Source organism: Harpia harpyja, chromosome 11, assembly GCF_026419915.1.
Source record: "Harpia harpyja isolate bHarHar1 chromosome 11, bHarHar1 primary haplotype, whole genome shotgun sequence".
Lineage (NCBI taxonomy): Eukaryota > Metazoa > Chordata > Aves > Accipitriformes > Accipitridae > Harpia > Harpia harpyja.
In genome coordinates, this window is record NC_068950.1 from 3,125,483 (window position 1) to 3,247,378 (window position 121,896).

A 121,896-nucleotide genomic window follows, 5' to 3' on the forward strand; every position below is an offset into this window, starting at 1 on the left:
CCTCCTCCTCCTCCTCGTCCCCTCGCTGCTGGTTGCCTCTGGCTGCGACGATGTCCCCTCTGTCCCTGTCCGTGCTGCGCTGCACCTGCCGAACCCTTCCTGGCCGCCGCAGATACATCACCGCTTGTCAGAGCTGTCGCTGCGAGGAACACGGTGGGGGGGAAATTAATTTCTCCTGACGATTCGAACCCAACTCGGAGCTCTCCTGTCTCATTTCTCCTGCAGTGACCACAGCTTAACCCTTGCCATGCCATCGTGCCCCCGGACTGGGACTAGCATCTCTTGTGACACCTGCAGTGCTGCACCCCAAAAGGCCCCTCGTGCCTATTGCTTGGGGACAGTGCTGGGCACTTTGCACGCATGGGAGGACCAGAAATGCCGCAGGAAGAAAGAAAAAGAGAGTGTGTGTGTGTGTGTGTGTGTATGCGTGCAAACGCAGTGAGAGGCAGTATGACTTCATGCTCAGAGCGCTGTCTTAGTGTGCAGTTTCTTCTGGTTTCCCACGTTGTAAAAAAGGATAATACTGTCATATCAAAGCACTTGGAGATCTGGGGATGAAAAGCAGCGTATAGGACCAAGACAGTCCTGATCAAAGCTCTTTTTTCTCCATCTGTGTTTGTTTCCCCATGGAAGATAATACTCTGCCTCTTTCTTGTAAATATTTTTTATAAGGTCTAAGTAACTCCCTGATAGATAAACAGTCATGCTTAGCTCTGAAGGATCTCTACTGGCTGCTCTAATTGTGTTTGCCAAGACCACGGCCTGCGTTTTGAAGTGGGCTGGGGAGCTGCATTCGAGTGTAGAAGAGGGACTGCGTCCGGCAGCTTCGGAGGGGAAGGGGCTGACCTGGAAATACTCTGACATCTCATTTTTTGGGCAGGATCATAGTCTTTTGAGATCAGTCCTTTCTGCACAGCCCTTGGAGCTGGGCACCTAAAGCCACCAGTTAGTCTTGAGGTGAGCTTTGCTGGTGCACAGGGGTTGTATTTGTGTTATTAAGGTGTATTGAAGCACTGTGGGGAAGGTGGGTCCTGTGGGAGACGGGAGCACGGCAGTCCCCCGTGCTCCAGCAGAGACTGGTCCTCTGAGCAGCAACAGGCTCCCACATCTCCAGGGTGTCTTTGCTGAGATGAAGTGGCCCAGAAGGCCAAGTCATTCTGGGGGCTTTGCTGGCCTAATGAGCGTGATTCAGCAGGCACAGGGAGGTCTGCAGAGCGTGAGGACTTTCCCTGTTGTAGGGGAAGGATGTGCACAGTTCTGGCACTGGGTCTCGCTGGGACTTACAGCATTTTGCTTTTGTGGCTGGCAGGTTTGTTTTGTTTTTTCTCTCCCCTGAGCTAGCCCTGTGAGCAGCAGCAACGATGCTGTTGCATGCAGACCTGGCTGTCTGGGTGAGCTTCTTCGGGGGCTCTCCTGTCTAACCAAGATTTGAGGTCAAGTGGCTGCTTTTCGAGCAGAGGCATCGGCAGCATCTCCCTTTCTGCCCCGACGCTGGCTTTCAAGTGCCTGATAGGGAACTACGATGGCTGCGGTCTCTCCCTCCCTATTAAATAGGGCTTAGCTGGTCAGCACGTTAGTGGGTGGGGAGGGGGAAATGAGTGTCAGAAACTCATGCTTTGAAGCTCCTGTCTTCATGCTCTGTTTCCTCAGAAAAAGAGGCTAATACTTGCCAGCAAAGCAACCTGAGTATGGAGGCATGGGCCACGCGAGCTTCCAGGGACAGCATTGCACGTTGGCATCTCCTTGCTCCCCAGCACCCACGGGGAAGGTCCCACAGTGGGGTCCTGGGCCAGGTCCAAGCAGGCAGCTGCCCGCATTGCACGAGCCACCGGCGCTGGTATCCCTGTCCCGGCGCTGGTGGGGTTGAGTTTGCCGAGGGCAGGGTGTTAGATAGGAGCAAGATAGAAATGTGGGGTGGCGAATTTGAATTTCATCTCTCCTCTCCCCTCCCCAGGGGAGGTGACAAATGAGCTAGTGGTTGTGCTAAAAGCTCTTCTTTCTTTCTTTAAAGAGGTTGCTGGGAGGAAATGAAGTGACCCACTGACCTTTGTTAATATGCAGCACAAACTAAGCCGGTGCTGCTGGAAGGAAAAGAGACCTCAGTGCAGACCTCTGCCTGCAAGGTGTTTGCTTCGATTGATACGTCTAATGGGAGTAATTCTCCCGCAGCAGCTACTGAAAATGAAGATGTTTAATCATCCGCTCGATCTGTGTGGAACTTTTTGCAGAGAATTTCTTTAAAATTGCCCTTCTCCTTTTCACATGCAGGTGAAAGCACAGAAGAGAAGCCCAAATGCTTTTTTGTCAAGTTTTTTCCAAGTTGTTACTTTCTAATGAATCTGAAATGAAGGCATGATCCCTCCCTCCTGGACTTTTTTTTAAATGCAGAGCAAACTTTTCCATCACTGGCTCCATGGGGGCTAAGAAAAAGTAACATATGGCAAAATACCTGAGTAGCTCTGACCCATCCCAGTGTCTGTAACTGTGCAGACACTTGTTTTTAGCAGCATTTCCCACAGGCTCCCTCTTTAAGCAGCGGGTACCAAGTTAGCCAACTGGTCTGTAGATAAAGCCCCCTCCTCCTATATCCCCTCTGATACCCAAAGTAGCTTAAGGGAGTTAGGTGTCCAGCACCCTCTGAAATGGGAGTTGCTGGGAGGAAAATCTTCAAAAGCATCTTAGCGGCTTAGGTTAAGTCCCTTTGACTCTCAATGGAACTTAAGCTCTTAAGAAATGTAGGTGCTTCTGAGCATTTTACCCTTTGTGCCTAGCACCCTTAGGTCCCTGGAGATCCCTCGCTCTCGGTACTGGCTGGAGGAGCCACAATGGGAAGCTGCTTCTTGGAAACGCTTCTCAGTTTTATTCTTTTTTATAATACTCTTCAAGATCCTGTGTTCAGTGCTTACAAGATGCATACATGTACATACTTAGAGCTAGAGATCAGGCAGTGCACAAGAATGAATGCCTTACAGCAGCTCTTTTACTGTAAGAATTAATCTTATTCCTGAAATGTGACCGTATCTAGCACAAATCTGACCCCATTGGGGGCCATGGCTTCACTTAATTGCATTCTTTAGCAAGGATTGAGGTCTATTAGGTGGTTTGCTTGTGCTGCAGGAGATGCTGTGCCAGAGAATTTAGTGAGGGTTTGCAGGTCCGTGGAGCAGTGCAGGAAAGCTGCCATTATGTTTACTTTTATGGTGCCAGGAGCTTGGCTGGGTGCTCAACAGACAAGCAGGAGGAGTGATGCAAACCTGCTTCAAAGAGCATAGACAAGGTAAGCTGTGCACGTGCAGAGAAGGGGAGAGGATGGGTGATGAAACCCTTGTGATTTGAGCATTCATCAAAGCAATTCCCACTTGAATTCAGCACCGCTGGGAGGGCAGGAGCGCCTTGTTGCATGGTAGCTGGGTTTACAAATGTTGCGTGTTCTGCATTGTATGCAGGAATCATGCAGTGGATAAGAGTCTGTTTCCAGTCTCCCTATTGCCAGGGTGCTATCAAGAAAGCAGAGCAAACTCCTGTCCCAGTCCCTCCTTGATATCCACAGGGGAACCAGGTGGGTGCACATCTTGCTGTCCTGAAAATCCCGTATCCAGGGGGAGACAGCCAGTGACGTACCTGCTCTGAAGGATGAGTTGCTGGATTGAAGTTGACATGTCCTAATATCTCTGCCAGCACTTTCTGTCTCCGTCAAGGGCTCGGGAAGCACATTAGCACTGGAGCGGAAGTGTCACCCTCTGGCATCTCCTTCTCTAATCTTGGAGCTGTTGCTATATCCCCTTTACCAGATCTTCTCTATCGGAGCCCATTATATGGCATGGAAAGCTACGCTAGGTGTGGGACAAGACCTTCTCTATCAGAGCCCATTATGTGGCATGGAAAGCCGTGCTAGATGTGGGAGAATGGAGCTCTTCGGAGGAGGTGGAACATTTCCCTGACATGCCTGCATTCAGCTCCATCATCGGGGAGCCTCTTGACTGCTCTGAGCTGTGGAAGGTCACTGGTGCCACATCTGGAGAGCAGACAAGGCTCAAGGAGATGTTTGGTGGCATTTACTGGGACTGCAGTGGGGGGATATTGCTCTGATGAAGAAAAACAAGAGTTTCTAAAATGCTGGCTGAGCTAGCCCTGGCGGGTTTTTTTTAATATAGAGAACTAAAATGGTTGGGAGGATGCTTGCTCTCTCCGACTCCTGCCCTCTCCCCCTCCAGCCTCACTGGTGGGAGCTAGGAGCTGCATGACTGAAGCAGGGAGAAGGGAGAGCCAGCGAACAGCAACTCGGTTCCATTTGTTGTGCTGGCATTGATACCACATCCCCAGTTTAATTAACAGTTACTATCGCAGCTATTCATAATGTTCCCGGTCTCTGCTCGCCTCTGAAAACAACAAAAGAAACCCCAATGCGTTGTTCTGCACCCTGGAACCCTGTGAACCCCGCGTTAAGTCTGGCTGGAGCCTCTGTGTGTTTCTCTAAGTGTGTCTAGAACAAACATTTGAAGAGATTCCCAGTGGTATAATCCAGATTTTTTCTCTTTTTTTGAGAGAGGATCGGTATTTATGCTTGGTTTTCACAAGCCAGCACTGAAGTGCCATGGATCTAGACTAGCACAGAGCACACAGCAGAGGCTTTGTAATCCTCAAAGTGCAAGTCCAAAGCTTCTCTCTGAAAAGTTGCTCTTTAGGACTGAGTACATATGGGGACTTCTTGTTTATCCTGGCTTTTCTTTTAATTGTACAGTTCAGCCTTGGAGAGTTAATGGGACAGAAAAAGATTAAAATGCCCCTTCACACTGCCTGTCCTGATGGTCTCATACCCTGATGTGTATCAGAAAGCTTAAGCAACCTCACTATCCCCTTAGTCCTTTTAAAGCCTTTGATCACTGTACAGTATCTCCTACCTGGCTTTTCTCCAAAAGGTGATAAACCCGGGTTTTGATTTTTAATTGGGGTAACTGATAGCGGGAAGGAATCTGTACAGATCTGAGAGCATCCTTCACACAACTCTGGCCCATTATTCTGGTGCTCAGACTCTGTCTGATGGAGGAACCTCTTAGCTGCTGACCTTACGAGGAGGTTGTGGCTGCAGTTTTCACTCTATTTTCAGCCCTTCTGGGGCAAAGCTCGCCTCTGTCACTGAAGGAAGTGTTTACCAGTGTTGACACACAGGACTGGGGTAGTTGCTAAGAATACAGCTCCCTTAATGCCATTCCAGCTTTGCAAAAAGGGATCAGGATAAAGCTGTAAGCAGGCAGCTCCGTTGGGAGCCAGGAGTTGTCTCCATGGAAATGTGCCGGCAGGGCAAGGGCAGCAGACTGGTGCTGAGCTTGCTCTCCCCTGTTGCAGCCATGCTAACATGCTGGTGCTGTCCTGCAGCCACATTCTGCCACATCCAGGGCAGAAGCGGTCAAGAGAAAATCTCTCCTGCATCCTTTGGAGGTTGTGTTTGCTTGCCGTGCCTTTTGGTCTGTCAGGATCGACTGTGGTACCCCCTGCTCCAGGTTTTGTCTCTTCAGTTTTGTGTTAGCTCAGTAACGCGGTTCCTCTGTGTGTTGCAGGTGGGGAAACTGAGGCACCGAGCAGGGTAGGGACTCTCAGATGTGCAGAATAGCTGCTGTAATCCCAGCCATGGTGAGAAGCCTGGGAGACTCACCAGTGTGCATTTGCCTTGCAAGAGGGGCTCTGGGACACCTATGCTGATTCCAGCGCTGAGGTTCAGGCTTGCTGTGTTGGGTGAGTTCGGCACAGCAGAGAGCCTGCCTGGGCAGGAAAGAAATCCCTCCCTCAATTGCATGGATCCTCAGCAAACTAAAGGAGACACAGAGGAGACATCTCCTGCTTCATCTTCCCTCGTGGGGGATTTTTTTCTTCCTTCCCAGGTTTTTCATGTGTGAGGTTTCATTTTTTCTTCGCCTGTCCTGCGCTTTTGTGGAAAAATCGCCCTTTAAGAGGGTCCCTGGGCCCTGTCGGGTCAGATCCCTTCACACCTCATTGCTCGTGTGCTGCTCGGCCAGTGCTGCCTTTCTCCAGTGTTGAGGAGGGAGAGAAGCCGACGGGTGTTGAACTTTAAACATGGGCTCTCTGCAGTTGGTGCCTCCCGATTGCGCTTCTCTTTCTTGCGCCGTTCCCTCCCTTTGTGTGAGCGCGTGCACGAAAATTCACCATTACCTGCCGAGGCTGGAGCAGGCTGGCCTCGTGCCCCCACCAGTCTGCTTGGCGATGGAGCTGGCCCAGTCCTTTGTGGCATCAAGGCGAAGGGCTGCCTGGCCTCCCCGCAGGGACCGTGCGCAGTAATTGCTTTCTTGGGACTCCGCTGCCTCTCCGGGCTCTGTTCGGCTGCCCCTTCCCTCTGCAATGCTGGCTGCCCTCCTTCCTCTCTCTAAGTGCTCTCTCCTTCACCTTTGTGCATCCACAGGTGCTGACAACGCTGGGGAGACGCTGTGAGTCCTGCTGACCCGGAGCCTTCCTGGCTGGGGCTGAAGGCCATTGCAGAGGATGAGGATCCTTCCCAGCCCTGGGATGTCTTCGCTGGTCTCCCTCGTGAACCTCCTCTCTGTGCTGCTGATAGGCTGCGTAGCTGAAAGTAAGTGACTCTGCTGTTCGCCTGCTCCTTTTTTCCACCCGTGCTTCACCTCCCCTGGAGAAGGCCAGCAGGAGCAGGCTTCAGTGCTTAGAGCCAGCAAAGTATCCCCCTCTCCTTTTTAGCATTAAAGAAGTGCTCAGTACCTTATCATGTATCTTAATCTTCCAACATCTTTAGTGTTCCACCAGTGCCTTCCTGTTGTTCCCAGTCCCACCTTAGAGGGACATAGGGCAGGTAGGTCCTCGCAGCCTGCTTTGAATCTCAGGTTGCCCCTAAGATTGCCACAGAGCTGGAGAGAAGGGGAGGGAACTGCCTGACAGCTCTTGCCGGAGCCTTCCTCCCCCTTCTCCCGGCCCCATCTCCACCCAGTTCGCCCATATTGTCCTCTCCTGCTCTTGCCTTTCAGGCATCTGTCAGACACTAGTGACCGTTGTCATGTTACTTGCCGGGGCTGGATTCAAAACAGCATCCGAAGAAAGAGTATTATGTTTCTCCTTCCCCTGAGTGAACCAGTTCCAGTTTAACACAGTTTTTATCTTTGCTGTCTTTCAATTCCTGCTCTAAAAAATGAAAAGAGGAAGGAAAAATAAAAAGTGAAAATCTTCAGCGACTTGAATGTAATGTTCCTTCGACATGAAGGCTGATCACTTCAGATCAGTGGGGAATAGAGTCTTCCAAGCTTGTTGAATTATGACTTTTTTTTTTTTCCTCCCCAGCAAAGCTGCTTGAAGCTGGTGAGAGGGCTGCTCTGGTCAGCGTAGCCCTTGACAGCTTTTAACGTAATCACTTCGTTATCAGGGTTTATTAAGATGATGTGGTCACAGGGGATTGAATGGATCCTCGACCTTTTGTTGCTGGGAGATTTTTTTTGAACAGTGCTTTCTCTCTTCTCTGCAGTAGGCAAGTGGGGATGTATTTGCCCTTGCCTCGCTCCTGCGTTTTGTTCAGTTCATATTTAGCCCCTCTTTGCAGGGAGAAACGTTCATGTGCAGAAAGGTAATGTTTCCTTTTGTTCTTTTTCATTTAATAAGCCCGGGAAGTGAGCTGGGCTCCAGGAGGTTCACTACAGGGCCACTTTTTTGGTGTGTAGCTGTGGGTCAGTCTGTGCCTCAGACAGTGCCACTAGTGTTTGTAAAGACATACCCCAAACTTCAGTTTGAGCTGCCTGTCTTGAGTAGCAGGAACAGTGAGGTGTTTGGCAGCAAGGAACCTGGCACGAGCCTTTTGCCCAAGTATTTATCCAGGGTCCCACTTGAAAGTTGCAGCCAATGCTCTTGCAGGTTCTTTATGAGCACCCAGGGTGGATGGTTAAAGCTAGCTGCTGTGTTCCACCTGGGCTCAGGGTGGCCTTGTTGGCTTGTGAAAGTGGGCACTGGTGGTAGGTAGGCTGCTACCTGCATTGGCTCCTGCGAAAGCAGGAGACTGCAAGCAGAAATCTCCATTCCTGGCTCCTTGTGCAGTAGAGTCAGGAGGGGAGGGTATGTTTACAGTGGAAAATCCAGTGTCAGGGCTCCATGGTCCCATTCTTGCCACTGGTTTGCTGTAACACTCCTGGCCAAACCACTTTGTCCTCTTGTTTTCAAAGCCAGCAGTCCAGCTTTGCAGGTGCAGATGGAGAGTTCACGTGTGTGCAAGTGCTCCTCTGTATAAGTAGAGCCCTGATTCATCTACTGTGATGTCTGAGTGCCTGTGAAAACTGGGGTCCTTTTTTCTTTTAAGTGTACACCAAGCCCTGTGTGCTCACTGCTGGGAGTGGGCACTCTGCAGAATCAAGGCTTCTCAAAATCATGGCTGTGTGACTTCGGTTTTTCTGTGGTTTTGGTTTTCCTGGGAAGGAACGAGCATCTTGTCTGTCCCTGTCTTCTGTGGGGCAAGATTTGCTCAGAGATTCCAGCCGAGCTGGGAGATCCCCCATGTGTCTGACTGCTACGAAGCACTTCTGGTGGAAATGTGCCCTCGGGAAGGGCTGATGCTGATGAGACACAGAAGGCACCAGTTGTGTGGCCCAAGCCCTGCTGAAATCTGTCACTGCTCAGCAGACACCTTGCTCCTAGCAGCCAAGTTTCTCTCTCCTGTAGTTCTGCAGTGTCCTTGGATCCTGAACTGTGAGGTTTTGTGCTTTTTTCCCTCTTGCTGCTCAGAGATGCACATACGGGAACTTAGCAGGTTGCGGGACTCGGTGTCCGAGGCGGGGCTGCTCTTACCTGCTTGATGTGCAGATGAAGTTGGGCCAGGCGTTGTCTCTTCTCCTAACCTGTAGAGCATGCTGGCATCTCCCCGACCTGTCTGCCCTTGGGGACGCTCCCCGTTATATGCCAGTTGTTTGAATTGCTCTGCGGCTGTTCCTGTCTGCCTGGTGATGATGAGTCGATAGCTCCTGCTTTTGGAGGGGCTGCTGAATTCTGCCTGGAGAGGCCTGGCCTGTGCCAGGCCAGTCAGTAGCATCCCAGCTGGTCTGCAGTGCTCCCCGCCGAGGCATGCAAACAGCAAACAGCTTTGTCTGTCACAACTGCAGAGACTGTGTGAGGAGCTGTCACTCTGTTCTGACAATGTCCTCTCCCATCAGATGGCCCTGGGCTCTGTCACACTGCCTCTCGCGTAATCCCTTGGCCGGCTTCCATTTGGCTGGCGCTTGCCACGACGCTGACCCGATTTCCTGCCCTAATTCACCAGAGGGGCTGCCAAGGCCTCGCAGCCCCCAGGGCGAGCGGTGCCGGGGTGGTGGGAAGCCCACGTCGCAGGTAGGAAACCCCTGGGACGACGACGACGGCTCTTGGAGGCACCACCTTCCCAGCGTCGCGGGGGAATGGCTCCCCTTGCAGCAAAGCGTGGGGCTGAAAGCTTGAACTTGCCTCCTCTTCCAGTGCAGCGCTGGAGGAGCTGCGGCCTCTGCAATCAAAGGACCATTAAAATACTTCCCTTGTTTCCTAGGCTAATTGATCTTAGTCAGTGATTTAAATCTTTCTATGGCAGGAACGTTCTATTTAAAGGAAACTGCTATTTAAATTAAAAAACCAAAGCACCACACTGCTTTCTGCCTGCTGTTCTTCCTTGTGAAGCTGAAGAGGATAATAATTGAAAGGTATAAAGCAGACCTGTTTCTTCTCTTTTTCTTTGGTTGCATATGGACACTTTCTTTGTTTCTTCTGTATGGTCAAGGGCAGCCATAGAACTGGCAATTGCTAACTCTATGATTATTTTCAATAGTGTCTCATTAAATGGAACGTATTAACCATTTTGGTAAGGATATAGCTGGTTGTAGGAGTCACATTAATCGGCATTACTGCAGTGAGTTAGGGGAGGCCTTCCCCAAGGGCTGCGCCCTGATGGGCGGCACAGCCGAAGAGGCAGGTCTCGTGCCCCTTAGAGCTGATAGAAAACCAGACAGCGCAGACAGATGAGGGCTGGATATGGGTCCGGGCAGGGGAATAGTTTCCCAAATTGCTGACGTACCTGGGCACAGAACCAAGCCTTGCTGTTTCCCGGTCATGCACCCAGCCCGAGTCATAAAACCTCTGCAGCGAGCACCTTAAAACATCTCATTTTGTGCATACGCAAGATCAGTCTCGTCTCGCTGGCAGTAGCCGGACAGGGTGTTTTCCTGCTCGCGCTGTGCAGAGTGCAGCTTCATTTGACTGGGGCTTAGTGGTCAGGTACTCCTGCCCTCCTGTGCTACCCGAAGGAACAATGTGCCCACTTTTAAGTGCTCCTCAGTTGCAGATAAAAAGCCATTTACTGTATAGAAATGTGGTAATTTTTATAACTGAAATCAGCATGCTTACTGTTTTCAAGTGGATTTTTCCCATTGATTAAACCTTTGCGTTTTACAATAGTGCTTTGCTAATTGGTACTTTGCATACACAGAAGGCTGGTGTGTGGCGCTCTCCGCCCCAGCAAAGATTTAATAGCAGATGCAATAGCAAACATTACTTATTACTTAGGTTTCCTTCCTTCTATAAATCACGTTATAGAATGCTTACTAGCACACTCTGAAGTATTACCATAAATAATTAAATCTAAATTGCAATTGACAAAATAAAAGAATAAGGCCCCTTTTATGATGCATTACCCTGGCTTTCTTCCCTTTTAATTGCCCTTGCTCCATCGTTAATTTGCAGAACACAGTAATTCATGCCGGGTGCATGCGTGCGGGGGGTTCTCACACTCCGTGAGCTGCGGTGCATCCGTGGAGGCTGGCAGCAGATGGCAGCAAGAGTTGCACCAGGCATGCAGGGCTTGTGGAGAGGATGGGAGATGTGGGTTGGGAGAGGAGCTCGTGTAGGTCCACGTTCAGGCTGACAAAGCGGCCCTGCGTTTCGGGAGCTAGCGCAATGAAAAAAGGTGTGTGGAATTTGTTCGCTCCATGCTGCGAGATGTAGGAGCTGGTGGCTGGCTGCCCAGCTTGTCTCGCCGAGATCCAGATCCAGCGACTTACAGGTGTATCTGACTCCTCTTCCTCTGAATGGTCCCTCCTGTGCTGTTATCCACGGAGGATTAGCCTCTGCAGCAGAGCTTACAGCTTTTAGCTCTGGAGGTCCTAGCTTTGATCTGTTGTTGGCCAAGACAGCAGTTGTCAGATAAGATGGTAGTAAAAATCAAGGAAGCTCCATCTTAGGACTTGATAGACATGTTAAGACGACATCAGTGGGAAGTGAATCTTTCTCCACTGTGGGAGAAAGCTGCTCCATTTATAAGTGTTTGAGACTTACTTGTGACAGTGCAACAGCGCTGTCCCGAGAGAAGGTAGATGTTGAAATGTGGTGAGGCTGAATTCCCCCACAAGCAATTCAGGTACATGACAGTGTACCTGCTGGGGGCTGAGGAGCTGGGGGGATGCTGGAGAAAGGCTTTTTCCCCTTGGTGGGTGTGGGCTGGAGGGGTAGCAGATGTTAAAGGTGGGGACATAGAGGAGGTTGGTTGGTCGGTTGGTGGGTGGTGGAGTTTCTACTTGGTGTTGCACATTGTTCCTTCAGTGAGTAGAGTCTAACTGTGCAAGAGGAGGCAGCATCTGAATTGCATCCTCCCAGAAGGCAGAGATCCCTGCTTCCCTCCCCCAGATCCACTTTCTGCTTGTGTTGCCCATGCACCAGTTGCCTTTGTGGGCAAGGAGACACCTTGCTGTCCTTGTTTCTGAATTGCCCTTTCCTTTACTGCCTTCTCCATCTGCCAGCTGTGATCCAGCCTGTGGTTGCTGAGGGTTCTGGACTAGTTGTTGTCTCACTCAAGGACACCAAATTAAGCTTCCGTGTCACCTTGTTTAAGTGCCTGATTAAATTAAACCTTGCCTGCCTGGATCGAGTGATGTATCTCTGTTGTTTTTTTCTTTCTCTCTCTCTTTTTTTTTTTTAAGATAACTCAGCTTGTAAAGTTTTTGTCTTCTGTAGGACTGGAGAGGAGATAAATCATCTTTTGAAAGGGCTTCCTTGGGGGCAGGGTGGGCTGTCACCTCCCAGGTCTCAGCTGTGCCCCACACTGTGAATGCTTATTAGATTAATCTCTGCTGAGGAGCACCTGGGGACAGCAGCAGCCATGGGTGTTTGGGACCCAGTCATGGGTGTCTCCTGGTAAAGGATCTTTCCCAGCCAGAGGTTCTTGCTGCTCAGCTTCATTAGATGGCTAAGTTAGGGGAAAAGAGCATCTGTTTGTTGTGTAAACAAGCGACTTGTGTGAAAATGTCATCTACACAGTATTTGTGATAGACAAAATGCATGTCCTCACCATACCTGGATGCCAAAACTAGGGCTTTTACATTGTCAGACTTTACCAGAATGCCAGTACTTACTTCTTTGTGACTTTCTCCTTCGGCTGTCCTTTTCATCCAGACAGTTCTTGCACATGCTGCCAGGAAGGACAGGATAGGATCTTCCTGATATCTCACCAAGACCCTGGTGAGATAGCTTTTCATCAGCTTTTCATCTGTCTGGCAAGGTCTGTGTGGTTGTGTCTTTTCAAGACCAACTAGATAGGAATCTCCTGGGTCACTGAAGGGAATCTGTGAGGGTATTCCCACCCGTTTTGTGGCCTGGCAAGCCCAATATTATTCTTAGAAGGCAAGCAGAGTAGTTTTCAAGGACGCCTGACCAGAGGAATGTCGTTCTTCAGTGTGCGTGGGATGGAATCTGGGCTTGAATTGGCCTGTGAGACACAATCTCTGAAGGAACAGTTTTATTTACTCTGTGCCACTCTTCCCCTCCAGTCAAGGATGTTCTCTTGCAACATAATTGGTCCCAGTTCCCACCTTAGAAAGCTGTGATGTTCCCTGCACTGCAGCTGCCTTTAATTTTTTGGGATTGTTAAAGTTCATGAAAACAGTCACGTTTTATGCCATCTGCTGCATGTGGTGGAGTTAACCATCGTATGGGCTGTGGGCCGGGTACTGAAACAGGAGTCAGGAGCATCCTCGCTGTGTGACTGCACCTTCTCAACCCTCCTTCCCTCCTTTTGCTTGTCTAGATTTGCTTTTTTGAGCAAGGACTTCTCTTGCCATGTTGTTGTCCGGTGTAATTAGTCTCAGTCTTGGTTTGGGGTTCTCGTACGGCAAACACTAAACAGTCATGTTAGGGTTTGGCAGAGGAGCTGACTGTTCCGTCCAAGGGCACAGCAGATAACAGCATGACTATGGAAGAGATCACAGCTAACCTAGACCTGAAGATTGCCAGGAGAGAGCATTATAAATGTATTTTGGATGTCTACTGCTAAGACTTTGAAAGGGGATATTGCAATGAATGATTTAAACAGTTGACATGAAGGAATATGGATTGACCTGTTTTCACAGTATCGTTGCGTAGACTTAGCATGCCCCATCTTGCTTGTTGCAGACATGAAACACTGCTGTTTCATATGAGCTTGGTTAAAACCAATGCCGCTAGTTTCATCTGTAATGCGCAGAATCATTTCTGTTTCCTTTTGAGGCCAAGAGGAAAAACAAAGCTTTAAAAAAGAAAAAAAAAAATAGAAGGAGCTGCAACTGGTTTAGCATTCTACAAAGTTTCTCTGAGTCCTCCAAACCTCTAATTGACTCAGGAGCATAAAATTGAGAAGGGGAGAGAGCGTGCAGAGTGGCGCGAGCGATTTGAATAATTTATTGTCCTTTGAAGTTGCAAGAGAAATTTCAGCTGCCTTGGGGAGTAATTTCTCCCCATTCTGAAAGGGTTTCTCCTTATTTTAAACTCATTCAGAAGATGATAGTTTTGCATTTTCTGCATAATTAATGAGCATAACTCCCCCCCACTCTCACACAACCTCTGAAGAGTGGTGGGGTGATGAAACTTGGTGGTTTTTTTAATTAATAAAGTCAAATTAATCTGGCTATGTCCTCTTCCTCCCTCACCTCCGTTAGAATTCGTGGATTTATTCATAAATTAGTCTGAGCTTGCTGTTAAGAGTGCCAACACTTACAAATCTTTAGCCTGGACTTTGATTTGTTTGAATGAATTTCTGAAAAGATGATGTAGGTTTTTTTCAGTTCAGCTATTAGAGATCACCTTGAGACTGGCTCTCATGTGATCACCCAGTGAGCCAGGAAGATCCTTCAGCTCTCATTTTTCTATGACTGTCTGCATGGGTAGGATCTGTTTGGCTTTGAGGGCTTTCTATGTGTAGGGTTTTTTTTTTTTCTTTATGAATGCTATGATACTCTCCTTTCCTTATAACATCTGCTAATTGTGGTTAATTCCAGTAGCTGCCACTTGAGGGACTGCCTTCACCTGAAAGGGGAAGGCATCTTCTGCCCTGGTGCCTGGAGGGGCTGCATTACAGCCTTCTGATAAGAAGCTATCCCTTGCATCCCTTGGCAGGAGTCAAACACGAAGAGAAACCTGTCCTACTAAAAAAAAGCTCACCTTCCTTAATTACTGTCTTTGATAGAAGAATTTAAGGGGTCCTTGCTGCTGCTTTTCCATGTTTCCATTTCTCTCTCGCCCATGTGTTGCACCGTTTTTCTGCCTCACTGAATTTCTAGTTACCCCAAAGCTGAATTTGTTAGGTTCCCACTGCTGTCAGTTCTCAGCACAGTTGTTGGATTCTCCCTTTTTTTCTTCTTTTGTGTTGATGTGCCCACTGCAGATCTGAATGATGAGTATTGTGGTTCAGAGACAGAAATTGTAATGACTTGTGTGGTAGGAGTCGAAGTTCATGATTGTTAAAGGTTACATTCATGCATTAGTCGTGGCTTTATTAGGTTTTGGTTTCTTGTTTTCAAAATCTCCCATCCTGATCTCCCTTGACAACCCAGTCCCAATACTGTTAAGCACTACAAGCTCACAGTATATTGTTAAGACTCAGGGTAAGACGTTTCAAGCTTTTACAGCCAGAATCTCCTTTTGTTCCATGGAAAATGTGGGCTGAAGTCTCTACCAGAGGTCAGATAGGAATGATGTTACAAGCTTTTGAAAATACCCCAAATTCTGTGTGCTAGGAATTCTACCTTACCCTTTTCCTGTAGACCAGGAGACTTCCTTTCTTGCCTGAAGGAAAGAAATAGACAACAGCTAGTAAGTGGAAGTAATAGAGCTTTTATTTACAGGAGTAAAAGAGCAGAGTTTTATCAGACAATATTTTATTTATCTGGTGTGCCTTTCATCCCCAAATGATCCCTACATGCATGTATTAGCTAACAAATCTTGATTGGGATCATTCATCTACTGTAGTGCTGCAGCCCCTTCTGAGCTGGCAGTGCAAGGCAGGGGACCTAGCTATGCGTTTATATTTTGCAAAAGTCTTTGTCATATCACTAAACCAAGGATCAGAACTGATCTCCCTGATCACATCCTTGGGGCCTCTAGCACTGTGCTTTCTCTGAAAGGCCATGAGATGCAGAAGCTTGTAGCAGTTTGTTTTCCCCATTGCTGCTGACTCTACTGTCACTTTTCAGTGGCTCAGGACCTCTGCTGGGCGATATTAAGATGTCATGGCCCCCTGGGAGTTAGGATCCTTGCTCATTAAGCTTTTTCTTCTTTCAGGCTTGTCCCATAGGAGTGGTTTTTCATATTCTGGTATCCCCCACAGACTCTGATTCTTTAGTGACTCAAACAGAGCAGCGGAAGTTGAGTAAAGAGCCAAGTCCTTTCTAGCTGTGTCTTTTCTAGGTAGGGGGTGAATCGAGCTTCTCCAGGATGCCAATATCAATGACATGGCTGGAGCAGAAGCTGTCCTAGCAACATGGCTAGGGAAGGGAGAGCTCCCTGCCTTAAGCCTCTGATTGCAAACAATCTGGGATTGCTGTCATGACATTGATGGACAAGGGGCCCTCATTAAGTTGCCAGGATAGCTCCTTGGGTCTCTTGCTCTCGCTCTGCTCTGGGTTATTATGCCGTGTTACAGGACTCGTGGACAAATATGGAATGAGATGTTGTTACAGTTGATTGAAAGCACTTGTGTACCCCCGGGGTCCTGGCCTGCCACGTTGCTGAGGCTGCATGTGCTCCGGTGCTTGCTGGCCCTTCAGTGACCGATCCCAGGGCTGCCATCTTACAAGACAGCGTTGTTTGTCTGCTTCAGCTCTTGCTGGTCATAAGGAGGAACTTCCTTTCTGGCAGTGTGTTGTAGTGCCAAAAGGTGAATGAGAATCCTGGCCAGAGGTCCATCTGCATTACCACCTCTTGTTCCTTTGCCCCTCAGTTTGATTAGTACCAGGGCGGGAGGGTGGAAGCACCCTGTGCTGGGTGCAGGCAGTAAGCGGAGAGAGAAGCGGTTGGTATACCTGAAGCGCTCTCCATCTGAATTGGTTAGAGAGGGAGATCGGGAAACTGAAGCACGGGGGGAGGATATTTGTGCAGTGAGGCCACAGAATGCATTGAAAAGCAAACTCAGTCTTGTATCTTCTAGATCACGTTCCCTCATGCGCATACTCCATATGCTGCTAAGTGCTGCCTCTTTTCCATCCTTTCTTGCGTTATGTACAGAGTCCCGTTCTGATGCTGGGCACCAGCTGCCTGACATGTTTGCTGTCCTTTACTGCCAAATACAGATCTCTTCACCCCCAGTGTTAATCCTCTATTTCTCATTCATAAAACTGAAGCCCACATGGTGCTCCAGGCTTCCACCATGCCACAGCTCTCACAGGATGGGTAGTCTCTAGTGTGTGCAGGCTGCGTGGTATGAGGTATCAGATACCAGTTTTCCAGTGGGAGGGAGGGAGGGAAGAAGGTCCAGAATACCATCCTACTCCCTGTAGAACAGGGACAGCTCTCTGTCCTGTCCTGTAGAGCAGTTTGTATCCTATATCACTACAATGTGCCCTATACACTTGCATAAGTCACAGTTAGAAGAATGTTTTCCTTGGCTGTATTAGGGTGCCAGTCACTGGGGCTGGGACTGATCTGTGGCAGTGACAAATATCCTTTGTGCTATGGAGAGAGGTGGCTCCTTTCCATACATACAGATGTACGATGGTAGCCTGGAGAAGTCTTACCGAAACTGGATGACTTCATACTAGCTGCTGTTCCCATGTGATAAGGCACCGTCCCATCCCTGAAAACTAGCAGTTTAAATAGACCAGAAGGAAGGATTATGTTTCCCCTCCAGCAGGCAGGATAATGTGGTTTTTCTCACCTTGGGTGTCAGAACTAGGAATAGATCTTTGGTAGCCTCAGTCTCATCCTGCCTCCACTGCTGCAAGCTCGTACCTCCTCTTCCAAAGGGTCTGTATCTGAGTGCATTGCAAATAGGAGCCTGAAGGCTGTATGGATGTGCCAGATCCCCTAAATTACAAGCCTCATGGCAAGAACAGCTTGGCATGGTGCTAGCTATGAAGGGTCTGCTGCCTCATCCTGGCTGAAGGGAAAGGTGGGAGCTGGCAGCACAGGCAGGCGTTCAGAAAGGAGCGGGTATTGGGGTGGTTGGACAGCCAGTGTAGTAAAGGTGTACAAAATGAGTTCTTGATCCTTCTCAGCCATTTTCTGCTTATGTTGAATCCTGTGCTGGGTCTTGTCCTTCACTGCTGTCCTTCCTTCTCTGGAGCCTTGCAAGAAAGGAGAGGGGGTAATCTTTCAAGTGATATTCCCCAGTGTCCAACAGAGGAAAAGCCTGCGTGCACCTGTGTATAGCCCAGCTTTTCTGAGTCAGGTAAGGGCTTTGGTGGATCAGCAGCAGGGGAGTAGCAAGGTGGAAGTATTTCACTTCTAAGAAAACATCCTCGGATCTTTTTTTACCCTCCTTTCCCCAACCTTGCCAGTCCCATCTCCCTGAAGGGAGCCAAGAGCTGCTGACAGTAAGAGGAAGTCTCTGTCTGAAGCCTATAATTATCCTGTCTGCCTTCCCAGAAAAGGCCAGTTGGGGAGCGAGCGTGCTTCTGTTTCATGGACCAGCCCTGCGTTCTACTGCCTCCCCAATTACTGCTTAATGGACTTTTTATGATGATAAGACGACTGGGTTGGGGAGAAGTTATTGACGGGGAAATGGAATATAATTCACTCCCTGTTTGTTTGTTCTGTCAGAAAACCCTCATTTTAATTTTATTTGTAAGGCACTGAGAAACAGCCCTCGGGGAAAAAAAGTGCAAAATCTGTCAGTAAACCCCTGGATTTCAAGGGGACCAGAGTCTCTGCAGGACCTCTCCAAGGGGTGTTTTCAATCTTGTTGAGTGTCTCCACAGAGACCCTCCCCACAGCCTACATCAGTCCTGCTCCCAGTTTGCAGCTCTCACTCCTCTCATGAAGAAGAATGTAAATTATGGAGCCATCTTTCTTGCCTCTACCCCTCTTGCAAGCTCCCCCGCTCCCTAATGCTGCTGCTTTGAAATACGTACCCATTCCAAACATCACATTCTTGCTCCCCACTCTCCATCTGTCTCAAATTTGGCTGCTCTCTCCTGTTTTCATCTGCTCCGTGGTTTGTCTCCTCTATCTAATCTTCACTTCCTTGCTCTGGCTCTGAACACCTCCCTCCTCTCCATCTTGCTCCAGTTCTCTTGCATTTTCCGTGTTCATCTCTCCTTATCGCCCCTGATTTTCCTATCCTTTCTACCCTCTGCTCCCCTCTTTAGCTACCCCGTTTGTTGGTGTGACAAAGCTGTTCCTTTGCTCCTCTGGCCGCCCCTCCCAGGCTGTCCCCAGCTGCTCAGCACTCCCATCCTGATCCCTCAAATGCAGGACATGCATCTGCTGCATGCAAGCAGACCGCAGCAGCATGCATGTGTAAAACACATTTCCTAAATAAACCAGCAAACAAACACTCGGTGCATGGCTGGACCCAGATCTCACGTTCCTGGAGAGGTTTTTAGGAGGGGACATGAAAGCGCTACTGCTCAGGGCTGTAGCTGGGGGAGTACCTTGTGCTCCTTTCCAATTGTGAGCCTGTCAGCAGTTGTGGAAAATGGAGATGGGGTTTCACTAGATCAGCAGAAAGTTTCAGCCCAAAAACCAAAGGGAAAGGGGAGGAGGGAGGAAGAGGAGAAGAGGGGGGTTTAACCCTTTGCATGCCAGTGAGAACACCGTTGGATTCCTTCCTGGTTGCTCTCAAAGTTAGCAAGGGGTGAGAAATAAGGAAGAGAGATGTCCCTGTTCAAGCTAACATGACCTGGTTGTTGGGAGATTGCAAAGCTTTTGTCTGGCTTTTGTTTTTTATCTTCTTCTCGCACCAAGAAGTACATGTGGAAGAAGGTCTCTGAGTTCTGTCTCTAGTGATTTTTTCCGGTGGTCATTTTCCTTTGTATTACAGTATTTAGAGGCTGTAGCTGTGTGCAATACCACCTAGGGTGTTGAGTGCTGAACAGATCTGTTTGGAGACCATCCTTTGCTCCAAATTACTTGTAGTGTCTAGACCAAGACAGGCAGGCAGGCAGGTGTGAGAAATGAGGATTGTCACCTCTGCGCTACATGTGGCAGACTGAGGTACGGGAAAGGGTGAGTGCCCAAGGTCAGCCGAATTTGCATCAGAGCCAGAGATCTGAATCCCGATTATGGGAATCATCTGGAGCCTGGAAGAGCAGATTGGGGTGTGCTAACGCTAACAACAAAATAACATTGACCATGAATGGCTTAATGGTCTCATTACCTTTGTTCTTGAAAGGTAGAGGGGTATATATATATGCATAAAAAAGGGTGAATTTTGATCTGTTCAGTATTTTTTGAGGTAGGATAAAGGTTGTCATTGGCTAACATGCCCTGAATCTCTCTTGTAGCGTGGGCACGCTCTCACGGTGGGCAGCTCCGCAGGGAAATGTGTGGCTCAGCACCACAGGGCGGTTTGTTGAAGGTCGACCGGGAATGGTGGGCAAAAGGATGGCTGCTGTAAGCGTTTAGGAAGGCTATGATAAGCCAGCCAAATGGCAATAAAATGGTCTGCCTGCTGTGCTCTTCCTTTTCCTTTAGTTTCTGTGGTGGGTCTCAGGTACAGCAGTGAGCCCTCTCCATTTCCCAGGCTGGGGATAATGAGTGTTTATTCACCAGCGAGGGAGGAGAAGGAGGAGCTGAAAGCCAGCGCTTCGTGTGTCGGCTCCGTGGGTCGGTGGGACCAATGCGTGGGCCTCCACCGGAGCGCTGACAGCGGGGACCAGGGCCACCAAAAATGGCAGCAAAACCTTTTAAGATACGCGTTTTGTCACTGGCTTTCTTTTGTCTCCACGGATTGCTGCCACTGTGGGCGAGGGGCCCTTTCAGCCGCGCTCACGCTGCTCTCTGTGCTGGGGCCAGATGAAAGAACAAGTGGTTTGTCTTTATTTGTGGTCCATCGTCAAGGTGCTTTCCTGGGGGTGGCGGGAGGGGGCTGCGGAAGGGAGGGATGTTAAGCACGGAGGTGAATTTTGCCGTCTAAAACCAGCACCAGGTCCCTGCTGTGGGGCTGGAGATGAGGGGAGAGAGCTGGGGGAGACGTGGAGACGACTCTCTGCAACCCCCTCAGGGAGAGCCTGCGGGGCAGATGGACAGCTTACACACACATTGCCCATTCCCTCCCAAAGTAAGGGGAAATAATACAGTAATGCAGTCAGGGACCATCCTCTGGCCTTTTCCTTGGTGCCTGGGGGGTGAGACAGGCCTGTTACTATGGCGGTGGTGCCTCCAGGCCTCCCCCGTGGGGAGCGGGTGGAAGGGGACATGGTGGACATGTTGTCTCTCACCCCGTGGGAGCAGCTTTCTGCCTCAGACCTGCCCTACAGCTGGTGGGCTGTAGCTCAGGAGAGAGGAGCAATTTAGCTCACAGTTGGGTCTCCCGGCCATTTTGGCAGCAAAGTGCGTGGGGTCTTCTCTTCCCCCGTGGCGGAGAGGCGGAGGGCAGTGTGCCGCCAGCTGGTCCCGTGCCTATCGGGACTGAGGGTTTTTCCTCAAGAGCTTCACGGTGTAGGGCAGGTTCTGGCCATATGCGTGCGCTCGTGCAGCCCAGGCTGGAGGGGCAACGGGCTGTCTTCAGTCTGCTCCTGTTGGCCAACCCCACGTTTCCCAAATTGTCCTGTATTCCCGAGCCAGCACCAAGCCGTTTTGGCTGAGGGTAGCTGGGAGGATGTCAGGGTACTGGTCTGGCAGGCTGGCACAAAACATTTTGAGAATCCGTTTTGTCTCAGAAAGGCCCAGGGAAGTCAGTATTTCCCCACTGGGAGCTGCCTCTCTCCTTCTCCCGGTTCGGGCTAACTCTGGTTGGCCTGCCCTGAAACTACCCAGAGAGCTGGGAAATGGGCTGGCAGCTGCCATACTGGTTTACACAGCCCTCTGCACCGCCACGGCTTCATTCGACTGCCTTAGCTGAGCCGGTGCGAGTTTTCCCCTCAGCTTTTCAGGCTGCCTCTCCCATTTTGTGGCTGGAGCATACTGGGGTAGTGTGGAGAAAGCTGCTCCTACCCTGCGGTGTGGTCTGCGAGGCTAAATGCATCCCCGACCTCCTTGTCCCTCCATAAACCCACCTGCAGTGCTGGCAGGAGGGGCAGCCAGCTCAGTCTGGAGACGAGGCAAGGGAGAAGGATCTGTTGTGCAAGTTCATAACTGTGCTTTTTTTTTTCTCTCCCCGCCCTGCGCTCTGCTCCCCTCCAGCTGTCAGCTCAGATATGTTAAGCCCATTTGTGCTCCTGCCTCTCTCCCACCCCTCAAACCACCTCTGGGTTCTCCATCCCTTTCTCTGTCTTTGGCTTTTGATGTTTCAGACAGGCATATGGTGGCCAGCCTGTCTCCCTCGCTTCTCGTCCATCACCCACTATTCACCATGGCAGCAGTTCCTGAGGGACATTTGGGTTTAAAGGGTGAGATGTCCCTTCCTTTTCCCCACTCCTACATCTTTCAAGCTTCCTTGTTGTAAAGCTTCTCAGGCTGTTTTGTCATCTGTGTATCATTAGCAGGGAGACATTGGGGTTTTTTTTTTACATGACTGCATTTGAAGAACTGTTTCTGCTTTGGCGTCATGTGAAAGAAGGAAAGAAGGAGAGGTGAGGCAGCAGCATTTTCCTCTTCTATGAGGAAAGCTGCCTTGGTGTGCAGCCCTTGTACGTGGGTTGATGTCGTACCGTGCTCCTCTAGTGCGTGTGCCTCGGGGATGAGTAGGAGACCCCACCCTTATCACCTCGCTGCTTCTTCTCAAAGTCTGCGTTAGAATTCACAAAATCCTAGCAGCAAATGTGCGTCATGTCCCTTCTGAACAGATGCCGGCACCGCCTATGTTTCTCTAGGCCTGCGCTTTGGAAAGTGAAGCCAACTGGAGGTTGTCTGCATAGGGGTGACCGGGAGGCTGAGCGCATGGTCCCATCAGCTGCCCTCGACAGCAATCGGGGACGCAGGGCAGGAGCAGAGCTATCTGGAAGGGGTGGCAGAGGTTAGGTCGGAGGGCATGCTATGTGCGTGCTGATCGTCTTTGCGGATGCAATTACAGAGCACGGGATGGATGGTGAATATGTGTCTCTTCCTTGCAGTCTGTGGCAACTATCCAGCGTGTCACTTGCCCTGGCTGTTGCTTTTGGGAAGTGCGTAGGTGGTGGGCAGGAGTGAAGCGTTCAGTTTGACTTGATGGCTTTCCATTAAGCTGTAGAGAAGAATCACAGGTACACAGCAGCCATCCGGTCTTTTCAACCTTCTCTCCAGAGCGCCAGACTCCGCAGGAAGCCTCTCGTAGTAGGAAAATTCTTTTAAGCTCCAGGTTTTTTCATTCCAGTTTTGATACTGCAAAAAAACAGGTTCTGCTATTTTGCAAGCAGAGAAAGGGGAAAAAGAAAAATCTCTTGTGACCACTGGACCTAGGTGGAAGTCAAACTGTCTTTCCAAGACTGACTTGTTCTCAGCTCTCCGTGAGGGAAGATTGGTGAAGTGATATAAAATCTCCTGGACTGCAAGTATGTCATCTGGAAAATGCCTGTCTCTGTTTTTTATTTATTTATTTAAAACTGAGGTCCTGCAGTCTTGGCAAATGAGGGGAAACACATAAGCCCCTCTGAGTGGGCTGATAGTGTTTCACTTTCACATGGCACCTTGTTCCTGCTTTTGGAGGCTTTCAAAGCGATTTGCAGAGCTGAAGACTGAATTCTAACTGCATGTTTCGCTGCAAGCTAGACCTGGCACGGCAGAGCTGTGGCAGTCCTACGCAGCACGTAGGAATTTGTTTCAGCTTTGTGTCATCACCACCTTGCCTGCGATAGCGCTGGCTTTCTCTTTCCCAGAGGGGAGAGGGTTGTTCTGCGATTGGCGTGGGCTGAAGTGACAAGTGCTGCAGTGACTAGGGGTGCATAGGTGGAGAGCACAATGGGTGATGTGGCAGGGGGGGAAGAATCAAAGTCTGGAGCTCAGAGGCCTGGGCAATTTTTAAATCAACAATTTAGCTTTGATTTTCACCGATTTTCCAAGTGAGTAGCAAAATCTAATAGATTGTTTGATAGGGATTTTAGTTTGGTTTCTTTTCTTTTGTCTCTCGCTGTCTACGAGTGAGTTTATCGTAGGCAGTTAAGCATTGCAGTGAGCTCAGGAAAGCAGTGTTCACAAAGCAACTCAGCTTCCCTATTACCACACACTACCACACACTGAGTCAACAGAGGTCCCCAAAAAGGGATGCTGAGCAATCGCTCCAAGTTCACTGTTTTTTGGATTACCGTCCCTTTCTTCAGGACAGAAATAGAACCTTATTTTTCTCCTCATCTGTGCTCTCACTGTACTGCTTGCGCCCATTTAAATGTATATGTGACATTAAGGATTATTAGGGGCTTTTATTTTAGGAAATGAACTTGCATCAATACGGTGTTCTTAAAAGCCCTGGATGGTTTTGGCTGTACCTTCTGAATTGACTTCTGCAAACTCTTCAGATATTGAACTGAGGAGAAGAGAGGAAGGAAGTCAGGTTGCGGGCAGAGTGAGCATGTATATTTTAGCCTGAAGCAAGGGTTTGGTTTTGCCTTTCTCAGATGGAAGACAGATTCCCCAGTGCCAGTACCTCCAGCGGCACTTGCTTGATAACCTTTAGCTGTAACATTGCAAAGACGACTCTGACCTCTAAATATAGATTTGGATATTTATAAATCCGATGCTTTGTACACACAGCATTCGGTGGGACGTAAACAGCTCCAGCAAATTGTATTTACCTCCAGCATGGAAACAAATGCTTGATTGCATCACATGAGCTTGCTGAGTGGCTTTTATTTATATACTGCTGGCCACACTAGGCAGGGAAGGGGAGAATGCTTCCTTTTGTCTTTCGACCCCTAAAAGACCCTGGAGACTTCTCTCTAGCTACCATTTGCCCTCTTCTTAAGCTCTTTGGTAGGCTGTTTACATCTTATTTTATAGACTCTGAGTATGTACATATAAATATACACATTTCAGAGTCATGTGGTCTGCTTTTCTCAAGAATAACAGACGGGAACTTTATGATCTGAGTGATTTTATTTGAACACAGCTGTGGCCTTGTGATTTAAATATTTCAATAAATTTTAAACTAACTAGATGAGAGGAAACTGTGCAGGGAAAACAGGTTACAGCACGAAGGAGGATTCCCTGAGGGTAGAGGCAATATGGGCTTTGTACGAACACTCCTGGCCTCGTCTTCCTCTCATGAGAAGGCCCTTGACACCTTCTTTGGTCAGAAAGCCCATCCCAGCATCCTCTCCCCTCCTTGCAGAGGTGCTCTTGAAGGCAGTCAGACGTGGATGGAAATCAGTGACAGGGGTGAGGGAGAGGTGCTGCGACCTCAAGTGTTGTTCCTTCAGGTCCAGTCTGGCTAAAATGCAGCCCCAGGCTCTGAGTGTGTTTGTTCAGGCATCACTGCACCTTTGAGCATCTGGTTATGAGAGGAGTTTGAGGAGCTTTTGGCTTCTTCCTTCAGCAGTGTGAATTCCTTGGTTTTCTCAGATGTCTCATGATGAGAAGGGGGAGAAGAGGAGAAGGGGGAGCTGCAGGAGCAGACTGCAGACTTGGCTGGCCGTGTTCTTGGTCTTGACAACTGGGTTGTTTTGAAATGATCACAACTTTAGTTTGTTGGGCTGTATCCTATCAACTTGCCTGTTCTAAAGGATGGCGTGCCTGGTGCTGTGTAGATGTACCAGTGAGGGCCAGAGGAAAGATTTGCAGATGAAAACAGAGGTACTACAAGCCAAGGAGGTTTCACATCCTAAAGCCGCTGGCATCAGCCTGTTTCACACCATCATCCTCAAGATCTCTTGCGTGCCAAGTTCCTGCTCCTTTTGTTTCAGGTCTCCCACCTTTTACCCCTGCCTTGGGTATGTTCCTATAAATCTCCCCCATTCCTTGGTGGTCATCTGCTAGGATCTGGGGAGTGCAGTTCAGGGTTTCTAGATGTTGTTTTCAGCTCTACCAGCTTTTGGTAATTAGATGGGCTTTGCAAGGGCAATTTTCCCTGGGCAAAACAGTTTAAAAGTCCTCTTTTCAGAAGTAAAAGAGGCCTTGCAACATCATCGCATTGAAATCTCTTTGTAGGATCAGGCTCTTAATCATTTTGTGCTGTAGCTTCTCCATATGTAAAATGAAGGTAAAGACTGTTTGTTCCTAAGAGGCCAAGAGGTTTAATTTCATCTGGGATCATTAGAGAATAGCAGTGATAATGCTACTATTAATTACAAACAGTGTTTGTTAGAGTTTGTCTTTCCTTGTGCCAATGATGATATTTCTTTTTTTCTTAAAGGTCCCCCTGTGTTCATTAAAAAACCTGTGGACCAAATTGGTGTGTCGGGAGGGGTGGCCTCCTTCGTATGCCAAGCGACTGGAGACCCAAAGCCACGGGTCACCTGGAACAAGAAAGGGAAGAAAGTGAACTCTCAGAGGTTTGAGGTAAGAGATGTCCTTGAAATGTGTGTCTGTGTATGTATAAAGAGAGAGAGACTGACACAAAGCAGCTAGTGCTCTTCTTTGGCCATTCTTAGACCCAATAATAAAGGGAGGTTTGGAAGGGCAGGAGTTTTAACAGCAGAAGGAGTGAAATGCAAGCTCTTGGCCATGTCAACAGCTGGGTTTGTTCCAAAGCAAGAGAGAACTTGGCTCACTTAGGTTATTGGAGTTGTTTCTTTTGTTCTGTTGGTTTTTTCCCCCCTCCTGGGATATAATATAAAGCTGCCTTCTTCCTTCCCTAAGAAACCCCAACTAAGCTGGTACTTCTTCAGCTCTGTAAATGCACCTTTCATACCCATCCATGGCTCATTATTTTAACCCTGAGACAGCCTGGAGTAAACGTTACAGTTGCTGGCAACCAGACCCAAGCAATTGGCATTGTTTAGATAGAAATGAGAGTGGAGGAACAAGGACTAGGAGGTCATCCTGTGGAATTTGCTGTGGGACTCAGCCCTGCCAGGCAGCTGCGTGCTGAGAGGAGCTTTGTGGCGTCAGCTGCCCATGCAGATGGAGGAACAAGGCAGGGGTTCATTTTTATTTTGTTTTCACTTGGTCTATTTCCTCCTCCTTCATCACAGTTGTACTCTGAACACCCACCCCACACACACCGTCACCATGGCTCATTCTTTCAGAGCGTTTGAGGTGTACATAGCCGTTTTGGTGGGTCAGTGGTCAGAGACGGGGTTTGGCATGCAACAGTTCTGTCACCTTGAGGTCAGTGGAGACACAAGTTGACCATGTCGGTTATGTGTAGGGGATTGTAGGGCAGCTGCTGAAGTGTGTTTGTGAGCGTGCGTGCTTGTATACATGCTGGTGCCTCCTTTAGAAGCAGGAATGAACCTTCTGCTTGCAACCCAAGGCGGCTTACTATGTGTGTGTCTCTCTTTTCCTTTATCCCCCAGACAATTGAATTTGATGAAAGTGCAGGCGCTGTTTTGAGGATCCAGCCCCTCCGGACTCCCCGGGATGAGAACATTTACGAGTGTGTTGCTCAAAACCCTCATGGGGAGGTCACCGTCCATGCCAAGCTCACTGTCCTCCGAGGTAAAGAGCATGCCAGTGTCACAGGGGAGAAGGGACCCTTCAGCTTCTCCCTTCCTTCAGATGAGTGGGAAGGCTGTTAAAAAATGCATGGCCAAGGCACAAAGTCCTCCTTTTTTTTGGTTTGTTCTGACCTGTCAGATCTGTTTGCTGTTACTACCCCAGAGAGTCATAAAATTGTGATGTAAGAAGAAACAAGGCTAAAACTGGACCACTTTAGGAAGTTTGATGGAATGATGTGCTGAGGTTCCTTCCAACCTGAATTATCCTATGACTCTATGATCTTCCCTCCCCTCCAATAAAAATTCCTTCCCCAGGTTTATGAGCAGCACCAGAAACTCATCATTCTCCTCAGAAATGTGGCACCATTCATCCAGACACCCAAGAAAACCTTCTTCATTGAGGAATCACTTAAGGGGCTGAGGTTAAGATGATTATGCATCTGCATTGGCTTTCACACAGTTGGCAGCAGTGCCAGTCTCTTACCTTGTGCAAGATACCTATTTTGCCCTTCTGGGCATCTTCCCTCTTTCCAGAGGTCCTTTGCTCCATGCACTCTCCCAGAAAACAGTTCCCCTCTCCATTTTGTTCTGGTTCTTTTTTTCACTTGTCCCTCCTGTAGAGGATGTTTACATGGATGACTCCTTCATGTCATCTGTTTGAAATATGCTCGGTAAACTTGGTGTGGGGGAGGGACCAATATGCCATTGCTATGGGTGCCTCTGGATGGTTACTGTTACTGCCCTGGAGATCTGTAAAATCACTGTGCGAAACACTAAGCTAGGCTGCTCACTAATACTGACCCATTTTATGGGAAAAGATGCGTGATGTTCTCTGTTCAAACCACAGGGCAATGCAAGTGATCCTGGCAGAAAGGGTGTGGTGGATAACTGCCTGAGAGCTCCTGAAGGGAGTTCAGCTTGGGACCATTGGCTATTGATGAAGCCATCAGCAGGAGGTGCTATAGAAAAGCCATGGGCTTTTGAATAGGGGTACTTGCAGTGAGAGCCATTATTTCTGCAGTGAGCATGGCTAACAGTTTTAGGTGCTCCAGGCAGTGTGTGATCCTCGTAAGGCCAAGTGGTAGCTCTGCCTGTATGCCCGTTGCTTTTTCTTCAGCAATTTCAGTGTTCTCTCCAAGAGCATCTTAAACCCTTTTGTTTAAACAGACAGTGAGTGCATCCTGAATAGTGCAGAGTGAAATTTGTGTGCAAATCCCCAACATAAAGCAGTAAATAAAAACCAGACATAAAGGGCACATGGCAAAGCCCTTGACCACCCCTTGTAGCAGGGAATATCCCTTCTGCTTCCCACCTGGCAGCTCTGTCTTGTCAAGATGCTGGCTGCCTTGGAGCATGCAGGCCCATGGTCCAGTCATGACTGACAGATTTGTGTAGGTGCACTTAAATCTTTGTGTAGCTCCTTTGCCTGGCATGGCATTTAACCTTCTGTTAGCGGTACATGGTGGGATGTACCTGTCAGGAGATTGCCCTTGCAATCATATTCAAAGTTTCTACCCCTTGAATTTAGCTACAAGCAGTGGCAAGAGAGAAGGTTGTCCTCCAGCTGCTGCCCTCACAAATCCCCTGGATTCTCACAGCATTTTTAAGGCACTCTTCACCAAAAGAAAGCTGCAATGTATGGGAAATGACGAGCTGAGCTCAGTGACTGTCCTTAGGGACCAAAGTTCTTTGTACATGTCTTGCAGCTCTTCCTTCCAGTATCGGCATCATACACATGTCAGCTAGAGAGACAGATGACAGAGCAGGAGCTACATCTCCCCACTGCCTGACTAATTACGCACTTTGCTGATCCCACCAGAACATTATTACTGTGTGCTTTGCTCCTGTGTTGTGCTGCTTTCACAAGCACTCCTATTCTGTTTGCCTAATAGGACCTTGTTCGGTAGCTTTGTTAACTGACTGTGCAAGAGCAGCTGGGGTACTCAGTTCATGAAATTTGGGGGAGCAGTGATTAGCTGCAGGCCTGGGCCAAGATATTGTTGAAGAGCATCAAGGAAGCAGTTTTGATAGCATACCCTCCCCTTCCCTGCTCAGTTGGAGTTGTTCCATCCTTAATCTTTCCTTAGGTTTCACGCAGCAAAGATTGTCTCCTCTTTATCCGCATTTTTAAGTGCTGGGAAAGTTAAAAGGACCAAGTACAAATCCACTAATCTCCACAGTGACAAAGTTAGCATGCTGACATCTATTCCTCTCTTTTTCCTCCCTGCTTCTGCATTCACCCACTCTCCTGTTTGTCTTTTCTCTATCTTTCCTTGCAAGGCCTCCTCCTCCTTTCCATCTTCTTCTCTCACTTTCAGAACTAATGCTTAGCACAAAGATGGAGGCTGTTCCACAGCTTGGAGATGAATGTGAGCTGTCATTTGCAGAAGCTGTTACCTTGGCATACTGTGGAGTATGGAAACCTGGGCCCCAGCTGTTACAAACTCTGCAGGATGGGCTTTGTAGTCATTCTGCAGCCTGTTGGCTCTGCTGTTGTAATCACAGTGAGACATATATGTGTGTACCTTCATGCTATACACATGCATGAACAGTTACAGGATTTCCTCAACAGCAGTGCAGACAGTCTCATGAACAGAAGGGGAAAAAAAATACATTCTTCCCTACTAGATGCAGCTGCTGAAGGGATTGAGAGTAAACCCCTTTTTGCTTATGCACGTAACTACTCCTGGATCAGACCCTGACAGAAATCCACATGCATTCACTTAAAAACAGGAAGCTGCAGGAGAGGAAGCGTTTGGGAGCTTCTGAGAAGCAGAGCTTGTGATGGACACCGTTCAACTTACACAAGTCTCTTAACACCGGCTCTGCTGGCTTGTTTGTCCTTCCTGCTCTTCTTCTCAAGGGATGTGAGTTTTGATAGGGCTGTGGAGATTTGTTGTTCTTTCCACAGCTGGCTAGACATAGTGCCTGCAAACCTGATTCCTGCAGAGCCTGAAGAAAAGGAAAAAGTGGGTTTGGGAAGCATTTTCCAGTTATTGTTGACTCCAGCTGCTATCATTTTTCATTATAACTTAGGCAGAAAGGAAGCTAGTTGGTACAGGCACCCCAGCTCCCAGTTTCTCTAAGCTCCACACTCCCAGGAAAGATAAACATATTTTTTTATTTTTTTTATTATTATTGCTTCTTGTATACAGATTATACTTTCCCTCCACTTCTTCAGCAGCCTGAGACAGAGATTGTCATGCTGCGAAGGATTGTCCGCAGCTGCGTGCTGTCCGCAGCTGAGTGGGCTGAGAGTACAGCGGAGCCTTGCTGCAACTTTCTGCCGGCATTGCCTCCACTGCTGGGAGGCACAAGCTGGAGATTTCAAGCAGGGGCCAGACTGGCGTAGTTCTTTGCTCTGTTGAAGCTGATAGAGTTCCGTGGAGGTTACCCTTTGTGAGTTGTTAGTAAATGCAACATGATCCCATAAAAAACAGTGCTTGGTCCAGTTAAATGTAATGGAACAGAATTTATGGTGCCCTGATACATTGCTCGCCGCATAGTGGCCAATGCTATCTTTTCCTGATGATTACTGCACTCTGGAAAATTGAGGAAAACTGGCTATTAGGCATGTAAGCTCTGTGGTACTTACTATCAGAGTATGATTCAGGCTGCTATGGACAGACTTTTAGAACTTCTTTTTGTGGTGATTCCCTGTTGATTTCTTTTTATGAAGTGTTCATACGTTTCTCGAACAATTCTGGCCTGAAATTTTCCTCACACATTTCCTACTCCAAGAGGACATCTGGTGTGGGCATGTGTAAAGTTCTAGCAAGATCCCTGCTGTTTTGTTGTTTTTTGTAATTGTTGGCTTTCGATCAGCAAAAGGTAAACAAAAATCAGTTCTAGATGCTCAGCAGAAAGCATTGAGTCCCCCAGGAGCATATCTTAAAGAGAAGCTGGCCCCTCTGAAATGTTAACCTTGCCACTTGAAAACTTCTTGGCAGTCTTTCTTCAAACTTGACTTGTTTTGCTTTTCTTGTAGTGACCTGAAAATCAGGCAACATTGAAAGCAGATTAGTTCTGTAGCTTGTGAACAATCTCAGAGAGATTTTAACTCAGATGCCTTTATAAGGAGGGTACATAAGGATACATTAGTGTAGGGAAGACAGCGTTATTATCTGCACTGTTACAGGGTCCAACACACATATCTAAGTGTGTATTTATTGTCTATAAGCCTGCAAATTTTTAGTAACATTGTTAGGCTATTCCTATTTTCATAGTAAAGCTTTCAGATCAAAATAAATGGAAGCAACAGACAGAGCATGTTACTGAGACTCCTCCATGTATTAAAATTGTCTTTGGCTGTGAAACAACAGTTAACTAAGACACAGATACATACACATCGATGGAAATAACTTGATGTAATATCACAAGGTGCATAATGCCAGGATACCTGTTGGGGAGGGGACAGCTGTAAGTGTTCATAAACTTGATGAAAAGAACAGGGATAAGTTTCAGGAGTGCTGGATTTTGATCCTGATTCTGCTTAAAACTGGTGTCACTCAAGCTGCTTCATCTCTGTGTTCTTGGTTCTTCAACCCTGAAGTGAGGATAGTTGACTGCTTAGAGACCAGCCAGCATCCATGAGCTGAGCCACATATCTCCAGAGAAGAGTGAAGAATTACTCCTCTTCTTCACTTCAGCAGCATCCTCATTGTGGCTTTCTGCATTCAATCCATAGCGCGTCTGTACATGCTCACACCCTCCTTCTCCTCTAAATTATTAAACAACTGTGCACACCCTGCGGGGAAAAGAGCAGCATCAACACCCGCTTTATCTTTCTTTATCATCTTCATTTCCAGCACAGCTAATTATCTAAACACAGAGCTGCCACCTTCTAGAGCGACAAGGAGACAGTGAGCACCGGTGTCTCCCTTCACTGTAGCTGGTGACCCTTGCTTTTTCAGTACGACCGTGTGTGTGTGTGAGCGCATGCGCCCAGGTTGGTTCAAGGCATGTCCCCCAGCATAGAGCAAGTCCTCCGGTAGGATTTATTATAAATGAACATTGAAGTGCTCTTCTCTTCCTGCCTCCCTCTGTCCCTCCTCCCCTATTCTTTCTCACCCTACTTTGTTCAGTGGCCTTGAGATAATTCACCAGCTTTTCATTAGGGGGGCCTTTAAACAACTCAGTCTAAGAGCAAGTATGAACAAGGTGTTTGGGATGCTCTGTTAATGTGGCAAGTGCAACACGTGAAAATATTTGCCTGCGTAAGCTGGTATGATTTTCAGCAGCAGGCAGCTGCCCAGATGTGCCCTTGAAGCATCTTCAGCTTGCGTCTTGGTTCTTTTGTTCTTGCAGTTGCCTGGGCTGCTTTTAGAAAGAGAATTCATAATCCAAACCATTCCTTTTTTATTTATTTGGTAACAGGTTTGGAGTGATGTTTGGGGATTGATGGGGAGGGTGGCAGGGAGTGTGTGTGCATGTCTTGTGGGGATTGAGTTGAGGTTGTAATTGCATTATTACAGGGGATCCAATTGTTAGGGGATGAAGGCAGTTTCACTCTCCTGGCAGGAAGGAAATCTGAGCACTTGAATCGGTGCAATATGTGATGTTCAGAGATGCTTCCTCCGCTGATCTGATCCTCAAATCTGATCACGCCTCTAGTCGCAGTTGTTTTAATTAAACTCAGAGGAATTCTGCACATTGTGCTGCAAGATTAACATTTTTGTTTAATTAGAAACACTCAGTAATAATAGTTGTACCGGGCCTCCCCCAACACACACACACGTGCACACGCACACACACTCACACACCCCCCCCTGCCAGTCAAGAGGGTTATTATCTCTGTGGATGAATTGGCTCATGAAATTAACGGACACGGGTTTGAGCCAGGTGGAGTAGCATCACCAGGGAGCAGGATAAAAGCAGTAATCAATAATGATGTCATCTGCAGCCAATGCGGCAGCAGCTCGGCGGCTCCTTAACAACACACCACCGCCTGGTTAAATAGCAGAAGGGAAGAGAAGACAGTAAAAGCCTGGCTGAAAGCTGTGCAAAGGCGAAGCAATTCCCAGGGCCCCTCTGTCCTGAGCTCACTCTTGGGGGGCTGGGGTTTTGCAGCACATGTGATCTGCAAGAGTGCACACCGTTTGGAGACTCCTACAATGCCCAAGCACAGCCGGGTGAACCGAGAACTCAAAGGTTTGGTTCAGTCCCTAGTTAAAGATGTTTATGTTTCTAATTTAGAAGGCAATATCCTGGTTTAGAGGTGCTTCAGGTGCACCGAAATGACTACACCTTTATACAACTGTAAGTTTGTCCATACTAGGAGGTCTGTATTACTTTAGCAGTTATAAAATGGTATGTGTTTTTGTTTGTGGTCACATTCCTTTGATATGTGAGGAGAGGTGTGGTTAATACATTTCACTCTCCAGTGAGTCACAATAGATCCTTTATAACTCTCCAACAATGGTCAGAGGAAGGAAACAATGCATTTTTAAACACGCAATTGAGGCATTTAAACCCTTTTCTTCTCTGCAGTAGCTGTGCACTGCTAATAACAGTATTAGACAAGAGTTTCTTGGCCTTGGGTATCAGAGCATTGCACAAACCTTTAGCTCTGCCTTCATGATTTCATAGATTTCATAGAGTGTGAGGCACAGCAGTGTGGAATAGCTCTTACCCAAATCACGTGTGTTTGGAGCTTGCGTAGAGCAGTACTGGGATCTGGCAATTCTGCTTTGCTCATACAGGAAAAGGCACCCACCATAGCAAGGCCACTGGGTTTCTCTCTTGTTCCACCGTCTCTGGGTTCAGCCATACGTAGTTTGGCTCCATTCCTTCTGGTACGTAATGTGCCAGCAGTAGGAAATGAGCTCTTGTTGTGTTTGCAGTTGGCAGGAATGTTTCCCAACCAAGGCGAGGGTTTCCAGCCCATCTCTGCTGCCGCTGTGAGAGCTCCCATTGGTTTCAGTGGGGGGCTGATTGTGATGTATGTTACTTTTTTAAAAATCCCACCTTTTTAAAATCCTTTGTTATTTTCCTTCTGTTCCCTCACCTGCTTTTGGGATGGATTCAATGCCATAGATTCCCGAGGCTGTGATTCCTCAACATGCCTCATTTGAAATGATGGAGGATCCCTATGAAGTTCACCCTGGTGCCTGCATCCTCCTTCCAGGCTGCCCTCCCCCAGAGACTGATTTTCAGGGGGGAAAAAAATGGCATGTTCCTGAGCTGTATCAGCCAGCACAAGACAGCTCTCTTCCACATGAGTTAGGAGGTCGTGACAAAGATTATGGGGGAAGCACTGGGGTTTTGTGTTAGTTATCACAAATTAGTCAGCATCGGTTAGGATTGCCCTCCTCCTCACCCTCATTAGTGAAAGCAAAGGCAAGATTGAGAGGAAGCAGGAAGCTCAGTTGAGCCTGTCTTTTAGGTGCTGGTGCCACGTCCGTCTTCTTCTAGGGCAGCAGCACTCTGAATTAATAAATCTAAAAATCACACCCTGTCTGACAGCACTTGGCTTACTGTTGTTATGTATGTCCCCTCTGGTAACTACAGCTGGATGATATTTCCCTCTCCTTTCTCTCCTAGTTTCCACTGTGTCTTTGACAGGCCTTTTCATATAGTCGCTTTCATTATTTCTCTTGCGCAGTTTGTTTCATACTGTGGGGTTTGGAGGGGGAAGATGAACCACTCCTTTTAAATGTGAGTGTATAGACTGTACTCGGCAGTGCAGGGATCTTTGCCATATGTGTGCGCAGCTTCTGCTGTAAAAACAAATAAGTGCGAGTCACTTACCTGACAGAGGGATTCAGTGCAAGACCTGGAGAAATTTTGAAATGACTACTCCCATGCCCCAAAGGGTTTTAATAGATTGCATTTAAATGTAGAATCTTCTTGTGGGACATTAGAATAGTCACATGAAATGGACAAGCTGGTAAATTTTACTGTATAATGTGTTTTCACAAACCATCTATTGGACCATTTACCATAGCCTTGTTTTAAATTGCATTACACAGAGTACTGGGCAGCAAAGTCTGCCTGATGCTTTCTTCGGTGTATTCCATTGAACGGCTCCACCAGCTGCCCCGGTTCCTCGTACGTGTTTAACCACTCTTCCTTTGTTCTCTACCACCAGAGGACCAATTACCTCCTGGCTTCCCAAACATTGATATGGGGCCCCAGCTGAAAGTGGTGGAGCGGACACGAACAGCCACAATGCTCTGTGCAGCCAGTGGGAACCCAGACCCAGAGATCACTTGGTTTAAAGATTTCCTGCCTGTCGACCCCAGCGCAAGCAATGGGAGGATAAAACAACTGAGATCAGGTAAGGTCTCTGTGTGAGACTACAGGAATTGAGACCTAGATGGAGACGTGAAGAGACTGCTCAGAGGTTTCTGAAGCAGAAGAGAGAGCTGATAGACATGGGCACCACTGGTGTGGATTGGGGCATTAGCTTTTCTTTGGTTTTGGGGCTTGAAGTTCTTACCCAGGGAGTGGTTGGAGTATTTTCCCCTCCAACCCATCCTCCTGGCCTTCCCTACTGCCTAGTTGACATAAAGGGAATCCCAGCAGGGAAGGTGGTTCCCGTCCAGGGGACACTGTAACTAGTTCACTGGATAACGGTGCTCTTGTGGCTGAGGGGAAACTGGGGACTGGATGGGGGCTGAGGGTTTCCTCCTCAGACCAAGAACTGGGTAAGGAAGAAAGAACTGCTACAGCAGACATGGCTTTTTAGGCCACACACACCTGGTATAGGGTCCACAGCTCAGGCAACCTCTTACTGTCAAAACGTGATCCTGTTTGTGTAAATTGAGCCTCTGAAAGCTGGCGTTGAAGAACAGCTCTTGCAGGATCTCTCCGGCATCAAGTCCCTGCAATCATCGCTGGAGAGCAGTTGTGAGCATTCTGGAGTGACCCCTTGGTGCTCAGTGGCACTGCCCATGGAGTGGATCTCCATGAACAGATGTACCCCAGCTCTGTGGCTCTTGTCAGTTTTCTGTCTTTCCCCATCTGCTTGTCCATCTGTCTCTTTTGTTTCTTTTATGTTTGTTGTTTTGTGTGTGTGTTAAGGTGACATCTCTTAATATTCACATTTCGGGAGCTGTTTTTATACTTGTTAAATCTGCCAGTTCACTGCGTGAGAATGTGTGTATGTGTGCAAGGAGGGCACAGGTATATTTATTTTTGAATGCTACTGATAAAGCACTTCCATTGATAGCTGCAAAAATGAAATAAGCTTTGGAAGTTTTACATTTTGACAAAAACTAACCGGAGAAATAATCTTTTTCAAATACTGCTTGGACTGACTGCTTTGACCCAGCCTAGAGAAAACATATCTGTGTGGTTGGACCTAGCAAGCACTAGTGTCACTTCAGCTACTCAGAACGTTCCTCTGGCCAAGCGAGATGGAGCATTTTGAAGAGTCTTTTTTGGCAAAAGAATGGCATTGTTGTAGGTAAAGGGAAAGCAGAAGCTTCAGTGAAGCAAGTGGGGTTGCTGTGTTTGTATTAGATGTTTTACAAGTCAGCCAGTCAAGTGATAGCTGACTACTTCTGCCCAGACCTCTGCTGGCTCTGAAGAATCAGTTCTGACTACTGTAATGCTGGATCTGAACATCAGAGAATGTTTTTCCTCTTGCCCTGTTCGGTAAAGATTCTACATAAAGATTTTTAGTTCTGTGGGCCACCAGTGGAAAAGATTCCATATAGTTCCAATTCAGTGTAGCTTTTCTACACCTCCATAAATGCATCCTTATTCAGTGAAGCAAACTTACAAGCAGATACTTAAACTGCTTTGTTGAATTAGAATGGATTGTTGAATCCCACAAACACAGATGAGATTGACCTCCCTGTTTTATCGTAACAGCTGAGGCAAATGCAAATGAAAAAAATCACTCAGCATAAATAATGAGAGGTAAACTAGAATTATATCATGCTCTGTGACCATGATCTGAAGTGTGAGTAATGCACAGGCAGATTATTTTTAATACATTTATCATCTTGCTATAGAATGCCTTTACACTCTTTAACTGGGTTTGATCTGGTGTTTTCCTTAAAACCACCTGAGTGCTGCATTTTTATTCCAGTGAATTGGTTAGCCTCAGAGTGAACCCTTGGCCTTTCTGGTAAATCAGAGGATACCTGCTGAGAATTAATCTCATTTACAGCTGCTTTGAATTAGTAAGCTGGTGAAACCCTGAAGCATCCCTGTTGTCCTTAGGGGCAGAAACCTGTTGGTTGTGTGAAAGGGAGTGCAGATTCCTGGACAGTCAGGACGTCTTGAGTTCCCCTATTTCATCTACTTTTATGGCCTTTCAAAACTTGCATGTTCTGTGATGCAAAGGCCTGTGAAAGTGCAAAACATACTAACACTAGGGTCGTCTGTACTGTGTTAATATTTTGGTCAGTGGAAAGGAGTTGTTTTAAGACCAAGGCAGAGCAGATTCAAGCCTGTATTTGTAACCTGAGTGTGATGTGCAAGGCAATGCCTGTTTGAGCGCTGACGATGTGAGTGCTGCTAAAGTCAGAACTTAATTTAATACATTTATCTTTCCAGAAAACAAACTTTGCTGCCAGAAGTGTGGCACTAGCACACATTAGGGCATTGGATGCTTCAGGACACTGCTGATGAGCTTCAGTGTCTTTCACCCACAGGTCATCAGTATGACTCCAGCCCAGCTTCTTGGGGATTAACAATTACACCCAACTAACGGGTGTTTGACAAGCCCTCTGTGAATAGGAGTGCAGGGAGGAGGAGTGACCCTGGTAGTAAGTCACAACTTCATTGCTGCACATTGTGCTAACAGATTTAGCACAGAAGCTGGAGACTGTGTTGCCTCTGAAGACTTATCTGTGCATTGATCCCTGATGGAGACTGGGACAGGCTGGGAGAGCAGCAGGACAGGACAGTCACCCAGATTCTGCCCTGCAGGCGAAAGCATCAGGATGTCAGCCATGCTGCTTTATTACAGAGGCTGTTAAGAACTGAATTTATATCAATGTATGAGTTAGTGGCAAACATGCAAATTAGCTCATTAAAAGGTACAAGTGAAATGTCATACACGGAGCTCTGCAAAACTGGGTAGCCCTGTCCAGATTTGGTTCTCATTTATATTAAAACTGAATGTTTTGCTGGCAATATAAATGGACCTCCGAGACCACGGTCATTATATTCACATGATCCCGGGGACTGATTTATGTTACAGATCTTCAATATAATTGAGAAACAGGTGATATGTCATTAACCATAGTGGCTTTTCTCTATCCAGTATTTCTTCTTCTCCTTTCCATCTCCAGATAAACTTTCCAAGCCATTGGAAATCTTACAATGCTCGGGGGTTTTGACTGAATGAAAAGCTGAATTGTCAGTCAAAAGCAAATGGGAAGAACCTCTGTCTAGGCTCCTGCTTCCCTTAGGCATACATGAACATCTCAGCCTTAGAGACCCAGGTTGTCTAAGCGTTTAAGTGGTCTTGGTGGTGGAAAAGAAACAGATATTTCTGCTTAACCCCGATGCAAACAGTCTCAGGACATTTAAAGAAGCCAATGTCCTTTGCTCAGCTGTGCCACCTAGGGGGGATAACGGGAGGCAGCCTGCAGCCACCTTCTTACATCATAGAAACACTAAAACCTTTTGTGTCTTGTGTGTGTCTTTTGTTTTGTAAATAACTGGCTATAACAAACTTCTTTTTTCTTTTTTTTTTTTCCCCACTTTTTTTAACATTCAGAGACCTTTGGTAAGTTTGTTCAATTAAAAAAAAAAAAAACCAAACCAAAAAATCCCAAACCTGCTAATGTCCAGACTTGTAACCCTTGCCCTTTAAACTAATTCCTTTGTAACAGCTTCTTAAGAGGCATGCTATGCATTTCTTCTACTAACTCTTTCAAGTAGGGATATTCTGCCCTCTTAATAAATTTCTGCAGGGGTATTGCAGGCTACAAAAAGAATAATAATAATAATAACAATTAATATATCTGTATAAAAAGATAACACCTAAATATGAACCTCCTAACATTGGATAGATTTTTGTATCTTAGCAACAGTTGTCCTGGAATTCCCCAATTACACAATAGCTTGTACCCTGGAACTGTGATAATTGTGTTCACACCTGCAGGAGGTCTTGGAGTTTCACATCTAACAGGGTTATTGGCATTTTCAGAAGGGAGAGGTGGGGGTGCAGCATTTTCAAATTGAAGCTGTAAATCACAGGTCATCAGCTATGGAAAAGGGTTGAGCAAAGGAAAAGCCCTCCCCCCGCTCCAGATCATCTCTGTCCCTTGAGAAGCCAGGAGCCTGTCTGCAGAACTCACGTCACATTTCCTCCGTGTGCCAAGTCCCCTTTTGTTATAGAGATGTAGCAATTGCAGCTGTCAGCCAGGATCCGGCATTTTAAAATTGCAGAAGACCCTTGATGATTGCTTGCTTGTTTAGAATAGAAAGCTCCCTCCAGCCCTCGGGAGAAGAGCATAGCACACACATGTTCTCACACGTGGCCTGACAGAAGGTGGGGATGTGTTTTCTGTCATTACTATGGCAATGGTGACTGTCCTCCTCTCCCTGTTTTCAAGGCTTGGAGAATCCGTAGGCAGCTTGGTATGCGGGAAGTCAGAGGAAGGGGTGGTGGAAGAACAGATCCCATCCTCTGTGACAGAGGGGGACACCCGCACGTGGTATTCTGCCTGGCACCATCTTGGTCCTTTATAATCCAGAGGCAAGTCCTTTAAGCTGCCTTTTGCCTCTGCTACTAAACACTAGGCTGGCCATCTGGGCTCATGCAGCCTCAAAATTTGCCCTAAACAGGCAGATCTCCAGATCCTAGGAGGCTGTGGAAGGCCATATGAATAGTTTGCACGTGGCATCTCCAAACCAGCTTTTCACTCAGAAAGTCAGCATCCAGTGTGAGTTCTTCCTCCTTTAGTTTTCCTGCAGAGCTGGTGCCCTTATTCTGCCCTGAGCAGTGGTTAAGCTTGTGCACTTGTTCATGCACTGTTTAGGACACCAGGCAAGCCAGCTATTGAACACAGGTGCCTCCCCTCCACCACCACAACCCTGTATCAAATCTTACAGGACCTGTCAGAGTTCTTCAGAATAATTAATCTATTTCATATCCTCTTCTAGCACCATCCTGCTGCCCCTGTATTGAATATGAAGCTGGTTAGATGTGAAACTCCAATAGTGAAAATCTACCATCTGTGTCTCTGCCGCCATTCGAACTGCTGTTCTTTCCTCGCAAGTTACCTGATCTCATTCTGATTCAAATTCTGCCCCCTCCATCCCTGGTGTGGGGCATCTTGCAAAACATGTTTTGCTCTTCACCTCTGTGTTCTGTGTGCCAAAGTTAGAACTGGAAAGACCAAGGTGGCATTGCTTGGCTTATCTTGCTCTCCAAGAGCACTGTCTCCAAGACAGTCTGTCTCTGAGAGCTGCTGACAACCTATTTCCAGGGGCAGTGCTGATGCTTAGAGGGAACGGGGAATAACTAACCTACAATGACCCAAGAAGGTAGCGTCTGCTGTTGTATGTATACTTACATAGCTCTAACTTCCAGCATGTTTCTCCTGTCAATTAGAGTGAACCTTTGCAGGAAGTTGCCAGGCTTAGCCAAGGCCAAAGAAGCTTTATAGCAGTGGGTGACGTTGGGGTCTCTTCCCCTCCTCTACCCTCTTCCCATTAGCCTTGTTCCAGATTTGTGCCACAGATGGCAGATTTTCACTCCAGTTTCGAGACAGAAGGATGTATCAGAGGCTGTTTTTATTTCCACTGAATTGAACTATAACCCTCTGCTGCTTAGTCTCTCTCTCTCGCTCGCTTTTTAAACCCTTCCTGCTGTCTCCTGTGTGGAGATCTGCCCAAGTACACGCTCCCCCCACCTCTTTCTCTTTCAAGCGCTGTCTCTCCAACCTTTGTCCTGATAGCTAACCAGCCTGCTTTATTAACCTTAGCTAGTTCCTAACCCTAACTAGATGCTAACTTTTCTCTAGCAAATAACCTAACCTTTTAACTAGAAGCTGAGTATAACTAGAATCTAATATCCTAACACTATAATACCTCTCTTCCCTCATCTCCTTTGAAAAATAAAGGTGAACTGTAATCAGTATCTATATATTTTTACCTTCTATCCTGAAAATGGAGGATTGAACCGCAGCACAAGAATGAGCAGGGCTGAAGGATAAGGAGGGAAGGGGTTTTCTGGTGGTTAAGGCAGCAGATGGGCACACAGGAGGCTTTGACTCCTGTTCTTGCCTCTGCCACAGACTTCCCTCTGTGACCTTGGGCAAGTTGCTTCACCTCTACCTCGGTTTCCCCATCTGTAAAGCGGGGGTAATAACGCTGCTGTACCTCACTGGGGGAGAGGAGAGAGTGTAAGGCTGCTACTTATCATGCAGTGTGCTATACGAGCCCTGGCTGGGAGGTGCTGCAGAATGACAGCATTGTTACCATTGCAGAGAAGCTCTTGCATTTCTCCCTAGTAAGAGGCAATACTTGTAATTGCGGAATCTGCCCTGTTCTCAGGATTGGGGTAAAAGCCAACCAACTAAAACCCCTTCTTTGATAAGCTGTGTGACAAGTTTGAATGCCGCTGTGAGCAAAAGGACCTGCCGTGTTTTCAAAGGAAGATGGTTGCAACCTCAGGAGGTCAGACGGGCGGACAGTGATTTTACCATTGCCAGTGGCATGGTTCACCAGCCACAATGTCACTTCCTCTCATCTGTGAGACCTGCCTAGGCAGAAGACTTACGTTAGGCACTTAGGGACAACTGGAGGGGGTTTGAGTAAAAATAACTCAAGGGAGATGCAGTCAACAGGCAAGTGTAGCAGGACTCTTCTCTCTCCATACAACTCCCTCTTGCACTGGCATTAGGGAGGCTTCCAGAGCAGTTGCATGAGGTAGCCCTTTCACTTGTACAGTAGCATGGCCTTCTTTAGTGCAGAGCATCTGGCTTCAGTCTCTGTGCAGAGCCACTGAAGGATAACTGAAGGTCCTGATAAGGACATGCATTGAATTCCTTGCACATCTGTGCCAATAACTAAAGTTTGGAACTAGGAATTTGCTAGCAAAGGTGGGCTCAAACCTGCAACTCTTAATGTGACGCAGGGTACCAGGATGTCCCTGGCTAATGTGGCCGTAATGCCAACCCTTTTCCCCAGGAGTGATGAAGATAAATGCAGGTTCATCATATGTTCTGCAAGTAGCAAACAGTAATGTTAGCTGAGCGCTTGAAGATTTTCTTGGCATTCTTAGCAACAAAATAGAGCCAGTCTTAAGACTTTTCAAGCCAAGTGCCACGGAGGCTCTGTAAACAGCCAGCTGAATTGGACTGCTTCAAAAAGGGCATCCCCGCCTTAAGTACCCCGAGCCATTTTCAGTCTGTCCCTATAATTTAAGATGAGGTAGAACAGGAAGTTTCCTACTGGGAACTGTCTTCCTTGACTCAGGTCCTTTTCCCACGGGCAGTCCAGGTGTTTGGGGTTTTACAGTCTTTTCACTTATTTTCTTTGTTTTCTTTGCAGAAGGTACACCGATCCGAGGTAAGACACCCCCAGCTCACTCACTCACCCACTCTCCAAACACTTCTCTTCACTCAGTTCCTGTTTCATTGACCTGTGCTCAATACAGATTGTTGTTGTTGTTATGTTTTCTTGTCCTGCTTTACCTCTGGATATTTCTTTTTTATACCTGTCTTTATCTTATGTATGGTTATGATGTCCTTTTTTGTTTGCTGGGTGCACTTAGTAATACCGATACTGTTACTCTAATAACGTCTCAGGCTGCACTGCCTCAGATTTATGGTGGAGTTTTAAGAGCTAATCTCTCCAGGACTGTGAAGGACTGAAGTTTATCTTGAGCATTAAATGCTATCAAAGCTTGGTAAATACTTAGGACCTTCTCTTGATTGGTGCAAAGTGCTCCCGAGCCACTGATGGTGGTGAAAGTTTTCCAATCCTTGCTCAGTCAGAGCTTCAGCACTTACCATCTCAGCATACTCATTTGTTTGGCTTCAGAGCCTTCTTTGCCCTTCCTCCCCACTCTCTTACCTTTAGGTTTCTCTGGGAAAGATACCAGTGGTAAGTAGCTTCAGCACTGTCTCTTTAATGGAGCCAAAAAGATACTAGACCTCAAGCTGTCATGGAAAGTCAGCAGGAATTGGGTGTGCACCCCTTGGAAGACCCTGCTTTGGTTTTATCTGCACTGGCAAATTTAAAAGTCCATAATTCTCTGCTGGTAAAAGCAACAGGAGGTGCTGTAGGTGAGATTTACTTTTTCACACATCATCTCTATTGGCTCCTGACAAGTGCTGAAAACTGACTGACCTCTCTCAGCATAATTTCCACCACTGCATTCACCAGCAAAGCTGCAGTGGTCAAGATGAAAGGGGTGAGTCCGTATTCCCCTGACGAAGCTGCCTGCCTGCAGTTCATGGTTCTGTTCCTGCTCTGCAATGTGGCTTTGTCTCCCCTTGTATACGCTCAGACAAGCAATGCTTATGAGCCACACAAAAAAATTGTCTGGAATCAGTGGAAGCAACCCACAGATTTGTCCAAATTAACAGAAATTTCAAGGAAAACTCACTGACCAGCTCTCCACCAAAGTGGAACTTTCCGATAACAGAGCATGCTCAAGCTGTAATTCAGTATGAAATATGCTCAGCTGGTGTCTCAGTGTGAAGCTTCAGTCTATTTGGTTTCTAACTCCTGTTATGCTGAAATACCTACAGATTCTTTTGAAATGAATTTATTTTGGTTTAGTGGTTTGGGTGGGGTTTTTTGGTTTTTTTAATCCTCTCTGTTCTGCCTTTGGGAGCTACCAGGCACAGTGGATGCTGGCGGGAGTCACACTATCACACCCCATCCCTGTCATAAATACTCTCACAGCCTCACGTCTTCCCACGCAGCATCCTTTTTCACCCATGCACACACAGAGGAACATGAGCTCCGTGTCCTTCTCATTTGAACACATTGGTTTTTCCTTCCTGAAGAGGCTGTATATGCAACTAACAGTGATATCATTTGCACTTTTCTTACTTAAGATTTTATCAGTAATATTATGCTGAGCTGGAATTGTTTGGTTTTCATATTTAGGTTTTTTTCCAGAGATGGGAGTTAAGAGTCTTATCACATGTGAGCTCTGTCCATATCTGTAGTATAATCATGTACTCCTAATACATAAAACATTTGATAGCCTGTTGAATTATTTATGTAGTATGTATTTTAACTGGAGTTTTGCAGGGACGAAGCCTTCTGAGGTAAATGAGGCAGTTTTCTTCCATGTAGTTACATGCTGCATATCTCTGCATGTTTGCTTACAGGAGTGTTTAGTATGGGCTCTGGGTGTATTCTTGTAGGCTGCAATAATGTACAGGTTTAAAAAAAAACCTTAATCCTTTTGACCCAGTTGGTGTAAACCACACAGGCAATTTTGAAGTTCCAATACAGTATTTACAGGGTTTTCCCTTGGGAATATTCACTATCAGTAAGGTGCTTTTCACACTGACTCTTATCTCCTGTAGGCTTTCTGTGAATCGGGCATTTAGGTACAAAACAAAGGCAGCAGTGATAAAAATGCTCCAGGGATCCTAGGCAGTGGGTGACAAAGCCTTTCGCTTTTATGGTCACTGCTTCAAATCAAGCAAAGGAAAGTCGACTGCCTTCTGATAGATTTCTGGGGATGACAGTAATATGGATTATTGAGGTTGATTTCATGAGTTCTGGTGCAGAATGCCTGCATTGCAGAAGCCACAAAAGTTGGTACTTTTGCTGATGATTTCAGTACAGAGAGTAACACTTAGTATAGAGGGGGGTATTAAATTTTCTCTTGGGTATGTGTTGCGTATGTGTCAAGCTGTAACGCTGAGCACAGGCGTTAGCTGATGTCGGCAGAGGGCTCAGTGCTCCCAGAGCTCTTAGCCCAAGCCCCCCCCAGGCAGTGTCCCAGTATGTATTAGCCCAAGGGGAGGAAAAAGCAAAACATTGACGCTATTGCTCTCTCTTAAAAACAAAACAAAATGGTGATGATCGTGTCTTTGCTGCGGTCTTCTTCTCTCCTCCCAGGTGGCCTGCAGATTGAAAGCAGTGAGGAGACAGACCAGGGGAAGTATGAATGCGTCGCCAGCAACAGCGCCGGAGTGCGCTACTCCTCCCCTGCTAACCTTTACGTGAGAGGTAGGGAGCGCATCGGCTCACAACACTGGCAAATATCTCCCTCCCCGTGGCCTTCTTTTGTCCCCAGCTGTTTGATTCGATCCTGTCCCTGAGCACAGGGGAAGCACTGGTGTTAATCGGTTGGATCCTTACAGTGCGCTGCTCAGCTTGCAGGGGGATCCTGGTGCACCCCAACTTCCTCACCATTGCTGGTAGCTCCAGCTACCACGCCAGAGTTGCAGAGCAGCAATACAAGGCTGTGTCACCCACAGCGAAGTCAAGTGTGACTCAAAATAGTGTGCCCAAGAATCTGCCAGCATCAGCCTGCAGAGCCCAGAAGGGAATGAACAGCTTTTGGCTGCAAAGAGGCCGTAATCCCCTTTTCTCCCAAAGGATCCCTGCTCTCTGGAAGTGGGAAGGTTTCAGTTCTACTGGTGTGGGTATGAGAGGAGGGGAGGACCCTCTCAGCCCCCTCCACTGAGCTCTCTGTTCCCCAGACCTCACCAGATTGCAACAGGAGGGTGCATTCTCACTTCTCACCTAAGTCCCAGCTGGTTTTCCCTTCACTAGCAGTAATTTGTCACTGGTTCCTTGGGCACGAACGCTGGCCATGGGCACAGACTCACAGAAAGCTGGAGACGGCCAGCAGACGTCTCTGCTGCAGTGACAGATTCCTTCACCCATGTAGCATGGGGAACAGATGACAGGGGGATTGGCTTCTGCTTGATGCCCCCTCGATGTTCTCACACCCAGCGGGGCAATAGCCTTTCTGCCTTTCTTTGTTATTTTATTTTAATCTCTGACCTGTAATATTTTGTGTGTAGCTTTGGTTTAATATCTTTCCACAGCAAAACCCTTTTGGTAATGAGAGAGCAGGGCTGGTCCTTCTCACTTTTTTAAAAAAAGAAAAATACCATTGGGAGGAAAAAGAAAAGTTACATCCCAGCAAACTGTTCCCATTTCCATCCCATCGACAGAGGAAGCGCCTCCCACCTACACTCACGTTAACTCTGCAGTCAAATGCAGAGCCATGCTCCTGTGTGCACTCCTTTCTCTCTCTCTTTCTCTCTCTCTCGTGTCTCACGCTCACTAAATCACATGCACATGGAGAGAAGGCTTTTAATAATTTAATGTTTCCAAGCTAAATTTTTAAATAGCCTTTTGTGGCCAGCTGGAAAATTGCGTTTGAAATTTGCCCTGTCGCCTGGGCCCCGAAATTATTCTTTTGGGAGTGTAAATCTGGATCTGACGCTAATTCAGGGCTAAAGCCTTTGCAGACAGCTTAGCTGGAATGTTTTGGGTTCTTTTTTTTTTAAAAAAAAACAGAACAAAACAACAGGAAAAAATGTGGGGATTTTTCATTATTCTTTTATTTATAAATATCCGCTATCTTTCTGGCCACTCGGAAACTACCCAGGAGACAAAGGTTGTAACCATGGAGTTGCTTGTCTCCGCACCTGGATAAGAGTCTGCTCCAGGTGGATAGCCCTCTTTCTATCCAAGTTAGCCTGTGTGTACCTGAGGCCTGCCTGAAAAACAAAGCCAGCATTAGCCGGCCGAGAGAGTGCAGAAAACACCGTGTAAGCAAGCTCGGCCTGTGGTTTGGGTGTTTTTCATGCTGTTTAATTCCTTGTTTCTTGTGTGTTAATATCGTGGAAAGGTAACAAATTTCTGAAATGGATTTGCTTTGGTGGGAGGGAAAGTTCATGCACATTTTTCTTCCCGTTTTTTGTTTTAAAAGAGTCTTGAACACTCTTGTGTTTCCAATTGACTTGTTTCTCCCATAACATGCTTGTCTCTATAGAACACCTGGGATAGGAGTTGTAAGTTTTAACATTGCAAGGAAATGTTTTGGTTTTGTTTTGCTTTTCTTTTCTTCTTCTAATTATTTCTTTTTCCTTATTCAGTCCCATTGTGGAGTTAGTGCAAGCAGGGCCGGGTGTGGGGGCTGGTGGGAGCACGGGCTGGGGGAGCTGATTTCCAGCTTGGGATCTCCTTTGTACCGGGTCTTCTCTGCCTGGTACAGGTTCCGCTCCCCCTTCGCTAAAGAGCAGATGGACTTAAAGAACTGAGAACTCCTTTCTGGGGTTGGCACCTCTGGTGGGTGCTGATTCTGAATTAGGACTGCTCACAGTCTGACCTCTGTACAGAGCTTGGTGGTTCTTAAACAGAAGGTGCCTAGCTGGATGGGAGGGGGAAAGTTAGGAAGGCAGGAAAGAGGGTCGTTACTATCTTCATTTTTTTTCCTTTCTTTTTATTTTGGTTAAGAGAAAAAAAACAATCAATTTGCAGCTGACAGCCTTGAGAAGGCCTTTTTTTACTCTCTCTGTGTTTCCCCTATTTTTCTCTTCTCCTCATGTCATTGTGTTCCGCATCAAACCCCCTTAACATCCCTCAGAGCTACGAGAAGGTTGGTGTGGTTTTTTTCTTTTTTACTTTCTTTACCCACATTTTTACATTCTTAAGAGAAAAAAATAAAAAAATAAAATAAAAAAAAAAAGAGAAAAAGCAAGAAATCTTTAAGATGAGCGAGACCCGCCCGTTCCCGGGTCTCGCAGAGATGAGTTGAGTTGCATTGTGGGCCTCTCTATGCATCCTTTGGTAATGTTGCTGAGTTCTTGCACTTTTTTGTCGTCATGGTTACCTTGCCGTTTGGACATTGGGCCTGATGCATGATAGGAGAATGTAACAATCTTCTTTGCATGCCACTTTTTAAATTAATTATGAATTATTTTTTCTATATATAAATATGTATAGTTTTTTTTTACAATTCTGGTTTATTTGAAGTGGATTTACTCTTACTTTCTAAATTTTTTGTTCTGTTGGGTTTTTTGCTTTCTCTTGATTTCCTATTTCAGTTTTGATTGGTTATGCTGTGCTGTAGTTTATTCCAAACGCATTGTGAGAAGCCAGTGTTCCTGCCCACCCGGTGGTAACTGAACTCCTCAATCCCTCCAGGAGGAAAGGAGTCACACAGCTCTAACGCCTGTCCATGGAAGCCCTGCTGTTTGGGACAAGCCTTTGTTTTGGGGGGAGGGAGGGATCTGGGAAGTGGAAAAGATGGTAAGAAGCCAGGGTGTCGTTCCAAGAGTTAGAGCAGACCCTGGGTCACGTTATTACTTACATATTTCTTGGAGGTGTGGCTCTTGTTCCACATCCTGCACACAAAGAAAAACCCTGATCCCTGCTCTGAAGGGCTACCCCAGCGATGCAGAACTCGCTCACTGGTAACTGGCCATTTCCCTCCAGTAATACCTAAGACACTGCGTACGGGAGCTCGTTTGCTGTCAGCCCAGGATGGGTAGAGACAGAAAGCTTCCTGCTGTGTTACTCAATCACACGCAGTTGTCCGTCCTTTAGCACCCACGTGTGCGTGGAGAGCCCCATCGTCAGGCAGCGCCTTCTCTCATCGGCAGAGCTTGGCAGATTCCCTTGTAGGAGGGTGATGCCTCGTCCTTGCAGTGTTGGAAATGAAGGGCAGCCAGCCAGCCGCCTTCTGCGGAAGGGTAGCTGGATCTCATGGCTCTGCCTCTCCCCATTTACCTTCTTTCTTCCCTGTCATTTAACCATTGTTGCCTGGCTACAGGCACCTTGAAAACCAGCCAGGTCCAGAGAAGGTAGAGCCCTCCTTTCTAAAGGAGCGTGGGAAGAGAAATGCAGCAGTGGTAGATACAAAGAGGCGGCTGGGACACATCTGGCAGCTGCATCTCTATTGTAAACAGCAACAAGAAATCTGACAAGTTACATTCTAGCTGAAAATGCCTCTTTTCCCTCTTCTCATCTCCCTGTTTATCCCCATTAAGCTTCTGTTGCTTCCCATGTGTGCATCCTGAGTGGGTGAGCCACATGGGATAGTAAACAGGTGGGTTTTTTGCAGTGTGTTAGTTGTACCATTGATGCTTGGTGCTTTTGCCCTTTGCAGAATTGAATGCCCTTCCTTTCCCTGTTTATGCATTTCCCTCTGCCCATCAGTCCTCACTACTCAATAATCTACCAAAGGAGTGGCTTTCCTAGTGTACAGGTATTAAAGCTGTGTGATTTTTGAGAAATCCAGTGCAGTATTGACACAGTATCTGTCTCTCTCTTTCTCTATCTCTCTCTTTCTCTCTGTCTGTCCTTCTCTTTTTCTTAAAATGCTGAGATTTCAGTGCTCGGACCCTCAGTACTGGTATTCTCCCCTCCCCCTTTCAAGTCTCTCCCCCTCTCCCCTTAGATACAAGGGTACCACTCCGAAATGCTGCACTGTTGATAATGTCTTTCTGAAGTGGCCAGCTGTGGCTCTTCTAACTTTGATGCCAACAATAGCCAAAAGATATCCCCCAGCCCCAATGCTCTATTTAAAGAAAAAGAGGGAAAAAAAAAAAAAAGAAGAAAAAAAGGCTTGTTCTATTTAAAAAGAGCAAGAGAGAAGGAATAGTATTTGAAATGAGGTGTTCCCATCCCACCTCCCTCCTGCCTAGGACTAAAAGGTGATAATCACTACTAATTACAGGATTTTCCTTCATGAATAGGAGTCTTGAGTTTCAGGATTTAGGTGCAATTAAAAAGGGATTTATACACCATTGTTTTTTATTTGTTTCTTTTATCTTTTATAAAGTATTTCTAACATGTCCAAACTGCACTGCTGCTGCTAGAATCTCATGTGATCTGAGAAGGTTTTAAGATTAAATTCTTCCTTAAGAGCCAATAAAAATAATAATAACATCAACAACAATAAACTAAAGCTAAATTGGATATAGTCATGATAGGCTGGAATGACACTGGGCGAGGAAATAGAGACTTGATACCTGGCTGAAAGAGCTCATATGGTTTGCTAGAAGTTCCGGGCATGGTCTTGAAATTATTGGTTAAGGGTTTGCCTTGTGTGTTATTACAGATCAGATCATGCCATGGTCCAAAATAACAAAGAGTCTGCTAACAGGGAATTTCCAAGTTCAAATGCAGAAGCATCTTTATGGAGACCCACAAAAGCAAATCAAAAGTAGGCGAGATGAATTGTGCCACCAGCCTAGGGTGTATGAAAGTTTCTAGTCTGAGCCAGTTGTCCAGATTTCACCTGTAGTCAGTGAAAAGAAAGACACGGTTCTAGCGGGCAAGTCAGCACAACTTAAGACGGTGGTGCTGATGTTTATGGGAGCTATACAACTCACCTGGCTTTCAAAAGTCTCATTGGATGCTTCTCTGTATCCCTAGGGCCACAAATGCTATCAAACTTCTGGCCCATAGTGATTGCACGAAAGGACAGAGTCAAAGCCCTGTGTATCAAGAGATGTCTGTCTCACTGCTGGTGTTCGAGAGCTTCATGCCTCTCCTTGCACAGTGACAGGGACTTGCTTAGCGCAGGGGAGGCCGGTTTGAGAGCCTGGCAGTTCTCATAGCTAATCAGAAGGCAAACGTCTGTGTATAGCTTCCATGCAGAGCGCTGCATGGCCTTCTTTCAGCTGGGATGGAAGGGAAACATTTTTGGCCTTTTTAAGAGGCTTTGAATCTTGCCCAAAAGGGCTGAGATGCTTACTCCACTTCGGTGGATAAACCCAGGTTGAATCGCTCATACCTGACGGTATTTTTCTCCCCAAGCATCAGTGAGTCAACACGTGCAGGGTCCAGGCTTTGCCCCAGAGAGGGCATATGTCTGCTTGTCCAGGATCTACGGCCACAGCTGTTTCGCCCCCTTGAAACGGAGCAATTTGTAGCCCTCCTCTTAATTTTGAAAGCTTCAGACTTCCACCTCGATTGCTCTGTTTTGATCCAAATAGCCAGCTGCTTGGCTCAAGATAGAGCCCTGTATGTAAGGACGGAGCGTCTCTGCGTGCTCTTCCATATTACAAAGGGAAAGGAAGAATGAACAATGCACCGTAGAGCTGTGTGGGCTGTGCTTTAGCAACTTCTGAGTATGCAGACCTGCTGCTGTTGGTACAGGACAAATTGTCATGGTTGAATTTACCAGAATTAAAAATTTTCCCCTCTTTCACACAGTGGTGCCCTGTCAGGAGTTACAAAAGGCAGCAGTTGTGGTGCTGCAGGGATAATCCTTTTTCCCCTTCGCTTGAGCTTCTTGTTGCTCTGCTCTTTTCAAGCCCAGGGAGTTGTAAATGGTTCAGCAGGCATTTAAAACAGCACAGTGCACTCGCTGTGCCTGCTTAGGCCTTGCCTCTTCTGCTGCGGGAGTCAAGTACAGTGCTTAGTCACCCAGAATCAGGTTCTGCAGCCCAGGTCCTGCTGAGAACATTTCAAATATTTTTCAAGGCTCTCTGGAAAACCTCAACTCTTTGAGAGACCGCAGATGAAAACAGGCCAGGGCTAAACGTATAATAGCAAAACTAGTTGAAATCCATTAAAATAAAAACCTTAGAAAACGCAGAAATAGTGTGCCTAGAACCTCAGGAAATAAAGCTTCAAAATATATTAAAATGTGACTAATTAAACAAATAGTTTAGCTGGTAGCCTGCTCCTGGATTAAGTTTGGCTCATACGTAATTTGACCATCAAACCAGAGTTGCTGGTTGCTCAGCCCGTCCCTCAATAGACAAGTGGAATGGTTGTAAGCTTTTTGCTTTCAATGCCGTTTAGAGGTTAGAAGCAAATAATTTCACTTGCACTATAGATTTAACAAATAGCCACAAGGTCAAAACAATTATATTTTAAAATATAGGAATTTTAATAACTTTTTAGACGAGCATTGGTAAATTCTTTAATGGAAAGGGAGGGAGGCAGAACTACCGCTAGTTTGTACAGCTGCCCCTGTAGTGCCATCTTGCAGGCGCTGGAGTTTAGGGAGGGAGAGTTCTGTGACAATTTTTAAGCATTATGTTAGCACTTCCATGGGTGGGGGAGCGCCCTGTCCGTGTTTGGGGTGTCCTCAGCTCTGAAATTCTAGTTCAAAAGCAAACAAAGCAAACAAACAACTTTGCTGTGTTTCTGCAGAAGGATTTCTCAAGGGTATCAGGAAATGGAAATGGATACAAAAAGCCACCCCCCCAAAAAAAACAAAACGAAAAAATCAAAACTGGATATATATGGATATATATGGATATCTCTCTATAGAGGGCACTTTGCAGGAACACTGTGCTGTACTGATCTCGAAATCTCTGCCTGCCTGTGTCTCTTACACCTTTTGCATCGCTGTTCTCTTTGTTTTAGGGGAAAAAATTAGATTACACCTTGTCAAATTAAAATAACAAAAAAAAAATAGTAAAGTCTGTGTTTAATGTTAGAGCTGCTTGAAAAACAATTGGGTTCAGATTATTTTATACTCAATCCTGTAAAAAGCAACAGAAAAAAAAAAGAATTACAAAAGACCAGAGATGTTCAGCCAGCCTGTCACTCAACTAATGTGTTTTTTTAAGTGGAAAAGTAACGATGATTGGGAAGGTAATGGATTTCCTCCAGACCAAATCCAAGCCTTGGTCTCATTCTTTATTTATCTACCTATTTACTTATTTATTTTTATTTACCGTGAAGGAAATTAGGAAGGAGATGGGCATGAGGAGGGAAGTATCTCGTCCTCTGGAGGGACGGAGGTCGGAAATCCAAACCCGAACAGCGTCTCGCCCCAGCGGAATGAACTTGCAATTGGAATGGGAGAGGGAGAAGGCAGAGGCGGCTGTACGGACAGCACAGGGGCAGGGACGGACCACCTTTTGGGAGGGGAGGACAGGTGTAATCTAAGCTTCACTAATAATGTAGAGGCTGCACATTATTTTGGCACCCTTTCCCCTACCCCCTCCTCATTTTGGAGCAAGACGGAATGACTCCTGTCTCACCAAAATGGCCAATAATGTCCGCCTTCTCACCTCATTTGGAGCAGCAGCTTGCTGAGTGTCAAAATGTTTAATACCATTTGGTTTTGTTTGGTGCTTTCAACCAGTCACTTCACTTTCTTTTGTTTCCTTTTTCAATTAATTTCTTCTTTAAGATATAAAATCTGTTTATCTTTTAGTTGGTTTAATGTGAATCGGGGTTTGAAGTGACGGGTTCTTGTCCAGTACGTTCTCCTTTCCCCACCTCGCTCCTCCTCCAACATTTTTCTCCCTGAGCTAATCTGGAAGGGTCTTAAAAAGTGGAACCGGTGGGTTTCCTCAGCACAAACTGGTTGGTTGGTCCTCAGATTTCTCTCACTAGCAGCGTCCTGGGAACTCATTTTAAGGATGGATTCTGGTGTTGCAAAAGTCAACCCTGGATCTCCCAGTGTCTCTTCCGATCAGGTCTGTAAATCTGTCCCTTTCAAAAACATCTCTCACCTTGTGGACCCCAGCTCTCTTTTTAACTGAGTGGTGGTGGTGGGGAACCTTAGCAATGTTGATTGGTACCTTCTTGTTGGAAAGAATAATGCACTGAAAACGCCACTCACAGAACACAAACTGGGTTAACCTCCCTGCATCCGTGAGCAGCAACAAAACCAATTGGCTTTACAAGGGTGTGAAAAGTTACGGATCTGTTCTATTTCTAATGAAGGTTATGTTATGCAGAATTTGGGGTGCAGGTTTGCCTGTGTGAAATACTTAACCAACAGACAATATTAAACAGACTCACAACTAACTGCACTTAAGAAATCTTTCTGTGTCTCAGAAATGGCTTCTCTGCATTGAAATAGTTTGACTTGCATCACAAATGTCCAGCTCCAGTTCTAAAATCTGGTTCTATCAGTAACAAGCTGTATCCTTGTTTGAAAAAAAGCTCCTGAGAGTTTTTTGGCCATTGAAAATGTGTGTTTGTGTGTGCCTGCTTGTGTGTGTATATTGGGAGATGTTGCACATGCACATGGAGCATGCACATATGTGTATGCATGCAAGGTTGGCTTCGTAAAACAGGTCTGACAAAGCTGTCATGGAAACCAAACATCCCTGAAGCTCAGGGAGGGTGCTTCTTGAAACCAGAAATTGGTAAAAGTATTAGATAAGTGTCTATAAAGTAGAGCCCTGACTGCCCCATCCCAACTTTTCCTTTCCAGAGAGGGTTGTTCTTCTTTTCTTTCTGGTCCTTTGAATGTGCTGGATAGCAAAATGGAAGGAATCTCTTCACCGCATTTTTTACATGTAAAATTTCACTCTTACAGCTGCTGTGTGTGAAACCCAGCTGGATCCAGAGGTGAAATTGTTCTTGATTCAATCTCTAGCGGTACTTCAAGCTTTCTTCCCACCACCGCTTTCCTCCTCCTAGGCCCTGACCTAAACGCTGACCCAGAGATTCTCAGCTTGACAAATCTCATGTCAAGAGCCAAATCAGAGTGGTACAGCAATTAAAATAAACAGCAGCATGATGGTTCTTGGTATCCAGAGATGAGCCCTATAAGTTTTTCCTGTTACAGTAAATGAGGTTGTCACAGCCCTGAGCCATAGCAGGGATGTATCTAGGGACTCTCTGAGGTCTCCACCATTTAACATTGGAGTTATTTTCACATCCTAGACCGGTGTGTGGATGTTTGTATATTTGTGCACACACAGGAATGTGTAGCTTTTTTTAAACCAGGATGCACAACGGAAGTGCTACTGCCTGTTTTGGTCTTGCATTAGCCTGCTGCTAACCCTGATCCAAATTCTCCCTTTTCACCAAATGCGCATTGTTTTGGGCTGGCATCCAGATGTGCTGGTTGCTTCCCATTAGTTAAGTGTGACAAATGCCATTAAAAGAGCCAAAAAGTAATGCTGCCCTGAGACCCCACGAAGCTGACCTAAACCCCGGGGTACTGCGAGGAGGGTGGGGAGAAGTGCTTCGCAGTAGTTCATGAGCGTGCTCTGCACGGCTCCGGCTCCCTGGCCCTGAGCTTGTGTTTTGTGAGTGGATCTCTTCCCTTCCCTGCCCAAAACCACACAGACAGCAGCAGTCTGTTCCCTTCAGACTCCGATTCTCAGCACTCCACATACATCAAATGATGCTTTTCAGTTATTAAATTCTGGTTTGTTCTTCCTTTCTCTTTTTTTTTTTTTTTTTTTTTTTTTACTTTCTCTTTTAGTTCGGTTTTATTTCTTTGTGATTAGCCTCGGTTTGAATTAATTGTCTTGTTCTGTTTCCATGACAACTCAGTGTTTGCATCCCACCTGCCGTTGTTTGTTGCTGTTGATGCTGTTTGCTGACCGGATCTTGTCCGGCATATGTCTCCCCATTTCTCCTCACCTCTTCCCACCTTGCCTCCCCTCTCCAGAAGGTTACATATCAGCCCCTCCTCAAAAGAGTCATCCCCACCCCAGATCTGTCTGCATGTTGACCCCACTTGTTTCTTTTCAAGTTCTCTCCATGTTGTCTCAGATTGTGACTGGTGTGGTCTTCACATGGCTCCATTTTCTGAAATGCGGTGCCTCCTGAAGCAGACAGTGGACAGAAAGATGGAGTAGGCAACAGGGACATACCCTCATGTCTAGGGCTAGAAGTCTTCCATAGCGGTGTGACAGGAGGGAGAAAGGAGCATGTTGCCTGGTCTCTTGAGCCGGTGCTGGTGCCTGAGTTTTGTGCGAATACCGTGGTACTCTCGTTACACCTTTCTCTAAGCAGAAAGACATCTTCTAGTCTTAGTGTCCAGGTGAGTTTGCAGTCTCTCCTTCCGCAGTCCAGTCCCCTCCCCAGCTACATTGGAGGTGAGGGCATGCTATCCATTCTCTTTGCAAATCCATGCATGCGGGAATTCTCCTTTGACATCTCTGAGCTCCTAATGCCGCAAATCTGGAAGTCTTCTCTTCCTTGCCTCTCAGTACTGGTTCCTGGGTTCTGGTAACCGTGCAGGAAAGGATCTGATAGCACGATGGGAAGAGCACACCATTCTATGAAGACACCTCCTTGCCAGCTTGCAGGAAGAGGCAGGGGCTATATTTGGCTTTTGTTTAACAAAGCCCCACTAAATGGAAAACAGCTACTACCTCTGCTGGCAGCGCCCTTCCCATCTGAAAAGATCATAATGTTGAGCAGCAGCCAGGGAAGTGGGCTGGAAGATAAATACTGGAAAAACCCAAGACATCAGTTCCAGGGGACATCTGAAGGCACTAGGACTTGGGAAGAGCAATGGCAGGCTAAGCTCTGATGTCCTTTGCATTGCTTTTGCATGGATGCAGTTGCCACTGATTTGTTAGAGAGGTTATTCAGAGGGGTTATCTGGGAATAGGACAGCAGGGACAGATATTTTTCAGGCGCCCAGCACTCCTAACTCTCCTGCCCCCTCGCTCACCCTACCTGAGGGGAGTTGACTGCATGGCTGTCTCTGAAGCTGGAGGAATCCTGCACTCCTTTTCTCCTTAGTCTGCTGCTGTGCCTGCATCTTCTCAGGGTCTGTATCCTTTTGTCTTTGCTTGCGAGATGGGACCTTGCCCTCAGCTCTCTCCCTAAGGCCCCTCTGATCCACTTAACATTTCTCCTTTGTCTGTTCTCCTGCTTTCACCCCTAAGGAAGAGCACCCACCTCGGCCACCCAGCCAGCCCAGTTAGTTCAGAAAATGGAGCCAAGGAAACCGCACCCTCCCCTTTGCGTCCATGTTCTTATTGTGTAAGGTCTGGAAGCTGCATCCACCTCTCTGCTAAGGAGATGCACAGAACATGTCACTGTTTTCTCAACGTTAAAGTTTCATTACCTTGTTTTTCTTATTAATTCTATTCTATTTATTATTCCGCCAGGGCTGAGATGTGACAATGTGAGCCACCACATTGGGTCACATCAGCTAGAAAAAGTATGCAGCATTAAAGTGGGTTTCCCCCTCCCCTCCCTCTCTTTCTCTCTCTTCTTTCTCCCCTCCCCTCCTTGTTCTCCTTCTCCTTGTCTTCCTTCCTTTCTCTGTCGCTCACTTTCTATTCAGTATCCATGTGGGCATTTGCTAGCCGCCCATAAATTATATTTCTCTGCATTTCCTCTCTCTTTCTATCTTTTTCTCTCTCTCTCTTTTTTACCTATTTTGCATGATGTTTGTGACTCTGAGAGCTGCATCTATCGATGGAACCGTGTCAGATCTTAAAGAGGCTTCGTTAGGGTTTCTATACCCGAAAACCACAAAAATTTCATTAGAGTTTCTCATCTTTTCCACACTCTTTCTCGCTCCAGGGGGACTGCCTCCCCCTGGACGGTTCTCACACGCAGACACTAACTAAATTCTGTCCCGCTCCGGGGACTCCCTCTCCTCCCAGTTTTTATATTTTTGCCTCTTTACTTTTCAAGTGGTGTGTCTCTGGCATTTGGGGATGTGATACTTCTCTCTTTGTTGAATTCTCTGGGTCCAACAAGGCAAAATCTTGAGAAGTTTCCATCTCCATCCCAGCCTTCTCCTCGCCACCACCCCACCTCTGCAGCATCCTTCGGGCACGGAGCGGCCAGTGGGAGAGGGCCCCTCTCCGGAGATGGAGGAGGCACCTGGACCATTTCAGGCCGTGGTGGTGGAGGGGCTGTTTTGTTTTGATGTGGGAGAAGGTGATATGGGAGTCAGACTCCACTGGAAAAGGGGAGGAGCAGGTTTCCCGGGGCGCGGAGCGGGGAGCTGGGGGCCCCAGTGGCTGTGGAGGAGATTTTTCGACGCTCGCCATGCCAGCTCTTGCCAGTAAAGATGAGAAATTACTAATAAATTTTTGTGTATTTATCTGTGCTGTGATGGGTCTAATCTTGATCAATGGAACCCTGTTGCTATGAAATATCGCTTTTATGTCTATATTCTATATATTGTTTGTGAAGTAAAAATTTATTTGAAGTTTAATTTTTTTGGTTTTTGGTTTTTGATTTTTTAATTTATTTGTTTTTTGTTTTGTTTTTAATGAAGGAAGAAAATAAATGATGACAAACCCCATCTATATTTAAATTATCTTTTGCTCTTTTTTCTTTTTCTCCCTTTTCTTCTTTTTCTTTTCTTTCTTTCTTTTTTTGTTTGTTTTTTTTTGTTTTGTTTTGTTTTGTTTTTTGTTACCTCTGTGCGTCTCATCCACAGTTCGCCGTGTGGCCCCTCGCTTCTCCATCTTACCCGTCAGCCATGAAATCATGCCCGGTGGCAACGTCAACATCACCTGCGTGGCCGTGGGTTCGCCCATGCCATACGTCAAGTGGATGCAGGGAGCAGAGGACCTGACGCCTGAAGATGACATGCCTGTGGGCCGTAATGTCTTGGAGCTCACGGATGTCAAGGACTCAGCCAACTACACGTGTGTGGCCATGTCCAGTCTGGGAGTCATAGAAGCCGTTGCTCAGATCACGGTGAAATGTAAGAGAGTGTGAGCACGCCTGCGTGAGCGAGTGCGTGGGTTCCCCGACTGCATGTTTGTAGGAGCGTGCATGCACGAGCGTGTGAGCTGCTGCATGGGTGTACATATGTGCAAGGCACGTGTTGGGTGCACGGTCGTAACAGAGTGTCTGAGCATGTGTGCAAAGCAAATGTGGGCACGTGTCACGTTCATGCATGTGAGCATTTGTAGATACGTGGTCGTGCCTGTCAGCCTTCACCGGTGCATGAGTGGGAATGTCACTGCGTGACTGTGTGGGTACCTGTTCCTGCTCGTGTCTTTGTCTGTCTGCATGGGGTGAGCCTGTGACTGTCTGATCTGCACATGAGGAGTGTGGGGACACAATTATGCATGCAAAAAGGTAGTCGTGCATGAGTGTGTGTGTGTGTGCATGGGAGAAGGAGCAACGTGGCTGTATGGGCATGTGGGTGCCTGACCGCATGTGTGTAAGTCCGCGTTGTTACAAGCCTGTAGGTACACGCATAGGTACGTGAGCATGAGCAGGAAGACAAACTTGTGCACCACGTGTGCCATGTGCTGGGATCTGTGCATGCATCTTTGGGGATCCCGCACACAAAGAAATCCACAGCGAAGGGGAAGCTGGTGGCTTGAGATCTTTCCTTGCTTTAGGACAACTGAGCTGTTTGTTATGAAGAAAAATGTGATTCAAACCCCTGCATGCTTGTTTCTGTCCTGGGGTATGAGGCTGGCTGGGCAGTTTGCAAGGAGCCTTGGATGGCTTGAAGCCTGCATGCCATCCTGTTCCAAGGTTAGAGATTCAGCCAAGGCCCTGAGGATCTCTGGCATGTATGCCCTTGCAGTAGAGCCTAGTTCCAGCATCTTAGTGGCCTTTGTTGCCTCAGCAAGAGGGGGAATAACCCCAGCTTCCAGCTAGCAATTCCCAAGAGGAGCACGGGTGCAATCTTCAATCTATTCTGTCCTCGGCAGGGGTGTATTAAAACCAAAGCGGGATGCCCCTGTGGTTGGGTGAGTGTAGAGCTCTTTGTATGAGCTGGTGTCTGCTCTGAGTGATGGCATTGCCCGTGAGGGATCTGGGGAGAGAATGGGTGGGAAAAAATGCGGGCGGGTGGGGGAGAGGAGGAAAAATACTTTGGAGAAGGGGAGGGCTAAAGAAAAACAAGCCTGTTGTATCAGTGCATCTGACTAAGGAAGGTCTGACAATAGAAATGAGTAGGGACTAGTGAATCTTGACATGACACTCATCCTGAGCTTTTGCACAGGGAGTGGGCTCGTGCTAGCAGAAGGATGCCTGGGGCTGGACTGAGGTGCTCTTTATTTTTCTGAGTATTTTCTTCCTTCCCCTCTTTCCCTGTCTTACACTATCAATTTGAAAAGCTGCTGTGTAAGATAACATTGCTTCTGCTTCCATCTATCCTGTCTCCTCAGATGGGGAATCTTGCCCTGCTGGTACCTTCTGCCTTTTGTCATTTCACTTGTATTCTGTTTCCCCTTATGTTCCTGCGTGTAAGCATCTGCAGTCTTTCCCAGTCAGAAGATGAAAGGAGAAGTTAGAGCTTTGAGGTGCTCAAGTCTAGAGAAGATGAGGTTGGAAAGAGTCTAAAGTGTGTAGTGAGGAAAACACGTAAAGCTTGCTGTTAAAGGTGTCCGACATTTAGCGTGCAGTGTCTAGCAAGCTCCAGAGGTAGTCTTCTGGATGAGGGACAGGGGAGATGAGTATTAACACATGTTTGTGGCTTGAGAGGAAGCACTCCAAGTTTTTATAGTTTTCTAGTTCTGGAGAGTGCAGCCCGCACTATACTGTTACCTGCACACTAAACATGGAGAGATTCAGCAGTGCCAGAGCCGGGCTGCCAGCGCTGTTTCGGAAGATCTGATTACATGCTCGGAAGGAGCTCCTGCGAAACTGCTTTTCCTTACTGCCATGTGAGCCGGCGGATGTGCAGCTGAAGTCTGTGCTAATGATTCCAGATGTTTAGCTGAACGCTTTCCTTTTGATGGAGCAGTTTAAGGAGGATAATAGAGTGCATAACTAGGTTCATAATATTTCAGCAGCACTTTACTGAACTGCCGCACTGTGATTGGTACTGTGCCTCTGGCTCCTATAGCCCTAACTAGCCCAATTAGGCACCATTTCAGCATATGTTTTTTTTTTTAATGTCTGTTCTTCCTGATTCTCAGCACTCCCCAAGGCTCCTGGGACGCCAGTGGTGACAGAGACGACAGCAACAAGTATCACCATCACCTGGGACTCTGGAAATCCAGACCCTGTGTCCTACTATGTCATTGAATACAAGTCTAAAAGCCAGGATGGACCATATCAGATCAAAGAGGACATCACCACCACACGCTACAGTATTGGGGGCCTCAGCCCCAACTCTGAGTACGAGATCTGGGTCTCTGCAGTCAACAGCATCGGGCAGGGGCCTCCCAGTGAGTCTGTGGTCACTCGCACGGGGGAACAAGCTCCTGCCAGTGCCCCCCGTAATGTGCAGGGACGAATGCTGAGCAGCACCACCATGATCATCCAGTGGGAGGAACCGGTGGAGCCCAATGGGCAGATCCGTGGCTATCGTGTATATTATACCATGGAGCCTGATCAACCTGTCAGCAACTGGCAGAAGCACAACGTGGACGACAGCCTCCTGACCACGGTGGGCAGCCTTCTCGAGGACGAAACCTACACAGTCCGGGTCCTGGCCTTCACCTCCGTGGGAGACGGGCCTCTTTCCGACCCCATCCAGGTTAAGACGCAGCAAGGAGGTGAGCACCTGTGTTGCTAACCTTGGATGCACTGGGCTGCAGGAGGGAGAGGTTTTGGTTTATAGAATTATCCAGCTGTGGCTGCCATGTCACCAGAACATTTATTTCTTTATTGGTTCAGTTTGGTTAAAATAGAAATCGTCTGTGAGGAAGCTCAGTCCAGTGACTGGAGCCAGGGAGCCTGGTGCATGATTTCTGATCTGTTTTTTCTCGGAAAGGTGGTTGCTTAAATGGGTGTGGCAAGCAATTATGCAAAGAGAATCCATTTCTGCTGTGCCCTGTTTCAAAGTGAGGTATTTTATTGCTTCCAGTTTCTAAATGTCTATAATAGACCTAAAAGCACTCACTGCCCAGGCAATGGTGAAGCTTAACTCTTCTTAAAGTACCCAGAAACTGCCTTCTCAGAGATGTGTGGGGAATGAGCCTTATTTTGCCTTTTTCTAAAAGGGGAGCAAACCAAAGCCTTAATTGTCACAGCAGATGTGTTGAGCTGAGAACAAAAGATGTTTTATCACAGGTTGTCACCCAGCATGCTTTTGGATGCTCTGCTTATGGCATAGGGTGCTGGTGAGGAAACCCTGCATCCTCCTCAATGGGCTGTTCATGGGCTTCCCACTTCCAGAATCTTTTAATACTGGGGATTAATGGGAAGGGCTGTATCCTGCACTGCTAAGAGGGGCATGTGATCCAGTAGGACTCTTCCATCTCCAGCAGCTCTGGACATGCTTGAGTCCTGCAGTGGGATTTAACCCTGCCCTGCTTTAGAAGAAGGGCCCACCCAGCCTACAGCATGGCATTTTGCTGCTGACATGCTCTTCACACGCAGGCTTTGAAGCAAACAGGATAGGAGTCTTCCAATTAGCCAACTTAATGTGGTTTCTCCTGTCTCTCATCTTGCCTTCTCTGCCCCGTCGGCTCCTTGTCTGTGTCAGTTCCTGGGCAGCCGATGAACTTCCGAGCAGAAGCCAAGACGGAGACGAGCATCGTGTTGTCGTGGAGCCCTCCCCGCCAGGAGATCATAGTGAAGTATGAGCTCCTCTATAAGGAAGGAGACCACGGCAGGGAGGTGAGTCCGGAGAGGAGCAGCGCAAAGGGTTGGGGCCCCGAGGAGCATCCCGGCCCTCCGGTCCCCGAGGTGGCTGAGAGAGGGGAGTAGGGCAGGTGTCTCCAGGCAGGGCTCGCCTCTGCTCCTTTTTGTTTGTTTTTATTTTTTTCTTCCCCCCTCGCCCATCTCAGGTGCCGAAGAACTTCGAGCCAACGACCTCCTTCACTGTGGAAGGCCTGAAGCCCAACACTGAGTATGTCTTCCGACTGGCTGCCCGCTCGGCTCTGGGCCTGGGGGCCTTCACCCCGGAGGTCAGAGAGCGCACCTTGCAGTCTAGTAGGTGTCTCTCCTTTTCCCACCCTTCTCTGAGGGGAAGACAGTCAGGGAGCCAGAGATGGTGGGCACAGGGGTACGGAGCTGTGGGGCGGACGTTCGCGGTGCTGCGGCTTATCCCACATCTGGGGTTCCTCTGCAGGGAGGTGGGCGGTGGCGGGGGGCACCTCTGGGACCTGCTGCCTTCTCCCTTTGCTGCCCCAGATAGCTGAGACGTGAACGAAGAGTGGGGCTGGTGCATGCTTTTGGAGGAGGGGGGGGGCGGTGATGGGAGGCCAGTTAGCACCATCCACTTGATGGGGTGGGGAGCAGTGAAGAGCTTGTCGATGGGCCACGCTGGCCCTTGGTGCTGAGCATGCTCAGGGAGGACAGCACCCCACCATCGTGCAGCAGCTCGCCTGTCCACCAGCAGAAACTGAGCAGCAGCTGTCTGGAAGGGGGGCACAAGCAATGGAGCAGGGAGACAGTGGGGGAATTGGGAGGAAGAGGAGAAGGGAAGGTGATTAATCGAGAGTCCAACGTTTTCACGAGCCTTTGGGAAAGTGGTCCTCATGCTCTTTTCCATGAGCGACTTCGTAGCCTCGGGGAGGAAGGCTTGCTGGCCCAGCGAGCGCTGGGAAGAGTCCCATTTGGGCTCCGGCAGAGCGGGAGAGAGAGGAGTCATGTGGAGGCTGGGGGGGGGATATTAATGACACCAGGATGGAGCGTACGCAACCAAAATGTGCTGGTTTTAGTTTAATGGATTGTCTCCCTTCGCTGTTGCCCTGGGGACAATAACCCTGGATGGCAATATTTCAACCTGGGCTTTTCACAGATCTTTGCTTTTAAATGAGGTGTTTTTTCACTGCATGAGTGGCTGTGGCAGCTGTTCTTTGTGTTTTCTGTCTCCTCTCATCTCTACTAAATCACTCCGCTGCAGTTTGGAGTAGCTGGGAGCAGAACTAACTCAGAAATGGCTCTGGTCACCAGTGTGAGGAGAGAGAGCGCCTGCTCCCATCTCTCAGAGTCCTTAACAAGGGAGAGCAGTGGGCTCTCGGCTGGGCACCTGCCCCATCTTTTCGTTTCAATTGTCACATCCTGCTGTCTCTCTGTCTCTTCCCCTGTCTCTCTCCTTCTCTTTCTCTCCCCCCAGGAGTGGGAGGAAAGGGGAGTCTGTTTCTGCATAGGCAGAATTCCTTACTGGGGCTTTCTCAGGCCTCCAGTCCGTTCAAAGATATTTTGTTTTCTTCTTTCCTTCAAATGTTTTTCCCCTTTTTTCCTTGTATTTTTTTTTCTTATTCTCTCCATGTATCGAAAGAAAATCCTTTCCTGACTCTGCTGCAAATCTGCTGGTTCTGATCCCAGTATGGTACTGTCAGAGGGAGCATCACTGTGGGGTGGGGGAAAATGAACTGAAAGGAACTGAAAAATAAGTGTCAAACTTACTCACACTCTGCTTCTGTTTTCCAAGGGGTTTCCCTCCTTGAGATTCATGGGGATGGGAGGAAAAGAGGGTCTGGGATTTGTGCTTTCTGGTTCAATAAAAACAGGCTGGAAGAGGGGTGTGGGAGCTGACGGCAGTAGGGCTTAGCAACGCTGAAAATTTTTCCCTAAAGGGTGAAGAGAAGGGGATCCGGGAAAGGGGAAGGCTTTGGGGCTTTTTCTAACTTGGCACCTGCCCAGAATGAGGCCTGGTTTATTTCTGTGTAGCTCAGCTTTCATAGGGATAGTTTCATTAATTTAACACTCTTAAGAACATCAGCTGGGAACTGTCAGTGTCCTGTAACACGGTGAAACATTTTTTCCTGGCTGGCTGTTGGAGGAACGAGTCAATTCTCCCTGGTCCGGGTGACATCCTTCGGCTCACAGACCTTCTGGCTCGGGACAGGCTTTTGTGTCTTCCCTCTGCAGCTCCTTTTCCGTTCAGCTCCTCCTTGGCCCGCTCCATGGCTCTTCTTTCTTTTCTCTTCTGCTGTCTGCTTGCCTGCCTGCATGCTCTAGCAGCCTGATGAAACCAGCTCCCTGCTCTCTGTCTGTCTGTCTCTTGCTGGGCGGTTTCACACCACGATGGCATCTTGTCTCTGCAACGGCAAAGCCTCCTTCGTCCTCCCGCAGCCTGCCGAGGCGTTCGGTGCTCTTCCCCTCCTAGCTCAGCTGGCAAGCATGTGCCTGCATGCCGCAGCCCTCCCTGCATTGCACACCTTTCTGCACAATACCCTCCACCTCCCTGTCAGGGTGGCTCCTCCTGAGCATCATAACCAAAGTAAAATCCATTAAACTAAAGGTAAAGTATCTTTTTCTTCTTGAAGTAGCTGGGTTTTAACTCTTCAAGTACCAGAGACGTAGATTGTAAAAATAACAGAATCTCGTGGTTGGAGGAAGCTGGTTTGCCCTTTCTAACTAGCCATGACCTTCCCAGGGCTCCTTGGCAACTCTCCTACTCAGAAATTTCAGAGTGCAAAGCATACATCAACAGACAGGGGTGGCAGGGTGGGTGCTGTGAGGCTGCATGTGCAGGTGTAGAGGAACGATGGGGCTTTCTTACCCTCTGTTCCTTCCTAAGAAAGGATGTTTCCCCCACCCATTAGCTCTGCTCTCCTTCCCTTCCCCCTTCCTCACAGTATATGAAGTGAACAAAACTTATACAAAGTCTATGGTACCTAAAGGGTTAAAAAACATTGTATTGTACAAGGTCAGTAAGGGTCATTCTTGTGGCTTGGACAGTCAACTTTAAAGCATGTAAAAGATGCAGTTCAGGTGAGTACTGGCTGGTCTCAAGCGGATTCACAAATACAGTCCACCCTGTCGCCGCAGGCTCACACACACGTGTGTGGATCTGCACGCACTCCTGTATGTCCTGGAGCCCATGGGAGGGCGGGGAGGGGTTCCCAAAGAGCTGTCTGCCTGGTAAAAACAGAGGCCAGCAGACAAAAGGTGACGATCTCCTGGCTGGAGGGCTCTTGCCTGTGCTGTGGCTCCCTTTCCAGCAAAGGGGCTTGTTGCAGAGGTGAGCTCACAGCCTCCGGTTTGGGCTGCGGTACTTTGCCTCCTGCACACAGCTCCCGCCTTCTCGATGCTGTCCCCACGCACGCACGCACGTCTCCAGGGTCGCACAGGTTGGGCTGGATTGTGAAGGAAACTCACAGTGCCATGAACTCCCCAGATGCGTCTCCAGTATGGCCAGCCAGCACTTGGTGGCTGTTTTCATCCAGGTGCTGTAGTCGATGAGAGTGACGGGGAGGGGGTCTGGGTGGGATCTGGGCCTTCTCCCCCATCACCCACCCACCCACCCTGCCTTTTTGACCAGAGAAAGTGCAAACCATCCCAAAAGGAGGCCTCGCTCCAGGGCCTCTCGGTAGGTCCCTGTGCTGGAGCGTAGAGGGTGAGTGAGCAAGCGAGTGTGACCACGCGCAGCAGCTGCCAGTGCAAACAGTGAACCCAAGTGCCAGCTGGAGCTCCCGCTCTGCTTACTGGGGCTTTCATAATGAGTTTCAGGATGGAAAGGGTAGGTCAGGGTCAGACCCTCTCTGCAGTGGGTTTCTCAGCCGTGGTGGCTTTGGCTGGACTGCTAAGCAGGAAAGGTGGCTTTTAATACTACCAGCCCCTGATAGGGAGAAAAAAAGAAGCAAACAGCATCATGGCAGGCACTGGAAAAGGGTTGAGTCTTTTTCTCCGTACCCTGAAAGGGAGTTGAGTTGCTTCTGGGGTGTGGGAAGGAGCAGTGCACCTCCGTTCTGGAGATGTCGGTGCTGCATCAATCACAGCAGATGGAGAGAGCTATAAGGGGAAGGAAATCCATCAGCGGGAATCTGCCGCCCTGCTCTCTGGTCTCTGTACAGGTAGCTTAGCAAAAGAGAATAGATTGGGCTCCAAAATTGCCGTTACTCCAATAGCTAGGGTTCTGCTGGCAGGGGGGGGAGTAACTCAGTCGGAGGAGCTAGCAGTGGGGCAGGGTGGCATTTTAAAAGCCAGTCATGTGCAGAAACCCACCAGGAGCTTGGTCTGGCCTCGTAGCTCAGATTCTCTTGTTCTCTCGTAAGAAAGTCTTATAAGTTAGCAGTTGAAGCGTGGAAGGTAGGTAAACAGACTGGGAATGTTCTGGAAGGAGTCACTTTTTATATCAGTATTATTTTATTATTATGATTTCCTTTCTGATGTTTTTTTGTTTCAAATTACTGGCTTGATTTATGTTTTATTTTCCAGTTTGTTCCTTTTGGTTTTGTTTGTTTGACATATTTTGTATTATTTTGCGTGGCTAGCCATGGCCGGGGATCGTCACCCTCTGCAGTGGGATTTCTGAGGATAAGGGTTTCGTTCTGCCATTTTAAATACAGCCAAAATGTAGCAGTAAGGCATGAAAGTAGGAGGACAACACTCAAAATGTCCTACTGGACAGAGTGCTCAGCACTGCAGCATAAGGACTATCTTTACCCTTTCTGCAAAACCCACTTACTTCTGTTTAATGGAGGCACATGCAAAGCATGTGGCTTTCACTCCAGTGCAAACTAGGCAGAGCGTGACTTGATTTAGCAGAGTCCTCAAGGCAGGCTGGGCCTAAACATCTGTTTGTGACTCAGGGATGGGAGTAAGAGGTTTGAAAAAATCATTCCTCAGTAAAAGAGCTTTTTGTTGATTAAAAAGCAACAGAGAAATGAGAAGTGGTGACCAGCATTTATCTACTCCTGTGCTTCTTGCAGGTGATGCTTTGGGAGCTTATAAGGACAGCCCAGTTTCTGGCAGTGTCTGTAGAGACTTAAGAGCTATTTATTGCAGTTTGACTGTATCGGGTGAGATTAGATTTGCAGAGTTGCCTTGACAATGTATCACTCTCTCTGCTTACCTGGGCTGATTGATTGTAATTAGTGATTGAAAGAAGTCTGGTCTAAGATTTCCCAAAGTGACCAGGTTACAGTTGGGATACAGAAGTGGCAGACTCTTTGTCCGAACTTCGCCAAGGTCTCAGACCCATGGCATCTCCATCAGCAAACCTGTATTTCTTGCAGTTTTCCATGTATCTCAAGGCACGGCTGTGGCATAGCAGTGTGCGCCGCGGCACGTAGTGTCTGACGGAGCTGGTGTCAGCGTCCTGCTTCCTACTGAGCAGACCATGCTAAAAATTACCTACTGCAGTTCAGTAAACACCAAAGTGAGCAGGCCTGCACTAGAAAGCTGTGGTTTACACCTTCCCCATCTCCTGAAAATCAGCCCTGAGACAGTTGACTGCTGCCACCGTGAGAACCTGTGGCTGTGTAGGGCCTCACTTCCAAAGGTTTCCTCCTGGACTTCCAGAAATACCTTGATGTAGTTTAGGCAGAGAGTGCACTGGGACTTAGATGTGCTGCCACTTCTGAAAGCCGCACTGGGTACCTGGTTGTCAAACACGCTGCCTCGCTCCTTTGCAAGTCTTTTTTCTCTAAAACCCTCGTATCTAAACATATATTGTGGGCTGATTGCTTGGGAATATCCTGGGCATGACCCCCATGGTTTTTCACCTCCTTCAGTCTGTGGACAACTAATAACTCCCATCTGGAGGTAGAGACTCTTAAATTTAAGCCTCCTGGCAAAAGAGTTGCTTTTCTTACTTTTCACAGATCCCTTCAAAGAAATTCAAGATTCCAGAGACTGCAGTTTGGAAACAAGTGCTTTACCAGCCAGGGCAGGGTTTGCCAGACTGCTGTAAAACAGGGAGCTAAAGGAAAGGACTTCTGTAGGGTAGAGCTGGGTGCTTAGTTTTGTGCCAGCCACACATAACTAGAGGCAGCAGGACCCCCACTTGGCTAGCCCGCTTGCTGTTTTAGTCCTTTGCTTTATAACATTTCAGTTTCGATGCCCCATTTCATTTCCGTTGGCTTTTTTTTCTTTTCATTTAAAAAAAAAAAAGACAACAACAAAAAGCTCTCTTCTTTTTTAATTTTATCTTCCTAAACCAAATTTTTGTACGTTTTATTTTAGATTTTTTTGTTATCATTTTCCTTTTTTTTTCTTTTATCTTTCCCATCTTTTGTTTTTTCCCCCTTCTTCCCTTTCCCTCCTGAATTTTCCCCCCTCGTAGAACCGTCTGCCCCCCCCCTCAAGACGTAAAATGCGTCAGCACCAGATCCACCGCCATTCTGGTAAGTTGGCGGCCACCTCCGGCTGAAAGCCAAAATGGCGTCCTGGCTGGATACAGCGTCTACTATCGAGCGCTGGACTCTGAGGACACGGAGCTTAAGGAGGTGAATGATATCCCCCCAACCACCAGTCAGATCCTACTGGAGTCCCTGGAGAAGTGGACAGAGTATCGCATCACTGTCGTGGCTCATACGGAGGTGGGGCCGGGCCCGGAGAGCTCGCCGGTTATCGTCCGGACAGATGAAGATGGTAATTGCACTTTTTCTGGTTTTCTCCCGAGTCCCCTGATGAATACGTGTCCCTGGAGTGGGCTTTTTCCCCCACTGGGGAGGACACGTCGTGTCCCTTCTCACGGCTTGTGTGGTGCAAGACCAAAGCCTGAATGGGGCCTCAACACAGCCTCCGGTCCGAGACCTGCAGCGTCCTTTGCTGCCATCTCCCCAAGCCCCTCTGAGAATTGGAGTCTGTAGTGTTGTCCTTCCCTGCTTTGGCATCGGGGGTCTTTTTGATTTCTGGGGGTTTTTTAATATCAAGTCTCCGAGCCTTGACTGCACCGCTTTTCCTGAAGAGATGCTCTTACTGAGCAGGGAAGCAGCTGAGGCAGCAAGGAAATGAAATCAGAGAAGAGGAGACGATGCTGCCAGAAACTGTTTTAAAATATTAAGAGTTCTTCCCACACGTTCCTTGTTACTAGCTCCTCTCTAAGTCAAAGTTTTGGTTAGTGGTAGAAAGGAAGAAAAAACCTTCAGCAGTGAGCAGTTTAAACTCCAGTTCAGTGGCCCAGCTCAGAGACTTTTAGCACAAACACAGATAACAAGACCTGAACTTTCCTGGTATCTCTACAGTAAAATAAAACCGGGAAAAAAAGTGCATGTGTGCATGAAGGGAGAGCACCCTCACTGTGAGGGTAACACCCACAAATAATGTAGGTCAAGTGAATAACATACATAAATTCCAAACTTCTCAGACTTTCTTCCTCCATCCCAAATAAAAAGCATTTTTAAAAAAGCAACAGGTTTGTCCCCAGTGTGGGTTCTGTTTCCCTGAGTATCTGCCCACATCCAAATGGATGGAATACCTTGCTCAGAGAAAGTATGGTTTTCTTGCAGATGAAGCTGTCATGCACTGTATTATTATTATTATTATTATTATTATTATTATTATTTCAAAAAATTCAGCCCAAATTCCATCCAAGACATCTCTTGTTTCCTGCCCTGAGATTATGCAGCGGCGGTAACCACCAACCCACCTGCCCTGCCTGAGAGACAAGGGAACTCTAAGGGAAAGTCCCCCTCCGTATCCTCTTCACCCTAACATCCCGCAGGCAGGACCAGAGCTTTTCTGGCTCATTAGAAATTGGCATTGCCCTCAGAATGTGATGGGGAACTATATGGTTTCTTCCATCTGAGCTAACTGGGGACAAAGGAGCCTATGGAATATTGGCTGGACTATGAGATGGACCTATTTCCATGCATATCTCTGAGCCGTGCAGATTAGATGCCCCAGAACTGCTTCCCTGCTTCACTGAGTAAGAGCAATGGCAGATGATGGGATGTCTAGTTTGACTGTTAAGTCTCCGCCACCTTTCAGGGCTGTAGATTCAGTGTGCGTATGTCCCATAGGTGAAGTGAGTATGTCCCATAGGCGAAGTGAGTATGTCCCATAGGTGGACAGGCTCCAGACAGAAATCCCCAAGTGACTCTTAATGCCTTTTTTCCCTTCCTCGCAGTGCCCAGTGCTCCGCCTCGGAAAGTGGAGGTGGAGGTCCTGAACTCCACTGCAATCCAAGTGTTCTGGCGCTCTCCAGTCCAGAACCGCCAGCATGGCCAGATTCGCGGCTACCAGGTCCACTATGTACGCATGGAGAATGGAGAGGCCAGGGGGCTGCCCCAGATCAAGGATATCATGCTGGCTGACGCCCAGGTAAGGACTCGCCTCCTGCTCCAGTCTCCTCTCGTGGAAGGTTTGGGGGGGTGGGTGCTACAGCCTCCTTGTTTCATCCCAAGCAACATAATGCTGGAGAAAGTAGATGAGTATCTCTATGACAAGGTATATGTTGTCTTTCTGCAGTTCATTTGCACTCCCAGACAGTAGCTATTGTGGAAGAGTATGAACTGCTGTCCCAGCACTGAACTAAATACCATCCATCCTCCCTGTGTCTGGGAAGTCTTTTAAGACAGGCAAAGGCCACAGTGGAATCTACTAATTTCTCCCACTCTACTTCTTCCTTCATGCTGGCCTGGTAACTTCTGACCTTGTGTGGCTGCTTGCTCAGGGACTCCTTCCTCATGCTGTGTCTCTGTCTTTCCCTTCTTTCCCCTCTTGTATTCTCATGTGCAAAACCTCTCTTGTTCTCTGCCCAGTGGGAAACAGATGACACTGCTGAATACGTAAGTAAAAAAGTAAAAATCCTCCCATCCTGGTTCTGTCCCTTCCCTTCTCCCACTTCCTGTTGTGGTGTGATACTTTCCTTTTCCTTTATTTTTTTGCAGTGCCAGTGTGCCTGTTTTAAAGCCTGTTGTTGGTGTTCCCATGCACAGTCCCCACCCTGTTCACTTTGCTCTGCAACCCTGTGTGATTGTGTAGCTTGTCAGCACGCAGCAATGCTGCAGGGTTTTTCCCTCGGCTTTGAAGGAAGGATGAGTCTGCTGCTCCTCCATGGGGAAGCAGATGGGACATTGAATTTGGGACTACCTTGAACATATGCTTAAAGATGGGCTGGTCTGCAAGCACCTCTGGCTTGTGTCTGAAAAACATAGTTAGGCTGAAAAGCATTGGGTAATCAAAGCCCCATAACTCCAAAGCTATCAGGACATGAACAAATGCTTTGTGCCCTTAAAGGGCCAAGATCCTTAGATACTTGTTGATACAAAGCACTGAATCGCTATTGGCGCTTTTACCTTTTAAGTAGACCTTAAAATCAGCTTGGCTGTTTTGCATTTGCTACTTCTGCTAAAATGCTAAATGTTTTCCATGATCTTACAGCTACAAAGCAGTAGGAGAAAACATTTCCTTCTTGGAATGGCAGGGTCCCAAGATAATGCACTACTAAATTGAATGTATTCATGTCTCCTAGAGATTGCCAAGTGCCCTACAAAAGTGAGGGGCCTCTCTTTTACAGATGGAGAAACTGAGTCACATGAAAGGTAAAGTCTCTTGCCTAAAATCTTAATAAAACTCAGTGGCAAGTGTGAAAGCAGAACAGGTTTCTTGACTTCTAGAAGACAGACCTGTCTCTATAGCTAGTGGCTTCCAAACTTGTTGATCAAAATCCCACTGTTTTGAAGTTTGGCTGTTCCACTCCCTGCTCAGCTCTGAAGGCAATACAGATGTTTTCAGGACCAGCAAATTCTTCCCAAGTGCTGCCCTGAGATTTAATATTGAAAGCACAAAAGGGCAGTGGGGGGTGAGGGGAAAGGAAGGCCATAAAACATGCACAACATTCACATCTCCCTCCTTTTCAGGGCCTTGGAGAAAACCCTGCTGCATATGCTCTCATCCTGTTTGATTTAGCACGGGTATTCCTTTTACAACACAGCCCTTTGAAGGGCTGAATACTTCATGGGGAAGGGCTATCCTTGAGGCCAGTCTTCTAACAAAAGCTCTTGGGAGCCAGGTGTGGTGAGGCTGATAGAGGGTGGAGGAAGGAAGGTGTTGGGGATTTAGCAGAGAGCTTTAGCGTGCAAGCAGAAAATGTCGTCTTGCACTTTGCGTTAAAGCAATCCCTTTAATATTATGAAGGCATTAAAAAATATCTCTGAGGAGAAAAGGGAGGGGGGAAATGGTGAAAAAAATGTAATCTCCCTGAAACCACTGAGACCTCCACTGAGACTGCATAGTGAAGAGGAACACTTTGAAGAGCACAACAGCGTTTTGATGGCTGAAGCAGTTTGTGTTGAGATAGGGAATGTGTGAGAGGTAGATCTGGAAGAGAACGCACTGAACCAGGGCCCTGCAGAGACATGGTGTGTTTACAGAGAGACTGTTTGTAGCCGGAGTGTGCGTGCATCTCGCTAAGGGAACGTGGCTCTCATCCTCCTGCCAATTGCCACATCTACCCAGTTGCCCCAGAGTGTCTTGTGATTTCAGATTCAGTGAATGTTCCTGCATGCTAGAAAAGGGCTGAGACTCCTGCAAGGAGGAGAGATCTACCCTTGTGTATGTACCTGAATATTTACATGATTTTCCTTTGGAATCTCGCAAACAGGAAATGATCATTGCTGGGCTCCAGCCTGAGACTGCATATTCCATTACCGTAGCCGCCTACACCATGAAGGGAGATGGTGCTCGCAGCAAACCGAAAGTGGTCACCACAAAGGGTGCAGGTAAGAGTCTTCTCCTGAACTGTTGGGATTCACCAGTTTCCTAAAGCCAAGAAGCGTTTTCTCCAGACGCAGCTTCTTTCATCCCACTCCCTTCACGAAGGACAGACTCGCAACAAATACCATGCTGCCCTGAAGACAAAATTATTTCTAGTGAGGCAGACACCCCTTCATTCCTCACGTGTACCTCTCACTAAATGACATATTTTTCTGTCCAGTGCTGCAGAAAGCCCAGACACACTCAGAAATGCAACAGAGGATGAATTCATTGCTTGTAATCTCTTGTGCTATAAATTCCAGTGCACCAGAAGTAAAGAGAATCTCTGCCTGGTCTGACACTCTGGAGAGACTGTGTAGCTTTGGTGGTTGGCGCACACAGGTACCCTTGGGAACAGGAGAGCCAGAGGTCTGCTGTCATGGTGTTGACTTGCAAAGATCTGAAAAGCAGCAGGAAGACAGTGGTGGCTTACACTGCCAACTCTTCTTCCAGTATCGTCTCTGAATATACGACCCCTCTTTGCTTAGGAGTAGCAGAGGGAAAAGTACTGACAGTATTGACCTTTCCTCGCTAGCATTTCTGGGACCTGGGCTCTGTCTGCACATACCACCCAGATTCATTCCTCCCTTTGACCTATTCTTTATGGCAAAGTATCTGTCAGCCTCAGAACAGAGGATGTGGTGCCAAGCTAGGATGGCAGGGCCTAAACAGAGGGATGACAAAGGGCAACAGGGTATCCTTTGCTCCTCCAAACAGTTGTGCTGCAGGCAGAAAGGAGAGGTACACACTCCACCTGTCCTCTCAGCATCTGCATTCCTGTGGTTTCTGCTCTCACGGCTAAACCGCTGCTCTGCAGTATGGGAAGGGGTTTGTGCAGTGGGGGGAGACTACGGTGCCTAGACCTGGAGTTGTCCCTCGTCCAGCCCATCTCTTGTTGGACTGTGATTACCTTCTCTCACCCCATTTTGCTCATGCTCTTTCTTTTGTTCCTGCTGTCAGATGAAGGCTTTCCCCCCTTTTCATTTCTTTTCTTTGTCTACTAACCTCCCAACCCTGGCTGTTTATTTTCTTCTTAGTTTTGAGGCAGTCATCTTCGCTCTGCTTGTAGCAGCTGCATAAACCGACATCATCCCTTGTTTCTGGAAGGACATTGCTCTCTGCTTCTGCAGGGATCGAAGGCCTTCAGTCAGCACTGCATAATTAACCTGGAAACCTCTGCTCCGGCACTGGAGGCAGCACAGACACTAAACTGAGTGTACAGGACAGAGAGGGCTCAGGAGCCCTGGCCTGGAACACATAGGGCTGGAGCTGCAGCTGACCTCCATGCCCTTGCCTTTTCCCTGCCCTAACTCACATCTTCATCTCATTTTATGTTCTTGTGTTCAGACAAGTGAATGGGATTTGAGCCTTTCTCTCCTCTCTTGCTTCTCCTGCCTAGTTAAGAGAACGGTACACAAGAGAACAAGGTTGCTTTCCAGGACATCAACTCTTGCAGATGTTACAGCAGGGTACATTTGGATGTCAGCATCCAGGCTGCTGTCCTCACACCTTGTAGTGTCAGTGCGCTGTCAGAAGCCTTTTCCTTCACTTGCCCTCTTCTCCTTCCCGCTCCGGCTTTGCCCATGTTTCTTCTCACTAGCTCCCTGGTCCTCTCCTCTCATTTCCTTCTTCCCAAGGCTCTCGACCCTTTTGATTTCTCTCTCCTGGAGCCTTTTTCTCTGCCTCCCTCCCTTGTCACTCTCTCTTGTCACCCTCCCTCATCTCTCCCCATTAGGATTTGCAGTGCAGGTGATCAGTCACAGAGGGATGTTTTCTCCAGCACAGCAGCTATTACCCAAAACTCAATTTCCCCCAACTTGAAATAGCTATTTTTAAAAAAAAATCTTTCAAATGGCTCTGTAACATTCTTATCTTCCTTGCAGTGTTGAGTCAATATACCTTCTGAGAGGAGAGATTTCTTTCTTTATCATTCAGGGCTAGGGGCTGAATTTAAATACGGTAATACATCCAATTTTCTCCTTTACTGTCCAAACCAATTGCAAAATAAAACACTTCCCCCCGCCCCACACTTTCTTCTCACCTTTCTTCTAAACAATATTTGTTGTGCAAATGTAATATTTTCAAGCTCAGCTGATTATAGTAACATTTGTGACAAAAACCGAAACATAAAGGTAATGGCATTGTTTTTCTCTTTAATGTGTTTCTTAGGCATTTCCAAGGGAGGCTTTCCCAGCACTGTTCCCTAGCCATTCTTTGGCAGTTTGAAATGAATAAAGCATTTGTTTCAGAGACAACCCCTCATCCCCATGTTCAGATGTCAGTCGATGCAGCAGGCAGAGTGGTTTCCCCAGTTTGGCTCTGCCAGGATCCCTGACACAGGCAGCATCCTTCCTTGCAGGCTCCCTCCTGCTCGCTTCGTTAGCCGCGCTACAGCTTTCCAACCTGCCGACCCTTGGTCAGACTCGTGCTGTGAGAGTGGGCTGGGATCTCTCCTAACTCCATTCTCTATCCTCCTCCTGTTCAACCAGAAGAAATACCAAGGCGGAGAGAAGGAAATTAGATCTGTAATAGTGGAGTTGAGTGTAAATGACGCGTGAGCTGCTGGAATTAATGCTCTGGTTTCTCCAGCTTCAGGAACCTCTAGGCCTACACGTGTCATTTAACTGTGGCTGTGGGCTTGCTTAGCAGTTGGGCAGTGCCAGGGCTCATTAGACAGAGGCACAGCATTGCTGAGCTCCTGCAATATCCCCCCAAATGTGGAGGAACTAACTGACGTGTTAAGGAGGGAGCTAACTGAAAACACACCGACATTCAGCTGTCTTTTCCCTTCCTCCAGAGGAGAGAAACTGCACAGAGTAAGCAGCAATTCTCCCTACCCTCTGCCTCGCACAGATTTTGGGCTCTGCTTCCACTCTCTGTGTGCTTCCTTCTTTCTGTACCCAACTGGGTGATCAGATGCCTGCCAGACTCGCTTAGCTGGCCTTGTGCCTGCTGCTCAGGACCTCGGGCTGCCCAGACTTCCTATCCCATCCTTCATTACTTCACTCTCAGCTGCTCTGGACTTCCCAGCCTGAGCCAATCTGTTCCAGTCTCTTTCTGCATGAGTTGTGCTGTGTAATGGAGAGAGAGAGGGGACGGGAGTTTGGGGGACTCCAGCGTTTGCTCTTCCCTGCCCTGGGAAGCAATCTGCTCAGGTGATTAGGACAGGAGGCTGGGAGTCAGGACTCCTGAGTTTGTTCTTCCCAGCTGTGGGAGGGTATGTGGTCCAGTGATAAGGGAGGAGCTGTGCACACCTTTCCATCCTGAGGAAAGGGAAAAAAAGAAATCCAGAAATGTGTCAGTACCTCGCAGCTGGCACGTTGGCAATGCACTTCATTTCCTAAACTTGATAGAGACCATCACTGCGGGTGGGTAGCAGCAGCTTGGTTTACAAGGGGATACACTAAAGTACACAGAGTCGAGCTGAGACCTTGCCGCTGCTTTGAGGAACCCGTTGCTGCAGCTTTAGAGTCTCTGCATCTCCTCACCAGCCACCCTGTCCCACATTTGACTGAAGGTGTCTCTCTTCTCTCCCAGTCCCAGGGAAGCCCATCCTGTCTGTACACCAGACAGAGGAGAACACTCTTCTGGTGAAATGGGAGCCTCCATTGGATGCGGAAGGCCAGGTGATGGGCTACCGGCTCCAGTTTGGCCGCAAGGATGTCGACCCCCTGGCTACCTTGGAGTTCACGGCCCTGGAGGATAAGTACACCGCTCCCAGCATCCACAAGGGCGCCACGTATGTTTTCAAGCTGGCCGTGAAAAGCCGGGCTGGCTTTGGGGAGGAAGCTGTGCAGGAACTCACCACCCCTGAAGACATCCCCAAGGGTTACCCCCAAATCCTCGAGGCGAGCAACATCACTTCCATGTCGGTCCAGTTTGGCTGGCTCCCCCCCGTGCTGGCTGAGAGGAATGGAGCCATCATCAAATACACCGTGGCCTACCGGGAAGCCGGTTCTCCCGGCAACCCGCTGGAAAAAGACCTGCCCCCCTCCCCAGAGAACTCGTACACCCTCAACGGCCTCAAACCCAACACCGCCTATGATGTTAAAATCCGTGCTCACACCAGTAAAGGCCCCGGGCCGTACAGCCCAACCGTCCAGTATCGGACGTTCCAGCTGGATCAAGGTAGGACTTACCGGTTTCTCCTCCCTCTCTCTCCTTGTAACCGGGGCTGGTGCCAGGAGGCAGAGAGCTGGAGAGGTCAAGCCAGGCTCAGCCAGGCTCGTGAGTAAATGCAAAGCACTCTGGTTTCACACTCAGTCCCTCAGCTCCTCTCTGCCTTGTGCCAGGTAAGTCCCTTTTACCACTTTCTTCTAAGTTAAGTCCGGACACCCTTCTTTCACTGGCACCTGAAGTGGGGGGCCAGTCGCTATACAGGTGGGAAGAGCATTTTCTTCAGCTTTTGCAAACAGCCAAAAGAAAACAGAAAAATGAAAAAACCTCAAAACATGACCTGGGATGGGTTTCCTCACCTGAGCATGCTCAGAAAGCCAGCACCTCGTTCCTGCAGCAGCCACCCAGACCCATAAGTGTGTGGGCAAAGCCACGCACCCTCCTTCACCCCTCCCTGGGGTTAGGCTTGGGGACAGGGAGCACTGGGAGATGGACCTTGGCAAAACTCAAGCAAAGTGTGGAGGAGGGAACATTCCTGCAGCGGCAGCCAGACCCAGACTGGCAGGCCCTTTTGCCAGTGCCTGACGTTCTCTTCCTTCTCTTTCTTGCTCTTCCTTCCCTCTGCTGCCTTTTCTTCTCCTTTCTCCCCTTCCTCCTCACTTTTCTCTCAGCAGTTTTACCCAAAAACTTCAAGGTGAAGATGGTGACAAAGACATCTGTCCTTTTGAGCTGGGAGTTTCCTGAGAATTACAACTCTCCCACCCCATACAAGGCAAGTGGAATGGAGGAGTCAGAACTGTGTTTCTTCCTGGTTTCCTGGGAGTCTTGTCTGTTGGTTTGAATAAGAGGTTGTAAGAGGCAGGAATTCTGGATTCTTTCCTCAGATATGGGCAGCTAATGATTAATCACTAGATCAACGGAGGTGGGCTGAAAATCAGGGCTGTTCGGTTGCATTCCCACCTCTGTTACCAAATCACTGCCTCCCTAGGCAAGTTACTACAGTTTTCCCATTTCCAGATAAAAATTTCTCTTCCCAGAGAAGTCTCAAGGCTTTGTCTTGCATTTGCCTTATGCTTGGGGACCCTCTTGTGCAGTGAGCACAAGATACAGACAGCTTCGCACTCAAATGACTCCTATTCCTGTGTTTGCTCCAGCTCTGGCAGAGCTGGGCGGAGCACGGCAGAGCTGAGTGCCCCACGTTCTCAACAACTTTGCTGCCTCTTCGCCTCCCACAGATCCAGTACAATGGGCTGAATGTCGATGTGGACGGCCGCACCACCAAGAAACTCATCACCAACCTGAAGCCCCGCACGTTCTACAATTTCGTTCTTATGAACCGGGGCAATAGCATGGGTGGCTTGCAGCAGAACGTCGCTGCCTGGACCGCTGCTGACATGTTATCAAAGAAGCCAGAGGTGACCCATAAGCCTGATGCTGATGGCAACGTGGTGGTGATTCTCCCAGATGTGAAGAGCTCTGTGCCTGTCCAGTAGGTTTCTGTTAAACTGCAGATGTGGGGTGGTCAGTTTATGTTGCAGGGGTCAGCCCTGATGGCTGGAGTCCACAGTAGAAACCCACAAGGGCAGTGGCAGGGGGTGTGTTCCCTGCATTTTCAGCCTTGCCTGACTGTTGTCTTTTGGAGCCACTTCCCAGAGCTAACAGGGGATGCCAAAATGCAAAGGGAGTAAATAAAGAAACATGTAATACGGGGTTGCCACTGAATCCAAGCTTGCTCGAGGAGCAGCAATAACAACTGTGCTAAATTAAAAATAAGGGGTTTGCTGGGTTGGGCCAGTGGGGCTGTTTGGGCAAACCTAGCCTTCCACATCAGTTTGTGCACTCTCTTCTGCGGCTTGTAGAAGGAGATTAATTCTTTCTATTTATCCTGATTATTCCCAACTCTTAGGGCTTACTACATTGTGGTGGTGCCTCTAAGGAAGTCCCGAGGAGGACAGTTCCTCAACCCCTTGGGCAGCCCTGAGGAGATGGACCTGGAGGAGGTGAGTGTGGGTGAAACTGAAGCCAGCTGTAGGGAGAGAGCAAACAGCTGTAATGGATGGGATGGTGATGTGAGAGCCTGGGAAGGGTGGTTGTGGGATATCTGTGCTCCACGTTCTGAGTAGCTAAGGTGTGGCCAGTCTGAGTGAGATGGTTTGGCTCTTCTTCCTTCCTGCTTCCTTGATGGTGCTGAAGGCATCAGGGCTCAGAGTGTTCCTTTGCTTCCTTCAGCTCGTTCAGGACATTGCCAGGCTCCGACGCCGAAGTCTGCGTCACTCCCGACAACTGGACTTCCCCAAGCCCTACATCGCTGCCCGTTTTCGCTCCCTCCCCTCCCACTTCATCTTGGGGGACATGAAGCACTACGACAACTTCGAGAACAGAGCCCTAGAGCCAGGGCAGAAATACGTCATCTTCATCCTGGCAGTGCTCCAGGAACCTGAGGCCGTAAGTGCTGCCTGCTTTCTCTTGCCCTCTTCAGATGCTTGTGCCCCTCTGTCCCCATTACTGACCAGAGACAGCAACTGCTCCCTTGTGAGCTGCCAGCAGTCCTGGTGCCCTCCTGGCATTCTCCGTAACTCTCCCACCAGATGCCAGAGCTTGAGGTTTTTAATTTGTAAAGACCTTCCAGTCCAGCTGTGGAACTTTTGCATGTGGCTATTGGAGCTGTTTGTGCTTGTGTCTGCATGCAGCAATTGTGCTCTTCCAAGCAGACAGGCTAATGATGCAAGCATTTGTGCACTGCTTCTGCATTTTGCTGGTCTTCCTAGGCAGGACTTGCTACACTTGTGGCTCCAGATTTGAGTCTAGAATAGGGAGTACTGAACTATCCACTCAGGACTACACTCGAGTTCAGAGTTCCTTAGGTCAAACCCCTTTACAAAGAGTAATTTCTTGTAAAGGCTGTCCTTTTATTCCTTAGAGCAATGACCCTAGACATCCTGCTTTGAGACCAGCATGTCACACACCCTGGTCATTACTAAGTTCCCCACCAAGCAGAGAGGGGAGCATTTTTTTTATGGAAGACTACATGTGCTCTTTACCACTTCAGCACCTCTGCTGATTTCAGTGGTGCTGTGTTTGGCTTTATGAAAACAACTGTTTTAATATTTACCTGCCTCCTCCCTCATGCACAATAGGAAGCAGTCTAATACTTTGTTGTTTTTAAATCCCCCTATGGAGTTGTAGCAGGGAGCTATTTGAAATTAAGGGTTTTCAGAGGTTTTTTTCCCAAATAAATATTTAGTTGTGTATTTGAGATTAAAGGATTAGGCTGACACGCTTCTGAATGGGTTTCTCAATCGGATTACTGCAGCTTGTGGTAATTTCTGCTTTAGAACAAGGTACTGCATACTCGCTCACAACGGTCTGGATTCACAGCAGCTCCCAAGTATGTAGCGGTATTTCAGTCTTGCTGAGAGCTGGTAGAGTTCAAGGACCAGAGCGCAGATCACCTGTTCTTGTTCTGTCCCAGACTTTTCACTCAAACCATGCCATGCCAGTTCTCCTCTGTGTATTTTAGTTTCTGTTGTTTCTATGTAAGATGGGAATGCATCCTTCCTGGGGTGGGTAGATTGTAGCACTCATGAGAACAAGCAGGCAAAGCCCATTAGTTAGGACTCTGATGGGTTTGAATGTGCTTCTGATTCTCCTCAAGAGCCCAGCTCACTGCAGAGGGAGCAGAGGAGACATACTGCATTTTATTAATTTATATTTAATTGTAAGGGTTGGGTTTTTTCAGTCACCAGACCAGACTGTTTCTAAGCGTTAATTCTTGTTTCAATCCCTTCCCTCTTTCTCTGTAATCCCATCTGACTGTCAAAATCCAGATGCTTACATGAGAGCTTGGAAAAAGTGTTTGTGTGTTTGTGGCAGTGGAGAGGGCTCAGGGATGTGGTGGAACAGAGGCATAGTCAACTGGTTTTCTAAAAGCACCTTCCCGGCTCCAAGATTAAGTGAGCCATAGGCACAAGGCAGTCTACAACTTCATGTGAATGTGATCTCTCAATGGTCTGTCTTGCCTGGAGCATGGGAGGAGGAAGATACCTGTCACGTGGATGCTCACAGACAAGAGTTTTTTCTATAGGTTGAAGACGGCATTTTCTCTGTTACTGTTTGGTTTGTGCTGCGGAGAGCTCACATCCTCTCTAGCAATTTCTCTTGTGGAATACTGTGTGCTTGCCCATTGTTTTCAGTCCCCGTTCCATCTCTGAACTGTGTTCCACAATCTTTCATGTCTTCCAGACTTTTGCTGCTAGCCCGTTCTCCGACCCCATCCAGCTGGACAACCCTGATCCACAGCCTATCATTGATGGAGAGGAAGGGCTGATCTGGGTCATCGGTCCCGTCCTGGCCGTGGTGTTCATCATCTGCATTGTCATTGCCATTCTACTCTACAAAAAGTAAGAGATGCTTCTTGCCCAGATCTGTGACCATTCTGAATGTCCCCAGCTCTAGCCCCTAAAGGGAATTTCCTCCTTGGTCCTATAGTTGTGAGCTAAGGGCAAATCCTTCCACCAGCACCACAGAGAGGAGCCCCAAGGCACAAGTGCTGAAGTGGAAGGGTCTGACGGGCACAGGAGAGATTAGCAGTGGGTTGCAGGGACTTGCTGCTTCAGAGTCTACCCCACAGCAGTCTCAGTAAAGCTGTGCTTGTCTGTAGACAGTCTGTTGTGGCATGTGTGCAGTGAGTTTGTCAGGTCTCTTGCCTGTCTCCCCCAGAAGAGCTGCTCACAGCCTCGGGCTCGCCTTCCTGTGTTCTCTGTGTGTGTGTCTGTGCACAGCGGGGGTGATGCAGAGAAAGCACCTTTGTGCTGTGGATCAGCAGAGACCTCCATTGTTCCCAAACTAGTTTTCAGCTGGAGTTGGGGCACAAGAGCAGCAGCAGTAAGGGTGTAATGTGAGTCTGCAGGAGAGAGGAGGGAACAACCCCTGGAAATCTCTCCCTTTTCCTTGGCTTTCTGAGCAGCTCATGGCACGTGCATGGGAATGGGGGCCCTTTGAGCACACATAGGCCACACTGTGCAGTGAAAGAGGACGGGAGGGGAAGCAGATGCTGAGCAAAACAGATCAAGAAAAGGGGCAGGATGGCAGCTATGGCCAGCGCAGGGGTGTCCTTAGCTGGGACATCTAGTACCCAGGATGGAGGGAGGTCTCTTAACCCTGCTCCATCTTTCATCTGCACAGGTGTGTTTGCTTATGCACATGGGCATGTCTGTTGCATCCCAGCATGTGTGAAGCTGCTAGACACACAGGTGCTCTGGGGTCAGGGACTCAGGTGGTCCTTGTTGGTGTTCATTAGCACTGATCTAAATGGGTAATCTTTGCTGGTCCTACCTTCCACCTGTGTTACCAGGGTTAGAGCTGAGCAAATGCTTCCCCTTTCCTCTGCAAGTCCTTTCTAACCTGGACATTTGTCTTGTCTTCTCTCCACTTACTGCTTTCCTGGACAGCAAGCCAGACAGGTAAGAGCACCAGATTTGCCATTTACTTAGGTTCTTTCTTGCTGTGTGTTAGGCAGTGTTTACTGTCTGTGGTGATGGGGCTTTGTTGGTACAGTTCCTACCGTTAGATCTGTCCTAACAGAAACCCTGTGTCAGATTAGCATGGGACCATGTTTGAGCTGGGGTAGAAAAAGCAAAGAAAGCCCAGCTTTCTCCTGATTGTCCATTCCTAAATGTAATGGCCCTTTCTCAAGCTGAGCAGCAGTGACAGTAAACGGCTCATAAAATGTTGGGTTAATGGAGCAGAGAAACACCCATTTGTGTTGCAGTCAGAGGTAAAAGCGGGTTTTCTCCATGTCTGACTGCTCCATACAGGCTGTCCCTGAGCCACTGGCATACTGGAAGCAGAATCTCACCAGCTGAGCTGTCCTCGCCCCATTGCAAAAGCTGTTCTTGCCCCATCAGCCAGGGACTTCTAACAGAGTTTGTTTATGACTGCAAAAATCAGACTTATTTCAAGCCATTTCCAAGGCTGGGAGAGCTTTCACTGGAAGTAACTGATGGGTTTAGCCAATGAACTATTAACAGCAGTTTCAGAACTGCAGCAAAAATAAACTACTCCCAAATTGCAAAGTGGTGTAATTCCAAAATGCTGCCCCATGCAGTGCTGGCAGGGCTCATGCCACTTCTTCTAGCTATTAATGACATTAAGAGACAGCTAAAAATGTACTGAATAACCTCCTCTCTGCCTAAGTAATTGCCATTATTGCTGCAAGCATATTATTGGAGGCTTCCATGCAACCCAAGCAGGAGAGGCGAGGAGTTCTACTGGCATCTTGCTAGAAGGGCTAGGGCAATATTTGCAAGCCTCAGGGTGTGGGTGCACATTCTCTGCCTGCTGGAGAAGTTCTGCTCCCACCAGCTTGTCACTGTTGCCTCGCCAGAGGTTATCACATCTTGAGATCAGCACTGGGCTTTGCTTCCAAATTCTTTTCAATGAGAATGAGCCGGGTCAGCAAAGACTTTTCAACTGCCTCAGCTAACCTAACCCATTTTGAGCAAAGTATATTAGGAAGCACTTACATGTGCAGCTCAGCTGGCAGGTTGGAGCGGGCTTCAGCTTCTGGCAAGAAGGTGAGACAGATCTCAGCAGGCACAGCTGTGATGGGAGAGGATGTGTCTACGCTGTTTTTTGAACCCAGATTTTTAGGGTTCTGCAGATCAAAAAAGGTTGAAAACCATTGCTCTGACTTCCCTGTCTGCAGCAAGGCACTGAGAGCTCCTAAACAAGCCAACAGAGCAATATCAGTACTTTACATCCAAGGTCACGGCCAAGAGATTCTGTACTTTTCCAAATGATTATGTTGGCTCTGGTTCTTTCAGGCTGAAAATGGCTTGGCCAGAATTGGAAGGTTTCTGCTTGCAGAGCTCTGCAGAGTTCAGGGGAGGCTTGTCTGTGCAGGGAGGCTGAGGTGTAAGTTCACAGCACCTCAGCTGCTCCTTGCTGCCTGTCTGTACTTCTGCTGTGAGAAGGGGGAACTTCCAGACTTGCTGGAAAGCTGCTGAGGGGCTGTTGGGCTGTTGTAAACCTATCAAATATAGCACTGACAAAACCTTCCAAACCTCATCCCTTTTCCAATGCATTTTATGTAACTTACATCCTTGGCTGCATCTGACCCTGATTTTGGTGGTAGCTATGTTCAGGTCTGAACGTGGCCTGAGTAGCTGAAAAGACTAAAAGGCCCATAAGCTAAGCTGCTTTGTCTTTTTGTTTTTTCGTTTTTGTTTTTTTTTTGTTTTTTTTTTTTTTTAAAGCAAACGGAAAGATTCAGAGCCACGGACAAAATGCCTCCTGAACAATGCTGAAATCACCCCTCACCACCCTAAGGACCCTGTGGAAATGAGGCGCATCAACTTCCAGACTCCAGGTAACCGGCTGCTAACCAGCCTTTCTCACTGGGAAGGCAGGAGTGGAGCAACTGCCCTTCCCTTAGCCCCTTCCTGCCTGCGTGAAGGCTGCTGCAGTGCTGCCTTTGAGACCCAGTGCTAACCTAGGATGCAGCAAGGAACCTCCAGCCTTGTCTATTCTAAGCAAGACTGCTGAAAGAAACCTATGTTGGGAAACCTCAAGGACCTTGCACAGGCTCTACCCAGCGCTAGCAAGGCAGGAAGAATGGCTTTCCTGGATACCCAGCCAAATTGGTGCATTCTGGGCTAAGTACACAGCTGCAAGTGCCGTGGCCGTGCCGAGCTTGCCAGACCACCAGTGCTGCTGTGCAGCACCATGCCTCGCGCTGGGAGATCCCCAGGGGCGGTGGAGATGAAGCGTGGCAGGCTTCCCAGCACGCGGTGCTCCAGCCACATCTGTAGCTGGCATTTTCTGCGTACATGCCAAAACACTCCGGTTAGGAGCCAGGCCTGCCCCGTGGGTTGCACGGAGAGAGAAAGGCAGCTGGTTGCTTCGTGCAGACGAGGCAGCGTCTCCTCGCTTAGTGCAGACGCCATCGCTGCAAACAGCCGCTGAGCTAGCGTGTAACTGCGCTTAACTCCTGGGCAGAGAGGCTCGATGCACCCTCTTTTCTGTACACGTGTGTCCCCATGCACATGCACGTCTAAGCTGCCTGCGTGGCACCTCTGCAAGCCACCACTGACACAGCCCGGCTCGGGCATGTCCTCACGCAGACAGACACTTGGCAATGCTGAAGAGTGCCTGCGCACTGGTACGCACCTCTGCCTCCGAGTTCCTGGTGCTTGAGGATTTGGAAGGGAATTTATTGTGCTTTTGGGGGGCTGGCTGTTGTTTTCAGTTTGTTTGTATTTTTTTGCTGTTTTGTGCTTGTTAGTAATGTTTCTGCAGCTCCTGTTTCCCCTTCCCATTCCAGTCCTGTCCTTAGCGTTGTCTGAGTTTTCTTAGGGTGAGGTTGGCAAGTCAGTAGGTACCCAGAGGGCAGGGATCTTTGGGGAAGCACAAAGGCAGCATTCAGCTGAGGTTTTCATATCAAAAAGAGTTAGGAACAACCTGTTAGTATCAGCCCACGCTCAGGAACATTTGAGTCTCAGCTGAGGAATGGAAGTGGGTTCAATCCAGCACGCAGGGACTGAATGTAGAGCAGTTCAGCAGCAGTTAGGTCCTTAAATCAGCTCTTACTTAGTGGTGCTCTTGCAGGAGAGTCTGAAGGTGTTTGAGATCTTTTGAGTGTCCCCAGCTGCAGCTCAGCAGCAGTTTGCATTTGTCTGGGCTCAGTGTTATATACTGGCTGCAAACAGGAGCTCCCTTTGGGAGTGTTCAGGTTGGCTTCTGGGTGCTCCAGGTGGTGGTGTGAGACCCAAGAGAAGGAGCTGCACTCCCCCATGTGAAACCTATGCTGAGATAAAAATAAAGATAAAAGGTTGTGGCCATCCAGCTTAGCCTGGGTGCTAAGAAGCAGCTGGAAGTACTGTTTCATGTGGTTCCCTTACTGGGTATTTCTCCCGGTCCCCACAGGACAGCAGAGTCAGCTAAGGGCACTTCCGAGCTTCAGTTAATGTGATCGATAGATGAGTGAGTCTGTCTTCTGATAACGCTGCTGTTCTGGTCATGCTATACCTCTGAATTCTTGGTATAAGAAGCTTTTAAAAGGTAGCTAAGACATGCAGACCTGCCATTAAGGCTCTACTAGGCAAAGGTCTGCAGATCTCAAAAGACTGCCTGGCTTTGTCCGGTCTAGCTTTAGAAAAATGCTGTCACCTTTTCTTTTTAAGTTTATCTAGCCAAAGTGTTTATCTAGCTACTTTATTCTATGTAGTTTGTAAAGCAGTAAAAGGTTTTAAAGGATTTGGGAGAGTAGGTCACCTGCCTCCCACAGAATTTTGCAGACAGTTGGGTGAAAATGGAAATGGATGGAAAATCAGAGCTTGGAGTGTGTTGGTGATGGAGAGATTGTGGTGCAATTTGCAGGGGAAGACTCCATAGGTGTTGTCTGAATTAAAGCCATTTGAATTAAATATATTGTGGTTTAGAAGGGGGCCTGTAGGCTCTTCTCCAGCCAGATGACCCGGGGTCCAGCAAGCAGAGAGTCTCTATCCTGTCCCCAGCAGCAAAACAGAGGGAGGATGTGGGAATGGGAGTACGTGAGCATCTGTGCAGCTCGGAGAGGGGAAAGCATAGCACATCTTAGATATCCTGTCCTAGCCTAATCAGCACAAAAATAACTTTCTTTTCCTCTTTAGATTTTTGTTGTTTTTTGGTTTTTTTTATTAGCATGAAATTTTTAAAAAAGTGTATATTTTATTTATTTATTTTTTACTGTTTTCTGCAGATTCTGGTCTGAGCAGCCCTCTCAGTGACCCTGAGTTTGACTTTGAAAGTTAGTTCCTGTGTGTTTTTGTTCCTGTTGGTTTCATTTTTCCCCCCATTATAATTTTTTTCTCTTCTGTCGCTTTCCTTTCCAATTCTGTTTCGTTCCTGTTATTATTATTTCTTTTTGCCGAATTCTCTGTATTCCTGCGGTGTTTGCCCATCTCATCCCTTTTCTGTGCCATCTGTTTGTCTGAACTGCGCTTCCAGTTTTACAGTATCAAATAACAGGCCTTTTGCAAGACGAGGGTAGTAGCAGCAGCAGAAGAATAGAGCCCCTGGTAGCAGCGTGGGACACTGTCCGTCCTTCTGTGTCTCTTTTGCTGTCCCAGGAGAAAGACCTGGGTTTCAAGGCTTTCTTTTCTCCCCATTGTCGAAGATGTTTCATTTCTGAAGCTTGGCTAAATGTCCCTCGTACTTATTCATGGGCAGAAAGCAATCTTTTGTGCACCGGTGTGTGAGCATTGTATGTGTGTGTGCCTGTGTTTTTGTGTTCATTGCTTCGTAACGTGGAGGAAGAGAAAAACGGAGCTGCAGCTGACGATCCCCTCTCTTTGGAAAGAGCTGCACAGGCACCTTTTCATGTCAGACGAGGAAAAGGGCCGTTTCCCATCTGTGGCAGGTGTCTGTTCCTTGGCATCAACTTGTTCCAGGAGCACAAAGACCAGAGGCCTCTCCGCGGTCCTCCACACCCCCTGCGTTTCATGCGGAGTGCCATCCAGCCATGGTGATTTTGCAAGGATAAATGGGCTCTGGCCCATGTAACAGATGTTAGGGTGACGTTTCTGGCGAGTTGGCTGGTGCACAGAGAATCAAGTCTTTTGTGATAAGATTAGAGAGATTCAAGTGATTGAAATGTTAGATGAGACTGGCTCTAAAAGACTTCATCCCCATTAGAAGCCAAGATCCCAGCTTTGCTGGGTGGGTTTGATTTTTTTTTTTTTTCTTTCTTACTTTATTTTTTTTTTTTTTTAAATGCTGGGCAGGGAAGTAGATGTGAGGTTTCAGCTGACGTGAAAAATCACAGGTGCTGCTTGTGCTCAGAGATGTGAGGGCTGGGACGTTTTTCTGAATAGTTTAATCCAAATATTGGTCTCTTTGGTATTGAATACTCCTGTCAATACTGTCCCAGTCCACCTGTCACCTTCCCTCACCCCCGTCATTGTAACAGAGGGGTTTTGTGTGTTTTTCCAAGCCACACTGATCCCTGGCTGAACCTCAGCTCACGGCAGCGCTCCCTCTGCCACCCTCACCGCTGCGGGACGTCTCCCTGGGTGGCAGCCCCGCAGGTAGCCAGGAGGCTGCTGAGCAGAGGAACCTGCGAGCCTTTTCCCTTCATGTCTAAATAAGTTATTGAATTAAAGCAGACAAAAGAGAAGCTGCTGCAGCTGACGCATCAGTGCTGGCTGGTACCACCGGGAAGTACTGCTCCTGGCTCGTTTAATATCAAACTCCTCCTGGATCTTACTGGGAACCCTGATGCACTTGGCATTTTGACCAGGAAAGTGTTTATCGCTGCAGAGGTTTCCGGTCTTCTTTTATTATAAAGAGCCCTAGAAATCGATCCGACAAGGAGATTTCTGTCTTTAACAGCAGCAAAACAAGGCAAGTTCCCATGTGCTCTCAGCCAGTGTCTGTTTACAGTGGGTTGGAGGTGGGGGCAGGATGTTCCCCAGCAAAGAGACAGAGCTGGTTTTCAGGAGGCAGTCACGCTGAGGATTTTTCTCCGAGCTTTTGTGAAGGAAACTTGTGAAATGCCTTCAAGGGGAATGTGACTTCTCATTCCAGATTGGCACAGTGGGCCTTTCCCATGCAGCCCACTTGCTCAGAGGGAACGACACGTACTGCTCCGTGACTTCTAAGCCAAAGAGAATCTGATGGTTTTTTTTTTTTTTCCTTGCTTGCTCATTATTATCAGGGTTTCTGATTGTGGCTTTTTTTTTCCTTTTAACCTATGTGTTCGTCATTTGGGATTTCATTTACGGCACTGTGTTTCTAAGCACGCTTCAGTAAATAACCTCTAGCTTTTTGCAGCAGAGTCAGGTGGTGGCAGCTGGGCTGAAAGCTGCCCGGTTGCCTCCCAGCCCAGGGGGAAGGAATCAGTGAGGAGGTGACCTACAGAGATCTGGAGATGGTTTATTGAGTTGCCAGAAGTTGTTCTGAGTAGGGTTTGGCTTTGCTCTAATGCTACAGCTCAAGGTATGTTTGCTGCCCTCTTCAGCCCTTACTTTCAGAGGCAGAAGGACAGACACTGAGAAGAGTGTTTATAATATTAACTTGGTTTGGTCTCTGATCTCTGGCATCTCAGCCAGTGTGGCCTTCCTGTCCCACGTGGGCAGAGGGGACTAGTTCCCCCAAATGCCCCCAGTCTGCATTTGTTGCTGTGGTACTGGGGTGGACAGCAGCCCCCCTCCAGTCCAGGGTGGGAAGCAAAGGAAAAATCCTTCTTCAGGTGCAATGGGCTACAGGACAGCAAAAGATTAACTAGGAGCTTCTCCTCCATAAGCTGGGAGAGACTTTCTGCCCTGATAGTTCGCAGAGTAGAATGGAGCCAGCGCAGCCTCCAGAATACTTGGGGGTTATTTTTGTGAGCTATTCTGGTCTATTCCCACCCCCACTTCTATTTTCAGCCAGACTTACTTGTGCTGAAAATAGATGTCTAGTTAGCTTAGGAGAAACCTGTTTGAGTGGTGGCTCAAGTCCCCATTCTGTGGCAGACTCGTCCCGTCCCCAGGCCTGGGGGAGGCAGCATCTCTCCAGAAGTCACTGTAAAACTGAGGATGTCATGCTTGCTTTGCCATCTCTGTGCTGAGTTTTCAGAGTATCTGACCATGCTGCTGCCACCGCCGCTGCTTTGTCACACACCAACACCCACGGGGCTCGAAATTCTCCCTGGCTTCCATCTCTTCTCCACTCCTTCTCATTGGGGGCACTGCCCAGGGCTTCTCAGCATGCTGCTGTCCTTGCCTCTCCGCTGTCATTCGTAGCGGGATCGGCTGGCAGACAGCATGGGAAGCCTTTGGAAAAACATGATCCAATGCAGATGAGCAAAGCACGGAGCGCTTTTCCACCTTGATTTGTAGCGTAGCTATTTGAGATGATAGGACAGGAAGGATCCCTGCTTTTTCCAGAGCTCCAGCTGCCCCTTTCGGAGCAGGATGTGCAAATCGCACTTCAGACTGAAAACCCAGTCTGCCTTCACTGCTCAGCCCCATTCGTGGCTGAGATGTGCCTTCAGTCTGATGCAGCGTGGCCCTCCCACTACCAGTACATCTCAGAGAAGATCGAGCCTGTTCCCTGGCAGTTCTGTCTGCCTCAATATGAGCACAACTAAGCGTTGGTGAGAATTGCAAGGGCAGCAGGTAAACCAGGGTCATGAGGCATCGGTCTCCTCAGCAAATTGTTTCCCATCCCCCAGACTGAGCGGGTGCAAGAGGATCTTTTGCCTCTCCATCACAAGAGGTAATGACCTCCCCAGCAGAGACTGCGACGAGGTCGGCACAGCCTGCCCCATAGGTGGGAAAGGGAGGGCGAGGACCGAGCAGCGCTGGCCGTGTGCGGGCCGTGCTGTAGAAGGAACATCATCCACCGGCCATGAGAGGATGAGGAGCCAGTGCTTGACGTTTCCATACCTGGTTGCCCTCTTGGACACAGTGGTCTAGCCTTCACCGCTCCATGAGCTCACCAAGAAGCTTACAGAGCCAGTGTTGTGCAAAGGACAATTCCTGAAAAGCCTCCCCTGCTTCCCCCCATCTGCATTCCCTCCCCCTGCCCCACATCACCATGGTTGGCTGGATCCCTGCCCCTTCCCTTCTTTTGTGTTGGAGTTTGTTTATGATCATTGCGGGTGCTGTAACATTTGCTGCGTAGGTTCCTCTGGCAGCGTTTGCTCATTTTAAGTCCACTATTGGAATCGCTAACATGCATCTGCTCTTTAGATTTTCCTTTTGGTTTTGCTCTGATTTATACATTGAAAATGGGGCCATCACAGAAACACTCTCATTTTACTGTTTTTTTTTTTTATTTCCTTGATTTTTATTTTTTACTTCCAAGGACACAATTTCGAGCCCTGAATTCTTCTCTTCTAACCTCCCTACTTTCATTGCAGATCTTACATTGTAATTTTTTTTCTTTCCTTGTTTCTTCTTTCTTATAAAATGTTGCAACAGTTGTGAATTTTAATTATTATTAAATGAGATTCTTTTCCTGCTGTCTTGTCTTTTAGGTATGCTCAGCCACCCACCAATCCCCGTTTCCGAGCTGGCTGAACACACAGAGCATCTCAAAGCTAATGATAACCTGAAATTGTCCCAAGAGTATGAGGTATGAGCAAGAGTGAGTGCTGTGCATGGGTTTGCAGAGCCAGGGAATTAGGAAATTCAGACAGGCCCTCATCCAAATAAACATAGCTTCATTTTAAGGATCTGGTTAGTTGAAATAAAAAAGCTATTTATGTATTGAAAATTAAGTACTTGCTCAGTGCTCTGCTAGGTTCAGTTCCAGATCATAAAATAGAGGCTTGGTTCATGAGCCATTTCTGTCCAAAGAGTGGGCATCTTGGGCAGGGTCTGCACTCCCTTCATGAAGGGGAATGCATTTCTGGAAGATGACTGCCAGACAGATGGGATGGGGAGTTGTCCTTGGGGGTACCTGTTTCTTGCTGCTGAACATGGAGAGGACCAAGCCAAGGAATGTGATACCCAGTTTTAGATAGCTGAAGTTAGATGAAATGAACAGCGAGTCCTCCACAGCTGGCATGATCAGCAGCCACAGAGCTAAAGCTGAGAAAACAGGGTGATTTGTGCCTCTCTTGTCTTGTCTGGGGTTTTTGTGCTCTTTCTTCTCCTTCCTGCTAATGTTTGGTTACTCAGATGCGCTCCTGCAGGCGACCAGCCAGGCAGACCAGTTGCTGCTGGACTTGCATTTCAAATGACTATCCTGGACTGTAAAATTCCCACCTTGCCGGGGCTGATGGGTTGGGCCAGTCCCAAGGCAGACTGAGGGGGGAAGGCAAAGAGCATCGTAGCCCCCACATTACCACTGCCACTACGCAGCACGGCATCCTTGTCGCCAGACGGAGAAGGGCTGTGTGCTTGCACAAACCTGCTCCTGTCTGCTTGTGGTATTGTGGCTGCATCAGCACTGGTTAAATCCCAGTGCGAATGCCCGGTGCTGCCGGGGCCATCGGTATGCGGGTTGCTTTCATTGCACATTGAACATAGGACTGAATTTTTTTTGTTGTTGTTCAAAGACTTAAAATGCCCTGATATTTTTAGACTAATAACTAGTCTAGACTGCCTAGTTCTGTTTGCAGGCAGAGAGCGAAGGGATATTTTCTGAACAAAGGACTGGTTCTGGGATGCTTTCTCCCTGGTCTGGCTTGCAAACATCGGCATGCGTGAAGCAGCTCTGTACTCGCAGCTCCACACCCGCGGAGGGGGTTGTGCGTTGGAGAAGGCACATTTGCTCTGCTGGGGTCTTTCACCCCACATTGGGGTGCAGGGGGAGCAGCAGCCTGTTAATATGCTCTATCCAGATTTCAAAGGCTGATTTGCATAATGCAATATCCCAAGTGCCCTGGCTTTGTTCCAGCACAACCTCCTCTAGTGGGAGAGCCAGAGCTAAACAAACATCGCTAATGAAATGAATGTGAGGCGAGATTAGAGGGATAGAGAGCAAACAGACACATTACAACAGTATAAATACCCATTAGTTAGAAACTCTCCGCAGCGAGAGTGCAAGAGGACGTTTGTGTTGGGTGGTTTTGCACCAGCATTGCCACAACCACCAGAGCTGAGCTGTGCCTGCGGGGGCTCTGGGGTCGGCACAGGCAGGGGAGGGCAGTGGGAGCGGGTGCCTGGCAAGGACCGACCTCTGGGAGCTCAAAGGGACGAATCCAGGCAGGCGTGTGCGGGACCCTGTCCCCACCAGCCAGGAATGGCAGGCAGGGAGAGCGAACAGCAGGAAACACGACTCGGCACGTTCCTGCCAAGCCTCCAATTGAGGCAAACCCCTAGGGCTCTGCAAAATGATGAAGGAATTAAGCCCTTGTTTTATTTAATTCTCTGGCTGAGGATTTAGAGGTAAATGTAATTAACCTAATTTCCATATCTGGGACAGCTGGACTTCAGAAAAAAAAAAAAAAAGCCAACCACCAAACCTGGCATAAATCACCGGGACAGGCAGAGAGAATTTTTCTCTCCAGTGCATTTCATTGTTTACTCCTTCATCCCTTCTAGGAAAAAGCCATGTTGATTCAGGTTCTTAGGGCCAGGGTCCTTACCCCTTCTCTGTCCGGGGAGATGCGCTCCTTCCACCCTGCTGAGCAGGCAGGTACCTGCCCCTGCCAGACTCCTGTGGTGCTTTCTCCCCTCTCCGCACCTGGGAGACCTTTGGCACTCAGTCTTTGTGGTCCCAAGTAATGCTGTCTCTGCTCTCTCTGCTCTATATAGAGCAGCTCTATCCCGTTCTGCTGCCCACGACAGCAAGTTTTTTCCCTGATGTTTCATATCCTGCTTGCACACGTGGTTATAAACCTTGTCCTAGCTTAAATATCTTCTTCCCCAGGTACTAGTACTCACCAAGACACTGGTATATTTATGCCCTCTTATTTGTTGTTTAGTTTAAGCATGCACAGATTTAGCCTCTTCATCATTTCATAAATACATCCTGATGTGATTGTTCCTGTTGTTCTCTCCCAATTGCCGGCCATTTATCAGTGTCGGTAACGCAGGGCTGTAACTAATCCAGTGCAGCCTCGGCAGAAGTACGATCCAAGGCCTCTGTATTGCAGCCTGAAATTGCACTGATGCTTTTGCCACCGGGTTGCACTGCATCATGCCAGAGGGGGAATTATCTCAGGTATTGCTCTGGGTGTGCTTGGGGCCATGGGAGGTGGGACGTGAGCACGCTGTGCCACTGCGCTGGGGCTATTCCACAGCAAAGATCGGTTCTTGAGGGAAGCAAACGGTGAATGCTGCGTTCCTCAGCTAGATCTTCAGAGCCGTGATCTGTCCCACATGGAACAAGGTATTCAGATCTTGATTTGCTGTTTTTCTCCTCTCTGACTCTTCCATTTTCTTTCCCAATTCCTCCAGTCCATTGACCCTGGCCAGCAGTTCACCTGGGAGCACTCCAACCTCGAAGTGAACAAGCCCAAAAACCGTTACGCGAACGTGATTGCCTATGACCACTCGCGCGTCATCCTGCTGCCCATTGAAGGTACTGTAGCATCTCTACTCCTACACGTTAGTGCTAGGCTGAAGTTGCTGCAGGGAAACATGTTGCACATGCTCTTCTCCCTTCCCTGTCACCCTCTATTTACATTCTTCTCTTAGCTTCTCCCTGGGAGTTTAGCAAGCAGGAGATACCTCTGTAAACCAGGCATTTGTTAAATTCTGGTGACTGACATATTCCCTGGAGCTGCAATCTCTCATTTCAAGGACTGGTTTATCGAGAAACTGTCTTCCCTTTACTTGGAGATCCCTACTTGATACGTTTTTGACTAACAGGAAGAATTCAGACCACATAGTGCTTTAGAGAGATCAGGAACGGGGCAGTGGGTGGCAATGGATGTGGAGTGTATCTGTACAGTGGATGAATGAGAAGTAAGCGTGGGGCTAATTGTACAAATGTGAGTGTCAGCAACATAGCAAAGATGTGGCTGCTGAGTTGTACAGATGTAAAGATCACTTGATATGCAGCTCCTGCTGCAGTCCTGGCCCCTAAAAGGCTAAGAATAAGAAGGGGTTAGTGTTAGCCTGGTAGGTTGTAAATTGTTCCCTGAGCTGCTTACGTGAGTGATGGTGCAGTCAGAAAATTTACATTAAATTTCACAACTCGTGGCTCTTGACAGAGTTGCTCTGGTGCATGCTAGGATAAGAGAAGCTTTTAGTGGAGAGGAGATGGAGTTTAGCAGGGCACCTGCTTTGGTTGCTGCTGCTGCCGAGATAATACTCGAGTTTTGTTGTCTCAGGTTGTGTGTGGCTGTGCTGTATGGATAAAGCATTTAAGGCCAGTTCTTGCATTGCCAAGAGCTGTTCATCTGAACAGAGAGGATACAGGATGTCCTGGTAACCCGCGGGTGAATGTAAAGGTTAATTCAGAAGCCCTTGTGACAGGGCAATTGCTAGAATAATCTCCCTCTGCTGAGGTAACTCTGAGGGACATGGGGAAGTGGAAGAGCTGTTCCTGAGGTAACAACAGATCACGGTGATTTGCCAAAAAGCTGCACAAATCTGGATTGGTCTTGTCTGCCATTAGAGGATTTTAAACATTTCTCATTGTAAAGATGACTGTGTCCTGGCTTGTTTTTCTTCTGGGATTAATATTGTATGAGCCAAGGAAAGCAAAGTCTTTAAAAAGTTGCTTTGTCATTCAAGGGAAAAGAGCAGAGCACAAGTGTAGAAGTGAAGGACACTTTGGGTTGGTCTCGGCTTTCAGGAAAACAGAAGCACGGGGCTGGATGCCGGCAGCAGTCCTAACTCTGCCCGGGTGGCATCGTGAGGGACCGATGGTGCAAGTATGACAGGCTGAGGTTTAATTTTCAAGCACCCGAGAGGTTCTGACAAGTCTTGGCTGGTGTGTTCCTTCTTACCAGGCTGTATTTTATGCTGAGGGCTGGAAGATGAAAGGAGTTGGAGGAATTAGTTGTTGCTTTCTCTTTGTTTTAAATCTGGATTTGTCAAGGCTGCAAATTGTCATCGTCTGCTTGGTCAGGAAGAAGTAGTGGCTTTAATTCCGTGACTTCTCTGTAACTGGGCCTGTCACACAGCGAAACATTACAGGAGCTCATGGCCACCATTTTAAATTACAGAGTGGACCCGAGGGGGCTGGAGAGGAGATTAATTCCGGAAGCTCAGCCTTGATCATGTTCCTGCTGCTGTTGCACAGCCACCTTCCCTCCTGAAATTTCAGATTGGGAAGGAATGGGGGCAGGGAACCCTCCAGAAATTTAATCAAAAGGCATTTCTACCAGCAGCTGAAATTACCAAGTACCCTTGAGGACTGGCAGGCAATTCAGCATGGATTGCACCTCGCCAACAGAAGAAGCAATGTCTATTGCTACAGCAGGATAAGGACTAGCAACCCAATTTCATATTGGTACTTCTCCCCACCCTTGGCTCCCCCTCGAGACAGGAGTTAAGCGTTCTGTACGGAGTTAAGCGTTCTGTACAGAGTTAATCATAGGTTAGCAGAAACCTGCCAACCTTGCCAGCCGCTCTGCTGTAATTAGGAATGGGCCAAATCGCCAAACAGTGCAGATCCTCCGTGCCAGGCTGAGGCTCTCTAAAGCTGAACCTGAACATCAGTGCTTGCCAATGTCCGTTTTAACTTCAGAGCAGTTTTCTCCTGCCATGTCCCAATCACCCTCTTCACTCTGGCAGTACGTCCTGCCACTCATACGAAACCCCTCAAGCAAAGATACAGGCGAGCAGCTGTAACTCAATAGCCTGTAACTCATGCGAATAGAAAAAAACCCCACTCCTAAAAATTACAGCGGACAATTTAAAGCAAGTCAAAGCCTGTAATTTCAAAGCCTTTACTGGCTGAATCAAGCCTGGTTTTATTCCTTACTTTGTCCAGCTGTAGCTCACTGCCTGGGATTAGACTATGGACTGTGCAGTGCATCGGCCAGGTGCATTTGCTGCCCAGACTCTGGGTGTTCCGGGACAAGGACTTGGTTTTGTCCTATTTGAGACCAGCAAAGCAAGAGCCCTAGGCCAGGACTTTTGCTCCTGGTAGCAACACCAGTAGGAAGACCATGGTTTCAAGGCTTGATATTCGGTCTCTTTAATATCTTTTGCAAGAAGTTATTTGTCTCCCTGCAATGCAGACCTTCGAGGCAGGAACTTCAGCTGGGAAAAACTTGCAAAGATCCTGTTACTCCCAGCTGTGATTCTAACCCACCAAGCCATGAAGGCTCTGGTGTTTTTCAGGGGAATTATCTCTAACAACATTCCTGCAAAGATGTCCTCATGCTTCCAACTATATAAAGTCCTGTGCAATTCACTGACTTGCTTTTGCTGATTTAATACAGGAATTGTGGGCAGTGATTACATTAATGCCAACTACATCGATGGCTATCGGAAGCAGAATGCCTACATTGCCACGCAGGGGCCTTTGCCAGAGACCTTTGGAGACTTTTGGAGGATGGTGTGGGAGCAGCGTTCAGCTACTATTGTTATGATGACTAAGCTGGAGGAGAAGTCACGGGTAAGATGCATGAGAAGGATGACTAGTTAGTCATAATCCTGGGGGATTGGAGGGTAGGGTTGGGGAACAGCAAATCCCTTTGATCTGCAGCCCACATTTATGTCAGTGGGGGATTTCTGCCTGCTTTGCCAGCACCCTGAAAGTTCAGTGATTCATTGCTTTTAAAAAAACAAACCACTCGCCCTGGAAAGCTGGAGCCTCCTTTGCAGCTCCAAGAGAAGAGGACACTCAATCCCATTCCATGCTTTGTAGGTCTGTCTCGGAGTTAATCATGTGGCAAGTTTCACATTCAGTTCTCTTGTTTAACAAGCCCCAGTACATTCACTCTAATCTTCAGGATCATTCCAGTCTATTGTCTACATGATTGATGCGGTGCATCAAAGCCTGTGCTTAGTCAGTAGGAGCTTTTCATGCCGGGTCCGTCCCTGTTGTGGTGCTCTGGAAGGATGTTTCTTGCACCTTCCCTCCCCTTTGCGACCTGGCCAGCTTCACCTGTAACAACATCACGGCAGTTCTGGAATGAGCTTCCCCTGCAGCGTAGGGTTTGTTCCAGCATTGAGCAATACCTCCTGTCTTCCAGATAAAGTGTGACCAGTACTGGCCGGGCCGAGGTACAGACACCTACGGAATGATTCAAGTGACGTTACTCGATACAATTGAATTGGCCACATTCTGCGTTCGAACGTTCTCCCTTCATAAGGTAAGTATTTTTCCCACTCCTGTTTTTCCCCCAGATATGGGCTACGGCACGCTCTCCGTACGCAGCCCCGGCAGGGTATGGCGGTGCGCTGGTACCTTACATTACTCTTGGTGCTCTTTTGTCTTTGCAGAATGGCTCCAGTGAGAAGCGGGAGGTCCGCCAGTTCCAGTTCACAGCGTGGCCTGACCACGGTGTACCTGAGTACCCCACCCCGTTCCTGGCTTTTCTGAGACGGGTGAAAACCTGCAACCCCCCTGATGCTGGTCCCATTGTGGTGCACTGCAGGTACTGATTTGCTTCACCTAACTCTTGCATGGGGCCATCTGCAAGGGAGGCAGAAGTTCAGAAGGATGTTGATTTGCACCTAGGAGACATGTACAGTCTCCTAGCGAGTACCTAGCAGGGGAAAGCTGTCCTGTAAAGTGGATTCCCAGACAGCATCTGAGGAGTATACTTGGGGTTTTCATTAAGCGCAGAATTTCCTGAGATGAGTGGTTTAGTTTGCACCAAATCACTCAGATCTTGTTAGCGACGGGAAGCGCCCCATGCTGTACTGGTGTCTGGTTCTGTGTGTAGGGGTTGTTTCTTGTCACAGTGGGAAAGGAGGAAGATCGAGTGCGACCTAGGAAGCTGCTTGGTGTTGCTGCATCGGGTGTTTGGGAGGCAGAGCTGCCTCAGCTGTCAAAGGGAGAGCTGACAGTGATTGAAAGGGGAGTTTTTTTGAGTGCTGCAGCCATTCTGATAATGACAAACTGAAGGCCCCTATGGGCAGGTAGTGTTCCCTAATTCAATTTACAACCCAAGGAGGAACACTCGCAGCCTCAACTTAGATAAATCCCTGCATTCCTCAGGAGGGAGTGGAGGAGCCTGCAGGTTACTCGGCACTGAGGAAAGACATCTGAATTTTACAGGCTGCTGGGGGAAGCTACTCCTGCCTCTCGTAGAGGATGCCATTTAAACAGTCTTTGTAAGCGGGCAACTTATCGCTAACCTTGCAGATGGCAATTCTTGTGCACCTCTCAGAAAATGAATAAAGAGAGCTGTCAGCTCACAATGTGCAGGAACTGGCTCCCAGATCAGCTGCTCAATTCTTGCCAAAGCTCCAGTCACCTGCTTGGTTCAGGTGTTAGGCAGTCTAATTAACAGAGATCAAGGGGGCTTTATGAAAAAAGGGGCTGCACTGGAATAGTAAAAGGAAACCTTTATTAGCAGTGGCAAATGCATAGACCCACAGAGCCCTGCTGATTCACAAATGCCATTACACACAAGTTTGATGTTACCTCGATGCACAAAAACATTTAGGAAGAGAGGTGACGCATGTTACTCATTACAACATCAGTAGTTTCTCAGCTGCTGAAAGATCTGAGCGATTAAACATGCTTTTTAAGCCCTTAGATCGTGCCAACCTTTTGTTCAAGCCTAGACCCCCCTACCTACAATTGTCATAATTGTGTGTCTGCCAGGAGAGCTCCTGTCCTGGGGATGTCACAGATGAAGAGGCAGGAGAAATGGGGCAGATCGGTATGGAGGGGCAATAGGCATGTCACCAGAGGCAAGTTTTCATCTTCCATCCTGTCCTCAGGTGACATAAGACCAAACTTGGGTTTGGGAAGTTTTTGTTAAACTGAGCTGAACAAAGCAAACCTCTGCACGTTGCAAACTCTTTGGGGCTAAGCCTGAGTACTTCCCTGTACGGACCGGCACAAAAGATGAGAGGACCTTTCCCTCTGCTGGCTCTGATCCAGCAGCCTCTCCCTGCTGTTGCGGCAGCACTGGCCCAGGTGGGGTTCAGATAAACAGCTTTTTTTTAGGTTCCAGTGCAGGCTTTACTGGCCCCAGTGCAGCACTGTGCTTGCGCACTAGAGTGACTCGGAGCAGCCGTGACTTTGGTGTCACCACTGTCCTCCACTACATGCTGTACAACTGTCCAAACCCTCCAACACAGTATTTTTAAACTATGTCAAGAGCAACACACTGAGGCTATGTCAAGAGCAACACACTGAGGTGAGTGGGCAGTAGCAATCACCAGCACCAGTTCCATTAGGCAAGTTCCTTTAATACAACAAAATTCATGGAACGGCTGGACCCACACATTTGGCTGGTTTGCCAGGATTTCCTTTGCCTCAGTCCATCAAAAGCTGTGTTCACAAGGCCATCGTTCCTTCCCAGTCGCTGAGTGCATTTGTTGTTCTCTCTCTGCCTTGTGCATCTCTTTCTACCTTGTGTTCACTGCTGTTTGTGGCAGTGGAAAGATCCTCACTCGTGGGTGGCCTTCTGGAATGTCTTTCTTCAGTGGCAGAATAGTCCATCGCTTCATTTTTTCCCTTTTCTTTCCAGTGCGGGCGTTGGACGGACCGGCTGCTTCATTGTGATCGACGCCATGCTAGAGAGGATAAAACATGAGAAGACAGTGGACATTTATGGGCACGTCACCCTCATGAGGTCACAGCGCAACTACATGGTACAGACAGAAGACCAGTACAGCTTTATACACGATGCCTTGCTTGAGGCTGTTGCTTGCGGCAACACAGAGGTCCCAGCTAGGAATCTCTACACCTACATCCAGAAACTGGCACAGATTGAAGTCGGAGAGCATGTGACAGGCATGGAGCTGGAGTTCAAGGTAATGCTAGATGCTTGAATGGGGACAGTAGTCACTGGGGAAGGCTCTGCATTCCTCACAGGAGCTTTGTTCTGCTGGCACTCATGCATAGCAGACAGGGAGCCTTTATAAGGCTGATGGGAACTTTTTGGTTCCATGTTAGAGAAGTAATTACTTTTCTGACTTAGGCTGCTGCCGTTCCCAGGGGAGACCTACCTTCACTGCAGGAGGCTTGTCTGGTCATTTCAAATAGAGATTGAATTTGCTCCCTCCTTAGATTGGGTTTTTAAACACTTCCCCCCCTGCCCTGGAAAGACCTGAAAGGTCTCAGATTCTGTCCCCACCCCAAAAAGGAGAGCTCACCAGGCAGAACAACGTGGTGGAACATGGAGGGCAAATTAAGTGGGCTGGCATAGGGCTCAAACAACAACAACAAAAAAGCTGAAAAAATAGCTGTGACTCTGCTTTTGCCTTCAGCGACTCGCCAACTCCAAAGCCCACACCTCCAGGTTCATCAGCGCCAACCTCCCATGCAACAAATTCAAGAATCGCCTTGTCAACATCATGCCATATGAGACCACGCGGGTCTGCCTTCAGCCCATCAGAGGAGTGGAAGGGTCAGACTACATCAATGCCAGCTTTATTGATGGCTACAGGTAAGTTTTCTGTGTATGAGCCCAAGGATGCAGAAGTACTAAGGGCTGGACTAAGTCTTAACGTGAGTAGTCTGTTGTTCTGTCCCAACACCTAGGTATACCCACACGCAGTGGTGCAGTGCTAGAGGTAAATTCCATCTAACTGATGGCCAGCAACCCACATAGACTCAAATACACAGATAATCAGCTTATCAGGCCCTTCTGATAAGCTTTATTCTCTGTGGTCTTAAAATTACTTATTCCCTAAAGCAAACCAAACCCTTTGCCAGCTGCAGGTCCTAAACATAGGGTGTCAGTGAGGGGTGGATTTTGCTGTTGGGAGGTTTCTAAAAACAGATTAGCCTTTTTATTACTTTTGTGATTTGGGGATGTTGCAATTCTGACAGCTTCCCACAGGCAATACATGCCATGTGCTCCAGCCCTAGGAGTTGCAGCCCTCCACTGGTGTGCTCTGAGCCCACCAGCTAAATCTGAGCCCTAACTGAGGGAACAAAGCAACCCCATGTGCACATTTCCTCACCTCTAGGTGTGTGTAGCAGTCCTGGCCCTGGCACTGGGGTTGGGGCATCTCCATGCCTGGCAGTTGAATTCTTGGTGCTACTCAGGCCCAGAAAACATGGATTCTAGTTCCAGGAATCCAGCATGCAGCATGTTACACCTTTCCATATAGGGCATCATGCTAGAGTAATCTAGATTTACCCCTTGGAAACAGTATTTACAGAAAGCTTCACCAGTGGCTTTTTTTTTGGTCATTAGCACCAAGTCACCTCCTGCCCCTTTAGACCTTGTACTGTTCTAGTTCTTCCCCAGCATTTCTGTTTGTTCTCCTACGCTCTAGCCCCTTTGTATGCATTTCCCAAAGCTTCTGCCCAAGGAATTCTCCACCCTGCCTTGACCCACCCCTTGCGTTTGGGTTCTCTTTCAGACAACAGAAGGCGTACATTGCTACTCAAGGGCCACTGGCAGAGACCACTGAAGATTTCTGGCGGATGCTATGGGAGAACAACTCCACCATTGTCGTGATGTTGACTAAGCTTCGCGAGATGGGTCGGGTAAGTCTGTGCTAAGGAGAAGCATGAGGGGAAGCCTGCAGCACAAGGGCTAACGGAGACCTTTCTTTCCCCTTGGCAGGAAAAGTGCCATCAGTACTGGCCAGCGGAGCGCTCTGCCCGGTACCAGTACTTTGTAGTAGATCCCATGGCTGAATACAACATGCCTCAATACATCCTGCGAGAATTCAAGGTCACCGATGCCAGGGTAAGTAAGTGGTGCACAATGTGCAGTTTGTGCTTGCGAGGGTTATAGCTGGGTGGCTTACCAAAAACAAGGGAGTTTGGTGTGTTTTGGCTCCCTAAGAAAGACTGAGGTGTAAACACTTTCTCTGTTAAAGTCTGGGATTAGCATCAGTGGGGGAGAGCCTACTTGTGATGAGGAAGAGAACACACAAACACAGATTGTACTTGAATACATCTTACAAATTGAAAGTAGTTTTCTAACCGCTGCTCACTAATCACAGTAGTGAGTTCCTTTGTTAGAGATGTACCCAGCTCTTGGTTTTACTTGCAGCTTATTCGAGATGAAAGGAGAAACTAGCATCTCCCCACAGCTAATAACAACACAGACTTGCAAAGGATACTCTGCACCCTACAGAAAATGTACACTTCTCCTCTGGCTTTAAGACGAGCCACTGTTACTCATATTCAAAGGGGCACATTCACTCAAATAATCCTAGATTCAGTGTCAGATTTCTCATCTGAAGGAACATTTCAGTACCTTCTGAAATTTGTTTAGCAAATGTAACCCTTACTCTCAAAGTAGTCTCTCCTGCTTTTGAGGTTGCTGGTATTATAGAACCTGATAATTCTATTTGCAAGGTTGAGAAGGAGGATTGCCTCATCAGTCCCGGTAGAACAAGATTTATCTTCCTGTCAGCTGTAATTTTGACACTACAGCAACTCTTTTTCAAGATTGATAGGGAGGCCATAACCTCACCTTCAATGTTCCTTTGCTGAAGACTCCATCTGTGCAGTCTTTGCAGTGGTCAGGGCTTTCAGCACACCTGCCAGGAGTATAGATGGGTACTGACAAGCTGACTCCAGAAATGTCAACAACTGCAACATGAGCAGCTTCATCATTTTATATATATATGAATGATACCTATTTCCACTTGATTATAACATAAAGTTGGTTCAACTTTTTGTGCTCCTTAATGAACTAGCAACAAAATAAGGGGGGGGTGGGGTTGCCTTTTGTATTCAGTACCACAAATACAGGCTGTTTTCAGTATTACTATTTATTTTCTCCCCCAGGATGGTCAGTCACGAACTGTTCGTCAGTTCCAGTTCACTGACTGGCCAGAACAAGGTGTGCCAAAATCAGGAGAAGGGTTTATCGATTTCATTGGACAGGTACATAAGACCAAGGAACAGTTTGGCCAGGATGGCCCCATCTCTGTCCACTGCAGGTAGGCACGCGCAAATGGAAACACCTAATTCAGCCAAGGATGCAAAAGAGCAGAAAGAATTAAAATCCTACAGCTATCTCCCTCCTTTCCCACCCTTTCTTTGCAGGCAGATTTCTTGGGGGTGTCTGGAGGGGGGGTGCCAAACACTGTTGCTTCTGCCAACCACACTTACCTCCCTTCAGCCCTGGGTGCTGCCCACAAGGCCCCTGACCCTTTGTATCTAGGGGAGAGGTATGAAATGCTGCTACTCTGAAGGAGACAGGAACTACAGTGTTAATATTTGACCTGCAGAATTAGAAGTATTTTTTACCAGTCTTAGCCCAGTTCCGCACCTCGGACACTGCTGGTTTGTGTTTGCTGGTAGTAAGAATTGTACCTCCCTACCCCTGGGCAGGAGAGGATAATGCATTCTTAAAATGATTTAATTTTAAAAGCACCTAATGTTACGTATTAGTAATAACTTTCACACTGAATGCTGTTTACCACTACCCAAAGCTTTTATTTTTTTATTTCACTTTCTCAGACATTTGTTTGGGTCTCACACTCTGGCAGTTTTACTGTTTCCTACCTCCTGCAGGACTGATAGAGGCTCTCCAGTTGTAACGTGTTCATAACACATAGCTCTACCCTACCTTAACCTCAAGCATTTAGAGAAGCATTTAAACATTGTAACATACAGTTTCCTCCTTTTTCTCCCATTCCTGCAGTGCTGGCGTGGGCAGGACTGGAGTGTTTATCACATTGAGTATCGTCCTGGAAAGAATGCGTTATGAGGGTGTTGTAGATATTTTCCAGACAGTAAAGATGCTGCGAACACAACGACCTGCTATGGTGCAAACAGAGGTAAGGTGGAACGGGGAACCCATCTTCTGTCACAGTTTAGAGGGCTGAGTAGCAAAGCACCACGGCTACAACCAATCCCTCAGCTGCCCTGGCTGAGTGCACCGTGCTTTTTGGCTTTCTAACCACTAGCAAAACCTTACCTGAAGATTACTCAGCAAGCCCAGGCTTCACTGCTGATTTTACCTAAGTCAGTCAGTCATTTAAAAAAAAAAAAAAACCAAAAACATTGTTATAAAGTCTCTTAAAGATTTCATCCTGGTCTGCTAGCCTCGATTCTTATCTCATCGCTGTCTGAGCTAAGGGGGACTCACCTGCCTCTAAACACAGCCCACGCTGGCTGCAGAGCCAGAAGAGTTAGTGGTGGGATGACTGGTATCAATGAGATGCACAAACAGTAAAGGGAAGGGATTTCCTTTCTCAGTAGTTTGCAGCTCTTTGAGAATAAAAGAGTCTGCGCATGGTTCCTGCCCAAGTATGTGCTAGCTGCAAAGCAGGGCAGGGATCCTGAAGAGCTATTTCAAACCTCTGAAGCTGGTTCTCTTTACTGTTCGCAGGATGAATACCAGTTCTGTTACCAGGCAGCTCTGGAGTATCTGGGAAGTTTTGATCACTATGCAACATAAAAAGCCATCCGTTGTGCAGACTCTACCAACCACTTAAGTCCTGGAAGGCCTCTTTTGACCCAGGAGGAGTGCTTGAACTTACAAAACTGAATCAGAAGAAGTACCTTTTCATCTGGACAATGCATTGGGGAGCAGGGGGAAGGATTGAAAGGAACACCCCTTCAGGAACTCCGTGTTGTAACCTGGACCGTGAAGAGGCAGCTCAGGAGATTGCTGAAGGACTGCTTTAAGTGGTGAACTGCTCTTGTTACCTCAAGTGGTGTTCGCTGTGGAGGACGTATGGACATCATGAAACAGATCCAAAAGCTAAAACACACCTTGCGAAATGTTACTGCTGGAGAAGGGAAGGAAACCGACGTTGGTTACATCATTAGAGTTCAGTTTATTTACTAATATAGTTGGCAGTCTTTAAAGGAAGTCACTTGCAGAATTGAAGGTGTTCTGTAAAAGATAAGAAAAGGAACTAAATCTCAACACTTAGGCAAACTTAGGGTCAGGAGTTCTTCTAGCTGGAGTCTTAATAACCTCAGTATCAACATTGGGATGATTCTGGGCTTACAGGCACCTTGCAAACAGCATTCACTGAATGCCCCTGCCATGCGAGAGGTTTTATAGCTCACATTTTGAATACTTGGAACATTCCTCATTTCTTCTAATTCCAAAATTTTATTTTTTAGGATATTTAAAATTATAGAGAGAGAGATACAAAACCCAGACCTGGCACACCGGTGGGACAGGCAGAGGTGGCAGCTCCCCTGGGCTGGGTTTGCTGACTGCTGGTTCTGTTCCCCCTTTTCAGCACATCCAGCTAACACAAAGGCATTAATTTGAGCAGCGGTGGGACACCCTCTAAAATAAAAAAAAAGCAGCCCCTTTCCCATTCTCTTTGCACATTCACACAACCCCACTTCTGCTGCAAGCAGCTGTGCCGCCCCACCAGTTCCTGCCGCAGAAGGCCAGGAGCATCTCTCTGAAAGGAGCCCGAGAAGCACCCTTAAGAAATTTATTTCCAATAGCCAACTGCTTCTTGCTGCCAACCCCTCAGCTCTGAACACAGCGGCTCTCCGGGAGCGATGCAGAGATACTCTCAGGACTGCCCCGGTACCACGTTCCACCAAGCTCGTTGGCACAGCTATGAACATGCCCTAGCTGTATAAATAACGGGGAAAGATCAAGTAAGATGCATTCAATGGCATATACTGTGAGTGGCTTTCTTTAAAGTATCGATGTAACTGTAACAAGTGACATTACCTTTTTTTTAAATAGTGTATTTTTTCCTTTTTTTTAAAAAAAAGACAAAGAATATCAGTCAATGAATTTAAAAGAAAAATTTGCTTATTTGTTCATATTATGTTCAAAGACAGTCTATTTTTTCACTGTAGAAATGTTACGTGTAATGGCTGTGATATATAAAAATGCAGTGCAAATTGCTACTTCTACATATTGCTTTTCTACCATTTAAAAGGTTTAACTTGCTCATGTAAGAACAAAATGTCCTTTCTGGATTTTTTTTTTTTTTGGGGGTTCTTTTGTTTTAAATCGCAGACATATCACATGTCTCTGGAAGGGTGTGAGATTAGCAGGCAGGCCTAGACACGGTGGCAGTGCCAACCCCCTCCCCTTCAGCTGTGGCCATGTTGCCCAGTCTTAACAGGGCCAGGGGTGAACTGGGAGATTAAACAATACGAGTGTCTTACGATGACTGAAGACAGAAAGACAGCGGATTTTGGAGCCATGACACACATCAGCACGCACACAGGTTTTCTAACATCAAAGGTGTATTGTAGGTAACGGCCCAAGTCTGTCCATGTGCTGGGTTGTAGATATAACGCTCTTGCAAGTGTACATGACAAGGAGTTTTCTTGCAGAAGTGCACAGAGGACAGCATGTCTTGGAAAAGACGCACTGCCCTGAACACTGCTTGCCTGTGACTTTTCCTTTTTTTATTTTTCTAGAAGGGGTAATCATGGCCATCAAGTGCTACCCGGAAGACCCCACAACAATCTATTTCCTGTCTTTAACTGAAAAAAAAAAAAACCAACAAAGAAACAAAAGGCTTCTTCAAGATTTTACTTCTTATTTGTGTGAAAGTTGCCCAAATTTCTAAGTATGTTGCAGCAAAATCTTACTGGACGAGTTGGGGGGAGGGGGGAGGTTTTTTTCTTTGTATGAGAGCAAAGTGCTGTTGCTTTCACACTGTTATTTCAAACTGAAACAGTAAGTGGTTTTCATACCACTGTGTATGTAGATATATTGACTTTGTATTAAAGGAAGATTGTCTGAAAGGCCTGACTGCAAACCTGTTTGTTGGTAGGAGCGGGCAACGAACGAAGCAGTTGCTGTGTAACACAGCGACTGCAAAAACCTTTTTCACTGGTGCCCAGGGCCAGGTAGCAGGTTGCTCTCCCTCTGCTGTGCTTATGCTCCTTCTAAAAATAGGCCACCTTTACAAGCCAAACATGTGGTTGCAAAGAAACAAGCTCATTTGGAGAGCTTTTGGCCAAATAGCTCCAGCTGACGCAGGCATAAACTTGCTGCTGCTAGTTCAGCTAGAGCAGTGTGGACTTTGGCACGAGCGCAGCCAGGACCTTAGCTCAACCAAGAAGCCACGGGTGTGTGGGTTATGCCTACCTTGAGGTTTAAAACCTTTGGTGACCTCCATTTCTGCTGACGTGTCTGTGTTTCCCTTATGTGGGGCAGTAGCTTTGAAAGGAGCAGATCTCATCCCCTTCCCTGCTCAGTCTGGAGTCCAGGTGGGAAGAGGTTGCCAACACATGCTGTCCAGGTGCCGTCCTGGCTCTGGATGACAGCTCCAAGCCTGCAGGCAAGCAGTAAAAAAAAAAAAAAACAAACCAAACTCAGTGAAGAAACAGACTTACTCAAAGCAGAAGGCAGCTAAAGCCAAAAGTCCCGTTTGAAGCTCATGGCCACGGCAGATGGAGGTCTGCCTTGTTACGCTGCCGGAGGTTCCCACGTCTGCGTTGAGGGGAATAGTCCAGGAAGAGAGAGCAGCTCAGCTCCTCCGCTGCCTGGAAAAGCCCATGCCTCATGCTGCCATAACCTACAGCGCAATGGGGTGGCAATGCTGAAAGCAGAAAACTTAGCTGCCTTCTCAATGCCAACATGAGCTGCTTAAAAATCTTTGTCCAGCTGAGCCAGAGCCTAATAAGCCAAACCATAGTCTTTCTTTAGCAGGTCTGTGCTAACAGTGGCTCCTGCTCACAGGTAGGCTCAATCCAGACTGAGGTTCCCGCTCCATCCACATTAAGGCAAACAGGAGCTGAGCAGGGAAAGGCTGGTGAGGACACAGGTTTTTGGAAGCAGCAGCAGGAGGATGATGGGAATATTCTGTATCAGGTATTTTTTCCCTCCCACTTACAGATGGGCTGTGCCACCACCAGCTTTTTGGCTTAAGCTTTTGGGGGGGGGGGGGGGGATAAAAAAAATCAGCAGGTTAGCATAGAACCATGATCAAACATCAGGTGAGCTGCGAACCCAGGGAATTACATCACCTTCAAAATGTTGCTACTCCACATGATAGATGGAGCAGGTAGGGAGCCAAACAAACATCAAACAGCAACAACCCTGATGGCACAGGAAAAAAGGAGAAGGAAAAAAAAATCTCCTGGTTTATAATTATGTATGTGAGTACCTCCAGGCAGTTACATGAATAGTAATGACTTTTGACTCTTCATAATCTCCTGGATTCATAATTTGTAGTACTGAACTCTACAGATCAGCAGTACAACACAGGACAGACACCTTTCATCAACCTTGCATCAATCAATGTGTTGATTTTGATGATCCCTTTATTTTATCATTGAAGATTAGAAAGGAAAAACTGATTTTTCTTCTAAGCTCTGTTCATCAGCCTCCTCCCTACCTCCACCCTGTGCCTACCTGGTCTCCTGCATCCTCAGCAACGCTATTCCTGTCTCTCTGTGATGCTAATCACTCTCATCGCCGCTCTCCAGTCTCTTATTTTTGTTCTATTCTTTTTTGAGCTGGTGTGACCATCCCCCATGTTGAGATGCAAAACCCTTACAGAACAGAAATAAATTCCACATGGACTACAGTAAGGTGAGTGACAAAGAAAATTGGAACAACAGCTGGGAACTAAGTAAATCTTTCAAAAAAAAACCCCCAACCAATACAGTAGGAAGCCAGTTAGAGAAGCAAACACAAAATGAAGTCTTCGCGGCGTGAGAGTAAAGCTTACAAAAGCTGCAAAGACTTAAAATGACACTGAGTCCGCCTTGACACTACAGCAGTCGTGATGGTCCTACAACAGCTCCTCGTGGAAGGTCAAGAAACATAAGCATCATTGCTAGGAAAACCCCATTACCATCTTTGCCTTCTGATTTCCATTGTACCACTCCACGCAAAACTTAGAAGATATTTAAGCAAAGTCTGTAGCAGCGGTAACAAACTCAGCTCCTTCCTGCTCCTCATACCACAAGATCAGGAAGAGCACGTGGGGGGGGGGAAGAGGCAGCAGAGCCCTCCCTCCTTAGCCGATGGACACAGCGGGATGCTCCGGACAATGATTCTGGCACAGAAAAACCCATCGGAGGCGTCCTGATTTGGCCATCCAGAGAAACCCCCGCTGACAAGGAAGAGAGCCAAGATGTCCACGGCCAATAAATACCTCTGTGGTTCCCTGCAGCCAGAACAGGTCGGGGACATCTGGTTTAGATGTACCACAGGTAACTAAAACAAGATGCTCAGTGGCCTGGGAGGAAAACACCACATCGCTCAGGGCCAGGCAAGGGCTGACTCAGACCATCAGAGCCAAACTGCGCTTTTAGATACCTAAAGATCACAGCAGAAAAGCCGTAAAGGACCATAAGCAAAGAGCAGATACCACGTACAAGCCCCTAAGGACAAAGAGGGATAACAGAGGACCCTGCAGAGACCTGATCTCGGCTCCACAAAAACCTCCCAGCTGGAACACTTGCTACTTTGACTTGGCTCAGTGTAATTCATACTGCAAAGCTTTTCACAGATTCATTTTATCACAGAAGATAACCAGCAGGTTTTTATGCTCTCCATCTCTGCTTTAGACCAGGACACCCTCAGCCTCAGCAGAGACACCACGAAGACATTGAAAAAACCTGCACGTAATAGCCCCATTGACGCAGCCTTTCACTGATGCTCATAAGCTGCTGAAATTACATTCTAACTTGCGGTTTCTGAATGCGATGGACCGATTTGCTAGTGGTGTGATTAAGCATAAATGATTCCGGGCTCCAGGATGTGCGTGGTACACCTCGCCTGTGCCGTGGCGCCGGTCCTCGCTGCAAAGAGCAAATGAAATCAGAGTTCTTGCTACAAGCTCAAGTCTTTCAGGGCTTGCTCTGCCAGACAGCACCAGCCTGAAACCTGGCACACAGCTGACTTTCCTTTTATTTTAATTACACACTAAGTGATGGTCCATTAATGCCCATTTTCAGCAAGGAAATAGGGAAGGCTCTTGTTTCTTATTGATCCAAGGGTCTTTTTTTAATCTGTCGCACTCTTTCTTTAACATGAGCTGCGACAGACAGCTTTGACAGCAAGTTTATTAGCGATGCTAGCACATGGTGGAAGGAGTAAATCATTGCAGGTAATATTTTTACAGAAAAGGACTGTCAGCAGGGCTCTGGATCTACACCAATACGATTCCTTACAGAGGATCAGAGTTAAAGCACAGATGGTGGTTTTACAAGGGAATCTCAGCTGCAGAGCCCTCTCTTATTAAAGGTGAGATAAACATCAAGAACAGAGCCTAATCCACCCCTCCAGAACAGGCTACAGCGCAGATTTTCATCATGGAGAGAGCATCCAGGGCATAGTTCAGAGTTTGCTCCGAGGAACAGTATCCCACAGCAGGAGATTCAGCCAGGACCAGCCCCGGCAGGATTCAGAGCTGACCCCGGCCCTGGCCAAAGCAGGTCCCATCACCAGGGACCCCCAGGGAAAACACCCACTTTGCCTTAGACGGTGCTCCCCCTGCTCCCCGCCAGCCCCTCGCTGTAACCTTGCAGCCAGCACCCAGCCCTGCACTGCCCTCTCCAGCAGCAGGCGGATCTCAAGGCGTTTCTGACATCATTTACATGTAAACCCTGAACCGATTCTTTTCGCAGTTTAAGGAATGTCTCCTTAAGGCCTCCTCTCCTCTCCCATAACTATTTATGCTAGATCCAAAGGTCAGTTCCGAATTACTCTTTCTCTCCTCAAGCGCAGCTGCTGGAAGGCCACCAAACCCTGAGCCCCCCTTGCCAGGGCCACCTGCGGACCCCAGACCACGGGTCTGGCACGTGGCAACCCCGACCTGCTCGGTCCATCCCCAGCCCCAGGCAGCAGAGACCCTGCACGTCTGTCCCTCCGTCTGCCGTGGGACGTCCTGCCGGGGCCGTGAAGGGCACCCGGACCCCCACGGCCAACCTGGTGCTGCCACAAGAAGCTGGAGCTCCCCGCGGCGACGGGCCGGCGGGTCAGCTCAGAGCAGCAGAGATGGTGCTCGGCAGAAGAGAGCCCTTCTCGGGGGCTCGGAGGGAGCAGGCTTGTCCCACTTCTCATCTACACCACGCTGGGCAAAACCAGCTCACGCATCAGTCTTAATTTGCAACGGCCTGGATGCCAAATCACTAAGGGATTGATTTGCAAAAGCCCCTACGCCTCTGCAGAAACCTAAACCAAGAGCCCCTTCAGTCCCCTGCAGCAGAACAAAGACTTTAAAGTAGATGTAACTGTAATTTACATTCCAGAGGAAAAGGAAAAGCCTTTCTTGGTTTACAGAATTACCCAAGTGGCAAACCAGTTCCCAGGCCAGGAGAAATTCTTCATGTTGCAATATGCTTTAATTATACCAAGAGAAGCAGTAAGAGAATGAGAAATCAATTCTTTCTCCTAAATAAGATGGTTGCAAATTCCAAGTCAGTAACCGAACAGATGTAGAACTGAAATGGAAAAAGTAAATACCCTCACAGGCACTGAGAAAATTGCCTTACTATCTCAACAAGTTCATCCACTGGGAAAGGGATACAGGGAGACTGCTCCCAAATTTCCTAAGAAGGAAACCACAACAAGTTCAATCACTTTTATTGCAGTGTCACAACAGGCACCTGAACAGACGTGCCAGCGCTCCCTCTCTGCACCCACGGCTGCACAGAAACCCTCTCTTCCCTTTCAGGAGCAAATCCCACGTTGGAGCACGACAGAAGCTGCAGCCCAAGAACCGTCAGAGCTTTCCCTCCTCGCATCCGAGCTTCAGTCACTTCTGCAGGGGCTGAAGGAAAAGCCCACCCATGACTACCACTTTCTTGCCGCCGACTGCTCACAACCCTCCCGCTCTCGGCACCAGCCTCAGCTCGTCCAACACCAACTCTCGGCACAACCGGAGCCATCCCAGATCCACGTGGCAGCTGTTGCTCCTCCTATAAAGCCAAACACCCCACCAGCCTGGAGAGAAGCCTCGTTCACTGGTGAAAACCTACTTACATCGGCACGCTGAAAGCACGACCCCGACACCTTTGACTCCGCGGATGGTCCTCGGACCCTGGCTTGCCACCCCAAGGGTGCAGAAGTGAGATGCCCTGGGCGTTCCCCTCTTGGGCTGACAGGCATCGATGGTGCTGTGCTGGCTGAATCGGGCTGAGTTCAGTAGGAATGGAGCCACTGCACATCCCCATGTCCCCATCACCAAATCCATCTATCCCAGGGAAGCAGAGACAATAACATTTGGCTCAGTCTGCACACACTGACCTCTCGGCTAACAGCAGGATTGGGACTCAGCTCTGCCAGCAGCTGAGATCCAAAAGACAAATCTAAGTTTGAATCCCAAGTGTTGCTTTTGCTTGACCTGTGTTTTCTCATTCGAGATGATACGGGAGGTATTAAACAGCCTCGGAAAGGAGACAGCTTCGCCTCCCGATCAGCGCGTGAGAAAGGCCAGGGAGGAGGGGTAAGGCACAGCCCCTCTGCTTTTACTGTTCTTTGAAACATCTCTAGGGTGGAAGGGGGAGTGTATATTTTAAAGCCACATTTAGGATACAGCAGATAAAGAATAGAGAATTATGAAGAAGTTGAAGAAAACACCATCCTGGTGACTAAGCAGGGCATAACCGTGCAGACAAACAAGAAGGTGATTGCTTTAAACCTCACCATGCATACCGCTGTGTCTGCTTCTTGCACTTGCATTAACTATTTACAATAAAATCAAATTACTAGATTGTTTCAAACCGAGGAAGATGGCTGAAGCCTGAACAGCGGCGCTATATTTCTATTTATTAACAGTGCGCTCTCTCCAGCCATTTAACATATTCATCCCAGTCCATCTTTAATCTGCCTATTTTTCTATCGTCTACTTATCTATCCATCCATCTATACGCTAGAGCGATAACTCTAGATCCCTTTGCAATTTGTACAGAGATCAACCCCTGATGTTGCTATCTCATCATGCCTTTATCTCTCAAAAGACCGACACGCACAATTCCCTTCCAGTCGTTAAAGAGAAAGATGCCTGATTAAGAGAGTGTGGGGCTCCATCCATCTGTGTATGTATACGGCGATGCATACATACAAGCACACACATACATGCAGATGGCAATCCTAGATTAATAGGTTACACAAGGGTTTTATCCCAGGCTTACTGAGGATAATAAACCCCTCTAAAAAAAATATTGTGTCCAAATGATTAAAAAAAAAAAAATCTCTTTTCTTTAAATACATAACATTCTGCCTGAGCTGCATGTAAGGTGTTGTTCAGGAAATTGCTAAACATTACTAATTCAGGTTCCACTTCCACTGGACCTTCCTCCCATCTCTTTCTGGCTGGGAGAACCAAACAATTCCCAGCAAAATAACCAACGGCCCCACGGCACGGATGGGGACGGCGCACTGGTATTTCTGTGAACAATGAACAACCCAGACTCATTCTATAGATATAGATAGATAGATATTTATATATATTAAATACATATTTCTTTTTAGGGCAATAAATGCCCTGCTTAAGGCTCAGGAGGTGTCTACCTACATGCTAAGCCCCAGGAGAAGGAAGGTGGGGGGGTTCTGGTGCCTTCCCCTGGTCTGCAGAGGTGCCCAGAGGAGGCAGCTGCGAGGGGATCAACGCTGACGGCTCCCAGCTGCACAGCCTGGGGACCGCAGAGTCCCCAGGCTCCACTTGAGGTCCTGCATTTCCAGGATTCACCATTAAAATAAGTAGATGTCCAGCTTTTAAAGGCAGGGGCGGGTAAAGGGGAGTTGCGAGACCTTTACTGTGCAGTTTATTTAACCCCTCACAAATGCTCTGGGTCTGGTTTTGCTGATGAGCTCCTGGTTTTGTTCCTCACCCTCATGGCAACACCAGGACTAGACCAGAGAAACTTCCTTCACTTTCCTTGGCCAAACCCAGGCAACAACAAGGGACAGACAAAAGCAATCCCGTGGAAAAGTGCATTTGTGGTTCCTATTTTTAATTCAGTCCCTTACAGCAACCCAATTCATTTCTGCCAGACACCGAAGGGGCTTTTCTTAATAAAACTTGACCATGGCTTTCTAACACAACTCATCACGGCACAATCTTATCAAGACACTTCACCAAGGCCAGATTTTTTTGAAGGCATCTCCACTACGTTCCAAACCCCACCAAGCTGTTATTTCAAACAGGACAGGACTGGCACCTCCAGCATTACTGTCAACATCTATGGAAGCAGAAATACAAGCAAAGTGCTTGAGTGCTCGCCAGTGACCTGCAGCCACGAGTCTTCCAAAAGCACACAGTGACACCAAGTTAAACAGCAGCAGAGACCTTCTGCTTGGTTTGTTAATCCATACAATCATTTTTAAATAGATAAAACTGAAATAACATTTTCCATACTGCTACATTTAACAGACAGAAGAGGACACAGCAGAGATTCATACGTATTCTCCTAAAATGTGGGGGAGGAAGAGATGGTGAGATTTCAGTATAATATGCATCCATCTTCACTTCCTCCAAAACACTACAATGAAATGAAGCTCACGGAGCATTTGCCTTGGGGGTGAGGTGCAAATCCTTCCTACAGACTGGCCTAGAGATGACAGTCGAGGCATACGGCACCTCGCTGAATCACACAGCCATAAATACAATGCAAATGACAAAAAAATGCAAATTATTTAAAAAAACTGCCGTGGGCCCTGCAGATACCACCCACGGGATATTTTTAGGGGCTGGGGAGGAGATGCTGAAGAGTTACCTGCAGAAAAGTGATCCAGCTTTCACTGAGCCACCCGAAGCAGGCAGGGTGAGCGGTGCCATGCTTCTCCATCTCCTGGCAGTTCCCTTTGACTTGAGTTTGCCCTGGGGGGTGCTGGGGGGTCTCCCCAGCTGCCATGTGGTCACCAGCACCTCTGGGACAGAGCTGGATCTACATGAGCTTTTCCACACCAGCACCAAAACCCCCGTACAGCCTGCTGAAGCAGCTGGTGCCCAGGCATTTCGTACCAGCAAACAACATCGATGTGGAGGGCAAGACCCAGACATTTTGATCCCCAGCCCTCCTGTGTCAGTGGTACAAACAGTGGGAAGACAAAAACGTCTTGGGAGAAGATGGAGGTGGGACAAGGGAATAACACGAAAGCAGAACAAGTTGAGAGGACAATTACTAAGAAACTGATAGTAGCTGTAGCTGCAGATCCACCACCTCTTGCAACACAAACCCGACTAACCTTCACCCATACCAGCTAACCTCCATCCACGGGGCAAGCGAAACGAAGCCTCTCAGTGATGCCGAGCTCACGGACCTGCCAGGCTGCCCTGGGACAAGCAAGTGCAGAACAAAGCAGCGAGCTGGAGCGAAGCAGGACTAGAAATGATTCAGACCCCCAAGTCCTGCAAAGTGGCATCAGGTGTGTGATTTGGGCAGCAAAGCAGCTGGGCAGCACTAATGACCCCTTCCTGGCCACCAACAAAAGAATTCATGTTCTTCTCTGCTTCTTTATCTGAAAGAGAAGCAAAGAGAAAATCTGCTACAGCTGTCACACAAAAGAAAGGATATTAAAAATGTGTAGGAATACAATTCCCAGAAAACCGCACTTCCAAAATTAAAAGAAAACTGGTTGTTGACCCTCATGTTCTCAGCTTTAGAGGCTGTTATATTCAGAAGATGCTGCTCAAACTCCCAAATACTTTAACAACTTTTAGAAAACTGTTTGTCTGGCAGGTGGAGATGTTCTGCTGTTTATGAGGAAAGGAGGGACATCTGTTCTGTCCCTGGTCCCCCTGAAGAGTGAATAAGGTGCCAGGAGAAGGGAGGGGGGGATCTTCGGGTCAGCACAGTCTGGTCAGCCAGGTTAAGCTGGGAAGGGCACAATATAAACCATCTGTGCCACTGCCACAGAGGGTGGGGTATGGGACCTCAGGACTCATCAGATGATGCAATATATGAGAAATTCCTTCTTTAAAATAGTCTTATACCAGCAACAGGCCTTTGACCAAATCCCGCTCTTCGTTTCCATGACAAACACCTCTGCCCCAATCCTTGTCCTTTCAAGCTAGAGCTCTGCAAAAGCCATGCAAAGCACAGTGTCTGGAGAGTTGGTCTTAGTTATTTTATTTTTACTGAGGTCAATTTAGCATTACTCTGGTGAAGCAGCAAGGTCTAGGAATCATATTCCTCTAACCTGGACATTATTCCACAGGTGAGACCTCAAGCTCTTCTCACTGTTTTCCACACAGACTCTCCCTTCAGGCAGCAATCTGATCTTAAACCACCAGTGCCCTTTTTTCCTGTGCCAGTGAGGTGGATTTTCCACCATGGTTGGTATGCACGGCCTATCCTGCGATGAAATGGGGTTAGGTGACTTTGGGACAAAAAGATGAGGTATAGGGCAATGTGTGTCTGAGAGAGCAGAGCTTCAAAAGCAGACTCAAACAGGTGTTTAAACAAAGAAATCGTAAATAACTCACCTTTGGTGTGCTTTCCTGCAGAGCAGAATGCCATTTAATGTACAGCTATACACATGTTTGTAATATTTATGTAACTCCACTGAGGTAGATGTGTTCAAACTCCCTGGCGATGATTTGCAAAAGCTCACTGAGGGCTCAGTCCATCTCTTTGCAGAAGATGAGGCAGGCAGAAACAAACCATCTGCGGGTCTAATTAGTACAGCAGATTGGCATCAGAGGGGGAAGGGTTCCACAGGTGTCATCTGGAAACACAAATTTCACCTCTTTAAGCAGGAAGAAATGCTTTCACAATTTCTCTGCCTCAGATGTCTCACTCCCCATCTCCCACTACCATCCCATCGCATCCAACAACCTGCCTCCCTCTCCTTAGGGCTCTCAGACACACAGGGGGGGTTCTTGTATTTTAGGGTATCATCTCTTAGCTATGGAAGAATTTTTTAGGTTGAAACCTAAAGATAAATCCAAACAAATTACTATTCCACCAGGAAAAGCAGATTCAAATTGCTGTACAATTTTTTATCTAAATAATGTTTAAATTTTAAAAAGGGGGGAAAAAAACTAATTACATCTTTGTGTGGAAGATCATAAATCACATAATTACAATGGGAACCTCTGCATCTTTCCAACAGACTAAAAGCAGACTACACAAGTTCTTATCTCATTACTGTTTAATTAAGAATTATGTTTGAGCATCTTCTTTTTAATTATCACAGAGCCCAGATGACTTCTAATCTCTTTTTTTACCCAAAATGAGGGAGGGCGCAGTCCAAAATGGGCACTAATGAATTTACAGTTTGCTCTTTGGGGAACTTTATTAAATTACTCCACATAGAAGATTAACACTGATAAAGTGAACTTCCAAAGAGAACATTTGGTTCCTTTCAATTACCTTCACAACTGTCAGGAGCTTATAAGGGGGGATGCTGAAGTGTTACTTTTTGGGGCAGGGATGGGAGGTTCACGCACAGCTCCATGTCTGCGGCTGTACCTACACCCCAAAACCCAGCCCTACACAGGACAGCAGCGATGGAGGGGAAAGGGGGGACAGCAGAAACCAGCACCCTTGCCTGCAAATGGTCCCAGCCCTTGTAAGACTCAAAGGCTTACGAATGGCTTCTCACCCATCAGATGAAAAAAAATCAGATCCTAACACAACACTTCATCCCGCACTGACCACAAAAATCTTAATCAACATCCGAAGAGAAAAGCTCAGGATAGCTGTATTTTATTTTTTTGCTGTCTCTGGATAAAATCCTTTTATTAAGGCTGCAGGTGCTTTGTGTCCACCTGCACTAGAACAGTCATTCTGCAACAACCGAGTTGGAGGCAGTGGGATTCCTCCAGCAACTAAGATGCTCCAGTTCCCTCCTCTTAACATCAGGGGAAAGTTTGCCCCATCAAAACATTTTTCCACCAAGTGCCTCTGCACTCTGTGCCACGCTAAGCCCTGCTGATGATCATCACCCGAGGTAACAAGTTGCAAAGAGCACACATATATTTTTTTAAACCGAGCACACAGCGAACACCTTTTAATTCAATTGGTTGAATCGACACGGAGAGATTATTAGTTTTCAGTAAGATTTGATTCAATTAATTAGCCTGAAAATATCAGCATAGCCAGGCAAGCAAAGAAAAACAGAGATAAATCCCTGCCATAGCACTGCTTCATCTTTTAAAGGCAATTAACTCTTAGTTATTAGCTTTTAATTAGGGAATAATAATGACACCATTAATACAGTTTATTATACTTGTCAGCAGACAGCTGTTCCAAACAGATTTTATTATCAGATCTTGGCAGCTTTTGTCTGCTCCCTTGTTCGCAGGGGGAAGGCAGCGACTCCCCCAAGCCCTGGCTGGGGGTCCGCAGGTGAAGCTCCCAGACACAAGGCTCCTGCCACGCAGAAATCGCCGAGGACCCTGCTCCGGGCTGGGTCCTTGTCCTCTCGCTGCCATCGGCAGGAGCTGGCTCTCACCCCCAGTCCCTTTCCAACAAGGGATGCAGAATGAATGTCAGCTCCCTCTGAGGCTTCAAAGCAGCCTTACATAATTTGCAGGGATTTTACTTTTTTTAAAAAAAAAAAACAAAAAAACAAAACAACTAAAATGGTTTCTCTCTTGGAGAATTCTGGTGGCAGCAGGATCCACAGCCTTGACTGTGCATTTGATGTCTCTCTCACGGGTAATTCTCATGCCTTTCCTAGGGGGGGGATGCTGGATCTGTGCCAAAGCTGGTTTTACACCTCGGCTCATAACATCTGAGACGGCATCCAACTCGTGAAACATTTACGATGCCAAAAACCCTCACTGTTTTATTTTGTTTTCTTCTGAGCTTATCCACCTCTTTGGAAGTGCAGTGTACATTCAGAGCACAGCAGAGATGATTTGGAAACAAATAATCACTTTAAAGAAATTAAGCATTCCGAATAAGTTTATCCATTCATAATCTCATTCCACTCTACTGCTGGGTGCATGTCACTACGAGAAGGCAGCTGCAAAGGGTGGCAGAAATACCATGTAATACTCTTTCTTCTTGCCCCAAATTTACCCTGAAACTGTAAACTTCAAATCTTTCTGTAAGAATAACCACTACCACATTAGCAGTGGCCAAGTGCCTCAAGTTTTCATTGATGCTTTATTATTTCTTTGTCTACTGCATCACTAAAATAAAACATCCAGAAGGCTCGTAATTACACACGCTGTCATACGCACAGCAAACCACATGTTCCTATTATTTTCATCGTCATCCTTTTTCACTGTGTTCTAGACAGAGCTGTGGTATCTCCCCGACAAAGTCTGCAAACCATTTCCAGGGCACAAGCCTGTCTTAACCGTGTTTTATTATTCCTGTATCATATAGTCTTAATCCCAATTGTGTATGCAGGATGCTACTGCAATACAAAATTGCAATGCAATAAATTTCCCTGATCTGCTTCAGAGCTGTTAAATCACAAAACCACTGAAATAAAAAACAAGTGTAAAACATTGTGTTGGGTTCCACTACCTTGATTTTAAATTTTTTCCTTGCTCTGGACTGGAGGAAGCCCTAAGGGAAATACCAGGAGCTCGGAGGAGCTCCTCAGCACTGAAAGCCTGCTCATGGCAGGCATTTTCCTCCTCCTCACCCAACATGGTGCAGTGAAGTCCCAAGGAAAGAAATTAACCTGGTGTAGCAATAAAGCAGCTAGAATAACCTATTTGCAATTTTCTACAGGAAAGCAGAGAGTTGCTAAATTGAAAGCAAGCCTGTTCAAAAGAAGAAACTTCCCCTACTGAGAACTGACATAAAAATAAGAAGGAAAAGGCTGGCAGGATTATAACCATCACCATACAGATTTAGGAACTGAGGCACAGAAGAGCGAGATGCTGTACCTAAGGCAGAAGGCAATGGCAGGACGAACATCGGCGTCAGGAAACTACGTCGGGACACGGCAGCTCTCGGGGCAGACAGCCCGGCTTGCTCTGGAGCTCGGCTGGGCCTCCCAGGAGCTAATTTTGTTCTCGTTTTCACCCCTGCGCTGACAGCGGCTTCGGGTCCCAGGTGCGATGCTGGAGGAGTTTTGCGCGTTTGTGTCAGCACGCAGCTCCCAAATCGTCAAAAGTTCGCTATTCCTTCACACTGGTGACTAAGCCTGAATATTTTAGGAGAAACTGTTTCAGAGATCTTGGTACGACTATAAAAACTTCTCAGCTGAGGGGGTTTTTGCGCTCAGCTGTATGCGGGCAGAAGCTGGGAGAGGAAAACCAACAGAGAAATTGAATTCCATCAAACTTTGTCTCCAAAATACATCTGATGCCTGAGATCACAAGACACTTCAATACGACTTTCCTCATGTAGCAATAAACAGCTTGAAATGAGCGTTGTAAGGGAACTATAATCAGTGCTCTGGTAGCACCAGCGCTACCGAGAGCTTGTGGCCATTGGCCTTTAAGTGCCATCGTTTGAGATCGGACAGCCGTGCTGGGAGGGAAGAGCCTCAGTCCAGGTCCCCAGAGGAGGACGGGTTCCTCCTCTTCTTGAGTGAGGAACACCCATCAGATGTGATCTTGGGGATCCTCCCAAGGACTCAATGGCCGGAGAGAATTAACTTAGCTGTGACCAGAGCTGGGCAAGTTCACCTTCTCTACGGGTCCAACTCACCTTCCTGGCAGACCCGGGCTGAGCCTAGAGAAGTGGTCCCTGCCCTCTGCGGAGCCGGGGGGTCCATGCCCATGGGGGTCTCCTCCAACGGGAACACAACACATCCAAGGTGGACAAATCTGCGGAGAGGAGCAAACAACGGAACGGTTAATGCTTTGCCTTTCTTGAGCTGAACAGGGGATAAGGGAAGAAAACTTGTCTGCAGCCCGGGGGCTGCGTGGAGCGGCCGTGGCTCTGCAGACCCCAGCTCAAGGCGAGGGGAGCACAGCCCCCACCCTCCGATCCCCCCGTCAGCCAGGGGATTAATTTCCAATTTTACTGCTGCTCTTTATGGGAGAGACAACTCTGAAAGGCACAAATTTTCTCCCCCACAATGGACCTGTCACAATGACAATTATACTTAATGGCAGCGGTTCAGCCTTGCCTTTCAGGGGTGCCGATTCTGGCAGTAAATAGAAGAACATTACAGAGGTGACAAGACACTGACAGGCTGTATTCACATTGCATCAGGGGACTGGAAAGGCCCAATCACACTGTGGTCTTGACAAAAGAAACCCAAGGGACATTGCCTTTTATTGGGCTTTTGGCGAGGGGGACAGGTAGGACCATGAAGTTAAAAATACTCTGGTCTAGGACCAGGAGCAGCCGAGAGAGCCCAGGCTGTGAGGGAAAGGGGGTAAGGAAAAACCTAGTGTGCCAAGTTGTTTCCCCTCTTTGCAGTCATTCACCCGCTGAGAGTGAAATATTGCAGTGATTCTATCAGTGCTAGTAACTAGACATGAAGTTTGGTCTTAGCGCTTTAAGAGTCTATCTTTCAAAAACATAAAACGATGTCTGAAGTCGAGGGAAGCACCCACAAGCGTAAACCACAGTGGGGTTGGGAGGCTCCATGTTGGGGTTCCCTTCCCAGCTTTATCACATAATTGTTGGGAAATCCCTGGGCAATTTTCAAAAAAAGGAGCTGCAATATAGGCACTGTAATAAGGCAGTTGTGCTGCTGCTCATTGCAGAGCTGCACGAAGACCACGTCATCTGCAGGTACTCAGCCACTCAGGTCTGAGCATGAACATCTCAATCCCAGGTAGAAAAACAAATGAGGACATCTCTTCCTACTGAGAAAAACTGC

General features: G+C 47.6%; 1 protein-coding gene and 1 long non-coding RNA gene across 2 annotated transcripts; one reads left to right on the forward strand and one right to left on the reverse strand.

Annotated features, from left to right (window-relative positions):
• The first annotated feature begins 6,480 nt into the window (after positions 1 to 6,480).
• On the forward strand, positions 6,481 to 106,988 carry PTPRS (protein tyrosine phosphatase receptor type S). The gene is given in 35 exon segments (XM_052800529.1): positions 6,481 to 6,583; positions 25,622 to 25,767; positions 26,727 to 26,868; positions 34,957 to 35,145; positions 44,871 to 44,981; positions 47,359 to 47,370; positions 57,850 to 58,119; positions 60,299 to 60,880; positions 61,813 to 61,946; positions 62,117 to 62,261; positions 68,290 to 68,300; positions 68,303 to 68,597; positions 70,078 to 70,271; positions 70,712 to 70,738; positions 72,556 to 72,673; positions 76,245 to 76,835; positions 77,498 to 77,595; positions 78,059 to 78,312; positions 78,730 to 78,823; positions 79,053 to 79,268; positions 81,066 to 81,223; positions 84,080 to 84,192; positions 86,563 to 86,610; positions 90,826 to 90,923; positions 93,698 to 93,821; positions 96,640 to 96,815; positions 97,396 to 97,515; positions 97,646 to 97,800; positions 99,853 to 100,138; positions 100,595 to 100,773; positions 101,699 to 101,825; positions 101,905 to 102,030; positions 103,083 to 103,237; positions 103,945 to 104,080; positions 104,635 to 106,988. Coding segments are annotated over 35 exon segments (5,787 nt in total). The 5' UTR covers positions 6,481 to 6,495; the 3' UTR covers positions 104,704 to 106,988.
• A 7,975-nt stretch (positions 106,989 to 114,963) lies between these two features.
• Positions 114,964 to 120,688, reverse strand: LOC128148302 (uncharacterized). Its single transcript, XR_008237248.1, has 3 exons — positions 120,002 to 120,688; positions 116,633 to 116,874; positions 114,964 to 115,665 (listed from the first exon to the last, which is right to left on the reverse strand). It is a non-coding gene; the product is annotated as an uncharacterized LOC128148302 (long non-coding RNA).
• Between the last annotated feature and the right edge of the window lie 1,208 nt (positions 120,689 to 121,896).